The sequence below is a fragment of the Prinia subflava genome, chromosome 1, assembly GCF_021018805.1.
Source record: "Prinia subflava isolate CZ2003 ecotype Zambia chromosome 1, Cam_Psub_1.2, whole genome shotgun sequence".
Classification (NCBI taxonomy): Eukaryota; Metazoa; Chordata; class Aves; order Passeriformes; family Cisticolidae; genus Prinia; species Prinia subflava.
In genome coordinates, this window is record NC_086247.1 from 99366971 (window position 1) to 99492651 (window position 125681).

Below are 125681 nucleotides of genomic sequence, written 5' to 3' on the forward strand. Positions count from 1 at the left end.
TTCCTCCTTTCCCACCTACAGTGCAGGGAGACAAAACTATGCAGTTTTTAGTCAGTTTGTAATTTCTAAAAATTTTTCTTCAGTTCACTTAGGGAATCTCTTTTGCTATGCCATGGAGTGCTTCCCATGGGAGACAGTTCTCTGTGAACTTTCCCAATGTGGTTCTAATTTTCACAAGTGGCAGTCCCCCATGGGCAAAGCAGTCTTTCCACTGCTTTTTTTGGTGGGCCATTTAGCTCATGGGATTTTGTTTATAAGGATGAGCTGTTCTAGTATAAAAGCAAAAATCTTCTTCTATCTCTGAAAGCAAGGGTTCTCCCTCTCTCTGTTCAAGCCTCTCACCAGATCACAGCTTTTCAGCATCCACATGTTTCAGCATGAGTGCCTTTTTCTCATGGGCTGTGAATGCTGCATCCCCCATACACTCCATGAATTACAGGGAAACAGTCTGTTGTATTATAGTCCTCACCACAGCTTGCAGAAGGATCTCAGCTCCAATGCTCGAAGAACCTCCTCTCCCTCCCTCTTTTGCACCAAACATTAGTGTCGCCATATTGTTCTCCTCACGTGTCTTCACTTTTTCCTTTTCTCTGATTCAGGAGGGAATTGGTGCATGTAGGTTTATTTATTCTCAAGTTCTATTAATTAAAAAGATATAATAGGGTTCTGCAGCACTGATAGATTGATCCCATCTGGGCTCTGCATTGGGGAATTCCTTCCCATGCCTCTCGCTGCTGGTAATGCAGTCCCTGCTGGCACCATGTGGGCCACACCGGCTGCTGGTTCCACTCAGCACCTCTCTTCATGCAGGACACCGAAAAGGAAAAGCTGCTGCTGCTGCTTTTTGCCATTCTGTTCACAGCATGGCTGGCTAAAAGCAGCTACAGAAATAAAGATTATTGTGAGCCATGCCAAGATAGCTGCAGCCGTGTGGCGCTGCCCCGGCTATCCCGGTCTCGGCTGCGCAGCCCCAGCCACGTGGCTGCTCCTGGACTGAGATGGCAGTGGCTGCTGCATTTTTACCACTGCTAAGGAACTCAGTGCTGTTTCTGTGAATAACACTTCTGCCCAAGCCAAGCATTTAGGAATATCTGCTCTTTGGCTAAGGAACATGATTCAGCTCAACAGTAGTTTACACTGGCTTAATCTCTGGACTAGACTGCAACATTATAAAATATCCAGGCACAAAGTCTACAGCATGAAAAAGTGTTCTTTATTATCTCTGAAAGACCACGTCAATCAGAAGAGGTTTCTGAAGACTGGAAAAAAGTAAATTTCACTCTTCAAGGCTCTAGTTCTCATTTTAACCATATCATCAACTTTAGAGAGCAAGAAGGAGGATCTGGAAAACCACAGCCTTGTTAGACTCAATCAGTCCCTGGGAAGATGATGGAGCAACCAGGAGCAGGGGAACTGGATAAGAAGAAAGGTCCCATCCTATCTCAGTGATTCTCTTTGTACCACTGAAAATTTGTCCTGGAGAGTTTGCCTCTGACGGAAAATGTTTTCCTTAGCTTGACACCAGATAATGAACTCACCCAGGAACTAAGGATGAACAAAGACCTGGCTACCTTCCACAGGGTATACAAAGTACATACTTCAACACATACACAGCACAGTGTGCTTGCAGATAATGACTGAAAATCACTACACAATTAAAAAATAGGCACTCACTCCTATGCATATATTCAGAGGGGAGTGGTGAGCAGTGAAGGGGAGGAGAAAAGAGAGAAAGAATGATTATGAAATAATGTAAATGGAACATACTTCTCTTAGCACATAACTGGAAAGTCTTTTGATACTGCAGAGAGAATGAAAGTCTGTATAGCATAGAACTAAATTATGCCAGAAATATTTTCTTGACTGAAATGTTTGGGGAAAGACAGGGAAAGTGCATCCCAGCTTTGGCTTTGCTTAACTAAAGATCTTCATGATTTTGAAGAAATCCCAGATGAAGACTCAATAGAGACACACTAGAGTTGGACACACCAAAAAGTGCTTCAGTGATTCTTTTGCCAGCATGTGCAAAAATAGCTGCTACTGAATGGTTCCTAAACAATGAAAACACTTGTTATCTGCACCTTCCCATGCTACTGCTTTACTGCAAGCACAACATGATAAAATGTGAGACAATAACCCATTTTAAAGAACATTACACTTGAACTAATTTTTTAAAAATTCACAACTTATTTATTGTGGCTCCCATCCATTGTTCTCACCAGAAACAGATAAATCTGTATGAACAGATAAATCTATGTGAACACTATTTGGAACATGCCATCCGGCTGACATCTTGCTAAATGAGATTTTATGGCTATCAGACACCAAGATATTATAATCTTGTCAATTTAACAGGACTCAAATTCTACTGGGATCTGACTAAAAGTAAGGGCAGAAAAACCGTACCAACAATTCAAGTGTCCTCTGCAGTTCCTGACACTTCCTAGCCCTTAATTATACTACTACACTTCCACCTCTGGCTCTTCCTTCAGGCTGGAGGGGTATCAGCCTCTACTCAGCACATTTCTGACCCCTGCATCATGACTGGTCCTAAGCACAGTCCAGGAGCACAGGCCCCTGGCAGCCTTGTCCATTCACATTAGAGTCCTAGGTGAATGTTGCAGTCAGAACTTACCAGAACCTCTAAGACCTGCTCTATTGCAAAAGCTTATTATGATCCCCGTTTATGGAATGCTTTTAAGGCTAAATTTAGGTCATTCCTACTATGACTCATTAACTTCTCACACACTCTATTCTCTTCTACATTTGATGCCTCAGACACTTCATACTTTAATATTTGATTACAGTAAAAGAAAGCACACATTGTCTTGAAGAACAGAAAAAACATCATCTAGGGATATTTCTAATGCCAAAAATAAATTAATCTTTCATGGCACAATAGAATAAGAAAACAGTCCCAAAAGTATATAATTAAAGAGTCATTCTCTAAATGAGGTACTTCTTTTCTTATAGTCTTGTTTAAATTGTTTTGAAAGTACAGCAGTTCATTTATAGCAAGTATTTGGCAAAGACACACTTGAGGGGGAAGCTTTCTAGAGGAAGAGACCCTGATGTTATGTCTAGCATTTATAAACAGGGGTAAAAGTTATACTTCCTGAAAAAGAGGCTGAACCTATACAACAGGAGACAGAAAGCTAGCTTCTCAGAGAGATTTTTCTCATTCAGAGAATCACCCTTGTTCAGCATTAGGTAAGAATTTTCCTGCACGTAGTTTTCCTAACTACTATCATTTAGCACAGGCAAGGACCAGTGCAACCAACCTGCAGAGACAACACCGTATTTCCAAGGTGACTGCAGACAGACAATACTTGAATGCTAAATCACAACATTTCAGAAGCAGGAAATCCACTGTGATGTTTTTATTCAAGAGATTATTTGTAGTTCCAGCTCCCTTGAAGGACAGTCAGGAAATCTACTCACCAAGCAGAAAACCACTGTGGTAGTCTACTCACTAGCAAAGAATAAAACAGTGCCTGCTTAAAAGACTCCAGCTGAATAAACATTAAGCCTAAGATGGGAAGTGAGTAAATTTCCTATGATGAAATTTTGCTAGACCAACCTGTGCATTCTATACAGAATACTGACAGCCTCTACCCAATCATCAGCCAAAATGTATGGAATATGATACCATATGGAATATGATATGGATCCAAAAACAGGGAAGCAACTTATTTTGTCTTTGATCTTGCTTGGTAACACAAGATCAGGGTCAGACACTGAACTTATGTTCCAACAAACAATACCCAATGTGTTCAAGGTTTTCTGTAGTGCAGCTTTAGAGAACATACCTTTGTACACAGAACAATTTCTTGAAGTATGAACTGACCCACTGAATCATGTCAGGGTGGGCAGCAGGCTTTTGACAAACTGCCACACACAACTGATTCAATACATCACCGATCCTTAGAACAGTTAGTAGAACAGTTAACTCCTCCTTTTGCAGAAGTCAACCTTTATCCTGATGCTGTCCACTTCAACTAAGCTCTCAGCAAGACTAAATAGCCTCATACTTAGCAGGCACCTCCAGCTCCCCACTCTCTTGCCCCCCACCCCGCCAAGTTTTCAGTGTAGTCCAACATTTTCACTAAACCTACTACATACCATTGAGGTTTTAAAATAATAAAACAAAGACAGATGAGAAAAATCTGAAGAATCACTTAAGCCTGTCACAGGATGAGTGGGAGCTTTAAACAAGCCCTGCCTTAGGCTCAGATTTTGACAACAGTTTAAATTTAAGAAATCACTTTGGCAAGTTCTAAGGATGGCGGAGCAGATCTATTTATAAAAATGAATTATTTATTAGACAGACAAGAGACAACAGACAAAGGATCTTACTCAGAATTACTTACTACGCACTATAAAACTAAAGAACTACTGGCAGATTACAGCATAACATAGAACACTGCACCATATCAAGGTACCTATAGTTAAGCTACCAAAAGAAATAGTATTGATTAGGAGTCTACTGTAACTTACAGCTGAAATGACAATAATGTACACAGATTCCTTCACTTAACCCCTGGAAAGTAACTGCAAAGTAGGCATCCCTACTCATGGAAAAAGCTCCACACATTTCCAGGAAAATGTATAGAAGATTTCTGCTTTGTCAAAGTTTGGTGTGGCTTTTGTAGTTTGTAAAGTGAGTGTCTGTCAGTCAGAAATCAAACCTATCTATCCAGATCTCACTTCACCAGCAAGATGTTGGCAGTTGGGAGATGCCAGACCAGGATTAACCCCAAGGCACAAAAATAACTCTCTGCAAGACAGCTTGTCCTGTTAAGAGTTATCCGACTGGTTAACAACATAAGTTCTTGTAGTTCTTGCTACAAGCCAAAATAGTTTTCTCTCTTTTAATATGACAAACCAATATGTACTTACTTGATCCATCACAAATCCTTTCAGTTAGCTTTATTGGTCAAGAACTGACAATGAACTGGATGTATCAGAGAAAAAACTTTGAAGTTTACCTTAGAAGCACAGGAACTTTGACATCTGAAGTAAGTGCAGGTGAAACTGATTAAGTGCTACTCTGTACTTTTTCTGATAGGCTCTGCAACTTTACAGTTACTTCTTAGGCAAAAGTCTTCTTCAGGAGAAAAACTCTTGGATAGTTCAATATTTAACTCAGTATGTTTTCAGATGTTTTCTATGATGTAAAGGCTTCTTAGGAAGAAGAGTGTATTAAAGTCAGGTCTGTACATTTCTTGTTGAATCTTAATAAGCAAATTTAGACTTCAGGAACATGAGAAGGGTAGTCCCTGAAGCCCAAATAATATAAACTTTGGATTTAGAGAAGATTTTGATTAGATTTTCATACAGTGATTTAAAATTACTTGCATAATGCAAAGAATATGCCAGGGTATAATGCAGTATGACTGCTGATGGCAGACTAGCAAACTGAGTCACAGAATGCTCAAATGCTTTAGGGAATTTAAGGCCAAGCTGAAGTAAAAAATACTCCTTCTTGAAATTATTGTATAACTCTAAGCTACAGGACACTTTTCCATATACATGTATAGAAGTAATTTGACTTTTTCCTCCTGTAAGTTGACAGCTTATTGCATTCTTAAGATATAACATAGAAAAGCTGCTTAAAGCTACTAAAGAAGGGAGTTTTAAAAAAACTTTCACAGGCATGGCATACAATAACTCAAACATCATGATCAAACAACCCTTGAGCTCACTGGAACATTTCATTTGCTAGGAATCAAAGCAGCTTTTCTGATCAGTGTAGTGAAGAATGGATAAATGCCTAGGTCGTTGTACGGGTATAAAGTCTCTAAAGGTCTCACAGCATTTTAGTATCTAAGCAGAGTGGTATCTAAGCTTAGTATCTAAGCTTTATTTACAAAGCATGTATCTGAAGGTGCGAGAATTCTAAGAGTGGTCTTACAATACGATCAACTATAAACATAAACAAGCAAAGTCTAAATAAAACAATAACCAAAGCATAGAAATCTTAACCCACACAACTCTAATGAAACAGCAAATAAAGCATAGAATTCCTAACAAGCAAAACTAGTAAGACTATAAGCAAGCATAAATCTGACATCACAGCCTCTAGGTAAATCAGCCTCCCATCTCCTGACCCCAAGCAGGGTTTTCCAACCGTGGGGTCACAATAACAGAGAGGAATCGATCACAATTTTCAGACAGGGATCTCAGCCGCAGGGATCATGACAACAAAAGGGACCCCGAAATTCCGAACCCACACAGAGCCCTCGACCACAGGGACGCGGGTACGATGGGAAATCCCGAACGGCACAGAGTTCCCGTCTGGGGGACCGCAGGGACAAGGAGGGGTCCCGGGGGTCCCAAACCTTTGCAGTTCACGGTTGCAGAGACAGGAAGGAGGTCCCGGGGTCCCGGACCCTCACAGACTCCCCAGCAGCCCCGAACAGAGTCCCAGGGCAAACACCGCAGGGGAAAAGGGAAGGGACGGGATCGCAGGGGCAAGGAGGGGTCCCTGGGGTCCTGCACCCTCACAGGGGGAAGGAATGGGACCCCAGGGCCCAGATGCCAGGCTACAATAGGTGGTACCTTTAGAATCCCATCCGGCTCCCTAGCAAGGCTCCTCCCTCAGGCTGCAGGAGGTGGAGGTTGGATCGATAGATCGGATTGATCAATCAATCAATCCCTCCGCTGACCGACTGACACAGAGGCTTTTTATCCCAAATTGCAAAATGCATATTCATATTTTTTATCTACACACTAGCCAATCTAGATACAATTCTAAAGTTCGTAAAACTACGAAAATCAGCGTCAAAACCTACGCACATAACATATCTATTAACGCAAAACTCTATCTTACTAGCATAAGGTTCTACCTTGTTGTACATAAAACTCATACTAAAAATTATAAACAGTACTCTACTCTATTTTTGTTATGTCTATACTCTATCACTAAGCCTGAAGCTGTGTCCTTCTACACTGAACTAGGACTTAGGGCATGTAAAACTTAAAGCTAAGGGTTAGATTTCTACTTTATGTATCTAAAGCTTTTATATATTCTAATTTTTCTAAAGGTTTTTAATTCTATCTCTGTACTTTTCACTCTCTGTGGAGGATCCATGGAAACATGGACTCCAACAGATAAAGGAACAATATACCTGAGAATGTGTACTAGCTGCTGAAAAGGAACAGGCGCAAAGCCAGGCACTAATTCTTATGGGTGAAGCTCATAGATGCATGCAGACTATGCTCTGTACTACAAACTTCCTACCCTTGTTATTCCACCTACTCTATGTTCATTAATAATTTGCACCATTTTTTACTTTTTCCTCAACACTCTGTATTAATAAAACAGATTACTGTGCTTTTGAGAGATCTATTCTTTTAACAATTGTTTTGTCTAAGTAGTCATGCAGAGTAATTCCCAGCAGTTCTAAACACATCAAATTTTATTCCAGTATTATACAGATCTGCACAGTGGACAACAAAAAATCATTCTTCAGATTGCTAGACCAACTGCTCAGAGGATTTAAAAAGCGTATTATGAATATACATAAACTAGAAATCCAAGTTTCCACAGCAGAAATTACTTTAAGGTGTACTTACATGGAAATAAGGTACAGAAGAAGGTATTGTATTAGAGATACTATATTTTCCAGTTTTACAGATAGACTGCAGTATATACCATTGTTTTAAAACTTAGTATGTTAACTAGTTTAAACAGTAAAATTTGATGGCAAACCAATATATTTTTACTTTCAAACTCAAGTTATTAAAAAGCAGAAAAATAACTTGGGAGTTTTGATTACTTTTCTTAAGGAAAAGATGCTTATATTGAATTTAGTCAGCATAAATTATAAACAGATTACATTACTGTGAAGACATTGTGAAAGATCACTTCTTTGGATCAACCAACTAGAACAAATGAAAATGAAAAATATGGTTTTGTTAACATCCAGCTGACTTATTTAACTTAGCTGTGAAATTGCTAAGGCCAAAAGAAACTTCTGAAGATCTTACCTTTGAAATGTCAGATATACTTTTTCCCTTGCACTTAAATGAAACCATACACTTCAACCACACATAAAATAAGCATAAAGATGTACTGCTGACATTTAAAATAAAGTTTCTGGATGAGTTGAAAATGCTCATCTTAAACTATTGCATTGTGAAGATGAATTGAGAAATTAACCAGTTTCTAATGAACTATGAATGTGTAAGCAAGGCAAATTGCCGATGTATGGAATTCACAGTTAACAAATTTGTTAACTGAAGATATGAGCTGGCACACAGACAACTTCAAGTTCTGAAACAATTCCACTGAAAGGAGTCAGACTCCTATGGGTCTCAAGGTAAACAGGGCCCTAGTAGAATAAATCAGGATTGAAGTAGTCTGGTGAGCTAATTCATGGCAATACATTTTTCTTTACAATATCCAACCATAAACCTGATGTGGATCCAAACTTTAAAGCACATTAACTGATAGCAAACACAAATCTCTACATGGCGTGGTTTTTTTCTTCCCATTTTATTTTTTTTCTGTTCCAGAATGAAGTAACAAGCTGAGCAAAGGAACCATGACATATGAATTGCATAACAAAGACTTACCAGAGAAAGACTTTCACATTTTCTCATTACCCAAAATATTCAATAAACAGGATAAATTACAGGAATCACTTTTAAATCACAATCAAATCTACATACAGAAATGATGTCTAATGGAAAAATACAGTGGCTCTGCATGGTTCTAACAGATTTGGTGTCACTGACTGACATGGAGATCTAAGCCACTGCTATTTCTTCATCTCCAGGACTGCACTTCCTGGCCCCCGGTGCTTGGCACTGCATATATTGCAGAACTGAACAGAAGATACCTAAATCAAAAAAGAAAACAGGAATCTCTCAGAGAAATGTAGCCACATCAGAATGTGTGAAGATGAATGAAAAGTGCTAATGCCCTTCTCAACATTACTGCTCACAGTCAGGCTGTTCCCAATCAACATAGTCATGGATAGGTGAGGGAAGACAATATTGAAAAACATAGTAAGGCAGGCTGTTCTGGAGTCAGAGGGCAACTGAGCACTCACTCCAAGGGTATTATTATCACCTGCCAGAAGAGGTCAAACGTCAAATTTCCTCCACACCAAAAATGAAAAGTACACAGTGAAAAGCATCACTGATTATCTTCATATATAAAGATGAGAGTAAAGTCACTTGGTCAGCTCTAATAATCACTGGATACCTTAGTCATAGCTCTGTCTTTGGGTAGTGCTCCACTGATTTCCAACAATTGAGATCAAAGCCCAAATATTGTCATTTGACATCAAAGATGTGTTTATTGTTACTCTGTGTTTAGCTCTGTGTGCATTTTGTGCGTGCACTATTTTCCTTTCAGTACGTCACCAATAACCAAATATCAGTAACATGACTGGTCACCTAAGGTCACATAACACAGTGTAACAGGGAAAATTTGGCTCTGTTACATGCAGACACCCCTGTATTTATACATACTGTCTATGAATAAGTATCCTATAATATCAATGCAACATTTAAAAATTTCACCTAACCACTCACTTGCCCCAGAAAACTGGGAATGCGAGACAAATTTTAGATTATTTCCAACAATAAAATTTGTGGTAAATATTGAAGAAATATTTACTAGCTGTTGGGCTTTCTTGTACAAATTATCTAATATATTAAGTTTTTCATAACATATTTAAGTATACATTCTGTATCATATGGCTACAAGCACTTTGTTTGTTTACTTAAAGATTAAGTGATTCACTAAAGCTATTTTTTCACTACATGTTAATTTTCAGAGAAAGATACAGAATCTTTGACTTACATTTAATTTTCTATATGATTTTATTACCATTTCAATGATTTTGTTTCTCAATTTAAACCCTGTTATATCTAGAATATTCTGTTAACTGAACAAACAAACCAATCCCTCAAACAACTTACAAAGAAAAACATGTTTTGACCACAAGGATGATCACAAAGATATTTAAGTATTCACTCTAAAATGACTGACTTTTGTCTCCCAGGTCAGATTCATTTATTATGGTTCATTTGAGAAAATACCTTTATTCTTGTCTTTGAGTATGTTTAATTAAAGTAAAAGCTGGAGTGAAAAAGAATTAATTAAAATTTAGACAGATTGTATTCCCTGTATGTTTCAGAACTGCATTACATACTCAGATTGCAGAAAGTGATAAAATGCTGTTCAAACAGAAATTCTTTCTTTCTACACTAGATGAACTTCAGTTGCAGTATCCTTAAACTCCCTTTCCTTGGTCATATACTACTATGTGGTATCATCACAAGTTATTACTATAATCATACAATTCCTCACAGACCCATGCCCTTCTCCACAGCTGACAAAAGAAAATGTGTCACTTTATATTTGGCAAAGGTGTAGACATATTAAGCTAATTTCTTACTGTGTTAGATACGGGTAGGCACTCTCTGTGAAACATGTGTCTGCAGTGGAACACTACCACACTGAAGGACTTAGATGCATCTGGGAAACAGAAAAATAAATTCATTTCAACAGGGCAATGAAACAAATGATTTAGTGGCTACAGCAATATATGCCAACATTCTATTATACACAGAGAAACTTCAAGTAACATCTCTCAAAATTATTCTGGCTTATTCATAGAAACCATTAAGAGTTATGGTTTCAGGTAACGTGTGCCAGTGATGGAGTTACAAAACAATTTACTCCTGGTTAAATGCTGTATACCTTTCCATCAGGAATTTTTCATATCAGTATATGCTACATGCTAAATTTGGGCATGGAGAAGAGTAAACTACCACCAAATAATTCAGCTGCTTTGAAGAAAAGTTAGCAAAAAAATTCTTGCACTAGTGTGAAGAGAACCAGAACACCGAGCAGTTCTAGAGCCTGCACTGCATGCCATGATCCTGAAATTTGGCAACAAGCTGCCTAGGTGCATGATGTGGGTTTTCATTCTCACGTGAATATTTAGCCAAATTAGAACCCTAAATACAACATCCATATATTTAAAGAATAACATCTCACTTATGAGCATCATTTGCATTCTTCTTTGGCTCGTTTTTCCTCAACACACATACCTCAAAGCACTAGCACATTCAACTCTCCAAGATTTTCCTCGTCTGTATATTTCTATGTGTGATCCCAGCATAGGTGCTTTTATTTATTTATTTAAGTGAAAAATGGTAGGAACCAGATAAACTGTAAGTGGTTCTATTAGGCTATCAACACTTACAAAACAAACAAATGTCTGTACATATGCTTCGTCTTAAATATTTTTGCCTCAACAGGCCATGACAGATATTATCTTAGTACAACTACTTCTTTTTAAGACACCCAACAACTACATTGATATTTCTGGACTATAGTTGCCTTGAAGAATGTACATCTCTAAAATAACATCCTGAATTTCTAGTTTCACAACTAACTTTAGAAGGTGCTTTAAAGCTAGTCAGTTTTAAGATGTTTCAAATGTGGCACCCATGACTGAAGTCAAGAACTCTCCACCATTCCAACAAAAAATACATTCCATGAAATTTTATAATCTACAAATTCAGTGTGAAGAATCCAACAGAGGTGGACAAGATTTGGTGGCAGCAGCTTAGTTTTGTGCTTCTAATAATCTTTGAGTATACGTATGCTGATGGAATTAAAAGTTGCCTTGAATTCTATGTATTCAAAACAGAAAATAAGGAAGTCAAAGTTGAATAAGAAATAATATCTGGGTTTATTGCAACAAAAAATGTTCAGTTAGACTCCACTCCCATGTCAGAATTCAAAAGCAAGCTTTGCATCGGAGACTGAAATTTATACAGTAATCACCCAGGGAGATTACACATTTTTATGAATAAAAGCAAACAGTAGTACCTCTTAAAATACTACTAAAAACACCTTACAACCAATTTTTTTTTTTTTGTCTAGAAAAGCATCCTACCTGAAGGAAGTATTGGAGACAGACATGATTCACAGATATTCTCTTCTGAAAAACAAAACAAAAGAAAACTAAGCTTTATTAACAAACTCCATGTTTACTTTTTTTACAAAGCAAGCATGAACATACTGCTATTACAGAAAGGGAGCTTGGTCTTAAAGCATTTACTTAAGATGCCTAACAGAATCTATTAAAAATTGAAGAACAATACTGAAGTACCATTTCTAATAACAACACGATAAATATTTAGATCTGATGATGGTAGAACTGCAGGATTGAGGCTGTTTAGGATCAGTGCTGAAGAGACAAAAGCCAAAGTGATAAAAGGAGCATGGGATGGCTGTCAAGTCTGCAGCATTTTGGAGCAGAAGCTCTGGCACTCTGTCCTGTCAGCTTTTGTCTCTTGCTATTAACACTCAGCTGGTGTGAATTACAGTGCTGCTCACATGCTCATTAGCACTTTGCAAAACATTTTCAACTGTTTCTGACAACCTTCTTGTATCTTTTGCTTTGGCTGCAGATTATTACCATCTGACTGTCCATTTTGGCACTAAACAACATTTTCACCTTTACAGACAAACTGCAGGACACAATACATTACTGGCTATGCAGAGATTGACCAAGAGAAACAGCTGCATGCTGGGTCTTGTAGTTTTTGAGATACAAGTAGTTCCTTTGCAAAGTGGAAAAGCATCTAGTATCCTACTACACTCTACAGATAAGGTAAAAAAGCAGGCTTTTGGGCAGCTTCCAAAGCAGACAGTCAGGGGGTAGATAAACCAGGCAATAGTCTTTAAAACCTTGAAACTCGTCACGTTTCCTCTGTACCCACCATCCACTAGAACACCCTTCATCTGAGTTCGATGCATTTTCTTCAATAAAGAAAGAGAATCCGCAACGAGTATCTTTTTACAACCTTCCCGCAGCAAGATCTGTAGGTGCAAAGAGCATAAAGAGTGGTTGTTGAACAGATGGGCATATCAACTATCTTCACAAGTCACTACTGTGTTTCTGCTGCTAAAGTGAGTGCAAGGAATGTTTAAAACCTTTTAAGGTATTATAAAGGAGGCAAAGGAGGAACCTTTTGTTGCCATCACCTCTACCTAAATGTAAACCCCACAATAAAAAAAAAACCAAAACCCCACAAAACCAAAGCAAAAATCAGGAAATAAAATTATTTACAAAGATACTATTATCACAAATTGTGAATGTCTTTCTATGAGATGGTGTTAACAAATTACAACAGAGAGGAATTTTTACAGTGACCCTCAGAAATTATTTCCAAACCATTTCAAAATGTCATCCTGTACCTTTCCCACATTCTTCAGAAAAGATATTTGATAATCTTAAAACTTTAATAAACATTGCAATTCAAATAATATTTTGTTCAAACCTATATTCTGCTGAGGTGTCATTTAATAAGCAGTGTTAAATGTCCATGCAACTAACCAAAGGTCCCTAGTTCATTCCTCTTTAGCAAAAGTCTCAGCTCCCTTTTGACTTCTCCAGTATTTTTCATTAGACTGACATGTCATTGCCTGAAATGGTTTTGAAACACAGAAGATACAAGGGCATAAAAATTATACAGAGCCTTATTTCACAATACTTAATGGAGAAAGTATGGAAATATGACAAACCCGAGTAAGTCTTTTGGAATTTTTTCTTCCTCTCAAACTGATGTTTGGAAATTTGTTTTCCAAGACAACAATTCCTTTGGAAAGTGCTTTCCAAAGATACTCACAGTCAATTATAATGCGACCAGCCCTACTAAAAGAGAGGTATAAAGAAGCAATGTTTATGCCTTTCTTCTGATCATTTGTATTACAGGAGATATTAAGCATTCTAAGATAGTGCAAGATACAGCTAATGCAAATACCTAAGAAGAAATACAGTAATAGATTTTACAGCCAGGTTGACACTGTCCAAAACTCTACCATTTCACACACACATCCTGAAGTAATAAGGACATACTGTTAAGAATGAGACACAGATAAGACTGCAAATCTGAAGTACTTTAACAAAATTAACATTGAGTAACACTATGAGCATTTCGAATTGGGCATATCAACAGGTGAATGACACTTTTCCAGTATTAGAAACACTGAGCTTATAAAACGTTTCAGAGCACCAGCAACTGAATGCAGATCTGCAAGACAAACACTTAAATAATTAATCATTTTTATCTGTTGATAATCTCAGGAACAATCTGGCTATGTCTTTCCCTTGCCAACTTTATCCAAAGCCAACAAAGAATATAAAATTTTGTTCTAAATAAAGAAGAATGCTGCTAGGTTTGAAAAAAGTAGTTGCTAGGTTTGAAAAAAATTAAAGAAACTTTTAGAAAGGACAACCGAATGAGACCGTGTTTCAGAAAGAGTGCTTACTTGATTCAAAGTATTCTCACTCAAGAAATTGTATTCCAAAAATAATTACATAACTTGGAGGGGATGAGGTCTTGGCTATATACTAGAGTCTCTCTAAGTGCACTCAGCAGTGACAGATGAAACCTTCCCATGTTGAAGTAAAAGCAGTAAAACAAGCAGAGAGTCACAGAATATCCTGATCCATAAGAAACCCACAAGGATTATCAAAGCCAACTCTCAGCCCTGCAGAGGACAGCACCAAGAATCACATTATGTTCCTGTGAACATTGTCCAAATGTTTCTTGAACTCTTGACAGCCTTGGTGCTGTGACCATTAAAGGTGTTAAATTAAAGGTGCAGAACAGAGATACAATGCAAAGATGGAAGTGTGCCCTAGCATTTTTTAATTAAAATACAGTGTGCTAATAAAAAAAAATCATTAAAAAAAAAGCAAAATGAAGAGGGAAATAACAGACATCACTAGGTCACTGGAAAACCTCAATACTGTTTGATGTCTTAAAACCCAGGAGTAACAGAAATACCTGATAAAACATATCTTTTAAGAAATATACACTTTCTCCCATTATTTAAACACCACCAAGATCTTTCCATATCACATTTAACAACTGTTAGACCTTATTTTGCTAGAAATGGAATACAGTAGGCAGCCATTATTATGTAGAAGGAAAAATCACAATGCAGAATGTATAATGTTTACTCTCAAGATAATAAATCTCAACACTTCTGTAGAAATTGATTTGAAGACCTCAAAAATTTCATTTAATTTAAGAGTTACAGAAAGCAAAGGAAAGGGAATCAAGAGACAGGGAGCTTCATTAAAAGGAGAGAGAGATAGGTAACTGCACGCTAAGGTTAAGTTGAACAAGTTAAAACTGACATTGGGCATAGATCTGTGATGAAACCACTTTCCAAGAAGAAACGGAACTGAGGATGAAACTGTGTTTTATTTATCTTCTAAAAGCATGTAATTGTGAGCACAAGCAGGACAGTATCATCCACCTAGAGAAAGAAGTTTTAGGCAGAAATAATGCCTTTCATGAAATTATTGAAAACTGCTAAAACCAAAACAGTTACTGCAAAAAGATAAGGTTGTTTTCTGGCTATATTAGGGAACACATTAGGCATAAACCATTCCATTTGGTTAAAACAGTCTTGATTTACAAATGCCTAACATTATCTTTAAAGAAAAGCACTGCAGTATGCAGTTAATTTGAATGGGTGTACTAAAAGTTCTGAGAATAGATTCAGGCCTTGATTCATCTTAACCCACAAAGAAGTCCAAGTTTCTCAAGGTCAGTTAACCAAATTCTTTCATATAGTATCACTACCACAATTAAAAACACATTATTTCTAGTCTTTACAGCCAAAAGGCACATGTCCCCCTGTGGAAGCTGCCATGTGCCCTCTAGTGCCTCCAAAGTGTCTGAACAGCATTTTTAGTTATGTTCAGGATCATAACCTAACAATTTTTCCAGGTGCTGTTTCAAGCAGCATTAATTGGATTACCATGGGGTCCTGCTAGTTCATAAACTCTATCATGAATGGATAGTTGTGAATTCTGTGTACAGATCATTGTCTCTTACCCATCAGAGTTAACTGCAGGTTCAATCAAAGTGCAAACTAGTAAGTCAAGTAAAAAGGCTTGAGTAAAAAAGCTAATCCACAAAATTTTTACGTACTACATCTAAAATTGTTTCTGTATTTTAAAGCTAGGGAAGAAGGAGTCTTAGAATACCAACATCTTGCACAGATTCATTCTAACAAATGACATAGAAAGGGTGAAAAATGAAGCATTTCTTTCTAAAACAAGGGAGGTATTTAAGTCTCTTGCAATACCTCAAGCATTTCCTATATTTCATTTAGATACAAACCAAAGCTAAAAAGATACCTATTTTATACATTTGGAAAGCATAACAGGCTTATAATTAACTCACAAGTCTGCAAATAAGGAGATTTTACTACCAGCCTTCTCTGGAAAACATGTGATACAAAGCCTTAGAAACGTGGAGAATGGTGATTTATTTGCACTTTAAAAAAAAGCACTAGGAATGTGTAATTTCTAATAAGTAAGCAGGTTTCTCTTTAAGCCAACATGTCTAATTTATCTATAAATTCATGACAGCAACAAAGTAGATTTCAGAAGCAGTAAAAAAGCTTCAGACTACACTTTATTTGATAAATGCTCCTATTAAAATTCAAAGAGCTATAACTTTGTCCTTGTTCTCTATGTCTCCATAACTTTGTTGTTTGTTAATGTTACTGTGTATAAACACTAGAATCAGCTTTATTACAGCAGTAAATAAACTTCTATCACTACAATCAAACAGTGTCATTTGATTATATACTATGGTTTTAATACATTATCTCAAATGATGACAAAGAGAAAACACCAAAAATATTATCCTCAAGGGTGAAAAAAACAATGAAAAAATCACTAAGATTTAATCCCAATTCAAAAAAACCCCTTAAATATTTCCCTGCTTAGGGGAATAGTCAGGATTGTGCCCAGTTTTAAGCTCATGGCAGAATTGAATTTCCTGAAGTTGGAAAATAAAAATAGCTGTTCTGGAAGGCAGGTTAATAGATCCCTGCTTGTAAAGCAGAGCTGTAATGTCAGACCAAAAAGCAAATTATTAGAATTACTTGTGGGATATGGGGATTGCCTTGGGTTTTGTAATCAAAAAAAAATGTGTATTCTATTTCATCTCTAGAAAGCAGTTGGGAGATGGTTTCTTTTTTCCTTATCTCTAGTAAGTCTAGCGGGGAGGGGGGCAGATACCTTCTGATAATAGACCATCTGTTAAAATCAGGTGGGGCAGTGTTTCTCATCTGTTTCACCACTGTCCACCCTCTGGGGGGGGATATTTTCTGTTAATGGGCCATTAAGGCTCACCAGTAACACGACACATTACATCATCCCATCGTAAGATGCACCACCCAGAGGGGAGGAGCCAACCATTCCCTACCCAGATAAAATGGGGACACAGGGACCACAAGCATCCCCTTTTCCACTGGATTCTCAGAGGAAGACTGAACTCATCTCACCGCCACTGAACTTGTTTACAGGATCATTTCTACTCCAACAGAACCACATCTGTCACTCCAGGAAGACTTATTTGGACTGCTTCCAACACCCTGGCTGACAGGGTGTCACATTGTATCTCTGACTCCTTCAGGGTTTTCTAGGACTTTTGTTTGCTTGCTTGCTTGGTTTTGTGGGTTTTTTTGTGGTTTTTGTTTTGGTGTGTTGTTTGTTTTTTTTTTTTTTTTTTTGGTATTACAGGATTTTAATTTTTTTTAGTATTCCTATAAAGAACTGTTATTCCTATTCCCATATTTTTGCCTGAAGCTCGCAATTGCAAAATTGTAATAATTTGGAGGGAGGGGGTGTTACATTCTCCATTCCAAGGGAAACTCCAGATTTCCCTGACAGATACCTTTCTTTCCAAACCAAGACAGGGATATAATTGTTAAAGTTGTTAAGCCCTATGTTCACCAGAAAGTCCTGTAGGAAGGCACAGCTGCAGGCTGTTCAGCTGGAGGTCAGTTGGAGAGTCAGAGATAGTTCCGACTCATGGACAGCACACTGCAACTGAGCCAGCCAATGGGCGCTATTCTCTTGTTATGTTTTGGTTTTGTCTGGTTGAGATTAAAGATATAAAAAGGGGGATGACTTCTACAAGAAAGTGATTTCCTTCACATGCACAAGGGTGTCCATGTCTCTTTGTTCCCCAATGCTACACTTACTTGAAATCGTAGCTTAAGAAAAAAGCTGTACATGATCTTTGTTTTATTTTTGCCCAAAACAGTATCTAATTCAGCTTTAGTGCTATGTTTGGTTGGTTGGTGGTGATCATATTTCAAAAGTTAACCACAAAGCTGAGGTGAGCTTAGAGTAGCATATAGAACAGCGGCAACAGTTCATCTAGTAGGTGGCAATTTTTTAAAATGAAGCAATCAGTCTGCAATCTGCCAACATGAATTAAAAATAATGCAAGGAACAACCCATATTAAAAAAAAAATACAACGAAATTTGCATTAGTAGACCTTCTTGTTGGGTTCTCTAATGCTTACTGTGAGTCAAATCTACTTTGGCAGCCTCTCAGTTTGGTTTACTTGGTTTTGCTGGGATGGAAAGGACTGCTTTCAAAAAGATGAAGTCTGTCAAAGGCACTGCTTTTAACTTCTACCCATATTTCCCATCACACCTAAGTAAAGTTTACTTGTATGGAAACTCAAGAGTATAATAGAAAATTTGCATTTGCATGCTTACATGGGCATAAAACAATCTTATCAGGGCTTGCAAAAGGAGCCCACAATTAAACAATATAATGGCACAGTGGTAACATCTTATGGGAAGTCATCAATCTGAAAAGACCAGCACAGTTTTTGTATTAGGCAGTGACTTGCAGGTCAAGCAGCAGGTTCTCTTTTCACTTGCATTCCTCCTTCATAGATCTTAGCACAAGATCCTTTTTGCCTTTGAAAATGAGAACAATAAAACTTACATGCCTACAGAGCTGGAGTTTCAAAAAGATGAAGATATAGAAAATCCTAGCCAATGAAATTCGTATCTTTGAGGGAGTTCAAAATGTCTGGTAAGTTTCAAGCTACACATCAGGAGGTTTCTACCAAAAGCCAGAGTTGTGCCAGGCCAGAATAAAGGTCACTGACTTCTTAGCATGAACCTACACAACACATGCAGGGGTGTGATCAGGTGTCATACAAGCACACCAAAGACTAGCTTTAAAACAGCTAATGAGGCAGCAATAACAGTTCCACTAGGGATGAACTGCCCTCAGCAAGGAGAGCTGCTTAGAATTCACCCAAAGTCCCAGGCATGTCCTGAACCACACACTGAATGCAGAAACAGTCCCTCTATAAAATTTGAGCTTGCCAATTGGCTGCTTTGGTGAGTGTGCAAGACCAGCAATAAGATCTCTAAATTTCAATATAGATATACCACCTATTCATAAACAGTGAACTTCACAATGCCAGTAACACTTAAGGAACAGACTTATTTTAAACTATAACTTACATTTCTCTAATGAAATATTGCCTTTTTTTGGGCTATACTTTTTTCTATCATACAAACAAGGTAAGCACAAATTACATTAAGCTTCCTTAATTTCTATTATCACTATGTATCAGCGCGGGGCCTGACCAGTAAGAGAGACTCGGGACACAGTTCTAGGTTCAGCAGAGCAGGGCAGGAAGACCCGGGTTTATTTACAAAAACCACTTTTATACATTTCCTATGATACCTGTGGATTGGAGGATGGAATTCCCACCTCCTCACCACACTGGCCAAGCCAACTGTCAATCACCTTTCTCCTCCCAACTAGACCTATGTAAACAATGAAAGACAGATAGCAAAACATGGCCAGTGTTTACATTAACGAGCGGGAGAGACTGCACGTCTCTCCTTCAACACGAACGCTTGGCACACCAGGAAAAAACCTCATGGCAACAACTGTGAAATCTAAATTTTAGCCCTAGAGCTATCAAACTCTACTTCAAAATCAATTAATTTGAAATCCACGAATCATTTCAATGCTAACAGTAAATCATTTTAGATATCATTCTCAAGGTTAAATACATACTTTTAATCTAAAAGTAATTCTGTTAAAAGGTATTTGAAGAAAAATTATACTTCCATCCCCAAAATCTGACCCAGTGATGTCATCAGCTTTGTCTGAAGCCACACAATGTACTCTGTATATGTGTAAAGCTGAAGCTAAGCTTACAGCACTTTTTCAGTCTGCCTGCAAACACAACAAATACCACATTTTGATTTCAGGAGAATGCAGGAACAGGATGATCAGTGGTGGTACTGACAGCACCAAGATTAACATGCAACTGTTGAAATGCAGCATGGTATTTTGCTAGTATGATTTTGGAAGGATAGTAGCACCTGATGAAATCAAAACCTGAAGTAATGTTACAACATGCATTAAATGCAAACATATATCTATTTATCTGTGGAGGTTTCTTGCATATAGCAAGTGCTGGGAGATGAAGAAATGTAAAATACTTCTTTGAAATAGCCAAAGTCATCATCTGAAGTTCATATAAAAATAAAACAATGGAAAAGCCTCAGAAAGGCTTAAACCCTGTCTTGAAGGGAGATATGGGTTTTTACTGGCCTGGCAAGATAGCAGCAGTCATGACCTGTATAATAATAACTGTATAATAATGCTGGGGTAAGAACTCCCATAATCCAGTGAACAGTCCATTTTTTTTTAATGCATAAACAGCAACACATGCATAGAATGTTCTTAGTTGGAAGCAGCATTGAGTGCAACTCTTAAGTGAATGGTCCATAATATATGGAATATGGAATCGAACCCACAATCTTGGCATTATTAGAATCATGCTCTAACCAACTGATTCTGCATCACTGACACGAATTTGATTTTAAAAGTTCATCTTCCTTGAGTTAGTATAACACTTAACATATGGCTCTAACACCTGATTAATGTTTCAGTGAGGGCATGTTGCTTTCTGCCTTCATTCTGCCTCTGTAGAATTCATGTGAAACAGAATGAAATGTACTGGTCATGAAATTTTCCAATACTGGACAGTTGGGCAGTGTAAAATAGGCTGCATCACTCAAGATACTTCAAGTTGTACTTACCCACCAGGTTTATGACAGTATGGAAGACATTTAGAAGGGCTAGAAGCCATCAAGAAATCTTGGCAGATTTCCACTATTTCTGTCATAGTTTTGTATTGGTCTACAGTGTCCATGACCAATGACTGAACAAATCACAATAGCAACTTCTTGTGCTGTTCAGTGGCAAATAGGGTTTGCTATTTCTGAAGATTAGTATCCCACAAAGAATACAACATCTACCTGCAAGTTGTAGTCCTGAAGAATTTTCACTAGTGAGTCTCTCAAATTAGGAATCTCCATGCCTTCTTTAATGCGGTGGATCAAAAGAATAGGATCAACATGGGTTCCAATATTGTTCAACAAACCAGTAATAAAAGCTGTGAAAACCAAGAGGCAAAGAAATTAAGAAAAACAATACAGCAGAATACCTGATTAAAGGATACTTTGGTGACAAGCCACAAGTTTTGGATTATTCCTTGAGAGTTCTCTACTAAGTGAAAACACTAAGTCTCTTTTACAGCTTATGTATGTTTCTTGCAGCTGTATTTACTTGAATACAAGGCTTTAGGAAACTGAGGAAGATACAGTTTGGCAATTTACAGAACTTCCAGCATATTCAGCAAAGTGGTAACTCCAGCACAAACTCACAAGTAAATAATGCATTTTTGATTCAATAAAAAGAGCACTCAAGCAAACAGAGTGAGAGTTAACTACTTTATGTGGTAATTCCATTCCCAGTTCCAGGTTTAAACCCAAATTTTCAATCACCTAATCTGATTTCAGTGTGTTTCTAAACATTGGTGAGAGTGACACCATAGAAGTCTTTTGCTTTTTGAAGAGCATTGTGGGATTGCATTTTATGGAAATGGTTTGCTCTGGCTCACCCTTGGAAAATGTATGGTTTATCCCAAGTCTGTACCCCTCCCTGCAGTATCCTGTATCTGTAACCTCATTGGCTGGAGAATGTTACCGCGCCCCTTTGAACCTCTGTGATAAGAATGCTAAGGCAGAAGGCTCTGCCCCTCTTGCCCCTCTACCCCTGGAGGCCTCCTGATGCTCCCTTTTTCCCTCTCCTCCCTTCCCCCCCCTTCCCTTCCCCTCTCCCTCAGTGAATAAACCCTCACCTCATCAGCATCCCACCGGCATCTGAGTCTCCTTGCCTGCCAGCGCGGGAACACCATGACCCCAAAAGACCCTGGGGGTCTCCGGGGGGCACTCCCCGGGGACCCCCCATAAATTTAAACAACAACAGAGCATCTGGCTAAAAAACCCACTAGAATGATGACTCAAAGCTGTGTTTTTTCTTCAACCCCCACAACTGAGGATTATCACTAGAGCTGCTCTCCATATAGGCAGAAACTGTAACATAGAATGCTTTGAATTCCTTTTGCTCTAAAGATGTCACTTACTGTAGCATCACTTTTAGTGATGTATTCAATAAGAGTAATTTGAGAATGCCATTCTTCTTGAGGATTAACAGATTCTGGTCACTTCTTCCAGTCAAAATTAGCAGCCAAGGGATGAAAAGATATATATTCTGACATTAATTCAACAACACTCTCAATCCCCCAGAAAAGAGGTCCCAAGAGAGACTTTAAAGTCTTGATATAAAGCCCCAGAAGAGGTTTCAAAAACTAACAGAGTAGATAGTTACGAAAATTCTCTGCTTTCTTAGTAATTTGAACTTCTTTGAATCTGCCTCCTTGACAACACTGATGCTTATGTTTCTGAGTCCATCTAACCTTTTAACTTGGAGTAGCTAGCTGTTCATATAATGAAAGGAAGGCAAAATGCACTAATTATTATCAGTCTTACCTTTGTAACACAGAAACAAAATAAATTGTTGTTTTACTGAGGGGAAGAAAGGTATAGGGTCATCATTTTCAGAACCTTGAAGGGAAGCAGTTGTAATAACATAGTGTGCAAGATCCTCATCAAGGTTGCAGACTGTGTTTTGAGGCTGTCTAAAAATAAAGTCTCATTCTGCTAAACTAAAAGCATTACTGTCCCCTTGATTTGTCATTAAGGACATAATTATGCAGAGTATATTCAATGTTAAGCCTCCAAGTATTCATTGTGTAGTATACCCTCCCATTGCCTTACAGCAAGTTTTTATGCACAGCAGGACAGCTGTGTTGTGCTTCACAAACCAGAACACCTCCCTGACCATACATAAATGCCCTGACTAACATACATGTGAATAATTCAATCCTTCAATTGCAATAGCATTCCATACATGCAAGGCTTTCCAGAAACTATCCCACTTACGTGGTTTGTCAATAGAATATAAAATGAGATCTTCCCAAAGTTCTCCATCATCTTGTTCCTTGGCAAATTCAATAGCTTTATCTACATCTTGCAATTCTTCCATTATCATCTTCAAGGCACTGCGGCTATTACCCATTCTGCCTGGAAGGAAAAATAAGAGATTATAAATGCTAATTGCTCATCAGTGTTCAGTGCTCTTTCAATAAGAATTTTGTAAGTGTGAAGTTGACTCAAACTATTCCAACTAAGACCTAATCTAGTCTATTCACATGTAGAAATGCAAATCAGTCTAATCAGAACAAGTGCTTGGAGTAGTTTGCAGGACTGGGACCTGGAGGCTTTCTCAAGGATGTGTTGGGTCATATCTGGGGTTCTGAACTGCAGCAATATCTAACATGAGGGGGAGTGTGTGTATGTGTATGGATGTAAACTATAACATGAAATACCAGCTTCAAGGGCCCACATGAGCCCTCTTAATTTGCAGTAAGTATAGCGCAGCTGACACCCATGAAAAATAAGAGGAAACAGGAACAAATAGCAGAAATTATGAACTATTCTTTGAATAAATTCATTAGTAAATCGTACTCTCCACTGAAATGATAAAAAAAATATTCTTCTTACTGAACCAGAGATTGTTTTAAAAAATGCTTACTATTCTATTACTATTCTAGTACTATTACTATTTTATATTCATGACTAATACGTAAACATACATATAAGTCTTCCAATGCCTGTCATTCAGAAGTAGAATTCTTGGCCAGCTGAAGGAATTAATTTACAACTACTTTTACAACAACAAAAAAAAGAAAAGATAGAAAGCAATATAAGCAAATCTTTCATCTCAGAGTAAGGTAATACTAAGCTTCTCAGATGTACTCAGAATAAAATATTTGTTTAATTTCTCCTCTTTTCAAAACTGACAGTAGAACTCTTCTCTTGGAGACTGTATCAAAAATACCTTCCTCCTTCCCTCCTCTGCAACACTTCTAGAACCCCGGAAGAACACCAAGTGAAAAGCACAGTAACACAATATATGAAGTTAAGACATCATATCCATCCAGTGCTTTGTTTTATTTTCTAAATCATGTTATTATTTTGTTTAGATATTAGACAATACATTTTCACACCATAAATTTTATTACAAATTTAAAAGTGTTGTAATTGATCACAATGATTTATTTGGAGTTACTTACTCAGAAGATAGACTGTCTCTTCTACAAAGTTCCTTTGCTGGCAGATCTCAAGAGCCTTGAGTGTAAGGGAAGAGAGGAGAGAACAGAATACAGGAAACCATGCAACATGAAATCTTATTGATCACAAATGCTGCAATAAGCTTGAAGTGATTTTTTCCACAAAGTTACATTATTCCTTTTGAAAGGAACACAGCTCACTTAATAAGCACTGCCAAGTCCTCTGGCCTTAATTAAAAAGAGAAACTCTGTGACTTCCATTATTCTCTTTAAAATTCTTCTCTGATACTGAATAAATCTGTGGAAAGAACAGGTATTTCAGCATGGACTATGTCAATCACTGCCTTTAATTCTACTGGCAACTTCTTCATTATGCCTCCAAAAGCTGGTTAATACAAAACATTAAGGTTATCTGCTATCAAGACTTGCTTCCTGTGGGTGGACTTTTGTAGTCTCCAGTGATGGAAGTCTGCTTGACATTCATTAATAACACAAAGCTGAAAATCTCCTCAGGGTAACCAGAATGGTTTCAGTAGAGAGAGTGTCCTCCAAATTTTGTGCCAAGAAGACAAAGCAAAATAACAAATATGAAAGAATAGGGAGGAAGCATTTCTTGTAAATTTGGTTTAAAGACCTGAGGGCTAAATCTCTTTAGCAGCTACAGAATCTGTGTGTAGTTGGAAACCAGCATAATTATCAAAACTACCAAACTGATTACCGATGAGTTTGTAGTAACAGGAAATCGGCAGGGCTCGTATGCCATAACAATGTCTGTTTCCAATTTGGAAACAGAAAGAAGTCTCAAGATTCATAGCATTCCTGTAAAGACAACTGTTCACCAACTTTCACACTTGGAAATCAAAACTTTAAATACATAAAATACAGCTATAATCAAAGATGAGGTAAGAGTTAATTTTTCTTTTCAATTCTCATTGTTTCAGAAGGGTTACTGTGAAGATTAGAGCTATGGAAAACAAATTTTGGGCTAGGGGTAAGTGAATTACCAACTAGACACTACAGATGAATAAAGGCATGAATAATACTAGTAAGTTATATACACAGCTGACAGCTTTCTTTTTCCTCTCCCCTTAAAAGGCAAACTACAGAGCACCAGGTATTCAGTAGTTCTAGATACTGCCATTTCCTGGCTGTCATGCTCCCTTTAGAGGAAAATAGGGAACATTGCTACTTCTCTTCTGGCTCATTTTTAAAATGTTTGCTAAACTGCACTTGAATAAAAGTGACCTACTTCTAAACAGCACAAATTATTTCTTCTTGATGAGTTTATAATTTCATTTGAGCAATAATAAGAGTGGATTTTTTTCGAACAGAAACTGCTTTTTGCAATTTATACACCATGTGGGAACTTGCTTAACAGGAACTGAAAATATCGGTAACTGGGAAATTCTTAGTCCCTTTTTCATTTTCTTAGAACAAAGACCTGTATGTCACAAGAAGTGTTACTATACGACATGCATGGTAAGAAATGTAATTACAGAATTACTAGTAGTTTCTTTTCCTCTCTTCCTTAGCTTCTTACTGAAAGATGTTAACATTTTAACATTAAGGTTAGAATGACACATTTTTTCTGACATTCTTCTCTCTTGACTTTGGTAATTACTGCACCACACCTTCCAGAAGCTGATGGGTCTCTAACCTAGTCTTGCTCATAGCCCCTGTCTTCAGCACAGCAGTGCCAGCAATGAGCATCAGTTTCACACAGCACTTTTCTCCACCACCTGCCATCAAAGGTGGGAGGCTGGATGTGCAATAACTAGAACTAATTTGCCTCAAAATTAAAAAAAAGCAGGTAAGGTTTTATACATAAAACCATGATCACATCAATAATGCATAAGGCAGAAACTAAGTATCAGAAAGTTAAAAACAAGTAAGCCAATATTGTAGGCCAAAGTTTCTGGCTGGAAACCTCTCAAGTTCACTGCCTAAAGTAGTCAATCTAGTTTCAGGTAATGGCTTTAACAAATCCCAATTCTCAAATCCTAAGAACATATTTTCCAGTAGACAAAAGCATGCAAAACAAGAGACATACCAGGAACAGTACTAATTTTCTTTGAAAAGTTAACCACGTAAAATACAACATTCAGTATTACACTTGAAAACAGCTCCACTGTGTCAGCATTATAGCTGCACATGGATAGGCATCCTTTCACAAAGTCTGCTCTGCTCAGCCATTAAAAGCAACAAATAATAAAGCAGTGACCCATCTAAATTAGAAAACTTAGAATTTTCATTCATTTCACATTAATTCAACCAGGGGAAACAACTCAAGATTGGCCTTACCTTTATGCATTTTGTAATTTGACAAGAAAGAGCAAGGAAAGAAAATAGAAAACAAATATATTAGAAGATAGAAACCTAATACTCCGTAAAACCCCAAGTGTATTAGCCAAAGTACAAAGAAAAAATACTTTTAGCCCTCTTAGTTCAGTAATTTATATTGTGTATATTATTAAAGAGAAACTTATGGCCTTACATAGAAGGTATTATTGCTACATTAAATAAATTGTAGAATTAAAAGGCAGAATAACTACAGTTATAGGTACTGGTTTTTCAAGATCTAACACTGACAGCTCCTAGACTGGGCAAAATGATTGTCAATTTCTTGAAACCATAACCTACTGTTCAGTCAGGCTAAGCACTGATGAGTAGATATGTTGTAGCTACACATCAATTGTGAATTCAGAACTTCCACATTAAAAACATCCATCAATTCCTGCCCTGTGAGCTGAAAGAGGAAAGTCTCAGGTGTCATCAGCTCTGCAAGCCAAACTGCAGGTGATAGTCACAAACTCAAAGGATCCCTGATATTGGCGGTAGAGGGCAGCACCAGACACAGCTTGGAATTCACAAGACTACAAGCTACAGACCAGACATAAAAATCAAGGACCTATGCTTAGATTTTTGTGGCTTACCTTCTCCAGTGGGCAGTGTGTGCTGTCTCTGAGAAATGGAAGTAAATTTGGTCGATCATATTCAGCATAAAGGCTGATCTGTTTTTCATGATATCGTTGTCCTTTATGGTGGTCTCTTTTGAAAAGCTTGTGTAAATACTAGAAATCAAAAATGAATCAGATTTCAGACCCACTTATTCAACATTATTAATGGAATAATAGAAACTCCTGAGTTGGAAGGGAAGCACATAGATAATCAAATTCCAGCTCCTGACCCTGCAGAGGACAGCCCCAGGAATCATACCATGTTCCTGAGAGTACTGTCCAAATGCTTCTTGAACTTTAAGAACTTCTTGAGCTTTCATGAAGAAAGACTTGACGTTGTGACTACTTCCCGTGAGTGGAAACCTGTTCCAGTGCCCAGCCACTCTAGTGGGCAAAGCCTTTCCCAATATCTAACCTAAACCTCCTCTGACACAGCTTCATGCTGTTCCCTTGGGTCCTGTCACAGGACACAAGAGATCAGTGCCTGCCCTGATGCTTCCCTTGTGAAGAAGGTGTAAATAGCTACGAGGAGTCCCCTCAGTTTCCTCTTCTCCAGGCTGAACAAAACCAAGTGACCTCAGCTGCTCTTTGTATGGCTTCCCCTCTAGACCATTCACCATCTTTGTTGCCTTGCTCTGTATGCATCCCTTCTGTAAACTGACAGTCTGTGAGCTGCCTTTGCAAAGCCCTTGGGTTGTGGACTGCACTTTTCATAGATCTGCTTCCCATAACCAGACCTCTAAGCCATAAATCACCTCTCCACCAGATGAATACCTGAGCCCTATTTGTAACAGCAACAAGTTATATTTCCCTCTCTACAGCCCAAGCCCACAGTCACGCATTATGTGGAGTCACACATACTCCGCTGACAGCATGTTCAAACCAAAGAGGTTTGAACCATTCAGCTTTTGGAATAACAGTGTGGAACCACAGCCTTACAGTGGTACTGTAATTCTGTACAAACAAGAACAATTCAACAGTGTATGGAGTTAGAGCTCCAGAAAGACAAGCAATTCACTTTCCTTATGGATCAGCAAAACATATTTCAGAGTTGCACTCACCAACTCATTTTTGGGTAGGGAAAAAGGAAGGATAAAAGCAAGAAGTGATTGACCAGAAAAGACAAGTGCCTACAATGCAGTGCAAAGGAGATAAGCACTTATTATGTTATCAAATTCTTCCAGGTGCATGTTTTAAGATCATTTAACTACTGTGAAGATGCTATGGCCATGCTCAAGAAGAAACTGGCAGAAGTAGCTGCTTTGCCTCTGATGATTTATGACATTTCATTGTCAGGTGCATTTTGGCAAAATAAACACACTTGTCAAAAGTATGTCCAGCCAAGAGTTTTTTCAGCTCAAATTGAAATCAACAGAATACAGGAATACTTACCACATGCTGTAATTCAGGCCTGTTTTCTAATTCTTCGACAACCCTGTCAATCTGAAAGAAAACAAACCTGTGATACTTACACTTACAATACTTGTAAGATACTCACACTTACAATACTGAAAGGAGGACAGGTAATAAAAGCTAGCATTGAACTTCCATGCCATGAATTTGTTATACTCACGGAAATTTTATCTTCATTATCCAAAAGCATGTCTACTGCTTTCTACAACAGAGAAAGAGAACTCACATGGAAACTGGTACACATATCTTCTCACACTCTATACAGTATTATGCTTATTCACTGATGGGTGTCAGATGGCTATTGCAAACCTACTCTTTGCAGCAACAGAAATTCAGAGAACAATTTCTGGTGGAGAACACCAGCATACACTGACAGCACAGCATTGCAGTATTCTTCCAGAACACTTCTCCTAAGTTTCCTCACTAATAGCAATAGATGTTGCGCACCTACACTGGAGGTGAAGTATGCCCACTGAACCATCAGTCACAAAAAGCCACTGCCAAACGATGTAGAAATACTATTTGTTCCATCGCAAAAGGGAACTGCAGGGCGATGACTACGTAAGGAGCACACAATACAACCTGCCTCGCAACTGGATTTCTCCAAACTATGTGCACACCAATACCATTAATAAAGCAGATAAGACCACGTAAGCCAAGTAGCCACCAGAATGCAGGTTCTGCTTCACCTTTCAGGAGCAAACTTTTGCTTCACTTTTGAAAAATACCAAACCACAGATTCCTGATATGACTATTGGATTAAAGAAAAATTTATACTTTTTTTTCTCCATGTAGTTTAGAATGGGCATACTAAAGATGATCACCAACAGTGGAGATCCACATTTTAGCTACAGTGCTTAAACAACTATTCCACTGAAAAAAGGAGACCTAACTAGTTATCTTCCCAGCGGTCACACCAAAACTCATTTGCTCAGGTTTTATATCCAGCTGGAAAGAAAGAAGACAGAATTCAGCATGGAATAAACACTTCCTGATTTTTGGAATTTAGGTTAATAACCTTGCAAACTTTCAGAAGCAATCGACTGACTGTGGTGAAAGGAAAATGGCAAGTACATTTAATATATGCCTAAATAAATTCACTATATCATTTCTTTAGCTTATTGATATTTTTATTTGATTCAAAATACAGAAAAAATAGCATGGTGAAATTATACTCTGTGTGAAATCATATTTAATATTGTAACTTGAGAATCACAACAATGACTTCAAATGATGTGGACACTCACTTTTCTCAATGAGAGTGACAAATGGAAATGGAAAGGAAACAGATGGAAATATCAAGGAAAAAAATAATCCTTGTGTCAATTATTTTGCCATCTAGACAAACAATCTTCCTTATCTCAGAATACATCCAGATGCAGCAAACACACTCTCTGTCTCAACACCATCTTTAGCTCATTTATTTTTAGACTGTTAAATTATATCTAGAGGAAAGTGAATATAAAATGATTAAGGTCATCATACCTCAGAATCAAAATCCATGAGCAGAACAATTTTGTCTCTGATAGAACTGAAGAGATTGTGCTTGTGGATCAACTGGAAGACATCTTTGTGCCTCAGAGTTAGGTAGATTTCTAGGGCTCTGCCATAGCGCTGATCATAAGTGTACCTGATAAAAACAGGATTATAATACATATAATGTTACAAACTTAAGTGTAGGAAAATCACTTATAAGAGAAAAGATAAACATACTGTAGTATGTAAAACGTGTTAGGATACTACTTGATTTTATAAATATCTAAATGGACTTGTGATTCATTTTTGTAAAGGGAAATAAACATCAGGCAACATTAATTTCACCTGTGTTTATATTGGCCTTCATTTGTGTTCTGACCTGCAGTTTTCTGCATTTTCATTTTCCATTTTGAACTCCCAGGGGGAGACACACAAGATGCTAGCCTTTCAATTCTTGGAAACCAATCAGAACACTCTTTAGAGCTAAAAAAAATCATTTCCCTAAAACCTTTGGGCAGATTGTAACATAGCAATAGATAGTAACTCTTCTTTCTTCAAAGAAGCAGTATGAAAATAACAGTGATCAGGCTGAAAAAAATCAAAGAACTTTATCCCTGTACAAAGTGACCAAGAACCAGATCAGTTTTGGCACATTTTCCAGTCACATATTCCCATCCATGCAGTAAACCTAAATACAGTATTTCTTAAATAGTGGGCAAAACCCCCTACCATTTTATTTTCACATGGGTAATTCTGAAACGCACACTTCAGAAAAGAGGTTTCCTTTGACAGCATGAAGAGGAATGCTAGTTATTTACTTTGGAAAGAGGAGTAGGAAATCCAATCTCATGCTTAACAGTTTGCTTTCATAGTCAATGTGAACCTTACAAGGAAGGGTAAAGAATTGCTAAGCTGTGCAATCAACAGAGAGAGAAGAGAAAGCAAATACTCTGTAGACTGCAGCAAAGATATCTCTTAAAAGAGCTAGGCAAATACGGATAAACTGCAGTACCATATTTTAAGAGTACGTTTTGTAACAGAAATTTAAAATTGTACTCACAGTTCTGCTAGTGTTCGTAGCAAAGTCCTGTTCTGTGGATCTTTCTTCAGGTGATCCACTACAGCTTGAACTATGATTGTGTTGTTGTACAGATCTCCAGGCCACTCTTTTATGAGGGTTGCAAACCCCTAGAAGTATAAGAGATTGTAAGAGAAATAGAAAGAATGGCCTAAGGAGCATTTCAAAACATCAAAGCTTCAGCTAAGCCTCTGAGATGATACCTGCTGTCTTTAACCTTTAAGGGACTTTCATGTGCCCACAGACATGTACAGTGCAGAACAGAGATTTTTCCTTCTTAGGGCAATGTTATTAAGATTCATGAAGCTGAGTCTTTCAGGTGCTGTAGGCTTTGTGCATCACCTCAGCCACTTATGCTACATTAAACTAAAAATAACAGTCTAATAAATAATCAATCTCACAGTATTTGCAGGCAGTGAAGAACATTCTATTTATTCTCTTAAAGTTAAAATTCAACTTTTAAATATTGTTATTATTGTGGAACTGTCCACTGATAATCTGAATACATCCAAGAATTTGCTGTCAAAATTCTGCACTGTTAAGGGTATTTGACTGGCAACAACTATTGGACACATTGATGTGGACACATCAGGCTGCAGTACCTCATAGTCACTTTCCAAAAATTCATGCAGGACCATTTCATAAATTAGAGGTTTCAAAACTGGATCTCGTCTTGGCAAGTAACGACTAATTGCCTATAGGAACAAAGAGAACAAAGTGTCAGATGGGCAATGACATGTAACATCCTGGTGTACTGACAGATAAAAAAATGTTGAGAAACAAAAGAACCAAACATGGCCCCCTGGTAATCACTGGAAGCCTTACATACTCTTGCTTACAAGCAACACCCAGAAGTTATTTACTTTAGAATCGATTATACACTAGAATTGTATAACTATTTGAAAGAACTATCATTTGAGAGACAGGTGGCAAGATAGTAATTAGAATGGGAGAATCAGCCATTGCCCTTAAGAGAACAGTAGTAATTTAAAAAACAAAAGCCATAAAAGACCCCTCAAAACAAGAATGCTTTCAAAATCCATTTTGTTAAGTCTTGGTCTTGTAAAAAGGTATGAGGATTCATTAGCTGAAAAATGTGTCGTAGTGGGTTGAGCCTGACTGGACACCATGTACCCAACAAAGCCACACTCTCGCTTCCCTCCACAACTGGACAGAGGAGAAAAAATGTAATGAAGGGTTCATAGGTTAAGATAAGATCTCAGAGGGATCACTTACCAAATACCATCATGGCAAAATGTACTCACATTTGGGATAGTAATTGAATTTATTAATAATCAAACCTGAGCAGGGTAATAAGAAGTAAAATAAATCTCAAAAACACCTTCCTCCATCCATTGCTTCTTCCTGGGCTCTACCTCCTTCACACCAGAAACACAGGGAGACAGGAAATGCGGATTATGGTCAGTTCATCACACATTGCTTCTCTCGCTGCTCAGGTAGAGGAGTCCTTCCCCTTCTGCAGCGTGGGGCCCCTCCCACAGGGGACAGCTCTCCACAAACTTCTTTAACATGAGTCCATCACATGGGCAACAGTTCCCCATGAACTGCTGCAGTGTGGGTCACTCTTCCATTGGGTGCAGTCCGTCAGACACAGCCCGCTCCAGCATGGGCTCCTACACAGGCTGCAGGTGGATCTCTGCATCCCCTTTGTCCTCCATGGGCTACAGAGGTACAGCTGCTTCACCATGGTCTGCAGAGGAATCTCAGCTCTGGTGCCTGGAGCACCTCCTCCTTCTCCACTGACCTTGGTGTCTGCAGAGCTGTTCCTCTCTCATATAATCACTCTGTTCTTCTCTGGTCACAATTACAACTGTAATTTTTTTCTCTTTATTTTTAAATCTGTTATCACAGAGGTGTTCCTATCATTGGCTTGGTTTTGGTCCATTCTGTAGCTGGTATTGGCTCTGATGGATATGGGAGAGGTTTCTGCCAGCCTCTCACAGAAGTCACTACTGTAGCACTCCCACTACCAGAACCTGACCACACAAGCACAATATATGTGTAATTTTGAATTATGACTTACTTTGGAGTCACCATAGGCTATGAAGGGCTATATTTACATACCCAAATGAAAATTAATTTGAAAATATATGTCTCGATTAAAAGGGTGAAGGCATGTGATCTGTTACTGTATAAAAGGTGTTAAGGAATTGCATCCCAGCAAGCAGGAGATGAGAAGCTGCAAGAATAAATCAGCTCATACCCTGGAATTTCAGCACAGCATATAATTAGCACTACTATTCCATGCAACTAGAGGCCAAGATTATTCCCTGCCAAAATAAATCCTACTGCTACCACCTCTCTGGGCATTGTAGGGTTTGTAACTAAGGACCAACACCAGTGAAATTCCTCCAAACACTCAGAGATGTTGTTGCCTGTTGCCTGCTATTGGCATGTGGTACAACAGCATTTTGTTACTGAAGTTGCTTGAACAAAGCAGGAGAAAAAACAACTCACTACATTTTAGACCTCTCCTCTCCCTGTTTGGACTTGGCCAGCTTTTGAAATGTAGTGCTGCCAACATCAGCTCCCACCAGCTGTCACAGAATTTATCAGTTAACTCAGGACACAGCTTGCCAGCTGCTCTGGGGTATCATATTCCTGACCCATTCATAAAGTTTCTTTTGACCATAGAGAAAGCAAGCTGGACAATAACTGGAGACTCAAAGGCAGAAGACAGTCTCCAACAGCTGTTTTCACTCCCACTTTCTACCTTCCTGCTTCCTCCTGAATGAACAACGTCCCCCAACAAACTGTTGCAACTCCTGGCTGCAGTTTGGCCACACAGCGAGCTCTGGAGAGGTGCAGTTGCCTTGTTGTGAGTGAGCCAGGCTGCTTCATGAAGTAGACTTCTCCTGCCCCATGTCCCATTGCTTTGAAGAAAAATTATAACCACCTCCAGCAGCTGACCACCATGCTCAGGAAAGACTGAGCATACAAGAAGTATGTAAGAAGCATACAAGTTGTTTTTAAGCCCTGGCACAAAGGTGAACCAAGACCCATGCTGGAGGTTACAAACTCTTCCTATTCTATTTTTAAGCTGCAGTTAGGGAGCAAGGTCAGACAAAAAAGCTTCTGTATCAGACTGTCTTTGTACCAATTCTTAAACTATGCAGTAAACTGACTTTGAATAAAATAGGGAAACTATGCACAAAAATATTTTCTTCCCTTGTTTCTTTTCAAGATCTGCTTTCAAACTTTTCATCAATAAATGTAAGAATGAGGTAAACATAAGAAAGCCCATATAAAAGTTGACATAAGATAGCCTAAACCATCTTACCAATAAGCTAGAACAACAATTACTTATTCCTCAAAGGATATCTAAGACATGAAGAGCCTGTCAGGGTAGTGCTGCTCTCTGCTATGCCCACTACAGTCAGGTGAAGTCTTTCAAATGTCTTCCAGTCAATGTTTTGGTAAAAACATTACTGCTGCTAGCTGATCATCCTGCACCACTGCTGAAAGTCACTGCTGTCACAGCAAGCAGAATAGAGTGTATCCCTCATGCCACAACAGCCAGCACTCACAGAGTTTGAAACCTTCCATCCCTCTTGGTCCGCTGCTTGAGCTGAGACATTAGATTTTATACTGAAGTGACTTGAGCACAAGTGATGCCATTTGGGTTTTGCCTTCTTTTCTTTTCTATGTTCTCTGTATTCTTCACACATATATTTGTAACTGTCACCTATTGTATTAGTGACAAGTTTTTCCCAGTACTTTCCCACTGCCTTTCCCTAAGCAGAAAGACAATGCAAATTCCAAAGCTTCCAGTGCTATCGTGTTTCTTCCTGGGGACCAAGGCCGAGAACAACTCTTCGAAATACATTCTCATGGATAAAGTACAACTAGTGCTGAAGGGGGGACTCCAGAGAAGGGCTTGACCTGGGGGGCAGGAATTGTATCACCACCTGTCCTCCTAATTGGTGCGTTTTATCAATTATGCTGATTTCCTAAAACCTATAAATGTATACTCATTCCTGTAGGGTGGGCTTTTGTGGACATCTTTCCGTAACTGCTCCTGAAGGCCTTCAAATAAAGATCCACTCTTATATTACCTCCTTACTAAAATTATCTCGAGCTTCATTTACAGGTTGGGCAAAAGGCAACACAAGCATAAAACTCTCTCAAGCCAGCACTGCTGGAGGAGGAAAGGAACAGGTCACTGCAAGGCTCTAGAATCTTGAAACTGCCACAACTAGGTTTGCTAGAGGACATTCACTGAAGGCAAGAGACATCAAGATATGAAAATGCAACCCTTGTTAGCCAAACAGGACTGCCTAACACAGAACACTGAAAAATCCTCTAAAATCACGTGCGAACAAACAACACTCAGCCCACAGGCTCTGACACTGAGGTATCACTAATTCTTCTGTGCAGGAAGGAAATTCCAAGCCTTTAGTTTATCATGCTAGATTTGAAACATCAGATTTCAGGCAACAGCTCATATGCAGTGCAAATTCTTCCAAGACAATTCTGTTTAGAAATAAACTCTGTTTCCACATCTCAAATAGTCTCCTCATCAGGGCTTAAAGTCATTATAGGCCAATTACAATATGGTGTTTAATATCTGCTAGTCACATAAGTAGGTAAAAATTCTACACAAGTGATCCCAAGCATTACAAGGACCCCTTCATTTAGATCTGGCTTAATTTAGTTCATCCTTTATGATACTCAGACATCTTTAGAAATCTGGAAACAGTTACATGCAACTGAAATAGTGAAATAAGGTAGGCATTTCCTAGAATGGCAACTTGATGCTGAATAATGTAATGGACTGCATCTCATGTATTTCTGAGAATTCCTGGGCCTAGGCTCTAAGAAGAAAAAAGATATTCTAAAGGCTGAAAACAACCAACTGTTTAGGAAGGTGGTAATTGAGCAGAGATTTTTTTGCAACAAACCTGCAACTATTTTTTTTATTTTAGAGTCTGCTGGATGATGTAAGTGAAGACAAGACAAACATCCCTTCCAGACATTTGCAGCTAAAAAACCAAAACAAACCCAAAAGGACTAAGAAGCAGTGTATCAAAAATTCACCTGTACCTGCATTCAAGTCCTTTATTGGACTGAAATAAAGAAACAGAAACATAGGATTTCATCTTCCAAAGTAGTAAAGAATGCACCAAACCACAGAGAGGTCATACTAAAGGTAAGGCTGTTTTTGCACTGGAGTGGCTCTGAAGCAGAAGTCAGACATTTCTGAAATTCGTAATGCTGAAACACTTTTGGTCTTTGAACAGAATTAAATAGCTCAAAACCAGCAAGGGACTGCATGCTGTGAGATCTTAATAGTAGATCCTTTTTGGCTCATTGAGTTTGAATAGGAAGACATAAAATTCAGAAGTAAATGTACACACGTTACCAAAGGGAGCGTGCATAAAGTTTTCAATTGGTTTAGCAGTAACAGTACTAGGCTTTATGTCCTATGCAATTTATTAACTGAGACTCTCACATTAAATGTGTACTGTTGTAGTAGCTGGCTGGCAACTAGGGAAAACATCAGGCAGCACAGACTACTCCTTTTTCTTACCATTTCTAGCACACAGCATAGGTCTTCAATGTTGCTTTGCAATTCTTTGACACTTACAGTTATGTAACTGTTGCAATGGACCTGGATTTGCCAGAATGACTGGCACCCACAGAATCTATTTTCCTTAATATTTGGGTAGGATTTTTAGGACATACTGGAAACAAATGAAAAGTTAATGGGGAAGATGTATTTAACTGTGAGCATCTTTGCAAGTAAAAGCCTTGGGAGTGGGTCTTTCACGTGGAGACTGCCAACAAGTAAAATACGTAGCACGATGCCTCCAAGCTTGTTTTAAGACATACACACACCAGAAAGACAGCTCTCTAGAAACAGACAGCGATCTGGGCCAGCAATACTAGAACAGGGCCATTAAATGTGGTACTTTAGATACTTGGTCAATACAAACAGTAAGTACAACATACAAATTACTTGAGTGCAGACACAGAAACTAACTTACTTTAAGTTGCCCTATTTCTTTAAACTTGTAAACTTCAAATTCCCAGAGTTCTGTGTTTTTGCCAAGGATTTTCTGGCACTTTCTGGAAGGAAAATGAAAGAGATGAGAACAAAAGTAGGTACAGAAAGTAATACAAATGTGACAGCATTACTACAAGGATTCCTTTCTTCTCCTTATCACGACACTTGCAAAAGTGATTTATTTTGGCAACCACCACTTTAAGTAGAGTATGCTCTACTTAAAGGTAGAGGTTCTCCTCCTATCAAACCTTAAAATTTTATTGTATCCAAGAGGACTTACTGCTTATTATGCATTCATCCTTAGTGATTAGGGCCATATTAGCTTTCATAGAATCGTAGAATGGTTTGGATTGGAAGGGAGCTTAAACAACATCTAGTTGAAATCCACACACCATGGGCAGAGATGCCACTCTCTTGGTCAGATTTATGAGTGAAATTTTTAAATCTCAGCTGAGAAAAATTGAACACTAAAAAGATATGCTTATGCTTACACATACATGAAAACAAAAACTTTGGGTAATTTCTGATCCTTGCTTTAGATTCCCATATTTGACATTTTTGTTTACACCTATGCAAAATCAATTTATTTTCTGATGGTCTTATGTGCAATGACACACTAATAAACTGAGTTTATCGAAATCCAAAGAAAACCTTAGTTTTGAAAACCTAGTGTGACTTTTAAAAATCAAGGCTTACTTTCAAAAACATGGGCCTCAATTCCAGTTAAAGTGTACACTAACTTCTAGGTCACTACAGACAAAAAAAAATATATGGCACTGCAATATACCTCTGTGTTTTGAAACTTCAGAAACTCCAGAACACACAGAAAATCAACATCCACAAATACTTCAGAATCAATAATTTGTTTTTCCCCTACACAGACACACTTTAGCTAGCAAAGATCTTTAATACTAGGTTACCGAGCAGCCAGGTCATACTCTCCTTTCTCCACCAGGTGATTTATATAGGCTAAGCCAATGTCCTAGAGGGAATAAAACCAGAGAATTAGTTATAAAAGTTTGGAAGTGAACTACTTGACTACCACAAAAAGTACTGTAACAGCAGTGCATACAGCTGGAAAATCAAGGCTCTAAGTGCATCCCCTGATTCTCCTTTACAAGTTGGGCCCTCAGAACAGTCAATATAAAATACTTGCACAGACTGCTCACAGGTTCAACCAAAGGTGCTCTTTTAAATAATTCTTATAACCTCACTGATGCTAAGACAACTACTACCTCTAATTATTGAGGATTGTTTGAAATGCATAGCTGATCTTGCAGTGTTTGAACTAGTTCAAAAAGAAAACCACCAGTCATACATTGTATAAGACATGCTCTTTGTCAACATAAAGTTTGTAGAGGAGGGCAAAAAGTTGGTTAAGATTATAAATCCTAATGCTGCTCAATAAAGTGCAGGAATTACTGAGAACTTAGCAAGATTATTAGTTATTATATCCTAAGATTTCCTTTCTCAAAGTCCATCACACAGCTCAGTTATAAAATGTTTCTGGTAGGCATTTAATATATACTAAAAGTTTGGCATGAGCCTCCTAATGTAATCTCAAAACTCATGTCCATTTTGACACAACCCAGTATACTCACTGCATAACTTAAGAATCACATCACTAAAAAAAGCACATTGTTTCTAGGAAGAAAAAAGAAAAAAGAGGAAAAAAGAAAAATCAAAGTTGTACAGTGAAAAAGAAGTCCTTGTTTCTTAGAAAATAAACATTTGCATCTTCTGAGGCATATTTCTTTGATCTATATCAAGGACAGTACTGACCATAGCAGAATATGAACAGGGGTATGCAGCAACTTCAACTGGTCAATCTACTACAAAGTTAGAAAAAAAAATGCACATAAACAAGATTTTAGGATTTCATTACACTATAGGAACCACTTTCGTATTTCCAACTTCACCATTTTCAAGAAAAAGGATGACAGAAATCTTCATTCTCCTGTGGACCAGCTTCCCAGTGAGCAGAGAAGATGTATAAGGAAAAGAGATGTAGATCTGGTTGATAAGGATCTCTGTGCTCTGCTCAAGAGTTGTGCAGGAGCAGTGATAATTACTGCCATCTAAAAAAATCCCCAAGGCTGCCAGACTTGTCAGGTATCCTGAGTGTGGTGTCATTAGTGAGAGCATGAGTTGTTTTAAATCAGTAATTAGTACTATTAATCCTTCACTTAGGACTTGATGTCAACATAGAGACCCAACTCTCAAAAATTGCTTGTATTTCACTGAATTTAATCATCTATTGCAGAGTAAATATCGCAAAGCAGAAGAAAAGCTGTGGGGTTTTTTTGTTTGTTTTATTTAGTTTGGTGTTTGTTTGGGTTTCTTATTTTCCTCCTAATGTATTGCCAGGACCCCCTTTAGCAATTCTTTACATCCTTTGCAAGGGTCACAGAGTAGCTTTGTTAAATGCAAACTCTGTGATAGGTAATGGCATGGCATTTAAATCTTGATTCAACTTCTGGACTAAACAAGAATAAAAGTTTTTTAAGACATACTGATATACAGTGTGCTTATTACATCAGTAATCTGGCCAAAAATTAAACATATATTCGAACATTTTGCACAAATTTCAATTTAAAGAAGCATCAGTACTAGGGAATTTAAACAAAAGCAAACAAACCAAAGCTAAAATTAGTCACACTTTTGTGTCTATTACACCATTCCTCCTTTTACTTTTAACATTGATACCCTTTGTTGCTCTGTGGAAGGGACTATAAACATGGGAAGTAACTCTAGGTGAGAAAAAGAACTTCTCTTAAACTTTTTACAAAACCCTGTCACATGTCAAGGTGTAAGTTAAGAAGAAATTTGTCACTCTTTGACTGCAATCTCTAATAGTGCAATACTGTGTGTTACTTCAAGCAACAGTAAATTTATCACAAAAGTAACAGCAAACAAAAACGCTCATCAGCAGTCAGAGAAATGGAATTCTCTTCCTTTCAATGCCGATGGCATCTTCATGAAATGCAGATCCTTTCATGTTTCACAGACTAAATCTCCCATTTTGCAGCTGAAACCAAGAAATCAGATGCAAACTGGAGTATGCCTAACAGTTATTGCCTGGTGTTATAAAAACCAGGGAATTTATTTGTTGCATCTTACAGCATTCTTAAAGAAAGAAGATATTTTGTTTTGAATAGAAGTTTTGAGACTTACCAGAATCTTGTGCTTTTTTATGGTTTTCTGACTGATCTCAGCTGCCATCAAAGCCTCCTATATTCAAAAAAGAGATACTAGTCAAATATACAAACTTTCAATACAGAAAGCTCTAGATTTGTATAAATCAACTCTTTTCCAGAGTAGGTCACTGGAAGCACTAGAATTTTTAATGCCATGGTTGGATGAAAAGCTTTGAATTCATACTCAAACAAAAGCAGTCAAGCAAAGAGAAAACTACTTTTGTTTTCATGTGGATTCACTCCATATTATTGTATTAGGATCAAATCACAAAATTGTAACAATATACACAATGCAGCCACATTTGATCATTTTCAAATGAGACCCCTCCACTACCAAAACTTGTGAAAAAAAAACAACTGGAAAAGGGGCGAATGGGGGAAGGCTACCTTCCAGTTCCCCAGCCCAAATGTCTTCTTCAGTCAGAGTGATTGATATTGAAGTGTAATTTGCTGTTCTTCTACTTCTTCTACTTTTTGCAAACATACAGAAAAAAAGCTGGCACTTTTACAAATAAAAGTGAAACCTTTAAGATACATCATAACACGCCTGTCTACTAACTTGAATGGCTTTCATAAAGGCACACACACAGCTGTCACTTGCAAATTACTGGAGTCTTCAGGGACCAAATGCTGTGATTACATATACTGCAAAACTGCACTCATCATATAAGTTTGCTATTCAAATGCAAAAGCATCCACATGGATTTAAACAAATCTGCATGAGAAATATCATGATTATATTAGCAAAAGCAATTCATGCTGAATGGCTTTTCCACATTTTTTTCTTACAATGGACCCACAACAAACATAAATAAGAATTTGCAAGTTAACTTTATGCATCATAACAAATGTTCTAAGCCAATAAATGCAGGATATTAGAATTCAGACCGCTGTGTGCATGTTGATATGGTATGTAAGAATTTATTATTAGGTGTTTAGATATACATACTCAAACACCAATATTTATGCAACCAAATGCTGAGCTGTTTTTTTCCATAAGAGCTGTATACCCTTGTCTTTTAATATTGGATCAATTTTATTGTGAGCAACACTATTTTCAGCATGCACAGCTACAGTTCGAGCTCATAGTACCTTACGCTTAAAAGCACAGCTCATTAGTTAACTCTTCTGCTATTTTAAAGCCAAAACCCGGTTTTAATAATTTTCAGTGTCAGCTAATACATTTTATAACTGATGATGAGAGCAGCATTTTCAGCATCTAATTCAGCTATGTCACTTGGGTGAAATTCTGATTAGTCATTTCAGTAGTGAGGCTAACTCTGTAAGAGATGGAGGGATGTATAGTTAACTCCCATCCTTTACAAGCATTTAGTCAATGACTAGGAAGAGAAGCTGTCCAATCCAAATGACCTAGCAAAGTCCTTCACCCTACTCAAATTTCCAAACAAGGAAAGTCTGAAGGAAAACATGATGTAAAAATTACTTCGTATTTCTTCTTTTCGAGAAGCCAGTCAATGTGGTCATCTTGGTCCCGCTCTTTAGCCACAACCACATCTCTTGGGCTGATGATATAAAAAAGTGATTCACCTTCCGAATACTCTGCAAATGCATACATAGTTTTATTATTATTACATTTTCTTTAAGTAAAGTTCTGCTTTTTAGTACACCCTTGAGGGGAATTTACAAAGAAGTGATGCAAGGAAGACAGCAAGGCTACTCCTGCAGGACACACTAATTCAGAAGCTGTATTCTCCAATAAATTAAAACTGGTTTAAATGGCAAAATATCTTTCAAAAAATCACTACAGTTTATTGCAAATTCTGATTCATCCACTATGTGTAAACTTTATGATGGTTTAGAACCCATTATTATACTTTTAGAGGACTATTACAATACACAGCCTGCAATAAACTGATCCTTCCCATCAAGGTCAAGGCCATCAAAAGCATAAATGATAGATGCCATAACCCCTGGGGACACAGCACATCATTACAGCAATGCATTTGCAATGCTGCAAGTTAAGGCTATATGTATAATGCATTTTCTTATACCACAAGCCTTTATTTTCGAGAAAGCTAAAAGTAAAAGTACTAAAAGGTAAAATCAAGTGCAGAAGATGATTATTCTGAATAGTTATCTTTTGGGCAGAACCATGAAGAAACACCAATACTTTGTAGGTACAGAATAGAAAACCACTCACTGTCCAGATCAGTTTCTATAAACACATACAAATACACTCCTGAAGTGATAAGCAATTCACAAAATAATGCCTATCTTAAAGCCATACAAAACATTTAGATTTTTCAGATAAACAAGAATATTCATAAAGCATAAAAGTACCACAGTGGACATCAGTGCTCTGCTTTGGAGGATGTACAAAGAAATCTCAATTCTACTGATAGCAGCACCAAAGTTCTGGAGGTCAGGAGGAGATATACTATATTTCTAGTGGCTTAAGGGCACAGATGTACACAAAGAGGTTTGCCAAGCCCATGATTTGAAGCATGCTGCCAGAGGAGATACTTAAAATTCAGATTCATGGATTTTAAAAGCCAGAAGAAATGCTTCTGTATAATACAGGCCACATAATCTTCACCAAGGAATTCTGCATCAGCTTTGCCATGCATTTTTCTGAGCTACAGCATATAGATCAGAAAACTATTCCATCTTTAAAATATAGCATGTATTGTGTCAGGGCTTAATGTCCCTTCCTGTTACATAATTAAACCTATCTTCTAGGTGGAGCTTGACAAAATCCAGTTCCTATTCATTCTATTTTACCATCTTAGATCTGTAATATAACTGGCAGCTTTGTCAGTACAGGGAAGCTAAATATCTGTGTGCCGCTTTTAAGTTGACCCATGTACCTCTTACTGTTGAAATAATACTTATTCAATCTTTCTCTCTAAAGCAGCTTTTCCAGACACTGTACCACTCATTTCATTATTCCTGAAGACTTTTGTGTAAAAAGAACTCCTATGGATCACATGTTGAATAAATCTCCATCAAAGACATTGCCTTCCACAATACTGGACATTACATGAGATATATACTTCTGCCTTCTCCAGTATGTCTGACCTAATAGATGGCATTAAAAATCATGATGTTTAAATTTACACATTTGTTTTCTTTCATGTGACTGGTTCTTGTGGGTTTCCACTCTACACTTCAGTGTCATAACCAGTTACAGCTATTCAAGGACATGACAACAAAACTACATAAAAATGAAAAAGGAGGCTAAGTACACCCAAATACTTTTAAAGCATGGTATGAAAACAAAACAATATGAGAACACCTACCTAAATGATAATCACGACATTCATTTTCCTGAAATCCTCGTACTGTTAGTGCATCAGAAGAGATCTCTTCACAGGACTCAGGTAGGGGCTGTACAATATCGAGTCTAGGCCTTGCACAACACTCCACTTCCTAGAAAAATAACATCTTAGTTGCTTCCTACGTGATTTGCCTTAGCAATACCAACTGGTGGTCACCTACAAACAAGGGTGAAATTAACAGCTGCAAACATTCCCTAAGATCCAGTACTTTGCACTGGGTACTCATCTGCAAATCATACAAGTTGCAAAGCTGTGTTTCAGAGAATAATTGCATCTGGAACTCAAAGGAAAGTTACTCCAAGTAATCCAAGTTACTCTTGGCTTGCTTCCCTTGAAGAGATCAATCTGGAGGAGGAGGTCCAACAAGACACAGGTCCAACCCTGAGTTTGCTCACTACTTTTCTGCTCTTGGTCACAGAAGTTTTCAGGGCTATCACAAATGACTATCAAGTGCTTCATTCAACAAGCAATGGAACAATTTAGAACCCACACCCAGCTGGGCTCATGCCCTGAAGGACAGTGCTCTATGAATCAATGATACTCTGGTATTAAATTTTTTTTTTTTTCTTTTTAGGCTGGTGTTTGATTTTAAGCAGCCAGCAGCAGCGGGGAAAAATTAATGAGACTAATATAAAACCTTTACTATTCTGATGAACTTAGAGCAAAATGAACTTTCATACGCAATGCAGGTAGTTATGGTAAGATGACATAATGGATTTTCACCTTCTGTCCAAGTGAAACTGCTGTCTTCAACTAGCTGCATTTTTAATTAAAGTCAAGGTCCAAGACAATCCTATATTTTCTACTTCAGGCTGTGAATTATAGCAAAATACAGAATAAAAGAGCAAGGACATATAGAAAGTGGATTTAAACAGCTCTAACCTAGCCATTTGGAAGTAGCACCACTTGGGTCTTTTCTCAATTTAACTGCTTCATGAAAAAAAACCCAAACAAAAAAAACCTTTCAAAGCAAGTTCAATTGTGATCTAATTTGTAATAAGTAAGTAGCTGTCATTTGCAAGCTGTGAAATCAAGTGTAGGAAGACCAGTGTTTTCTTTACAACTAAAGGACACTTGTAGTGATCAGCAATTCTGCTGCAAGCTCAGGCAGTTTGGGCTCCACACTAACAAGACAACTGAGCCAAAACACTAACAAAGGCGTTTCTATCACAACAGGACACAGATACACCATCAGAGACAATTGTACTTCTGTTCCTTCTACAGCTACCCAGTGAACTGAGAAGTTAGTGAAGTCCAGCATTTGAAGTTTGTTTAAAAGGCTAATTAAAAGCAAATACATGAGAAAAACATTTTCCTACACTCAGTTACCATTATATCACCTGAAATTCCCTTTTCATCTTTCTTTCCTAAAGCAATTAAAATAACTTTAACCTTTAGCAGTCACTACCTCATTCACACTATCTCCTTTCCTGTACTAGTTTTTCATTAACAGTGGCTTCCCAATTTCTTTGCTCCCTAGCATTTCAACCCACCTTTTCCTATCCCTTCCTTATCACATTTGTCTGCTTTCTTGTCTTTCACTGACTCTCCCACACTGGAGGACTACTGTGCTGACTCTTTTGGGAAACATTGCTGTGACATTATATTCCTCCTTAATATAAATAAAGAAATAATAATCTGACATTCTGATGTAGAACTAGAAGCTCACCACACTGATTTCAGAAGGCTCTGTTTGCATTTGTTTGAACCTACAGCATTTCATTGCCTAGCAACTTGTGCACCCAAGTTTCTTAAGGTTACTATGGTGATGGTTGTCTAATGCAGACATGCTTATCAAAGAGATGATCAAGAGCATCTGCCATTCTCACACTGCAGCTTCAAGGATTTCCCCCACTGCCTTGCCTTTTATTTGGCAATATGAAATCAATGTCAGAGACAGACACGGCACTTCTCCATGCACAGTAAAAACGGCTGACATGAATTCTAATTTCTACCTATCCACACCTGGATCTGGATGTACACAACCAAAGATCTTAAAAGAAAGGGAGACAATGACACGACTCGCTCACAATCGTTCATTCTACACCACAGTGACTCTTATTGCTTGAGTTGATCAACTTCACTATTCTCATTTCTTTGGAGATGCAGTGTCAGCAAGCTCCTCTTATGGCTAAACAAGATTCTTTATTTCTTCTGATGTGGAAACATCAGGAAGAGAGAAAAGGTGAGAAAAAGGCTGGTGGGGGGAAGAAAGGAAGGAAAAAGGAGAAGGAAGGCTAGCTAGAGACCTTCTGTGCATTCTGTAAGAAAAAAAGGAACTCAAACATGATTTCTGAAAGGTAAGCATATTTGTCTTCAACATCACCTCCACTGACCTTGTTTTATGGATCACAGATGTTTCAAGCACTGTTCACTACCAGTAGACTACAAATTTTTTCTCAGATAATCATATTTGTATGACTAGTTTAAGGCCCAATTCACAAGCCAAATTAATGTGAAGAAACTCAGAGATTACTAAACCTACCATTTTTTCTGAGATCTCCTTTACATATGATAGAATAACAAGCTGGTCACAGAGAGGTGCAAGTCCACTGATGTAGAATTCGGTGTCAAATTGGAAAACTGAAATACAGGAAAGAAAAACAGACTTAAAAACATAAATGTGTATGAACTACTACGTAAGAAAAACCTCACTGGTTCTCAGAGACAATCAACACCACACAGCACTACTTCAGAGAACTGAAGACTCAACACATATAACAAACCCAGAGATTTCCCAGTTGGAGCAGATAAAAACCTACATTTAATAGATTAAATTATGCTAAAGCTTACAAAAAGACATGTTTGTGCTCCAGGATATGCTAGAGATGAAATATTTGAAATGGAGGTACAGCCTGATTTTCAGTAATCACATTGAAAAAGGAAGCGAAACAAAAATCATACTCAATAAAACAGGCAATAATTAGTTCAACTTCATTGGTCTGCATATTCACAGTAAGTTCATGTGGCCATGAGAGAATTGCACTTGCTACGTCTATTGGTATATAGGAAAACACAAAGATCATTATTTATGTATCATCACTTTAAATATCACAGAATAATTTACAGATACACTCATTACAAAGAAAACACAGTTCATTGTATCTCTTCTTGTTCATAAAACTGAAAACATAATTTTCTAAAATTGGTCTTGAAATCAAGATAGTTACATGAGACCATTTCAAGAAAGAGAAAGAGTGCTGAAATGTATTTACAAAAAGACCTAATAAATGAGACCTCTGCCACAGAAAAATCTATTTATTTTTATTATGCAGGATTTACAATGAACCCCTTTTTTGCAAGCTCCTCTCTCATGGGGACCAAAACAAGAATCATCCAAGTGCTTACATTAGCAAGCCCTGTAACTACAATCTTTTAAAAAAGCATTAGATACATGGTTTTAGGAGAAGCTAAGCATAAGTAGGAAACAAAAAGTTTCCTTCCTTACTGTTTAGCATATTATACTACTAATACATATATATTTACTAACATTTACTCATTATTTTAGCAAGGCAAACAGAAAATACAGCATAATGACATTAAAAATAAAGCTAATTTTCTTTAGCTAAGATAAGAAGAAGGAATGGGAGAAATAATTGTCCTCTCACAAAGGGAGAAAAAATACAATGAAATAGAGTATATATTTGACACCTGTCAAGGAAAAAAGCAAGCACTGTTTTTCTTTTAATGATTGCTGACACTGGCATCACTGAAGGACTACACTACAACACAAGGGTAGAGCACTCAATCCATTCACAGAGAAGAGGTTTACATTTGTAATCATATACATATTTATCTTGTTCTAGCCTACAAAACTGATGAGATTATTTTGACTGCATCACATGTTGCTCTCAGTGATCATTTTAAACAAATCAGTTCAAAACCAACCACGTATCTTAGTCCCAGTTTACAATTTAGTATTTAGCATTTTAAAACAATATGGAAGGCAGGAAGAAAAACATCGAAAAGAAAAAAAGTGAAATCCATAATACTATAAAAGAAACTTTAAATTCAGCTTTATAGAAGGGCCAAGAGAAGGCTCTCAAAGGCATGTAAAATACTGTGGTTTGTATTTGAAGAGGAAAACAGCATTGTGAATTATAATTTATAATGATTATAGAGATGGCTTTAAAATCCATGTGTGTTTGAAAATGCTTGTAATGTGCAATGTAATGGTTTATTTAAGATCAAGCAGAAATATTTATCTGTGAAACAAAAATAAACAAAAAAATAAAAATCACCACTTCAAGTTTTCTTTTTGAATAGGTTTTAGTTTCCTTGGTTTCACTATCAGCTTTCTCTCAGCTCATCTTTCTCAAGAGGCATTGTTGAAACACAATGCTCTAGCTCTGCCGCTACAGCCTTGAACAAAGAATAACTGGCATGACAGTGCTTCTTGACCTGATAAAAACCTTTAATGCTGCTAATCAAAAAAGTCTGAGTGAAAAAAGAATATGGAAGTTATAGCTGAACAGAACAATAATAGGTTAATTTGACCTACTCTCTGGACACTGTTGTGATCAAGGAGGAAAAGAAATCCAACATAAAGACAATGCAGAAACGCTGTTAATTTGAAAAGGATCCAAAATAATGAAAACAAATGTAGTATTGAAGTAAATGGAAATGACCGAGGTATGCCCATGTGTCATACATGCCTGTCTATGCCTGTTTATGCCTGTCATAAGAGAAGACAGAAGATAGGCTGACAGTCGATCTACTCCATGCTCAGCATCTATGTACAGATGTCAAACAAATTACCAGGATGCAAAATGAAGAAACCTGTAAATCTTTTTTGCTGCTCGTTAAATGAAATGTATGAAATACACCAAACTAGAGACATGAAACAATATATGCTACATTATTTACCTAAACTAAAGTTACTTTGTATAAAGCCACTTTCTCTGGGATTTAAAGATCCACACATATGAGAAGCATTAAATGAGTCTATTTTGTTTAGTCAAACCCCTAAAAGCAGCCCCTGCTTTACCACAGCAAATTTAAAGAGTAAAACTTCGGTTACAGTCAGAGGATTTTACCTCTGATTTCAACTAAAAACACTGATGGAGATACCATCTTGAGAACACTTAAAGTTATCCTGCACTGTGACCTATAACAATGAATACAAATTATGCAGATGTTTTTAGTGTGCTAGGTAAATTATGCAAACCAAAACAGAATAAAAAATAGCGTGCTTTGATTAGCTATCATCTTGTGCATGGAGTTGCACTTGACATAAAATATAACTTTTTGTTTTTCCCCAATAGCATGTGAATTCAGTTCCAGCTAGAGGACAAGAAAAGGCCCCACATAAGTATCACTTAAGGTTCTGTCATGGGTTACCACTGGCCAGATGTTAAAGCATCCATGAGTGTATGTTTTTCTTAATGAGCTACTGTGAGATGTGGTCAAGAACAGAGCAGAGCAGGCCCAAAACTTGAAAACAGAGAACAAAACTTTATTACATTACATAAGAACAGAAATAGAAAGGAAAACTTCAAACACACACAAAAACAGAAATGAAAACTTCCTAGAACATTTCTTCTCCTCCCTCAATTTCTACCTCTTACACATTACTCTCCATAGACTAAAACCTTGGGTTTTAAATCAAACAATCACCACTCAAAAAACTAATTTTCAATTCAGCAAGGGAGAGAGGAGTCTCTCTCGCACTACAGACTGCTCCTCAGAAAACACAGGTCTACTCCTTATGGGTTTCCATGTCACCTGTGGAACCGCCCGGAGAAGTCTGCCAGGGTGACACTCTCTTTTCCATGTCCAGTGCTCTCACCACTGTCTATGGGCTAAAGCTGCATATAGGGCTCTTTTAAGGATTCTTGCATGTTGAGCTCTCTCTATCTTTCCCCTGGAGTTGAGGGTTCTAAGAGCAGATATTCCCTGAGGGCAGAGGGCGCCACTACACCCTCCCCCTCTCTTCTCTGTTTGCTCCACTCTTAAAGTGCCAGTCACTGTCGCAAAAGCTGAGGCAGCTGTATCTACCCAAATGCAGTTTATGTTCAAAAGAGACTCAAGTTCAGTCTATGGCTAACATTATGCAAGAAAAGTCTAGCTCAAAAGCCACTCTTCTTCAATCTCTGCCTATCTAAGGTTCTTTTCATCTTCTTTTATCACCTCAGTCCCAGGCTGTTTCTCTTTCTCTTCTGAAACTACTAGCCATGAGAATCAATGTCTGAGAAAAAGTTTCTTTCTGCTAAGAAAGGGTTAACAGTTCCTGGCTCCCGGCAGGAACTCAGACTTAGCACCTCTTTACACAGCCGGGAACTTCTCCTCTCCCCTCCCCCCGCTATTTCTTCGCTGATGGCTGCTGCCAATGTTCAAAACTCTGAAGCAGCAGTCTCTCTCCTTGGAGGAGGCTGGGGGAGAGGAGAGACATAGGGGGGAGAGGCCGGGGGGGGGGGTGGGGCAGGGCTGGGGAGAGGCGGAAAGCACTTTCAAAGTTTTCTACTTCTCCATCCTGCAGGGGCTGGCCCAACTCCAGTCCCGTTCTCTCTCTTTCCCGCCCCCTAGAGCCCCGGGCCTGTTGCAGCCGTGAGGCCTGGTAGGCCTCTCTGGCGGGCAGTCGCCTAAGGGCAGAAATGCCTAGTCATGGTGACTAGGCCAAAATAACCCTTCTCCTGCGCTTGGACCCTCTCTTATCTCCCTGTAAGACAATAGGTCACTTTCTACCCCGACTCATACTATTGGACCCCTTCTCAAAACCTCGGTACCCTATAAAAACCCCACTTTTCCCCCAGCTCACTAGAAGAGCTGTCCCTGGAACCCTTCACGGAAGAAGATAATAAAGATTCACCTGTGGAACTCCATACGGCGCTTCTCCTCTCTCTCCCTGTGTCTGCCAAGGCACCTTAGCAAGCTTATGAGCTGAGAATCACTGCAAAAGAGCTGATCACTGCTAAGAGCTGAATATCACTATAACTAAGCTTGCTAAGTGTTGCCTGTGCCTGGGAGCTTTGCCGGAGTTGCTTGGGCAGGGGGGTACGTAGGTGCACCCCTAACCAGGAACAACCAAGGCAGCCGAGACTGACTGAAGCTACTGGGAGAAAAACAAAACGGCCTACTTCAGCCTGGCTACATAGCCCTCCTCCCCCACCCAGCCTGGGTAGGGGAGGAGGGAAAAGATGCTCCTCTCCTGAAAGCAGAGCCAGAAAGAGAAAGTCCCTCGGGGAGGCCTTGCTTTTAACCCCTTGTGTCTTCGGAGGCGTGTCCAATCCCTCAGTGGCCACTAAAAGTGCCAACATTTAAACCTGACCACTGACTGGTTTGACCACAGCCTCCTGAAAACCTCACTTCCCCTCAAACTAAGGCAGGTTCAAAGCTGATTTTCTGAAAAACTCTTTATGTCTGTTGAACTGAGAAAACTTTGTTAACCAACAGGGAAAATATTCAGTCTTGAAGAACTCTGGGGCTTAGAAATTCTGAGGTTTGATGACAAAGAAGTCAAAATCTTGAAGAACTTTGACTCATTTTATGAAGAAATTTATAAACAATAGGTTTGGCTTGTGGCAAAACAGATGAACAGAAGTCTAAGTAGAATCAACTACATAATTAACTTCTTTTTGGCTCTCAGAGTACTTGCTTCAATGAAAGATTTGCATAAATCACTTTATGAAGTAAATTTCCTGATCATCACATGAATCAATTAAGCCTTACGTTCTGTCTATATAAAGAAAAATATGTGACCACATTAAAACCCATTAATCTCACTTTACAAACAAGAAAATAAATATTCCCATGTATTCAGATTGAAATGTTCCCATGTATTCAGACTGAAATCTCAATGCATGATGCTAACTTGCCATGCAGGTGTGAAGCTACTCCCTTGTAAAACATACAGATGTGTTGTTACAAGCATGGCCTTGAAACATGTAATTTTTACACCAGAAATCTGCTTTGTGGGAAATTTGGTAGAATGCAAAGGGAGACAAGTACTCAAGAGACATTGTTGCCTGGCTGGTACCTGGAATTAAGCTGAGATTCCTCAAATAAAGTCTGGACAAAAATAAATTTAATAGAAATTCTGTAATCAACTTGAAGTCTTTTACATACTTCCAGTGTTAATCTCTATTTTTTGCTATCATTAACAACCAGAGTAACTGAGGAAAAGATAAAGTACTTCTCCATAAAAGCATATAAAATTCTGACAAGGCCACAAAGACTAGATTACCTATTTTCCTTTGAAAAGGCATTATATTAACTGCAAAGTCTAATTAGTTATTTAGCAACCAGCCTTCTCATGGGTTCCAGTTGAGGAAGGGTTCCCTGTGCAGACCAGAAGCTGTGCCGCATTACAGCTTTTGTACATGCTTCAGGAGTGAGCACAGAGGTCAAGCACTCTTTAAGAAGGATCACAATAGCATTTAGTCCACATTAAGCCTGTAATTCAATACCAATACTTTCTAATCAATACACTACTTCACAGCAGTAGCTGACAGAGCTAAACTGATAGGATCTGCTCAGCTAACATACATTTAAACCTAAATAGAAACATTCACTTGGAGTTTATCTTTGACACTGAATGAAAACTCACAGAGGTAATGAACTGTAGCAAAAACAATAGCAAGATTACTGAAGAAAAGCACCACTAATATACAGCAAGGAATAAATAAAATTAGCAATGCCACATGGATCTCAGTGCATGAGACCTGTATAATTCATCTGTTTTCTCTTACAGCATAGGTAAGCACAGCATTATCTTGTTTAAGACAGAACAGCTAGAACAGTTCAGTGGTGTAACTTTTGCATATTAAGGGGTTTAACATCACAGTAGATACTTTAATTATTTCTCAGCTTAGAATAAGTATAGATAAATCTTGGGATAGAAACAGAAGATGAGGAGATACTTTGTTAAACAGTACTATGCACCGAACTTGCAATGCAGGTAATACTGTTTCCTTGTTCATTGAGCTGCAAAGTACTGAGGAAACATTATGTACTAATGCCATCACACCTATGATACCACCATGGAACTTAGGGGCCCTCAGAATGGCTCTGAAACAGCATAAACCTGAAACTGTTGACACATGACAAAAAGCTGTTCTGTCTTAGACTCCGTATGTATTACCCCGACCAAAGAAGCAACTATGAAGTTTCCTATTCCACTTCTGGTTTTCTTTCCAGGTGAAAAATTGTAAAAGCGGGAAGAAAAAAATTAAGAAAAACCACACCACTAAATATGACAAAAGTAATGCTGTGTTAAGGGTTTCATTTTTTGTAAGTCTGTTGACAAAATCTTAAGAGTCAAAATATCTGAAGGATACTCAGTTCTCCATGCATTGAAGGATGATATTCTTGCCTTGTATAATTTCTTTACTTTAAAAAGGTGTATCAATTTATGCATCCACTTTGCATATTAGTGGTCTTGCAAAAAATCTATCCTGATTGCAGGTGTGATATAAAATCAGACCTCCCAGCTGTGCCTTTGAAAAGTAATGTTGAAATAAAATTGAAATACATGTTATGGCATGACATACTGCAGTCAAGAAGACCTTCTATGTGATTATATGAAAGACTATTAACTTATAGTGAGACTTGAACAAACAAAGTCTCTCTCTTTTCCCTCCCAATCCTCCCAAGTTCTAGAGTGCTGTGGACAGCATTTGGCACAGCAATTTCAGCGCTTTGACCCGAAACCAGAAAATAAAATCTCAAGCACATCATATTAACAGGTTAAGTGATATAAAATACCAGTCCTCCAGAATACAGAGAAAACCACAGGCCAGAAATTTGAAAATGGAAAAGTTACTTCCACAAAAATCTTTATCCTTCAAGTCTGCACCTAAATAGCCTAATGACAGCTTTTAATGTCTTTTTAATCAAGTTCCAATAGACAATCACCTAAGACTAGCACCATCCATATAAACACATTACAGCTGAAATAGAAGTTACCTCTTTTCACTTGTCAGTATGTGACCAAACCCATTTAGTTATTTTCTAAAAGCTACTTACAGGTAAAGAAAATATTATGTACAAGATCAGAGGCTAAAACTCATGACCAAACTTTTACTTGATAAAATTATTGCAAATATCCTAGAATTCTGCAGTTAAGTAGTCTGTTTGGACTATGCAATCCTAAACAATAGCTTTCAGGTCTCAGTAAATTCTAAAGTACACCACTAATCTCTCAGTATCCAGATTCCTTGCAGAGCTTAACAAGTCTCCTAGCTGATTTTCAGATGCTGTTTTTAGAACAGTCCTTACCTGAAATCAGAAAACAGAGCGTACATACACCTCTGCCATGAACCATTCCAAACTGACATGATTCAGGATCTTGCTTGAACTCTATCTACAATCTCAGGTTACTACAGTCAAGGAAGCACCAAAGCTTACAAACTGTTGCCCACTCTGGTCTGCAGAGTCAGAGGGCCTGTTTATCTTCCCAACACTATCTGTTCCCAGATACTTTCTTTCCCCAGCAGATACTTCTAGGGACAGTTGTGACTTCTTGTTTACATCCCCATTTCCCTTCCATATTTTCTCTGAATTCCACTTTATTTAATATACAGATTTTGTCAAGAACTTTTCCAATAATCATCAATAATAAAAATTTATTCACATCAGATTAACTAGAAAAATAAGAAAGCAAACAAAAATATAAAATTCAGAAGCCAAGAAAGGAAACAAAAATAAATTAAAATCAATTTCCTAGCACTACACCAGAGATTTTATGGGGGCAAAAAAAAGAGAAAAATGTTATGAGTAGTGTAGTCAAACAACACATAATCAAATAAAGCAGTATCTATTTTCTCTTTACTACCACACTGACCATCAATCATTTAACCAAGATGAAAACTCCAGTTTCGCTAAAGGAATCTGTGTGAAGGGAAAGTTAAGGCATCCACTGTTCACACAAGTATCTCTGATTTTAGATGATCACAGAACTTAAGGCTCTCTAGAAAAAAACCCTCCCATCTACACAAGAGGGCATTATGACAACCTCATCAACTAAAAATTAGGAAACATTTATGTTACAAATATGTGTTGCCTTCCTAGTGTAACAGTTTCATTCTGGCTAGAATGTAAAAGACCTTTAAAGCTTTTTGAAAAGGAGTGCATTTATACAATACATCCATACCTATTTCCACGTAGCGGTTTGGTAGGTCACGCATTTCACTGGCATGCCGTTCTTTTACTGAGCAAATCTAGGAAACAGAGATTTGACTCATTACAATAAGGAAACTGTAATTCCTAAAACAATACTAACTTTACCTCAATAAGGAAGAGAATTTCTGGGAATTCTCGGACATGGATTTCTTTATTTTGAAAAACACAAGTTGTGAAACAGTAATGATGCACCAGTAAAGAAAACAACAGGGAAAAGTTGTGTCTGTAGTTCACAGCCTTATAAATATGCTGGGAGAGAAGAGGACCACATAAGAGAAATGTGAAAATGAGTGTCTACTATGATTTCTTCATAGAAGCATTTATATTTGAGTTCGGTTTTGGTGTCTTCTCACACTTTACATTTCATTACCTTTCAAGGTACCTGATTCTTATTCAGTCAGTTTGCTATTGCTCCTCCCAGTTACAGGAGGTATGTACATACAAAGAAATGCAAATAACCAAATGTTGTGAAGCACACACAAACAGAAGGGGGAAGACACATGCCAAACTTAGGACAAACCTCACTTATAAAACTCTAAGCTTAATGCTCCGAAAGCTTTTTACATGTCACCTACCTCACTTTACTCTCCCTTTCCATCTCTTCCTATCAGGCACTTTTAATTTTTCACTGTGCAGTGATGCAGCAGTCTGTTATTAGAAAACAGCTAACAGGCTTGTAACAAACTCATGTCAGGTGCTGATCTGAGCAAATTATAATCTGTCTGCAGCACACAAGTTTGAAATGCCAGTTTCCTGTTAAAAGATAAAACCCTAAGCAGTCTGTTCTTCCACCCACCCATTTCTTTCCCCCCATGGTTGACCAAAATCATGTGGCTGTTTTAGCAGCTGCAACCTCCTCAGCCCCCAAAGCAAACCCCTCCAAAATATTTCATAGTAAGTTTTCTTCCTTAATGTTAATCAAAATAAGTGAATTCAACACCACACTAAAAGCTTTCAAAGGACAAAATCTCTCCAAGGAACAGAGGAGTGAAATGTCCCTGAGGATTACATTCACTGCATGCCCTCACACCGAGATCTGTGTGGCTGCTGGGTGCCTATCACTCCTCCTCCTCATGAGGGTCAGTCCAATGACATTTCTAAGGCAGCAAGAGTTCTGAACACCAGTCAAACCAAATTCCATTTTTTTCGATTGTCTTTACTTTTCAGAAACAATCCTCTGTTTGTCTATGATTACAGCAAGCATTTATTACAAAGACAGGTAATTGCACCTTTACTGAATTTCCCCAGCCAATAATCAGTGTTAAATTATCCTTCCAGCAAAGGCTGCAGGGATACATATCTGGGCGAAGGCTTATGTCATCTCGAGGCACATTGGTAATTCTTTGCTTGGAGATCATGTCAAGTATCTTCACGCCCTGAAAGTTCAAAAACAAGAGAACTTTATTCAGTATGACAAACTCCTATTCACCATTTTGTACGCTAAGGCAGTCAGAGCAGTTTACAGCATAAAAATTGCAGAGCAGGGCTAAGTGTGCCACCAGAAAAAACTGTTGATACAAAAACCCATCTAAACCAGGAGGTGACAAAATGAGTAAAGGGATCAGATTATTCTAGATGTTTTAAATTCACATGCCAAATGAAAAGACAAAATAAGTGAATGACTGACAGACTAACAATTCCAGTCATGAACCCGTTTGGCTTATTGGGCTGGTGCTACTCCTGGAGAAATAAAAAGAAACCCAGCTTTTTCACAACAGTCCCTGTAGAGACACAGAAATTTCCACATTGGAAAAAGAAAAGAAACAGCTCATTAAGATAAATGAATTCAATCGCAAAATATGCCTTTCTACTCTTACATTAAAACAGAAAAGCAAGCATATTTAAACAATGCTTGGTTTTGTATGCTGTGATTTTTTTACTCCCTCCTCAGGAAATCTCCTAAGCTAATAGAACAAGAAGTTAAAAACCAGGAAGAATAAAGTCATTTGAGAGACCAAGGGAAAAAAGAACCAATAATTACATTTTTCCATGTCATTTAGACAAGGTAAGCTACACTTTTCCAATAGCAAAATGGAGATTAATTTCATATTTAAGTAATGACTTGTCCTTGGTAATTTAAAACAAAAGTCTCTAAAATAAAATATTTTAATAGAGACTTATTTTCTGGTCACAAAAATTAGAGAGTGGGTTCTCAAATCACAGAAAAGGGGATAGAAAAGACCTTGAAAAGTCAACATCCATGATGCCATGCCATGTTAGGATTTTCCTAGTGGCAAAACTCATTTGAAAGATTCCCCTGCCTATTTCTGTTCCCCGCACTGTGAGTTTCTATGTCCCCAGCTCCACAAACACACAGATACAACTGTTTAAAAGTCATAGGGGGTCATGGTCTAAGCCAGGTTTTGCGGGGTTTTTTTGGGTTTTTTTGGTTTTTTTTTAATCATGAGGAACAGTTAAGTGGTATGAGGATGAGTGAAGGGAGGTTTTTTTCAGTGATCTTTTTTACTGAAGAACTGTGAGCATGGAACACACTTCTACTAGCATCTCATCAGCTTGCAAACATCAATGTTTCAAAACCAACCAACCAACCAGTTACACGTAACATCTGCAATGTACAGAGCCCAGATCTCTAGGTAACAAAAACAAGAATCTTATCCTTTGTGTTTTCTAACCTCATCTGATAAAATTTTTAATCTTCCTTGAATTGCATTTTAATAAAGTTGCTTTTTATAAATGTTACTACTTTGTCTCCAAGGATGATTTTCAGTGACTTGTATCACACCTTCTGTTTTTCTACATGGCAGCAAATCCTATATGGGATAGATAGCTCCTTTTTAAAGTGGCTTTCAAACTAACAGTGTAGGATCCTCTTTGATTATAAATGTTGAGAGACAGTTGTTTAATATAATAAGTTTTACATAAGAGTAAGTTATTTAGAGTTATAGTATCGTATGATACAGTATGCTGTTTGCTTAGGTTTACTTGCTTACCATGAATAGCTGGATTTTTTTGAAGTCTTAGGCTGTAAGCAGTGAACTTACACCTAGATATGCTGCTGGCTGGTAATTAATTATTAATTTATTTTCCTCTTAGTAGCCGGTACAGTGCTGAGTTATGGATTTACTGTAAGAATCATGACTCACTGATGTTTTAGTTGTTGCTATGTAATTTCCCGTGCTCTGCCCATGAGCAGGTGCACAAGAAGTAAGCAAGGAGTCAAAAAGGGCCCCTGTTGGCTCTTTGGAGTTGCCCACTGTAAAAGGATTCCAGTCCTTGAAGTTAAAGTCTGGGGTGGTGTCTATGTGACTCCCTGAATGGTGTGAGAATGCTTGAGCAGTGGCTTCTCCTCTAACAGGTATGTCATTTGCATCATGAACTGAAAGGACTTCCACAGTCAACTTCCTATCATGAATGAGCTAAAACCTGTCCAAATGGGAGTCCAGCAGCCAAACACCTCTAAGGTTTTGTCACTCAAATGTCTCAGTTTGTAAAACTTGCACTATTAGCCATGGAGGAAGGGGAAGAGAAGAGAATAGCAGCAAACATGGGTTACCTATGCCTCTGAAAAGCAGAATTAGACCTTGCCTAAATACAAAAACTAGGTAGCCATGCACACACAGAAAATAGCAAGGCTATAAACATTTTCTCTGATTTGGAAAAAAAATCTGTAACACGAAACCTTGCCAGAGAATGGAGTTTAAAAAGTTAAAGGGGAAGGGAAAGGGCAATAACCAAATATATTAATCTTTTGGAGGGCAAGTGTCATTTCATTTTTCTTTGAAAGATAGGCCCTGACCATGGTTTTTTGTCTTTGACAGATGGCTCTCAATGTTTTATTAGTATTCTGTGTTCTGATGTGGCATATCATCTCGAGGGATAGCTCTCCTCCTATCCATCCCAACAGACACCTAGAATATGTACTTTGTGTGGATCTGAAAAGAACAAAACCTTCAAAAAATCTAATGTTATGTCAATCAAGCCCTCTATGAAACTTCCATTCTAATAGAGTTATTAAAGGGCAGCAAATAAACAAAGGTCCATCTCTAACAATTTCATATCAAACTGGTTTTGAAAGATAAAAAAGAACAATGGCTTTAAAATATTTTAATAAGTGCCTCCCTTTAGGATGGGAAAACAATAGAAGACAAAAAAGCTAGTGTTTCAGAAGTACTTTCACCCCATTTAAAAAAATAGTTTGGAATTTAGACATGATACACACTTAAAAACATGTCCTTCACTGCTGAGCTTCAAAACATAGAGCTTGACCCATCAATTAGATATACAGTAATAGGTGAAATGTAACTCTCAGAATGGATGCAATGCTTTCCTTTAAAATTACATGTAGAACAAAGGGGGCCTATTTTTTCCTAAGTGTACTTTTTTCTAGTGGCCTAACAAAATTATTACTGTATTTTTTTATAATCTGCAACACTAAAAGTGCATATACCATTTCAGTATAAATTACAAAATCCAGATAGTTTATTTTTTTCAGTGGGTAGAAGAGAGTGAAGATGTTCTATTATTTATATAGAGAAGAATTACATTGGCATTCCTTCCTCAGTTTGCTTCAACAAATCAAAATTGCACTTGCACTAATCAAAATTCTAATTAATAATAGTGGACATCAGTGACCACCACAGTGGTATGCAGAGCTATTTTCCTAATTTCTTTAGAAGCAGCAATCATATTGGAGAACCCTGACTAAGCAGCAGAAAACAGAAGAAATTTCTACAAAGAAATTACATACAAACCACTATCCTTCAATGCCTTTTATATCCAATTCTACAAATGCGCCATTTTTCAACTGAATATTCTGGCAATTAGCATTGAAAATTTTCCATAATCAGTGTAACACAGAGATATTTTTGTTCATGTAATGGAGGTGAAAAATACTTACCATATTATTAGCCCAAGCAATTAAGTGCCCTCTCCATTTTACATTTCTTATATTTCCTTCCCCTTCATGTAAAACCGAAGGCTTCCATCTATTCATCCAGCCTCTTTCATATAACAGCAACTATGAAGAAGTGAAACAATAAATATTTCTGTGACACAGTGCTGTACACAGACATGGAAAATATTTTCTCTTCATTATCCCTTACTCTGTTTGGATTTAAGGGCAATGAAAAATACACACCTATCATAAAACAAAAGCAAACACAATCAAAAATTTTGATATAGCATATATACATCGAGTATCTTGTATATTACGGAATTCCTGTTAAATTATAATAATATTATTAAGAAGGCTTTTCATCAAGTTTCTCCAAAGAGCAGTAAGTATAATTATTTACCTTTGAAAGATAAAGAAACTAAGGTTATTTCAGAACCTAAGTCTACAGCACTAATGACAACACTTCAGAAAATTGGTAAAGGAACCAGGTCACCTCACTGATCTCAAGATCCACCAATCTAATCATAGGCTCCTTCCCTCCAAAAAAAAAACCAGGTAGTCAAAGAAAATTATCAAAGATCTGCAAGCTTGTGACCTGTTGCTTGGCTCCATGTGGAACTACACAGCCTTCCACAGGGGTCTAGAGATGCTGTGTTTTAGTCCCACATATGCAAACTGCACTATACCACAAGTGCTGCTGATTTTAAAACTTGTGCAATTGGTAATCTCAGGTTCTGCAACTAAGGAAGGTACTTTAGCATATCTAAATGCATGAGAGATATTATGAGATGCTTTTCAGCAGCAAAGAAAAACCCAACTACATGCAGAAAGTCTGCACAGAAAGACAGTCCATATTGGTTGGTTAGAGCATGGTGCTAATAACACCAGCATTGCAGGTTCAATCCATTTACGGATCACTCATTCAAGAGCTGGACTTGATAATCCTTGTGTGTCCCTTCCAAATCAGAATATTCTCATTCTGTATGCCTCCCTAAGTTATTCAATACGATTACAGGGAATCACTCTGAGACGTGCAAAGTGCAGCACTTGGAGGGATACCTAAGTAAGTACCTGAAGATCATACTCTAAGGTATCACTCCTACTAACTTTTGCATGAGTACACCAACATACAAACATATGCACAACCTGAAACCGAGCTCACACCTCACACTGGAAGGTGTGAAATAGCTGCCTGCAAGGATTTCTGCCATGCTGAAACCCACATGGAGTACTCTTCTTGCTAATATTTCCTAAGATCCAGCTGTATGCACTTTTTTATATATGGTTTCCCACTGCTTGTATTTGGATAAATACATCCAGTGTTAGGACACTAGTTGTTTTAAATAAGAACTTTCAGCAAAATATGAGATATTAATGGCTATTACCAGACTGTCTCTCTCTCTTGCCTAAAGCCACCAGATGGCACCAGAATACAAGTATTTTTTCCAAGAATTTAAAGCAAGCACTAGGTAGGGTAGTCTACCGAGAAACTTTTGTGTGAATTGCACTGCAGACACCAAACTTTTAATTCCAAGTGATTTTGTGTCCTTTACACAGGTCACATGAAGGCTCAACTTTTAGCTATACAGTATAGATACAGTATAATACAATATAGATATTTTTTCCCACATATGAAAAGGCTACTGAATGACTCTTACGGAATATTTTATTTTATAGCTACCACAGCAAGCCACTGAAAACAGTGTAACATCTATGCCCATAAGTCAGTGCTATAAGGAGGGATTTCCATTAGAAGACTGGTAAGTAGATGTTAAGCACAGGAGAAGCCCTCAGCCCAAACAAATGATCTCCACTCAGATGCTAAAGATGTCATTAAAAACTAAGTGCTGTGCTGATCCAGACTTGAAAATTACTTTTTTCCGAATTTACTGACACCTAAGGATAAGCTGGAGAGAACTGCTGCTCGGATGCTTCTTTCAATACCATCCAATAAAGACAGCAAAATACATGGTATTTGCATTGAGACTTCCTGGACAAAACTTCAAAACTGATGTGGATGATGTGAAAGGTCAAACCTAGCTTATGTCAATTATATTAATTGTAGTTGGAATTTTTTCTGCTTGTGACTGAATAATGCTTTAAATTAATTTATTATACTCAAGATCCAGAGCAAACTTGGTATGACACCTCGCATCTTTTTTGTTACTCATGGTTTGTGAACATCATGCTTTTTCATGACTCTGAGTAACAAACTGCAAAGAAAAATTAGTGATCTGAGAAAGAACTGGTTAAGACAAAAGACAATTTGAAAAATCCTGCTTCTGTCTATGCTCAACCCTAAGAACACTAACTTTCACACCAAGGCAGTAGAAGTCAACAGGCTGATGTCACCTCTAATAAGGACGGAAAGTGAATCTGAATCACTGAAACACCCTGTCATTCCCCGTTTCAGATCAGCAGCTGAAACAGGCCCAACACTGAGGCCAAAGACCACTCCACATTGTGACTTCAAAAAAATAACGTGTAATCTCAAAACATGCGTAACGAAGTTATCTTTAGTGCAACTATCTGTGTGCTATTGATATGCATATTGTGATTTGTTTATTATTTCTTAGAGCAATGACAACTGGAAATTGAATTTTTGAACCCAGAACTTTCCTATGTGTTTTGGAACTGTTGTCTACTGAAGGCATCTCTCTCAAAATAAGCAGCTCAATTTCTTTCTTAGTCTTCCTTTCTGTCTCCACATTGAAACATTGATCATACCAGAAAGTAATTTAAAACTTCAAAAGAAGACTTGTAAGAAGAAATCTACAGTTTCTGGAGGGACTCTTGCTACCACCTCCCTCTCTTTTTGGGTGGAAAAAAATATTTTAGAACTTTATTTGCCATAAATCCTATATTACGGTAGTCAGCATTCACAGTACTTATATTTCAACAGCAGCCAAAATCTCCCTTTCTTGGCTTCTCTACAACAGACTTTGTTTTCCGCGTTTTTCATTTGCTCTCATAAAACTTTCTAGTCCTTTGTTACATGCAATACAGTTGTGCTTAGAACACTCTTCCAGGGTATCTTGCATGCACCACAATTTGATAATACAGCTAAAATAAAACAACCTTCAGCTTCAAGGTCTTCAAGCACACTGGTTCATAGTACACTGTAATCTTCTGTTAGCTCACTAATTATTTTGTGAGGCTTCTAAACTGCTTATGATTTGCACCAGATCATTAAGAAAAATGACACACTGAAATGTATGAGACAAGAGGATGGAGCAGGACACTCTTTGGTTTTAAAAATAAGTGAATATATTTCTCTTGGATTAGTGAATACATCTCTTCACGTCTTTCACCAGCAAGAGGTTAACCTACACCAAAAAGAGCTCAAAACTCTATTTTAGAGTGCATTCACTAAAGAGAATAGATGAGTGTTTGGACTTAATGGAGCCTGTCATGCAATTAGCATTAACACTAATTACATGTAATGCTGGTCTTAAACTATTTACAGGAATTCCCAATCCTCTGAACAAAGATTGCAACTTTGGTAGTTTCAACACAGTGAAGTAATTCAATCTAATTTATTCTCACTACCAATTTCTAGCTTCAACATACTGAAATAAGAGATGTGTGTTCCCACAGACATTTCAAAGGAAACATACTTTTAATGACGCCCAGCATCACTTTGTTTCAACATATTGCCTTCTGTGTAAGGATTTGAAGAAGTTCTAGTGAAGTGAAGAAAAAAAGGCTTAAGATTTCAATTTGTAACTGAAGAGCCACCTTTCCATTCCCTAGTGCAGAACTGTTGGATTAGTTTTTATTTCACAAAATAAAAATTAGGAAAAAAGTCCCTGTAATTTCCTTGTCATGTTCTTTGTCTAAGTGTGAAAGTGAGCCTACCTGTGGCATTTGTCCTGTGTTTTGGCACCTCTGTTAACCCTTTCACCTCAGCTAGGCAAGACCACAAAAATCTAAAATGCTATTGCCATGGTTACAGGTGATCACTACAGCTATTTATTGTTTTCAGCATAAAACCAATATTTACAGATTAACAGATAGCAGAGAGTAAAACAACAGCATGCAGCATGAAGAACTGTTTAATAGTTCATTCCTAGGAAAACATACAGCAACAATAAAAAATTATACTTTGTATTTGAAACAGATGAAGGACTGGATGAGCTCAAACAAAGCAGAGAATAATGTAAGCCTCAAGCTTCCAGCTGAAAGTGAGCTTTCAAGATTTCGTCACAAAATGTTGTATAAGGAGCTGGGGTGTGAATAGAGAGGAGGGCAGCAAGTGCAGTCAAGGGAAATCAAGCAAGGAGGCAGAGGCAGACAGCAGCATCAGGAAGTATGCAATGGCAACAGTGAGAGATGAAACAAGAGCTACTGCTGTAGTTCATGGACAGAGAAGCTAGAAATTTTGAGATGTTTAATACAAATAAATGCCACAGTACTTTTATTAGGCTTCACTTTTACTAACTCAACTGCCACATTCCAGTTGTTGCCTATTCACAAAGAGCTACAGAATTAACACCTTGAAAAGCAAATCCTGCAGTCTTGCAGGCAGAGAGACACATTTCATATACTTAGATCCTCACTTGCCACCTCAGGCAATGAAGAAAGGGTTCTACCTAGACATTTGTAAAACACACAACTATAGATTATATGCACATAGGACTATGATCCATTTGCTTTACACAAACCAAATTTATTACAGCACAAGGAGAATTTTTGTTTTAGCGATAAAGAAGAAATGCAAGCCAAAAAAAATACGCTTATTAAGCAAACAGGACATGCTACATATCAAAGTCTCATCTGCTCAATAATATGGGATACATCTGGGCATTATACACTATAGTAAGGAAATCGCAGACCAGTATTATTTGGATTCGCTTGCTGCTACAGTTTTTTTCCTACTTATGGTAAATTATCCAATACATGTACAGAAATTGCCACAGTATTTACTCCTTCTTCACTTAAATCAGACCTTTGAGTATTTACTGAGCGACATTTTATAGCTTACAAAGCAATTTGCCTTTCTTGTCTGGTACTCTTCTGCCCAACATAATGCCAAACAGCTGACTATCTGCTTTCTAAAAATGGACTGTGCTGCAAACAGCATCCTGACAATTTAATAATTTGTCAAAGTAGTTCAGTTATTATGAAGTACATATCATAGGGTTCAGAGGTAAGGTCATCTACTTACTCACCATACAAAGTGCATCTGCTGACACTAAAAAGCAACAATTGAAAAAAAAAAACTTGAGACATTCCTTGGCAGACTTGACTTTAACATACAAATTCCACTTCCCCTAACAGCAGTTACAGATCCCCAAGAATGCTATTTCTCTTCCCACTTGTACACTGTTTGCAACCATCCTTTCTCTGTGTATGTTGTTATTCCACCTGGAGTGGAAAGGAATTTAGATTGTCTTGCTTTGCATTTCAGGCAAGAGTTACCATGGGTCCAGAATTCTGACACTAAAATTGGTGGGGTTTTTTGGCGTTGTTGTTGGTCGTTTTTAATGAGAAATTTGAGAGCACTGAGTTCTCTCTGCTTTTATGAAAGACAAAGAAAAAACAGTCTAATGTTTAAACACAAGCACTGATATGTTTAAATGTTAATTCTGGGAGGATAAATGGGACAAACATGATCAGGCACATCTGGATTTGAAAACCAGTTCTTATAGTGTATCTTCTGCAGAAAAAGAAACATAGACACTATTAAAAATGTTTTTATATTCATTTCAAACACATATATATATATATACATATATAAGCCCATGAATATATTATGTAGATATAGACACAGATAGATATAGAGAGATGAGACTGTTGACAGTCACAGAGTAAATCTCCAGTTTTACTTTGGTTCTCTACCCCTTAAAATGTTTCAGACTGGATATGTAAATCAATGCTTATTATACAAAATGTATGTCCTAGGTAAATGAGGAGACTCAATTCCTTATGATACAGAAAATTCTACTACTATACTTGCTTAATTTGTGCTGGGTTCCCACTATCATGCTAGATAGCAAAGACTCAAAAAACCCCCTTCATTAGCACACATTCAGCAGTGACTCAACCACTTCAGAGGACTCACTCTCCTAAGAGTTGCATTACAAAAACCTTTGTGTCTAGTTATTGATGTTAATATGGATGATGTCTCTGCCAAGAGAGGAATCTCAACTTGTCCTGCTCTACTTAAGTTATCTTTACATAAGTCATAGTTGGTGATACCTTGGCTTTCGAACTAAAATAATCCTCGGTCTTCTTTCTTTGTTAGTTCTGTCTGTTTAACCCTGTTTGACATAATGGATACTTTGACTTCACAATAATGTTTATTTAGTTGATGTATTGGGGAAGATCAGCATTCTAAGAGTTAAATCAAGAAACATCTTGTTTTCAGCTTTACCACCCTCATTTAGTTGGCTTTTACCCTGTTATTTTTTGAGATTAGACCCTTTTTTAAAAGGCAGAAGGTTATCAATAGCACAGTAAGGCTGTCAATAGCACAGTATTTTGTCTTTTCCCTTGCTTTGAAGCTCTGTTGTCTGCTCTGGACAGAAATGCCCTGTTATTTACAATATACAGTATTATTATTTCAGGGTTACCATCATCTGCCAAATCAGCACAATGGTGCTGTGGTTAATTACAGAAAGGAGGAGGGAAATAGGGAAGTACCTCCTTTTAGTACGGTATCTACTGTTTCTCACTGCAATAGTGTCAATTTCCACAGTACCTGTCTTATTTCTAGGCACAGGTAATATTCATTCACTTAGGAAAAGGGGTGAAACAAGCTTTACCAACCCCAAATATTATCTCAAGGTTAATAGAAGTTCTTTTCTTTTAAAAATTAGTCCTTTAATAAGCAAACAATTTAATTAGTTCATAATACGTTTTAGAGAAAAGCTTTTCTACATGCCTCCTTAAGCAAAGCTAAGCAACCATATAAACATATGCACAGTAGAGTTAAGCTTGTAACAATTCACCATGATTATTACCACAGTTACCCCAGGGAGCACTGCTCTTAAGTCAGCTTTACGTCAGGCTGAGCTTCTAAGACATAGCAAATCCCAGCATTACACAGCAATTCACCCAAGTTCCAGACATCCACCTTTGTAGCGGACCGAGGACCTGCAATGTGCATCACTGAAGCATGTCGCTAGGGTATTTTTCCCCCTTCTGTCTCTTGAATATTTCCAGGATGCCCTGAGTGGATCTTTGAACTGAAAAATGTATTTTTTACATATTTTGTATTGTTATGAAGAATATTTTTCTAAAAAAATAAAGAAGAAGCAAACAACCCCACTCACCTTCATAAACACTTATATACATTATGTTGCCATTCTCAGAATGCAAAAACAAAGACAGACCCAGAAAGCCTTTGGATTAAGAATTCACATGATATATACTATGTTTTTTTAATGCACTTCAGGCAATGAGCATGAGAGCTTTAAGCCAAACCTTTAAATTTGATCCAAAATGAAGATACTCTTACTGTTACCATTACCTTGGTGTGGTTGAGGGCAACAGGCCACATGCCTCCCACTACTGCCAGCTATCACAGATGAAATCACTATATACATGCAAAGGCTAAAAGTAAGAAGACCTCAGGAGGCACAGGAGGACCTGTCCCACTTCCTGAAGGAGCTCACCTTGGTTGCTTTACTTGCTTAAGCAGGCATCATCCCCAGACACAGGGAGAAAGAAGTGAGGTCCACAGCCTGAGGCTGTATGCTTTAGTCTGCTTCTCCTCACTCTTGTGTTCAGCTCCCTGTTGCCTGCTGCCTCCATACTACACTTTGGCTTTAAAGTTAAGGAGAGGTGTAAATGTTCAAAAAGAAAAAAAAATAGCAGCTTTATTAATAGGTGAAATTTAGCTTTCTGAATTTTCAAAAAGCATTTTGTTGTTGCTTTTATAAAAATACGTATGCTCCTTTTGGAAGAAAGGACAGAAGGGGAAAGGTTTCTACCACAAGGCTAGAGGTTTTATTTGTTGGTTTTCTGTTCCAATAAAATCAAATTACAGGTGTCAAGGGACATGCCTTTCAATGCTAAATACCTTATGTTAAGATGTTAATTAATGCTTTTCTGAGGAGGAAAGTTCCTCAGCAAAGCATGAATGTTTTAAGAATAAGTATACCTTTCCCCAGAGGACAGAATATAAAACAACCTGTCAAGTAATCAAAGATAACCAAAGAGAATGTGTTAACTCCCTGATGTTTTTTTCTGTTCAGCATCAGGTGAATGCAAGATCTTTTACCACCTGACAGAGCCCTGTTCTATTAATTCCTTGCTTCTCTCTTTCCTTGCCCCTTTTATCAGCACTAAAAAGCTTCACAAACTGGTGGCTGACACAGACACACACTGACTGTGCATTATTTTAAGGACAACACTAACTTCTACCAGCCAGAAAAAGCTGTCATGCACACACGCCAATTTAATAAATAAAGCACAGCTATGCTTTGAAACATATTGAACTGTTAATGAAAATTAAGATGTATTCAGCACTAGACTCCTCCAGCTCTTACACGTGGGTAAGAGAGAGCAATGGCATTTGGTTTGACGCATCTGTGAGGATTGTTCATCCTTAATTCATAACAGAAGGCAACAGAAAATTCCATGAATTCAAAAAACTGCTCCAAATAAAACTTCATATTTTGACTGAAAATATGCAATGTGATATAAGATACTTGTAGGACCTGGAAACAGCTGCAGTCTGGAAGTCAGAATTGTATCCTACAATAATAATACACTTAATGCACCTTTAAAACACCAACTGAATTCAAATAGAAGACCACCTGGAGATACATACAGGTGCTTAGAATGGGGTGAGCTCCACTGTACCAAGAACTCCTCTTAGGTAATTTTAAAAAAATGACAAAACCCCTCGCCATGGACAAGAGCTGATGAACCTACTTGGGTTTATTTCCTTAAAATAAAACCCCCAACAAACAAACAGAACTCCACCCCAAAAAATCACCCACAGGTAACCCAAGATCAACATGCTTTTTAAAAGATCAGTTTTAAGGTCTAACTTCTGCTCCCATTTCAACAAATTGAAGTGGAGAAAATCTGGCCTAAGAAACAAATCTTTTTTTTTTCAGGCTATGTAGACAGAACGGTATTTCTACTGTCAATCTCAACTTGTTGCAACAACTTTTTAACAGAGAAAGTGCACTTTCTCTCCCGCTGAAATGACTTTTATTCAACAATGCTTTAGAATACAATGCATAAAGAGAAGGAAAAAGCAGAAGTCTTTGTTCTAGGTGTTACAAGTCACATACATGGCTTTCTGAGCTATTTCAAAGGGCTATTTAAAGGGAGCCAAAGTTCATTATGAATGCTTACCTTTTTTCCTCCTGTTACAAATTGCTTGAAGTGGGATCTTACAAAATGAGGATGAACAGCAACAATCTAGGGATGGTGGGGGAAGGGAGAAAGAGAGGATTGTGGCTTAAATAGCAGTTTACATGAAGCACCACATCACGTTTTAAACTAAATAACCTTTCATCAATTATCAATCATTACAGCCAAATTCTTTCTCTGAAATAAAGCCTAGTTGTTGACATTTGTTTATTTTTCCTAGAAGAGAAGATAATTCTTCATATTATATGCTGTATGATAAGCGTGACACTAAGGGCCATGTTACACTGAAAAACTACTTTTCTGTATAGCAGGCTGCAGAATTAGGACCAAACAGAACAGCACTGCTGTGAGCAAGAGTTACCCCAATTAAATCTGGTCTGGGGCCTGCCTAAAGGGCACACATACCTCAGCCCTGTCAGAGGATAACATTGTGTAGCCTCTTACACAGTCTCTTTGCCTTATGTGTTACACGTCAAGTGTGGAGATCCAGCTGTATGAGCAGTAAAGGCCCTAGGAGGCAGGTGAGTCACATCTGGCACCTGTGAAAACTTATCGATCTCATTCTTTTCCCCCACACACTAAAGAGCAGCTGCAACATGGAAGACTCCAAGCAGCAAAATACAAACATTTGCCCACATCACCTTTTCTCCTGCTAGAAATGTTTCTTGTTAAAAAGCAATAGATTTTCCCATATGTCTAGCAGAGGTCCTTTTTTCAACAGCCATGCAGACATACTTCTCTAACGCAGAGTAAAACTCAAGTTTTCCCTTCAGATAGGGTACATCAATATCATTGCTCATTGCCTCTTTTTGAGGCAGGTTTAATGGCTATGAACTGGTTGCAAAATATTGACCTCACATTTAGCAGAACGCTTAGAATTTTCATCACAAATCTACAAAGAAATATGTTGAGACAGGTAACACCTGAAACAGGACAATTTCTTTTTCACCTTCTCTTTTGTATTTAAAAAACGCAATAATACTTCTTACAAAACCAAAATTGGCTTTTTTCCTGCCTAACCAGATCAAAAGCTTTTATATTGAGATAGAAAACTGTTTTCTAGTGACTTGAATAACATTGTAAGGAAGTGGCATTCCTCTCTCTCATTTAGATTGAATGTGACCTTTTTGTTATTAAAGACAATACCACCACAATTACTAAAGATTAAAACAAGCACTTACTTTAATAGGACAGTCAAATGTTTCATGAAACTCTTCTGCTGAATATAATCCAAACACTTGCACCTGAAAAAGTATGTTGAAAAACCAAAATTATTTACCTAATTTACACTGGACAATTAACACTGAAAGTAAAAACCTAACAGCTAGAAGATTAATTTGAATGCTAGTGGTGACATCTTTTTTCCAAAAGGAAAAGAAGACACTATTAATTCAGAGCTAATTGATATGGCTTGGTCTTCTACTGTGACATATCTCTAATATCTGCAGCAATAGAGAAGTAATTTTATGAATCTTTTTCCTCCTTTATTTTTTTTTCCATTACAATCACAGTAAAAACAGTAACTTCCTTTTGCTTTAGGCGGATCAAATCTGTTTAACAGATGGCAAACTAACTATGGTAAGAGGAACAGAATAACATTCAGGAGAAAATAAATTTAAAATGCTTCTTGTCTGAGAAAAAATGGTAGGATTTTTTTCCCTCCAAGCAATGTAGGGTTTACATAAGAAAAGAAATTTGTGACAATAAAGCAAAACCAGTCTGAAATCCAAGTTCTATATATTTCTAGGCATCCTCTCCCTCTCCCAAGTGCATACAGTGCTGTTTTGTTTTATTCCATGATCACTGGGAATGTCTTTCTCTGAAGATTCCTTCCTTTTCATTTATATCAAGGTATCAGTACATTTAGCAGTTGGCAACAAAGCTGCAACCATAGGCAATCAAAGTATCTATTAGAACGAATCCATCTGAAGAAGGGTCAACATCGAATTAAAAAAAAAAGTTTCTATTGTCAAGAGAATTAACAGATTTTTTAGATGTTTCCTTGCCTTTAGATCAGAACAAGTACAGAGATATCAAGTGTTTATGAAATATTATTACACTCAGATGATATGACTACAGAATAAGGTCTCTCAAGATTCTTTTAAGTACAGTCCTCTTTGGGGCTCATGTCTCCTCATTCAATACACAATATTCCCTTTCCTAACTTTCAGATGAGACAGTTGACAACCCAGTTCCTGCAGAACTCAGGAATAAAACGAGGCTGAAGACTTATGGCCAGGAATTAGTAACTGATTTACTAACTATGATTTCCAGAAAGAATAATAACTGGTTTGCTTTTTCATTATGTTTTTAAGAGGTTTCCACCCACTGTCAAAAGTTGTTGAAACAAACCCATCTAAGGAGCAATGGACACCACTGGAGGAAGGGAGAAAAAGAGCATCCCATGGAGCAATTCAGTGAGGAAATGTATCTGACAGCAAATCTACTTAAGAAGGGTCTTCAGACAGGCTCTCATTTTCTGGAAAACTTTCTGGAAAAGGTAATTCCTTCAGTAACTCTGCTCTGCATGTTCAGTATTGGACTCAAAAGTTCTAAAAGATCTTTTAACCGTATTACTTTCCTCCCATCATCACTCCTTAAGGGGGAAAATAAAAAAATAATAGAATGAAAAAATATAAATCCCTTTAGAGAAAGACCTGCAGAATAAACATCAGTAAACATCAGTAATGGGCCACAAAAAGTGATGCATAATTGCTCTAAAAAGATCAATTCAGAGTACAAGAACCCCCAATATTCCTGCAGACAGCCAAGAAGACAGACTAAAAATATTAAACTTCAGGGAAACTAAAAGAGGAACTAAGCCATCAGCAAGGAACTAGGACATTATTAGAGTGGCTCAAAGTTCAGCAGTCTCAGTGAAGTTAAAAACATCTCCAACATCTCCTTTCAAGCTTGTCTCTTGGATACATCTCCTAAGCAGCATTATCAGCTCAGTCCATTACTCATTAGTGAATATACTGCCTCTAACAATACACTTTAAAAATACTTCTGCATGCGCTGTGTAGGGCTGAGCTACTGCTCGCTCCAAAGGATTAGAAAAATCAATATTTGGAGACTGTGAGATGTATCACAAAGCTGTGATTATGTAAGCCAGCCAAAGGGTTGTATTTGAATTGGACCTGGCTGTAAGCCTAGAAAACCTCTGGGCTGATGTCTAGAGGATTTTGTTTTCTGGGGTTTTGTTTTCATCATTTGGCACAACATATTCAATAGAACAGCCTACACAAAGTAAGAAACAGAGGAAAGAGAAAATAAGACAGAAAAAAGGAGGGAAAAAAAAAGAAAATATGTGGTTAAAACATAAGACTGTAAATTCTGTGAAAGCAGAATCCTCAAATATTACAAAACAGCCCTCTCAAATTAAAAGTAATTAATCAAAATTACCAACAACAGTGCCTTCAACATTTTCCTAATATCTCACTGAATACGGCAATATGATATTTCTTTTCGAGTATGACAACAAAATAGAGTGAGCTAAGAGGAAAAATCAACTCTGCAAAAAATACATATTATCATGTTTACTCTAGGGACATCATCTAAAAGTTTATTACTTCCTAATGTCTCATATTCTTCAGAAAGAAAGTGATTCTTTTGCTATTACAAACTTATATTAGATTTATCTGTTTCTACTTTCCAAGCCCACTCTGTTCATGATGCTCTCAGGCAGCTGGAAAAAGGATTTTACGATTCCACTACATTTTGCTAGTCCTGTCTGATTTTAAATATCCAGAACCCACCACTCCAGTGCATCCAGACTTAGCTGCTTCTTTGCTTCCATATGTGGAAGAAGTAACCAACCTTCAGTGATCAAAAGGCAGGAAAACAAGTCACATTTCTTGAAAAATTATCAATGTAATACTTCATGGATATTCTTAATATCAATGTTGTTACAGGCATTAGAGATGACACTAAAATGTGCAAACACATGGGGTTTTGATATAATTTATATTTCTTCATATAAAAACAAGTTACAAGCCAGAATAAGGATGCCAATTACACTCTTCTTATGTAAGCTTTAACAAAATCAGGAGTCAAATCCAGGTTTTTCAGGATATTATGCAATTAACCACATACAAAACTAACACAAAAAACTAATCAAAAAATCTCCACAATTCTGAAGATCCGGGCCTGCTTTCTGTTCTATCTATTTGAGCACCAAAATTCTCTTATACCGTAGCATTTCAATACCCAGCAGTTAGACCAGAGGGCTGGTGTTGGTTATGATTTCTGTTCCTTTCCATGCCAGTGGTGATCAGCTGCAGCTGACTTCATTAGAAAGGAAAGTTTTCAAAGAACCAAATGTGTAGTACAGAAAAGCTGCCAGTGGCTCTCAAAGCATTTGTTGGACATGTATGACATACATGCAACAGGTTTTGACACTGGGTCTGGATGCTGACTGTCAAGAAGAGGGTTAGAAAATTGTACTGTGCTTCTGTGCTCTCCCTCCAGTCCATACAGCTAGATCAAATCTAGTTTGAGAGTCAGAAAAAAAAAAGTAAAATAAAATATATCAGCTAGCAGAACAGATACGAGGAGAAGGTTCTCATCATAAGGCCTTCCCTCAGGAAAATAAATGGTTTCCATCTCTATCATATTGGATCCACTTTGATAAGTGAAAATGCACTCTGCTTACTGCAAAAGAGAACAGATCTTCATTAACTGGTAGAATATACTTGCAGCTGACTCAAAATTCCCAGCCTCTTCATTACATCTGCTTTTTTTGTTTAACACTGATTTAAGAAAACTAAACTGTTTTACTTTACTGCTTTACTCTTTTTCCTCCTCTGTTTTTTCTTAAAAAAGGATTTCACCACTTTTACATATTTAATCAAGTTAATAAAGACTCTGTAACTACTTGTACAAGTATTTTAACTTCTTACAATATCAACACTCACACTGTACTAAGAAAACAGCTATAAGGAATCAAAGTTACACTTTTGTTATGACCAGAACCTAGAAGTGCTACATTATCTGGCTGGGAATCTGCCATTTTCTTATACAGTTGCACAACATACAGGTATGCATTTTAATCAGTTTTAAGGGTGGATTATTTCACAGACACAAGCCTTTCTGGATCATGTGGGAAATGTATAATATCCAGATCTTTAAAATCTTCAGATGAGTTTTTCACAAGTGTAGAATATGGTGAAACATCAATGTGTCTGGACTCTATGAAGGCAAATATGCTGAATATTGTACCTGTGATACTCAGTCGTGGTCTATACTGTGGTCGTGGGACTATATTTTAGACTGCCTTGTATAGTATGTAACGTCACACAGTAGATCCACAATAGATGTTTCACTAAATGAAGTGAAAGTCACCATTTAAAGTATTGAATAGAGCCACACCAGAGTAGGTATTTTTCAATATTTCTGAAATTAAATAAATATATTTAATATTAACTTAGTATACGAAAAGAAATGTGTCTGGCTTGCAGTCTCACTATCGCATAGTGGATTACTGACAGTCATCCACAGTCACATCTGAGGAGCCCTTACAGCAACACCAAGGGCTTACTCCCCAACACCACAGGAAAACCTAAACCAACAATGCTAGCTCAACATTTTTATTACCTTGCACAATTACTGACCCTTGCCTTATCTTGCTCAGACAAATAGGATACTCTTGTGGTGTTTCACACAGGATATAAAATTCTACAACACTTTGATAGGCACTAATATCCTAATTACTGTGTCAAGATACTGACATCAAGATATCTCTCAGAAATAAAAGGTCTGATACACAGATGGACTGTCTGCCTGTTCAGGGGAAAAAAAATCTATCTGCAGAGAAAAAACCCAAATGCATACAGTCCAAAGGGGTTGTTTCCCCATTTTTCTTATTGCAAAATCCAGCTGTATTTTAATTTCAAGAACTTCCACTGAATGCAACATTAGGATTACCAACACTCCTCCTCTCCCAAATCTACTGTGTAAAAAATGTTCTCCTGAATAAGTAAATTGGATTTTGAGAAATTATTTAAATGATTTTTAATGTACTGCAATTGTATATGGTCACTTTATTAAAAAAAAGAAGCTTCAATACAATCTGTGCATTAGAATTTTATCATTGAAAGCCAACATTGGAAAATACTGTCATCAAGTGAAAAAATAAAAAAATAAAAAGACATTCTTATAACTGGAAAATCAATCAGCAAAACCACTAAATGTCACAGCTCAACATTCCAGAGAAGCACTGATAATTGTTAGTTATATGCTACACAAATGATATATCTCCTCAGTCAAGGAAGTAGGTGTCAGTTTTTTAGGAAACTGTACATATATTGATTTTACATTTATTTAATGTGGCTGTTGTAAGACACTTTATTCTTCTGATAAACTATGATTGTTTATCAAAAGATTCTGGAATTCAAGAGAAACATTCATAAAGAGTGTTAAAATGAAAACCACCAGCCCACAGAAATCGAGTCCACAAAATCCAATTTTGTGGATTTATAGCAGAAAGACATTAAACTACTGTCTTGCAGGAACAGCAGAGTAGTCACTGAAGTATAACTGGCACAGCAGTAATGATTAAGTTGACACGTTCTCCTGTCACAGCTGTTAATCAGCTTAATAGCAGTTACATTATTGACATTCTTATAATTACTTTTCCTACAGCATATTTGTGCAAAATATATTTTACTTTAATTTTGAGTATTCAAAGGCGACTTCAGTTCTCAAAGTGGATGGTCAAAGCAGTGGTGCTAAATGCATGAATCAACTCCACAGGTTATCACAATTATTCTAGTGTAATACTGTAATACTACATGCTACCTCAGCAAGTAAAATAGATTTGTTGTACCTTCCCATCTTCTGAGCAAACACCCATGTGTTCTCCACTTTCATCCAGGCTGATCTGATTTATCTTCACTGGGCTCTAGAGAAAGAAAACAAAGAAATACTTTTAAAGTTACATCACCAATGACATGCTTTAACATAGCTTGTACTTTGAAAGATTTACGTGTTAATGGCTGTGTAATGTTTAGTTGCATGAATCAAAAAACTCTCACAGAATAGGTATTTCTGTGACAAAGGCAAAAGACAGCCTTCTTTCCAACTCCAAAATGTTGAGGGTTTTTTGCAGTTACCTGCCTCAGGGCTCTGGAATTCTCATGAAGTGTCTTAAGCATCCGTGCCTGTGCACCATGGCTATTAGTTCCTGCTATCAAAACTTTCGATAAAATATGGTGACCACAAAGGCATCAGGGCAACTGAAAATTTTTCTAGTTTGGTCTGATGGCTAGGCTTGTAATTATTTCTTTCTTCAAATTCCTTCTCTTACTTTCATTTTTTGCTCTAATACTGTTCTCAGAAGTGAGTGTTAGAAGGTATTGAAGTGCAACACAGGTTTATTTGTTCTTGGACAAATACGGAGAAATGCCTGAAAACTGTCCCAATTTAATAAATTTTTCCTTCTCTATCCAAATATACTTTTGGTTCTAATCTATGGGATTAGACAGCATCTGCTACTGCTTACTTATCTTAAAAAGCTGTTCATACCTGAGGTATGGAGGACTAACTTATAACATCATTTGGATAATCTGATGCATATCCCCTTGCTAACAAAACCCAAACTAATTATATTCGAGTATCAAGCAACTTCTTATGTACCACGATCCTGATTTCACTCTCTGTAACAAATAGCTCATCATTTCAAGAGCCACTGAAGGATCTTAACACAGGTAAGTCTCTCACACTTTTAACTTTTCTTATGCTCATAAAATATTGAATGGATTGAACCAAAACTCAGATCACTCCTGTGGTTCTGACCATGGTAAAAGAAATCCACCATATGTTTGTGTAAAAAATAAAATGTCACTGGAAGAGCACTGGGGTTGTGGGATCACATCAAATGTTACACATTTGTGTAACAACTGTGTCTGAAGTATCACAGCTCCTTATTTATGCTATGGCAGTTGGAATTGCATTAAAAGTATATAATTAGTATATAAAACCACACCATCCACATGGGCTACCCACAGGAGATAAACGGAGGTGTTCTCACATCCTTTGCAATGTCTTTCCCCCCATAATCTTTCACACACAGAACAAATTCCAACTTAGAGAAAGGAAGCTTTCCTCTCATCCACTTTGAAAATAACATATGCCCAAATCATATTTTCTAGAAGCTTCTTTATAATCAAGGTTGAATAACTGAACACTGCACTGCCATAGTTTACTGATGAATTGGTAAAATCACACTGCCCTTTTTGCTTTCCTGCTTTCTTCTGTGTGGAATATATAATTCTTGGTCTCACCACAAAAGGGCAACGGGAAATACTGCAATTACTGCCTACCATAAAGTGGTCTTTCCACTGTGTGTTGTTTGCAAAGAAATTAGCTGGAAATTTAAACCAATTTTCTTCGACTTACGTGCTCCAGAAGTATGTTCGCCACAGACTGGTTATGCTGAGTTGCTACATTTCTAGATCAAGCTCGAGTACATGACTAGCAGTGCAGGCAGCTGGTCCACATTCCACATCTGTGTTCCTCCTGTCACAGTTAGTGAGGTATCGGGAGGAATACACCTCACGCCCATCAACCTGGTTGTGTGGCCAACATCCTTGTAAAAGCTCCATTCTCAATATTACACACAGAACTGGCTAATTACAAAACTGGAGGATGCTGAATAAGGCAAGGTGTATCAGTTGTCAGTCTGAGTTTCTAGAAGTGTCATAACCAGCACATACTTTCATTCCTGCCTTGCCTTGAAAAATGCCTTTCTAAATTTCTGTTTTGCTCATCAAAGTGCAAGTGAACACTTTGCCTCTGGCTAGAGGTGGGCATGGGGAAAAAGCTAGCATGTCTGCACCACTCCCTCAACAATCAGGAACACCTTTGGCCCTCTGAAATGACAAGCATAGAAAGTTTAACTGAGTTTATCATGGAAGTGGCATGGGGTTTTTTTTTGCTCTGGGCTGCATCTAAGTTGCCATTATCACAACTTTCTCACTAAGTTTTTTCTCTTTATTTGTTATTTTGCAATTGCAAAGACAAAAAGTTTGTCTTCAACAGTCCCTTCTTGGCCTAGGTGGTACACTAAGGTACAGTGTTCAACTGGGTCATGTTCCTCTCATTACTCCTACACCTATATCCACCAACAGGCTGACATTACAGCAACAGCAGATGTGGCAGAACTCCAGTGTGATGGGCCTTACTGGAGACACTACTACAACAAAACCCAGGACAAAAAGACACAAAACAGGACATCTCAGAGGAGCTGACAGCTCAGTACTACAGTCCGCTGTTCCTATTTTCCTGTCAAATGACTTTGATAAAGTTTGACTCTGAAAAGATGAAGTGTAGAAAGTAGCCAAAGTGGACTATGTAAGCGATCTTCACATAAATGTTGAATCTGAGGATCAGGATGATGGAATTTATCTGTTGTGATGTGGTTTGAAAGCCATATGGTAATACTTTGGAGATTAAATGTGTGATTGTACTCAGCTAATTAACAGTGCCCAGCAAGGCAAAACCTCTCCTGCAGGATACTAAGGATAACTGGAAGTGCTTTTATACATATGTGGCAAGCAAAAGAAAGGCTAGGGGTAATGTGGGTGCTATCTGAAAAAAAATAGGAGACCTGGCAACCCTGAACAAAGAGGAGGCTGGAGCTCCCAGTGACCTCTGTGCCTCTGTCTTCAACAGCAAGTGCTCCAGCCATGCCACTCAGATGAAAAAAGGTAGATACAGGGACTGGGAGGATGAAGATCCTGAGCCCTCTGTAGGAGAGGATCAGGTTTGAAACCATCTAAGGAATCTGAATGTGCACAAGCCCATGGAACCCAATGAAGTTCATCTGTGGGTCCTGAGGGAGCTTGCAGACAAAGTTGCTGAGCCACTATCCACCATTTTTGAAAAACTGTGTCAGTCAGGTGAAGTCCTTGATGACTGGAAAAAGGAAAATGTAACTTTTTAAAAAAGAGGGAAGTGGAAGACACAGGAACTACTGATCAGTCAGTTTCACCTCTGTGCCAGGCAAGGTCACAGAGCAGATTCTACTGGAAATTATGCTAAGGTACCTGGCCAACAAAGAGGTGACTGGTAACAGCCAAAATGGTTTTACAAGGGGAAAATCACGCCTAAGAAATCTGGTGACCTTTTATGACAGGACTATGGCGTTGGTGGACAGGGACAGAGCAACTGATATGGAGCTGGACTAAATGCAAAGTGTTCCACACTCTCGCATGATATCCTTGTCTCCAGACTGGTGAGACAGGGATGTGATGGATGGACCACTCGGTCTTATCCAAAGAACTGGCTGGATGGCCACACACACAGACTTTTGGTCAATGGCTCATTGTCCACTTGGAGACCAATGATGAGTGGTGACCTCAGGGGTCCCTACTGGGGCCGATACTGTTCAACATCTTTGTTGGTGATACAGACAGCGGGACCAAGTGCACCCTCAGCAAGTTCACTGATTGCACAGGCTGTGTGGTGCAGCCGATGTGATGGAGGGAAGGGATAATGGCATCCAGAGGGACCTCAACAGGCTTGAGATGTGGGCAGAGGCAAACCTCATCAAGTTCAACAAAGCAAAGCACAAGGTCCTACACCTGGGTCACTGCAATCCCAGACACTCCAATGGGTTGGGTGGAGAAGTGGAGGGCAGGCCTGCTAAGAAAGACCTGAGGGTGACAGGTGATGAAAAACTCCACATGAGCCAGTTGTATGTGCTCACAGCCCAGAAAGCCAATTGAATCCTGGGCTGCATCACAAGCAATGTGGCAAACAGGTCAAAGGAGGTGATTCTGCCCCTCTACTCTGCTCACGTGATCCCCCTTGGAGTACTGTGCACAGTTCTGGTGTCCCCAACATAAGAAAGATATGGAACTGTTGGAGCAAGTCCAGAAGAGGGCCATGAAGTTTGTAAGAGAACTGAAGCACCTCCTTTATGAAGGCAGGCTGAGAAAGCGAGACTGTTCAGCTTGGAGAAGGTTGCATGGAAAACTCATAGCAAACTTCCAGTACCTGAAAGGGACCTACAGGGATGCTGGAGAGGGACTTCATCAGGAACTGCAATGATAGGACAAGGAGTAATGAGTACACACGGAAAAAGGGGAAATTTAGATTAGATATTAGGAAGAAATTATATTTCTGTGGTGAAATATCATTTGAATATATTGAATCACTGAATGTTCAGTGTCTCACCATTTGAGTGTGGTGAGACACTGAACAAGTTGCCTGGAGAGATTGTGGCTATCCCAACCCTGACAGTGTTCAAAGCCAGGCTGAAGAAGAGCTTGAGCAACTTCATCTAGGGAAGGTGTCCCTGCCCATGGCAGGGGGGGGATTAGGGCTACGCAATCTTTACATTCTAACTACTTAACATACTGTGATTCCAAAATTCTAGAATGCTGTCAGTGGAAAAAAGGGTAATTCCAGAGTATTTGCATTTTCCCCACATTCAAAATGGCACACAATACTTCCAGCCTTGTTCTATTGTTAAAGAGAAATTTGATGGTACAGTATTTCATAACAGCATATATAACTAGCAATTTGTTACAAGCCTTCTGCATGCCCAGCACCTTCATCAGTTGCTATTAATTTTTTCTTTCTCCTATTTTTTTTTCCTTTTTGTCTGACAATCAGGGAAAACAACTAAAATCAGCTAAAGAGACCTGCTCATTTACACAAACCACCAAGTTTCAACAGGAAGTGACATACACAAGGCAAAGCAAATACAGAGTAAATTTTTTTCGGTACTCAAATCAAATTAGCATATTGACTATTAGCCTGTTTACTAACTTTACAAGTCAGAACTTTCTGTGGAGCTCAGAAAGTGATGATAGATCATGATAGTCCAGGCTGAATATCACATGCATTTAAAAAATAAAGTTTCAAGAAGAATTCTAATGCCAGACTCTTCGTGTTGAGAGTTAAATAATAACAGCCAAGCCTATGATTTCCAGAGCTATGTTCCACTGGAAACCTGTTTGAGAATTAAGATCTCAACCTATCCAGGAAATCAGAAAGAAAAGACCACAAATAAAACTGGTACATATATTGTCTAAACTGAAGTGTTTCTTCCAGAATCAGCTCCAATTCTTCTTTTCAAAGGCACCATTTGTTTAAATATACTTCTGTGCCAGTCAGCAAAGCTACTTACCATTTCAAATTTAATTGCATTAAATTAATTAAAATAAATTGCATCAAAATTAATTGCATTTAACTGCATCCAATACCCTGTGGGTAATTTTGGTATTTCAGAAAGAGAGAACACAAATAATATTGGGGGTCACCCTCTCTCGCCCTGCTTTTATTTTTAGTTTTTTTATTAAATGTTATAAACTCAAGCATGAAGTTACAACTGCCTTCTCCTTGTGGTTTTTTTTTTAAAGCTTTGTCCAGCTAACCTGCTGAAGAGTTTACCTGACAAAAGAAAACAGGCTTTGCATTTTACAGTAAGGAATAAATGCCCCTCCTGCAAGATCTACCTTTACAGGTCTACAAAAGATGAAGAATCCCTCAAGGTTAGAGAAGACACAAGTAGTTGCTAACTCATCATAATTTGAAAAATTGATTATTTAGTACAGTTGGAACCATGATATGCACTGGGGTTTGGTCACTTGACTGTTCTGAAGGTATTTTAAATGAATGTTGGAAAAAACCCTGTAACATGTGCAAGAATTTAAGATTTGGAATTTATAATCCATGCAAACATCACTCAGTTAAGAGATGATCTAATCTTAAACCCAGAGGCAGCTGTATATAAAATGTTGAAAAAACAGACTATTTATTATTCTATTAGCATTACATTTGGTAATCTTTTTTTTACCCAATCAGGACCCCTAGCATTGGGCCAAACAAGTAAAAATACACTACTACTTTGTGACCAGAATGATATTTCTAGTACTGTATAAGTGATAATAATACACACTGATTTTCTCAAGCAACATAATTCAAATCTGTCAATAACGTGGATCCTGTTAGTTAGGAATGGAAATACACTTAAAGATTTACCTGGGAACAGTTTCAGAATTTCATACATTGCTGAAGTACCAGCAAAGAAGGAAGAAATACCTTCAGCTGAATTTCCATTAGCTGCAGTTTTTCTTCTGAAGGGAGACATGTTTGGAATTCTGGACAACATAACCAAGTTTGACTGTTCAAAATCAATAATGTCAAGCTGACACCACAGAACAAAAAAAATGTTACTTTAATGGATGAAAGAGAAGTTTAGGTAGCAGAAGAGAAAGCTAGCAGACACCTCGCACATAAAGATCTAAATGCAGACTTTTGCAAAATCCTAAATTTAAAGGAAAGGAAAATCATATATCTAGCAGCAAATGTACCGCATGTGATAATCAATTACCTAATGTAAAATGCTTGAAATAAATGCTCTTTCTATGGATTAAGTCAGCTCTTCAATTAGGAGTAAATTCATGGCCACTCAGAAAGCTTCTTTTAATTGTGTTCTTTGTGGCAACTCCTTCTCCCCTGACACTCATCATCAACCCACCTTATACAATCAGTCCCCCAATGGTGAACCTGAGAAATCAATCTGCTAATGTATAATTTGTAAAGCTCCCCCGACTAACAAATGGATAATTGATTCTTTCACAAATTCTGCATCCCAATGGATATGAAGTGGATGAACATGAAACATAAGACTGGGTTTCACTCCAATTCTGTGAGAAATGAAATATTTACAAGCTAGGAATCTAAACATTTTAATAGTTGTCTGTGACTTCATGCCTTTTAGCCATGGTTTGCAGGCAAGCCACACACACATTAGGAGTGTGAAAAGCAAAGCAATGTTCAATCATACAGCAAAGCTCATTTTACTTCAAGAGGTTCCTATCACTTCTACAACCCCTTTAATAAGTGCTTTCCTCCACTCTTTTTAAAGAATTTTCAGAAACGTTTCCTCAGTTAATTTAAACATTATTATTTATCTGTGTGAGGGGAGCCAATTTAGCTTTGATTTGTCTCAACATTGATTGTCCCATCTATTTCGACCTCAAAACACTCATACCCAGAGATCTCTTGTACTGAGGAACTGTCTTTCAAAAGTAACTGAACCCATGCACTTTTCTTGCCCCAAATGCTGCAGTGTCATACTGACTCACATGTATTTTGCATATTTGTAGAATTTTATAAACACAGTACAGGCAAAAGCAACTCAAACCCCAAATTCTGATGCTGTACTATAATTTACCTATGAAAGATAGAAGTACATACATTCTTATGTATTTACGCATAGCTGGGAAACAAAGTACAATTAACACAAAGGTCTAAATTGAAATGGCAGCTGTAGGAGTTAAAGATGTTCACCACTGCCTGCAACAAAGTAGAATACTCTGAATTCACAGCACCTAAAGTTTCATTTGGTGAAAATTTACTAATATCCACACCAAAGAGGTTTACTTCAACAAGACTGGCAGTGAAATTCTGGTGAGAATTCTAGCTCCATTGCATTTCCAATAACACTCTTGAATCTGTCATTCTCCAAATGAAAAATGGGAGATTATGTTGGTTAGAAGAAAAGGGAGGGGGGAAAGCTTGGGAGAGTGACAAGGTCTGGGACACAGAACAATAACAATACTAACTTTTATTTTGTGTGCAGGAAGGCAGATCTTACCTACAAAAAACAAAGATCTCAAAAGCTTGTCTAAAACTAAGGGAATACAAGGACAAGGAGTCTCTCATATATAGTCTAAGACAGTGAGAAAGAACAGAAAGCCTACAGTGATTTCAGCATTTTCCACATCAGTGAATTCCTTAACCTTGTTTGTCAACTGAAGGGACTAAGAAAAAAAAACAAACATCCAAGGGGGGAAAAATATTAACAAGGGATCTCCCTAAATCTCTAGTAGCTACTAGATAATCAAGACGCCTGTTTAGGAATGCCAGAACTATTACCAAAACAAAATCTATACTTGAAAGCCTAGACTACTTCCTAGCAGAATTGAACTGTTAGCTAATTCCTGATGGATCCAAGGAAAAATCTTTTTTCTATTAAAACACTGCTGTGTAAGGAGCTATCCTTCTGGGAACTCTCTGCCAAAGTAAGCAAACTACTCCCATTTCCTTCCCCTGCCAGGTCCCCTTCGTCATCCTCTGTATAACTGAAGGGCTCTTCAACAATGTTATGTCTAAGCCCTCCTCTACTTTGTTGCTATCTGTGTATTAAAGCTATCTGAGAATACAAAGCAATATCCCCCATCACATATCCATGGGAAAGACTGAAGTACAGTGGGAGGGCTGAGCAAAGTCTGCTGGTGATAGATATGCCTTCCTTGGAAAACCCAACACCCCCTGGTGTTTCTTTCTCTGGGGAGAAAGACTATTCCAGGCAATGTGGAGATTCACCTCATAAATTTCTGTAACTGCTTTCTTTCAGAATAGTTTGCCAAACACAATGAACTTGTGAGAATTCATCTTTAAATATAAACTTTCAAGAGAGGCTACTGAATTATTAAAATGGGCTTTGAAGAACAATCCCCAAAACATATCTAAAACTCTGAGGATGTAACTTAAGGGGCACTACCACTGCTTGTTTCTAACAGAATACCACCACAACTGTCATTAATATATTTAACAGAATTTTGTAGAATTCCATCCTTGAAGTGGAAAGTATGAGATCCTACTCCATTTCTTGACAAGCCACTATTCAGAAATGTGACTAATGAAAAAGGCTAAGCAGGTCATATGGTGAAAATTCTTGTGAGCAGAGGTTTTCTTTTTAGAGATTATTTTTTTAGTGTTTCCACCAAACAACTTTTGAAGAAGCAAAGGGGCTGTTGACTACTCTGCTCAGAACTCACGCACTGTTGTGCCAGCATATTTCTTAGGAAGGTTTTCTAAACAGCCATGATGCTCATCCCACACTCTGACCTAACACAAGATAGAGGACATCACCCCACAGAGCCTAGAAACCCTGTTTCTCTACACATTCCACACAGGGCCATTATTTTCTTCATAGTTCTTTTTTTTTTTTCTATAAGCTCTTGCAATGAAAAACTGCAGTAAGTACTTTTTCTAGTTATTTTAGCTTGTCAAGCACTCTGCTACAATGATCCAAACCCAGTAGCTACTGAAATGAGTGAAAAGATCTCCATTGATGGAATCAGAGATGCAGAAATATTATAAGGGAATGAATTCCCTTTCCTGGCTGAAAACAACATAAGTGGTCATATTCCTGGCATAGTTAAGTATTACACTGGGTGATCAATGTTCAAGCTCAGCCAACACAAACACCTACACTGTCATTTTCCATGTAAACTTTCAGTTATGAACACTGATACAGATTGGCATAAGTCAGAGCTATATGCAATAATAAACACATTTTCTGATTACTGAAAGTACCATAGTTTCTTTGCACACCAGCTCTGGAACGGTCTTTATTTGCAATTATAAATATCTGGCAAAGTCTCATAAGTCCACCAGAGTTACTCAGTCAGTGCTGGGTGTCTGATTCTTGTCAGGATCCTAAAAAGATATGCAAACCAAAAAGATGGAGGGAGATAAAGAGTACTCACACAAGTAGAAACTGTGTATCACGAAGTGCACTCTAATTTACTGTAAGCAGCATATTGTATGCCATATCCTCATTGTGACAATGTGATAGGGAAAGCTAAATATGAAGATGAATTGATCCTTGTGCAAGTTCCTCAATGCATTTACATACAAAGAGGCTCTATTTCAATACCAGTGAAGTGTTGATTTGATTGCATATCATAAATTTTATTTAAAGTAGATCAAAAAAGCAAACAGATTCATTCACTCCATCTTTACACTGCTCACATTTCAAAGCTCCCATCCATAAAACTGCCAAGACCGTCAACAACTAGACTTCAATTAGCAGCCAGTTTAGGATTACAGTGGTGAATCTTCCAACACCAAAATACTGATTTCTGACATTTCTTATACTTTTATTTCTCTGTGTCAGAGGACACTGAGTGAAACTAACTTCTTCAGCAGCACCACAGTGGAGATGACCAGCTTGACAATAGATACTTTTATCAGCAGTCACTCTAAGGGTATTAACACCAGACACTGGTCAAATCTGGACTGTACATGTTTAATATTCCATCCCAAGTGCAATAAAGTGCTATACACATTGACATGTCCTTTAAAACAAATAAATCTCATCCTTCAGAAAAGACTCTTTATTACAATTTTTTAATTCATTATCAATAATATCTTCCCCACAGGAAAAACTACTTGGTTTTGCCTTCATGTTTTGCTCATCATATTATGCCCTTGTTATGTCATTATCTATTTTTAATAGTGCTGTATTTTTATTGTTAATGGAAACAAAGGGCTGTAGCTCTATCATTAATGTCAACTTGTATAAAAAATACTGTACTCCAGAATTCAGTCTAACTAGGAAAACATTTTCTAATGTAAATAATATTTTATTAATGCCTGAATTCCTAATAATTCTGACAGGCAAACTACTATTATTCTATATATGCACATAAGTGCCTGTGTTCCCTATGGACAAAAATGCCATCCAGGTATACTACCCCATTTGAAAGGAAAGCAGCCCTAGGAATCAGCAATACACTAACTTATTAAAATCAAACCTCTCCAAATCCTCCCTATCTTCCTTTTTAAGTGTTACTAGGGTTTAGAAAATGCAGATCTGAGTTAACCTGTCTTCTAGGATAACACTCAATCAGTTTTACCTGAAATTAGCTGTTTCATTGTTGCAAATAAAACTCTAGAGCAATTTGGCACAGCTGTCCACTTTCTAAATAGTCATGAGATGTGAAACACATTCAAACAGCAAATGTTACTAGACCTGGATGGTGAAAGAATTAGAAGGAAAAAAAATGTTTTGTTGATTTTGATGCATCTTAATAATATCACAAATAATTTTGTTCAAAACTGGAAGTGACACATGCAAATTCACTTAGCAGGATTAAAGTAAGGAGGATCCTCTATTTGATCCTCCATAGAAATAAGAGGCAACAAGTTCTGGTGAAAAAAAGAAAACAAATTGGAAACTCTGCCCTTTCATTGGTCAACAATACTGTATTAAATACGACAGTCGTAATGTTGCTAATGACCTTCATGGTTAGAATTCTCCTCTTTTGAAATATCTTGCACCTAGAATATTCAATATTTCAAAAAATTTTTTAAACATGCAGAATATGATAGCACCCTACCAAGTAAAGAGAAAGTGAACCATTTTCTATGTCTAGATGCTTGTGATAGAACAATATGTAATCACAGTCCTTTACCTCATTAAAAGGTGACATAACAGACTTCTACTGAAATCAGTGACCTTAAAAAGGGCTGCTAAGGTACCTTAAATGTAATACATTTAGAGTTGGCCATGAGATGCAACTGACAAACAAGAGGATACCCACTCTGAAGAAAAGTGATTGATACTGGAGAACAAAACAGGAGACTTCTTCCTCTACTTCTATGTTAAAGAAAAAGATGAAAACAATATGCATTTGAAGAGTAAAGAAGTTGCAGAAGGACCTTCTGGTTGCATTTGGTCTAAAGATGAGGCTGTAATCCTCCTCAAAAAAAGGTACATGGGCAACATAGTTGCTAGTCAAGGCGTCAAAAGAGAAGGCAGAAACAACTGGTATTCCAGAATCAGCTGATAAAATATGTAGGCTTTATACTTTAATTGAAATTAATTAGATCTACAGCATACATGTAACTGTTTGCTGCAGTACAAGCACACATCTGACTTGTATGAGCTAACAACATCCAAGAAATAAATGACTGGAGCATACAAGACTTTCTGTGGCTAAACTCATACCTCCAGCTAAACTTTTCACACTATTCTGCACTAAGCTACAGTTACTGAAACTACAGGCTTCAAAGAATAACTGAATGAAACGGTCACACTTGCCTCAGTTTTCAGCTACAAAAATTAATCATAAGTGATTCTAAAATTGCTTAGAACTCCCACATTTCATCCATACTCCAAGCAACTTTTCTATTAATAACGAATGCCCTCCATATCCCTTTGACCTTTTTGATTAACCAAAAAATTAAGCAATACTCCTTTCAAAGGAAAGTCAAATACAATGGTACAAAGATGATGTGCATAACATGTACAAGAGGGGTTTTCTTTCTTGTTTCAGACAAGAAACTTTTCTAGATCTATGGAATAATGGTCATGATACCACAATTTCTGCCAGTCTAGGCAAGATACCACACCATGATTCCTGCCAAAGATTGTTCTGAACCTTCAATAGCTCCACAGTTCTCATTGGAAGCAGTTCAAGTCACAAGCAACCTAATAAGAATTAGTACCAGAATAATCATATAAAATATAATTTCCAAGCTTTTATACCAAAAAGCCAGACTCATAAGCCATCTGAGATATTCCCACAACTACTGTAAAAAGTACTGGATTTCCAAATCCTCTGCAGTTAAAATGAAGACAGACAGACAGAAGCAGAAGTGATATTAAATTGGGTGTAGATGCTCAAGACTTAAGACAAAAAATCCCCCAAAATTGTATTTTTATCCATTTTTTCCATTTGAATGAGCTAGGGGTTGGCATAAAGCATTTAAGACATAAAAATGCAACATCCATTTGGATGGGAGGTCTCAGGGTGGAGAACAAAACCTGTCCCTTGCATAGACACTTGCTTCTATCAAAACCCTAATTTTTATTTTGGTTTTTGGAACTACCACTTAAAATAGTCCATTTAGTTTTGTAAACAAAACAGGATTTCACCTTCAAATTTAATAGACACTGTGACATCATGCAAATACTAACACAGATACCCAGATCTTTAAATTCTGTTCCTTCACTTCACTTCCTGACTAAATTTTCTTACATAGTTCAACACTAATAGCTAAAATAATGTAACTAAAGGTAATAAACAGGGAATTTTAAGTAGCCTGTTGAAGTAAGTAACATTTATATAATCTTAGTCTCAAACTCTCATGCAAAGTTTCATGCAAAGCAACTTCTTCATCATACAATGAAAAGTTAAGTACCTTCCTCATTGGAAGATGTTGCATAATCTCCCACAGCAGTCAGTAGGTTTTGCATCATTACTAGCAGCAGTGCTTAGTGGTTAAGAAGAGCTCTTTCTTTGTTAGAAATATTATTTTCTTGTTAACAATAAAACTCTTGCCAAGAGACATCAAGTCAACTGAAAGCTCTGATGTTTTCTCTGCAACATGCTGAGTTATCAGCAAAACCAGTAGGCTACAGACTGACCTTCAAGCAAGGTCTTGCTCCAGAGGTTGGTGAGTGCTGTAACTTCAATACACCCAAGGGCAATAATACTACCTCAGAAGGAAATCCCTTTCAAGTTTTCAAGGTAGCAGAGCTGATGTAGTGATTTTGGATTACTATCACTCCAATAAAAAAACCCATAATTAAATAGTTAGTTCTACACAATATGAGACAATCAAGAAAAAAAAACACGACACAGGGAAAGAAAAACATTGTAAAAAGATGCTGTGAGGAGGTGTCTTTCTGAAACTCTAGCAGTCTTGAACAGCTCACAAACGTTGCATGCTAAAAGGGCTTCAATTTCTTTGTACTAAGAGACACTTTAAAACACTGTTTACATAGTTTTCTAGACTCATGCGTCACCACTGAAACACCTTCAAGGCATTAAACATTTAAATCCCCATTATTTATAAAATAGGTGATCTTTCCCCTTCTAACAGACTATCACTGGCACCATCCAAGACTTCTTACCACTTTTGCTTTAAGCTCGATGTTTATTAGAAGACAAGAATAAGGACAGGTTTTCTTGCCCTTTGAAAGTTTTTTGATTTGTTACATAACTAAACACGTTTGTACAGCTTTCTTCATATCTACAAATCCTTAATCTACAGGATGTCAGTTCAGCCAATAATTATATTAATAAATTGTAGACAGTCTAAGAAGGAAAGAAAGATGGAGAGACATTTGGAATTAACATGCTGTGAATCAGTCCTGCATCATCCTTTGTCAGTGGAATTAACAGGCTTTTCTTCCTTCTTCTTGTTGCCTTTTAGTAATAATTTTCAGTGCATTTGACACTTTTCATCTCACTCAACGCACTGAACCCTAATACAAGAGAACCCCAGTTTGTCAAACATACGTTACTGAGGATGCATGCCAGTTAATCTTAGGCAGCTGACATTGCCAAAGACAAGCCACCCTGGCAGGAGCTACAGAAATCCTAGGCAAAGAGGAGAGAGGGATAACAAGAGCACAAGCACTAAGAGACCAAGCAACACAAAAGGCCAAAACCTTCCAATTCCTGTCTCAATTCCCCACAAACCACAAACATCTCACAATACTTTCAAACACACATTTCCACTGCTGTTGACAAGAGGAGCTGCAAAGACTAGTCGTTCACTTGGCATAGGATTCAGCATCAGATACTTGAAGAGGTGGATGAGAGCAAGACTTCTTCTGAAAATAATTTTTATCTTTTTACATGAGTTTCACGGAAGCCTTTCTGAATATTTATGCGTCAAAGTAGAGTAGACACTAAAGTATTTGTAATCCAGGAGAACCACACTGATTTGCTGCTATGGACATTAAGAAGTGCAATCCCAAAAGGTTTTTTAAACACTAAACGAAAAAGTGTGTTACAACAGCAGAACTTCTAGGGATGCCAAGCTTTATATTTTAGTGTTTCTTACAGCTGTTTTTAGCTCAAATTAAAATGATAAATGCATTCAGTCTTTAAAAGGAGTGCTGTCATTCAAAACCTGGCCATTCTGGTGATAACGCAACACACTCATGAATTTTCTCCCTCATTTTGCTGCAAATCCTCTGATATCAGTATCTTTTAATCTTTTCACATTTAGGCTCAAATGCAGATTCAAGTCATTACAGAAAATAAAGGATTTATTATAGAAGCAAAATTCTTATTTCTTCGATTTCCAATCCCATTTATATTATTGAACATGGCTTCCTAAAATTAGGAAAGAAAAACAAATCAAGAGAATTACAAGAGCAGCAATGGTATTTTCTAAGTATATTTAATATGAACTTGCCATCAAAATGAATTTTTTAAAAAATGGTTTTAAAACCCCCTCTTGCTTCATTCTGGTTAATTTTACATTCTAATAGTGTTTCAGATCTAGTAGCTTTAAAAGTTTCTTATGTATGGTTTGTTTTTGCTAATTACACATTTAACAGATGTATAGAAAAGTAATTAATTTTTTTCATTTCCAAATTTTTCTTAAAAAAAACCCAAACCCAAAACAACTCCCCGAAAAACAGAGATAAAGACTCAAATGAAATACAGTCCCTTGAATTACTTTTGCACAAAGCGCATCACATGGCTATCCTTACTACTAATTTCTGCAATGTCACAAGACAGAAAACATCTGCTGAAAAGATCCTTTCAAAAAGAAAAATACATAAAAGACACTCCCTAGGTACACTGGTTACTGCAAGCAATTAAAATATTTCAGTGGTAATACTGCTGCTTTACTCAGAAAAAATTCCATACAATGCTTTCAATTTAATTTCCAATAATCAGTGACAAAAGATACTTCCCCTATTAGCAACTTCAAGATAGAACCGTACATGCCATTCCACCAATGAAAAAGGTTCTGAGAAGGAATCTGTTCTTTTTGGATCAGAGAAAAAGAACCAGAAAAAATACTGCCAGTGAAACAGTCTTTGTCAGCACACTTACAAGAAATGCTTTGTCCTTGTGTGACTTCAGGAAGTAATTCCCTTTCTTTTCAAGAAAGGGTTAGATTTTATTTGGGATTTACAACATGACAGTACTTTAATGCAAATTATTCAGGAGAGACAATAAAGAGGCATTAGTAGGAAAGAACTGAAAGATGCTATGAATGTTTTGATAGTGATGCCTCTAGTCTGAAATCCAACATCTTGAGAAGTTCAGATTAGAAGGAAAATATTTTGATGTACAGCAACCAGTTCAGAATAAACTGTCTATGGGTTCAGCAGCTGACATTATTAATTCAGAAAGCTTCTCAGTTAAGGCAGCCATGTACATCACAGATCTGCTTTCTTCTCACATAGGCAGCCTGTTCTGTTCTACAACAGTTAGTAGTTCCTCAAAAAACTTTTCTTTTAAATACAAGTGGTGCTAGAGAAAAATCATTCTTTAAACTAGAAAAAAAGAGGGAAAAAGAAAAAGAAACACCATTTCCACCTAATCCATGATATAATCTACTGCACTGGAGACATGTACATTACAAAAGAAATATAAACATTAAGAACAGACTCCAAGTAACATTTCTTTTTCCTATTCTCCAGCTCCAAAACCAGTTTGTACTCTTATAATAGCTTTAAATGACATTGTTGCCATTTTTGTAAGGAGACACAGCACAAAAATCAACTTGAAGCAGGCTAGGTTTGGAAAAGTAACATCTTTGAGCAGAAAATAACTATATAGTCCAACACCAACTTAAAAAGAAAACACCCACCCAGCAGGCACTGGTAGGACCTTTTTGTAAAGAAAAGCAAATAACAGATTTGGGAGAATGGGTATAACAATAATGCAGAGATTTTGTTTTATAGACTTTAGCAGGTCCTCTTGTTCCTTGCTCAACACCTAGGCAATCCCCTAAGTCTTTACAGAAGGTGGATTGCATCTCTTGGAACCACTGTGAGAGAACAAGGGATTGGTGGTGGACAGAAGAAGACTGTTCTACAATTAAAATTTTCCAAGCACCTTACACTGAATGGAACAAATACAAGTTTAGGATAGTTAAAGCCAGACTCAATGCAAAATCTCCACTTCATTTGAGTGAGTCTCTGACTCTGTCTTCTGCAGCAATGGAAGAGAATAATTCAGGTACATTTAATCTGACCTGCCTCAAATAGAGAGTTTTTCCTACTTCCCAGAGAAACTCTATCAAGAAGCACACATGTAAAGTAATCAGAACTGCAAGGGAGACACTAAAAGCTTTTCCTCTTTTGAAATGCATTCAGCATTCTCAGCTGCAGGGCTGATAAACACAGAAAATTAAAAGAAATAGAAGCACATAAACAACTTGACTTTAACCAATCCCTAGTAAGGTCATTGTCAATCTGGCTAAAATAAAATCTTAAAGTTCCTTCAAAAGCTGTGTCTTAAGTTTACACTCCCCTACTTCCTTGCACAATTCATAATTAGATTTTTCAAAAATCTAAACAAATGCTTGACCCCTTCCATGCAGCTGTGTCAGCCTTAGAACGTACATTCTCTTTGCAAACATGTCCACATCTTATGATGATTTCTACGGCTAGTGCTTACATTATGAAAAAACAGAACTTGGCTACTAGAATTTTTGATGACCTGAGGAGAAAAAAATTTGCTAATTCTCTTCCTTCTACTCCTCCAGAAAGATCTGAAATTTGAAACTAATGAACTAATATCCACAATAAAAAGGAACATTTAATACTCTATAACAGAGCCTTAAATTTAGCACTTTATTCCTCTGATACCATGAACCACAATAAGGAAAAAGGCTTCTTCTTTTCCTTCAATCAATACAAATAAATCAAGCTTCAAAACATGTATGTAAAATATTAGCATTATATACTTGTCATTGATAAACTGAGCCAGCAAGGTAATCAGGTTTCAATTACTTGTGGCAACTAGATAAGATGATAATGTACAAACTAATAGCTGACAATAGCCACCTAATGAACAGGTTCATGCCTTATGGAAGTAACAAGCTTCCATTTTTACTAGCCACTTGCAATCATAAATACGTATTTCTTCTGCTTCATGAAGAAGTTTACTATATATAAACTGAGATGTGCTCACCACAAAACCATCCAGCATAATTTGTTTTTGTAAGGACCATACACTTGCTTTTATGTTATGGAATGCATTAGTGCCATTGCGGGTGTAACAGTAGTGTTAACTGACTTATTGTTTTACATCCCTGTAAATGGATTCTGAGTAATGCTATACTTACAACATCGAACTTCTGTGTGATGTTCCCCTGGACATCAAGTAAATAAACTTTGCCATAATGTGTTCCCAGTGCCAAAAACTGTGAAAGAAAGAGAGTGATTACATAAACACAAAGACATCACAAGGAATACTACAGCAATGCTAAATGAATGCCAGCAACACCGGGGAAATGAAAAAAGCCCACCACTTTCTATAGAGAAAGGTTATTTTAACTATACCCAAAGAATAAAACAGGGCTTCAAGCCCATATTACTGTGATAGTGCAAGTTAGCTGTCAGAATGAGTCATGAGGACCCTTATCCACTGACAACTAATGGTGTGTCTGCAGTCTGTACACACCAGCTGATGGACTGTGGCAGCAAATTAAAAATGCAGTGTGAGAGCAAGAACCAACAGAGATCTGAAATAGTTCCTAGATCCTTTCTGTAGCTTTGTTTCAATCCTAATATTTCCTTTGGCTTTAATTTTAATTCTCCTTTATTATTAAAATAAAAACAAAGTGCTCAAACACTGCAAAAGGCCAATTGTAAGCCACTGGTAAAATACAGGTGAATTATGGAAGGTCTCTGACAGTGCATTTAAGCACACAGATAACTCCCGGGTTTGCTGTCCTTCACATAGTAACATTCCTAAATAGAACACTACCAAGACAAACACACTTTGAAATCACAGGAGTCTCATTCTAAAAATAGTAGGAAAATAAAGAAATCTCTACCTAAATCCATACTATCACAAACTTATTTTGATACAAACAAGAAGGGAATTTATTCTGAGAGACCAGCTGCTAATTGAACATGAGAACTACACCTAAACAGAAAAGATAGAATTTCAGTACTACTTGATTTATGACAGAGGTTTCTTTTATTTGCCCCCTCCCCCACCCTCCCACTTTCAGCATTACTGAAATAGTCTGGGCTACTCAATTCTCTGTATTTCACTGCATGTGAGCATGCTTCATTGCAACCTCTAATGAAATGCTCAAATTTACAGGCACTGCTAAGCGTGTCAGTCAGGCAGCACAATCTTTAAAAAATAACCTTACAGAAAGTCAAGGTTTAAAAGGATTTATCAAAATGGAATTGCTTAAAATGAAATTTCAGTTCAGGCACTTAAAATATGAAGCTACATTAAAAGGAGTCAAGAAAGGGAAAGAAGGGGTTCATTAGAAATTCATTCCCTGCAATGCCTTTCACTCCTGCAAGGTTGCCTTTTTTCAGGAAGAAAAAAGTCCCCCGGGTAAAAAAATCAATACTGGTTAATAAAACATCAGGTGTGCAGACATAACTAGGTATGACTATTCCAGTGCACAGGCCTGCTTGAATGCACCAGGTGCCATGACGATTAGTCATCCAGTGCAGACAGCAAGCCTGGTGAAAATATGATGCTTTAGCAGCAAAAATGAAAAAAAAAATTCAGGGGGGAAATTAGTCTGAATGCAGAAGCCAGGTCTCAGGATTCCCAGCAAAGTTAAACTGCTTTAGTCAGAGTCATATTTTACATATTACTGTATAATTTTTCTAATGATACCATTTAGCAGGGCTTTTCCTGTTCATTCAGGGAAAAAAATCCCCCAAAAACCCAACCAGAATGAAACAGAAATACCCTTGCAAAACCTATAACCCAGCTTTATTTTTAATCTCTCTGTTGGAAGAGACCTATTCCTAAAAGACTGCAGTACCTGGCTTCTAACAATATTGATTCTTCTCATAAATAGTGTAACTAGTATGCTGGAAAACTGGAAGTGCTGGGATACTTCAACACTTTTCCTGTATTGTCACGCTTTGTGACAGCATAGTAAAAGCTGTATCTGCACATCCTTATAGAAAAATCCTGTTAAACTCCTGGCTTTCAAAATTTACTTGAGATGCAGGAATAAAAGGTAACAGAAACAGGCCACAGACAAAGAGGAAATGCTTGCCAATTTTCCAAATATCTGTGTAACTCTAAGTTATCAAAAACATTTTAAAAAGACTTATTGTTTTCATTCACACAGTTAAAATACAAGCTTCATCTTAAGAGCCTCTTGAGCCACAGCAACAGTCCTCTGAGGAAAAGAAACACAGCACAAGTCAATCTAAAAATACAGCCAAACAGTAAAGATAGATCCCTCAACAACAACTGTTAAGGAGATATTCCTGGCTATGAAAAATGATACATTCAGAAAACAGCTACTATGTTTTATATACTAATAGCTGACAAATCATTAACTCATACTTTCCAATGCACTTCAACATGCTTCAATATTCTAAAATGTTTTTCAAGATTTATAGAAGAGAACTCATAAAATACAAAAGCAATTGTTTAAGCCACTAAAGAACCATATGAAGCTTATTCTTTTTAAGAACAAAATATTAATTCTTCTTAAAATTTCTTTACTTTGCATTGTCTGCTACTTTATCCCTATCCTTCTCTGGTACATCAAAATCTCTAGCATGTGCAGTTCCTCTCTTTATTTTTAACATACGGAATCAGGGAAGGAGAACAGGAAAGTATTAGGATGACACCCTCCAAAAGAAAAACCTAAGCAAATAAAAAAATACAGTAATATACTTTCTTCTACATGGTATTTACCAGTCTTTCACAGCTGAATATATGCTGAGCTCTTGGCATGATCAAGTTGGTCTTTACTGACACAGACTGTGCAAATAAGCACAGTATATACCAACTTCCTTTGTGAATAAAGAAAAGTTAGGACTGTATTCTGATTGTAGTTCATAATACTGTTCATAATTAAAACTGAGTGAGCATTTTTCTAGTAGCTTATGTAAATGTCTCATCTAACAAATCACTGCATCTTGAATTCTCACCTCATTTCCTCATTGAGAAAACGTATTTCTCACTGAAAAAATGCTTCATAAATACAAGAAGGGAATTGATTCTGGGAGATCTGCTGTTAATTGAACCATGTGAACTACTTGTTTTATCACTGAAAAAATGTGGATTGTTCAATACAGGTTAATGGTGAATTTTGTTTATATTACTGTTGCCTTGCAGTACAACTCTAGATTTGGCATCACTTCCACAAAGAAACATACTGATACATTATAGCCACAGGTAAATATATAAAACCAAGCAAAAGTGCTATCTCAGCCACAAAGTCACATAATACCTTTTCATGCACTGTCATACAGCTGGCTGCATCCTTCTGGAGAATTTCAGTCACTCCATTAGAAAGTCGTTCATACTTGAGCTTAGGTTCTTCTTCACTCTCATCCTCCTAAATTTTTAGAAGTGTAAGAAAAAGGGAACAAGAGAGAAAAAACAACAGAAATATTTAGAAGCTTATTTTAGATAAAAACAAATTTAAGATATCCCAAAACCATCACACAACAACAGGCGAAGATGGATCACTGCGATCTCTTCACAACAGCCATTACAATCAAAAGCCAAACTTTCACAGTTTATTCATCTGAAGGGGTTTGGGCTGTGCTTTTTTTGTTACTGGTTTTTCTTTTTACTCCAAGGTTCTGGGTGCAAAGACTGTATAGCAGCATGTCAATTCAGCCGTAAGAGGCACTTACTTGATATCTAAAAAGCAGGAAAAAATGTGCATGTGTACTTTGTTACATAAAGTTATTCATTTGCAATTTAGAAGTAAAATACAAAAAGGATGGATATGATGATGAACGATGATAAAATAATGTGTGCCACTGTAGCCACAATGAACTGTAAGCTGAAGCATGCACGTTATAAGAAACTTCACGACCTTTACAAGATGCTGCATCTCTGTAGGAAGGATAGAGGCAAAATGCTGTGAACAAAAATAAGAAGAATCCACTAGGAATAAGTTAATTGTATAAAATCCACCAATGGGCTTATGGTAAAAAACCCCAAACCTATAAATATGTTTTCTGGGAAAAGAATCTGGACACAGTATATTCCTATGAATCACCTTGAAAGGAAACCAAGCTAAAAAACAAAAAGCAAAACAAAACAAAACCCCTCAAAAAACAAAAAAACAAGCCGCAAATTTATTGCTCAAGGAAGACCTAATATGTTTATCTCTTAGGAAAAGAAAATCCCAGTTGCAAAATAGCTCTTTGGTCACAGGCATCTATCTGTAGCAGACAGTCTACAAAAGTACAAAGCCAGAGAGATTCCACAGGCTTCAGTAAGTCTCAGTTAATCTAATACATGCACTGACATACACAAACCCTTATACATCCCTTGGTCCTCACTGGGAAACAGTACACCTGCGATAATATTCTGCTACACTTGCTATTGGCTGTAATGAATATATCAACAGTATGTTGATATATTGTATGAGTATATATGTATGAGTATGTTTCCCACATAAAACCATAACTTTCATTCTTAAGCAACCAGAATATACCAGTGCAGTGCTCTAGTTATAGGAGTGCCTTGACTTCCCACCAGCCACTGCCTTCCAATCCCTAAAAATGCACAGTCTACAGCAGAGCTGTATTTGTGCAACACTTTCTTGCAGTCAATGATGCAAAACATAACTTTGGAAGAGAGACATGTTAACAGGTTAATAAAAACGTATTTTGTTTAAACTGCCTTTGCAATACTAAAGGCAGTCTTTCCCAAGGTAAATAGTACGGTCATTTACTATATGTGCTACCATCATATACAGTAACATGAACATAACCACATACAAAACACAAAAAAGCCATATATACCTATGAAAACACAAAATATTTAGCCCCATGCTTACAGAAATATGCTGCAAACAGTCTGTTTTAAAATGTTATGTGAGAGTTTGACAGAATACAAATGAGATTAATACAGGGATGTCAGCAGTGCATGACGTAGGAGTATGAAGTGAGGTGTCAAAATGTCCACCACGAAACAATTTTATTCAGTAAATCTAACACTGAACAAAGTTGTTACTAGACAGAATGACAATGTCAAATTACAGGTCTGTATATAAATCAGTCAAATTCCTCATGCCTACAGATCGTTAATAAATGGCTGCAAGGTAGAGGGAGGAGGTAAAGTGAAAGTAAAAAGCATACATGTGATGGAAGGAGGGTGTAAGGAAGTATGTGTCCATTTTATAACAATTAACACATTACTGCATTTTATACATTGCTTACAAAGATGACACTTGAAATGCATGGGCAATCATTGAATAAATTCATAAAAGTAAAAACTGAACTCCAGTCATCTAGTTTTTATAAGATCCCACATGTTGCTGGGGCCTGGACATCCTATGTGCAACCAACATGAAAAGTAAATTCTAGTCTCTTGAGTAGTTTGCATAAAATCATTCATCCATGGACCATTAGATAAAGTTACTGTAAATAAGTTTTCCCTGTCTTATTTATGAGTGAAAACTAAATAATTTTTTCTGCACATGCATATACAAAAAATATATACTTTCAGAAGTCAGTGCACCAAAGCATTCTGCTAGGCTTCAAAGTAAGTAAATAAAATGAAAACTCCCAAATATTAGGCATGATGATGTACCTATTTCACGCTTTCTTAACAGGTATCTTCTATGTTAAATAAAAGTCAAGCTAAAAGGTGAACTGAAATGAGGTTGGGGCACTTTACTCTAAACAAAATGAAATAAAAAGGTGATTTGCAGGATTTTTCTACTGCTTCAGACTCTGATATATTAAACGTATTTGATGATCTCTTATTTAGAGTATCAGGGTTTAATAATTTTAAAGGTATTTTTCTATCAGGAAAAGCTTTTATGTAGTTTGAACTTCTAAAGTAAACACAAGCCACTGTTAATAAAAGCAAATCAATAATTTTTGTTAAATTTTAATAATCTTGAAAACCCACAAATTAAACCATGAGCAGCCTGAGTTGAGATGTCAGTTAGCTGTGTTTCTATGACAACCTAGAGGAATAGTACAAGTCCTGACTTACAGCAAAGCTAAGATATAAACAGTGACATTTACCCCATACAAGAGAACTCACAGCTTTCCTTTTTAAAAGAAAAAAATAATAAAAAAATCAATTGCGGCACTTGGATTTTCAGTAAGTGTATGACACTTTCATTAAACCCTCCTAGAGGATTCTAAAATTTGAAAATAAATTTTATAACACTGCTTTTTGAACCACCACTTAATGCTACTTCAATATTTAATGCCTAAAATTATCTGAAACAACAATACTGAATCTTGAGATTCTCGATAAATGTTTCAAGAGAGAAAGAAACATTTACTGCACAAAATGTGCAAAGCACTTCACACATGATGGCCTTAAATTCTGACAGGGAAGGAGACCCACAGAGCTGTCAGGAGGAAGGTACCTTTGCAATGTTGTAAAATAAATAGTGATAATTTTTCAACAACAGGAATACCAACTTGAAACTCATACTCCATTTGATTTTTGTCTTTCAAAGCTAAAGCTAGCAGTCATATCACTAAAACATGTTGTAAAGTACAGGTATCCATAAACATTTCCCATTGAAAGCACATTTCTAACAGAATTAAATAATCTAATTAGCCCCTAAGACTAATACAAACCCCCTCCTACTTAGAGCTCTTTCAGTGGTCATTGCTGAACACTCCTGAACTGAAAACAAATTCCTCTTCATTCACCTAGCACTTGCTCAATACCAACTCTTCTGATTTAGATTTATATATATATTTATATATATATTTAGATTTATAAAACTAATGAGAGCCGGAAATATGCAACGAGCTCTCAACAGGACAGTGCCACTGCAAGGGATGCTCACCAGCCTTTCTGAACCCAGGTTCACAACCTTCTCAGATATTCTGCTCCATGTTTCCTAGCTTTGCCTACAGGAACCACTGTACTGGAATCATGAGTAGGAAAAAAGAAAAAAAATCTGAAATCAATCCTTGTGAAGAAGATTTCCAGAAGAAACCTGAGCAGTTCCCAGAGTTATTCCATTAGCCCACATTTGCTCCTGCAGCAGAAGATCTGCCCACAGGACAGTCTGTCACATGAACTACATGCTCTATTGATTACAGATACTCTAATTATTTTACAGATACTGACAGCAAAGTCTCATCCTTCCCACACAATTTACCCTCAAAGCTTTTCAAAGCCTTTATGAAAATAAACATTGCATACATTATAAGGTAAGTGTCCTTCCCATTTGCTGCACACCTTCTGACCAGTCCCAGCTAGAATACCAGTTACTCTAAGTGTCCATTCTAGCCTTGTTTATACCTGCAAGGTTTGATCCTGCAAAGCATTTAAACTCCAATACAAAGATAGCTGAGGTCCATCACTGAAGCAATTTCAAAAAAGACACACTCAGAGCCTACTGCAACAGGGCCCCCTAGTCACAGGCCTTCTTAAAAGGCTATGTCTGAAAAGAAAAAGACAAAATAAACAAAACCCCTACAGTTAATTTTCTTTTTTTTTTACAGGCTTCCTTTCAAGTTTACATTGATTTCAGAGGTTATAAGAAAAATGTCAAATTACCTCCTTTCCTCCTGGCCAGGACAGGGTTAATTTTTGCAGTAGCCAGGAGAGGCATGGCTAGGGCACAGAGGTTATCCTATACCACCTCATGTCATTGCCAGGTGTGGGGAGGGAAGGGGACCCTTCTGAGGAGAAGGAGTTCCTTCTGGTTGAGCAGAGGATGGGTTGGGTAATGCTGGTTCCAAGCCAGACTAGTGAGTATGAGTGAGTATTTTTGCATGTGAATTCCTCTCTCTCTTCTGTACACTTTAGTTATTAGTACTGCCACTGTTACCGTTCATTTACTTATCTCATTGCTGTTTCCAGTAAATCGCTCATATCTCAACCCATCTGTCCCTTTTGTGCCTCCTACTCTCCTCCCCAGCCTGCTGCAAGGGAAGGAGAGGAGGGGAGCAAGCAAGCAGCATGTGGTTTGTAGAGTCTCAATGGGTGGGAGCACTAAGTGAGGAATACCATTCCCAAATCACAACACCCGCTAGCTTACTGGGTCATTCAAAGTACTCTGCCTCTGTGTGTCTGAATATGTAATATTTAGGACACATTATAAAATCTCATAAAAAAAAAAAAAACAAAACCAAAAACCAAAACCAAACGAAAAAACCCCATTCTGCTGCAAAAAGTGTGACCCCAATATTACTGCAAAAAAGTGAGAAGAGACTACTTGGCAATTTATGAGAGTAGCTTTTCTTGACATTTAATACAGCTCAGACCTTTAGAAACCCTAGTATGAAATCAGCAATTTTATTTATTTAAACAGTCATCACTATCACACCAAAGAAAAAAATTAAACCAACTAGTTACAGCTCCAGAATTACTAGTTTACATACTATATGAAAATCTCCAGTAGAACCAAAGAAACCAACTCAAATTATTTTTGAATTAAAATAAAATTTCACAGAACATTTTCAGTTATGCAAAGATGAATAAACACATCCTTAGTGCTCTGCTGGGGGCAGCTTCACTTCTTATAGAAATTCAATGACAAATATAAAAGGAAACCAACATAAAAAGACATCAAGCCCCAAAATGAAGTCTCCAGGGATAGTTACTTATTTCTCTTGTACATGTGCAGAAGCACAAAGTGCAGCAAAATACGCAGCAGAACTCCGTTGCCAACATCACTTATTACCTTTCTTGGTTTTGACATCTTGACTTGATCCAAGGTATAACCAACTCCAACTCTTTTGTAATTTTTTAATGGAAATAATGTCTTAATCAGAGCATTGACTGATTGTCTCAGCTTTAGTTCCGAGGGCCTATGAGGCTGGCTGAAAATGATCTTTTATCTATAAATCCCCTATTTGACATGGGAGCAAATAGTACTTAGCTGAGTGGCTGGTGTGCAGCCGAGAAGCAGAATGGATAGCTTCTAGCCAGACTGCTATGAAAGGCACATCATCAGTGGGGTTTTACATCACCATCTGACCCCCCCCAGCTGTCTGCAAACCCTTTTTTTCACCAGACTTGCTTGGAAGGGCAGGATTGCACCCAGGACAGATGTGCAAACCTTACTTTGGACAAAGGAGCCCAACAAGCACCTTTACAAACTTAAGGTTAACTGCCACAGGATTTTCATGACAAGACAAGTACTACCCAACAGAAGACACAGATAAAGCTTTCTATTTAAACTTTCCCAGCATTTCTGTACCTGGGAACTGTACCAAATGGGTCATAATGCCTCCTTTGGCCCAATAAGGAAATTATGACGATTTTCAGCCTTTATCCTTTCCAGTTCAGCTCTCAGACCTTTGTTAGGACCCAGCTATTCATTCAAGGTAAAGAGATACTGATTTACAAATGAACCTGATTTTACACTTGCTGAACCCCATTCCCCAAAATCTACAGGGAAAATATCTAACACCAAGTCCCTCAGACAAACAGGTGCACTTATCTGTCATCTCTAGTTTTCTCTACCCACATTATATTTAGGCTAAATGTGGCTCAGACAATCTGGTAATCCAGATAACCAGATAGAGGCCTCTATATTCTCAGTATCACCCCACAAATATCCATGTGCATAATTCCTCACTTCCTTCTTTACCATGTTTCACACCCAAACATTTTCTAATAGCTGTATGCTAAAACACTGAGATTTACCATATTTTTCTTGTATCTGTACAATGGCAGTAAGTAAGCTTGACAAACCATACAGTTTCTTCAGCTTGGAAATAATGCTTCAGTTTAGACACCCTTGCCCAGCTAAGACAATGAGCAAATTCTTCAACTTTGCTGATTTGGACAGTGAGGCAAGATGCAGGCTGACCAACTCCCTACTACAGCTCTGCAGGACTAGATCTGCTGACAGGGTTACTCTCAGCAGAGTTTTGGGACACAAATGGAAAAGGAAAACAGTGACTCTGCCTCACCACAGTATTATGAAGGTTAATATTGAACAACTGCCTTCACAGTACCAGTGAAACTCACCTATAATCCAGTATCCAAAACACATAAAGAGGCTGGCTCCCACTCTAACACTTAACCTCTACTTTTAGGACTGCAGAATCTTGAAGGCTCACAAGTCTTCCCCAAGTCCCTCCCGCCTCACAAATCTCTTCTGCTCCATCCCCTTGTAACCCTCAGATGGACCTTTTCTGATACCCTAATTTCCCTCCAACAGTTTATCAAGCCCTCACAGCCTAGACTACAAGTCCAGTTTCAACACTTTTCAGTGTGCCTGCCAGAAACCCCATCTTCTTCCTCTTCAAAACTATCATGTCCTCAGTTGGAAGCTCACTTCCACCCAGGCAATCCTCATGGCATAGCTTTCCTATACAGAGTTTTTAATGACTGCTTATAGCCTGACATGAAGCAGCTGTTCACAGGACACCAGAATTCAGCATGAACAGCTCATCAAATATACTATAGGTGGTTCCTGGAAAAGGCAAACCACAGCTCCCATCCCAGCACCACACCCACACCACCTCAGAGACATTCAGACGACACAAATCAAGACTAACCACTGAATAAATGAATTTGGCAATGCAGACAATTATTATCTTGTATTTCAATGACCCCTTTCCATATCTTAAAAGCTCAAATGTTCTTATAATACATGGAAGGAAAAAGGAATTTTATTTACTAATTCAGGGTTGATATATGCAAATGAACACACTGCTCATTTGCAATACAAGGGAATACGGCAAATGAATAAACATATCTAGCAAACAAACCTATTGCAAGTGAAAATACCACATGGGAGCAACAGATAACATATACAGGAGGGTTAATAAAAGTAGAAAATATTAAGCAGCAAACTGTAACCAATTGCTGAAATCTGTTGGTGAATTTAAGGAACTAACATCATCATGTCACAACACAGTTGGGAGATCCCTTTGACTTCTACCCCAGACAATGTCAAAGTCCCTGTACTATTTGGTAAAACCAATGAATAGGTTGTTTATTGAGAACATGAAGAAAACTCCTAATCTTTACCTACTAAATGGCTTACCCTGCTCACAACTTGAAGTACAATAACAACTGGGTTATACCTGTGATAAGCTAAATTTGCCTTCTCCCCCTCTTCCTTGCTATATTCCCATTTCACAGTCACAAACCAGTCAGTCTTTATAAATCCTACTATTGCCTTATGACTGCAGACATCAGAATATCACTTGTACTTTAAAGATGAGCGGTAGAAGTTTTGAACTCTACACATGAGATTGGTGTATTATCTATTTGATATAAGAAGAAACCCAGGAATATTTCTGGACATTTGTCCACTTCCTTCTACCCTAAGTGTGACAGCTGCACCAGGTCTGTAGCTGCACAGACAAAATTAGCCATAATAGACAACAACTTGACCAGCCTAGCTTGTTAGAGATTAGTGGTAAACAAGTCCCTGAGTATGATAATGGTAGGGTGGATTCAAATTCTAACAGGGGATCCCAGCCAATCCCATTGACTCATGAATGCACCCATATCATTGGCCAGTGAGCTGGGTGGTGCTATGACCTCAGCCAATCATGTATGCAAGTGTGGGAAATTTGAAGCCCTTATAAAAGGAGACTCCCAACAATAAACTTTGGCTGCTGCTGCATGAACTCGGTGTGTTCTTGTCACATTCCCGTCTCCAACATCAGCAACACCTAAGACCAAATATGTTCAACTTCAAGTAATCTGACCCACTATTAATTGCATTATGTGTGCATACCAGCAGAATCTTATTCTTCCTCAGCATCACTTGGAAAAATTTATTTGAAGATGATGGACAATTCTGGTCAGAATGGGGGTAGGCCAAAGGTTTGTCTTTGGAAAGTTTTAGAAGTCAAAATTGTCAAGAGATGCAAATTACTGAAGTGGGCAATGAGGACATAACACTAGCATTGTAAAGGAGGCAGCTATTTACTCAAAGTTCTTTCATTGTAACAACAGCCTTCTTTGGTGTTTGCCTCTGATGCTACCATTTTTGAAAGAAACTGCACACAAGACAACCTATTGCCTGCCATTCTGACATGGAAGTCAGGAAAAAACCCTAACCCAAGTCCTGCTTCTTCTCACACCAACTGGAACCTATGTTATAGTTTAGAAATAATTTAAATTATCATTATTTCTGAAAAAATAGCTGGAAATGCCCAACAAATAATGATTTTTTTTAAATTTTATTTTCATTACTTTACTCTGTACATCAGAAAACACATAAAGCATCATTTAGAATCTAATTAGGTCCTTAAAAAGACAACACCTTGTGCTGGTTTTGCAATAATTGATTTTTGGTGAAGATGGAAAAAGTCAGCTATGGAAGTGATTCTCTGCGAGGAGCTGCTAGCAGCTTCCTCCGTGCCTGGCAAAACCAATCACTGGCTAGCTTGGAAAACTGGCACACTGCTAAGCCAATTAGAAAATCTGGAAACATCTCTATGATAACACATTTAATAAACGAAAAAACTTTGGCAAGTTCTCTTGCTTCCTGCTCTCCACAAAGGAGTAGGGGGCTTGCTGGGGCCCTTTCCTGGAGGGGGCTGCTTGACCCTAGCGTGGCTGCAGCTCTCCTGGCATGGCTTGTAATGGACTTTATTTTCTTAGCTACTTTTAACCAGCTATGCTGCAGACAGAAAGGCAAAAGCAGCAGCAGTGTTTCTTTTTCCATACCCTGCATGAAGAAAAGGCATGGAGCCGGCAGCCAGCACAGCTTGCGCAGTGCCAGCAGAGACCATGTGACCAACAGAGAGAGGCATGACAAACAATTCCCTGATTGCAGAGCCTGGACAAGATCAACTTTTCAGCACTACAGAGCTCTATGAAAACTATCTCAATTGATAGAACTTGAGAACAAACAAACCTACAAACACCACCTCCCTCCTGAGTCAGAGAAAAAGTGAAGACACGTGAGGAGAACAATATGGCGACACTAATGTTTGGTGCAAAAGAGGGAGGGAAAAGAGGAAGTGCTTTGAGTGTTGGAGCTGAGATTCTTCTGCAAGCTGTGTGAGGACTATAATACAACAAACTGTTTCCCTGTAATTCATGGGGGATCTCTGTAATTCATAAAGTCCATGGGGGGAAAGGTCTTCTAAAAGTTTGTTTTAGTTTTCATTATCCTCTTTTAATTCTGTTAATAATTTTTTTTCCTTTATACCTTTTAAAGTTTTGAGCCTGTTTTGCCTTTAAAGTGTTTTCTCCTAATCCTTATCTCACCCCATGAGTTTTCTTTTCCCCTGCTCAGCTTAACTATAGCTGAAGAAAATGAATAAACGATTTTCGTAGGTGCACTGGCATTTGACCAGCATCAACCTATCACATGCCTCAAATTCATTTACTAAAGCTCCTCAAGTAGATGTCCCCATACCTGTTTTTTAAAAAGACTTCTGTGTTCTGAAGTGATGCAAACACACCCTCCCCGACAGCCATTTCTAGGTCTTATCTGTTCTTCCTTCATAAGAAAAAAAAATCCAGAAGCAAGCAGAAGACAGCAGTCCATCCCCCAGTATTTTGGATGGTATATCCACTTCTGCTGAAGAATCAAGAGCCTCAGAGCAAACAAGGAGAATTATTGTAATACGATGTGTAACTATTATGACACGCAGCTTCATCATTGCCATTTCTTCATCCCTAGGATATGGTTTCCAGACTTCTGCTCCTACCTCTGTGATAAAGGGACTACCTACACTATTTGCAGAATTAGGATCCTAACTCAATCTCTCTCAATGCAATCACATCTCTAAGGGAATTTAATTTGGGAAAGCCAAGAAAAACTCAGACTAAGGCCTTTAACCAGGCTGCTTGATAGTACCAAAACTGGAATACAATTTTATTGCAAGCTTTTGTTTTACTTAAACCCTGAATTAAATACTGAGCACTTTACTAGACCCTTTGGAAGCTCACTAAGAGAACACAAACCTCTTTTCCTCCATTACTTTCCTATCAAAAAGGTGTTCCTGCAAGAAAATTTTAACAAAGCAGAAAAAAAAAATGGTTTAAGAATGAGAATAGCAAAAAGCATTTCATCTTGAAGTCACTGGTTCAGAAGTAGATAGAGCAACAGTGGATAAAAGCTAGAAAAATCCATCAAACTTTCCAAGTAGCACAAGAATTAATTTCAGTTCTTCAACTATTAGCACACAAGAAAACAAAAGGCACGAAGACTGAAATTTCTAAACTATGACAGCACGTTTGTGACTTATGCTGCTAAAAATATTTTCCCCTAATTCTATAATGAAAATACAGTAACGTTAGTTCAGTGAAAAGCATGAATAACCTCTGATCTCATTCCTTTACAACTGTTCATAAGGCACATCACCAACACTTTTCCAGTACCTAGCTGTAAAATTGGTAAATATGGATTAGGATGGGAAAATTTCACACAGCAGCTTTCTGTTCTTCCCATGCATTTCCACAGGGATTTATTTAATACCCTGGGAAAATGCAGATATACACCAAGAGCATGGAATTAAGATGATATGGCTGCCTATGAATATGTCGCAAAAGAGGCTGCATTTACAGTATGAAATGACACACAGATGAAAGACAGAGAGCATTTTATTTCATCACAAAACTGTTGTGACATACAGAATATTAGATTATATTTGCACAACACCAATTGAAGATTTACTCCTACAGGTTTGAAGGAGCTGGGCACCAGTCAAGTTTTGAAGCATAAGTAACACAGAGATGACATACTGCACATGACCAATCCTCATAAATGGCATATTTAGAAAAAAAATAGTAGTAAAAATTCCATATAATACAATTTGGTTTCATTTCAACTACGTCAATTTATTTTACTGATAGTTTTGTGCATGACAAAGAACACCTGAAACTTCCAAATCCACTTCAGTGTTCAAAAACATAGGATAAATCCATCCACATCAAGCGCACAATAGAGAGGCAGCACAGGATAGGCTGTTTTATCTTCCACATCCAAATCCAATTCCAGCACAGAAAAATCCGAACTCAGTTCAAATGTCAATGAAGCTACGCATTTCTACTTTTATTGTCCTTTTGCTGACTAAGGAACTTGGGCAAACATTTGTTTCCCCTGTGAACACTACTCAAGCAACTACCCAGTTGCCACCTTGTGATCTACTGCATATGAAAAGCTGACAGTGCAGTTTTGAGAATAGCCGTTTTTGAAGCTCACCTGCCCACCACTGGGGAAGAGCTGAATTTCACCATTACTTTCTTTTTGCAGCCAAGAGTGTTATTCCACACAGAGAAATACATTTAGTGTTTTGGAAAATCCACATCTGCATACTCTGCCAACACAGCATCTTTGCTACTGCATTTAATTTATGTAGGAAGCACAGCAGCATTTTTACTTTTTATGTATTCCACAACACACAGATAGACCAGGCACTTCTGGTTAATATTAATAGCTCATTAAATGAATTTAATTTTCACTCAAAACCAGAACATCTTAAAAGAAGATTGCAATAATCCATTTTTTCCTGCAAGTCAATCTTCTAATAATGTTTATTATAATGTTAGTTACTAGTCACTGCAAACTTGTTTTTCAAATTAATGTATGAAAAGATTGCATTTAAACTTCAATAAATAATTTACTATGCTCATCCTACTGACTCAAATTGATAAATTATTTGCATCATACATTTCCTCATCAATAAAGAGAACTTCGTACTTGGAATTTATGTAACTTTTCCTTCCATTCTCCCCAAAAGGCCAATTTAAATTAAAGCCAGGCAGAAGGAAACAATCTCTCTTCAGACTTCCCAGATATGTGAAACAGAATATACTTTTTGAGCATTTTCTCCCATTTTACATTTTTAAAAATAACCTAGTTGTCCTAGTTTAGGACAAATTTAGGGGAAAATTCCCACAACTCCCTCCCCCACCACCGGGTTCGGGAGGAATTTCCTCAGAGGAAAAGTGGAAAAAACTTGTTTATTGAGAAACAACGAAAAAAACACTCCCCAACACAAGAAAAACAGTCCGAGATGACAACAAATGTTTTCACCAGTCCAAGAGAGGGTGAGCAGTCTCTGCTGGGGAGGGTGCCAAAGCTTCTCTCAGGTGCAGACTCCGGGGGGTTTTCCCTTGATGTTCCCGAATCAGGGCCCGAAGCAGGTCCGATGTCTTCAGGGAAGGGAGGAAGGAAAGAAGGGGAAACACAAAAGCAGAAAAATGGCAAAAAGCAAGCAAAAAGCAGAAAGCAAGAGAGCAAAGCCAGCAAAGCAGCCTAAAGCTAGCAGCAAGCAAGCCAAAAGCAAGCAGCCGGGGGAGGGGCTCAGCTATAGACAAAACAAACTGGGAACATGGGAACAGGAAAAAAAACCCCACGATTTGGGATACAAAGCATGAAAATGTCCTGTCACCCCAGGACACTAGTGTACAACTATTCAATAGGAAGGAAAAGTGACATGATTAAAAGAAGTACTTTGGAAAAGGTCAGACAGGAGACAAAAAAAGGTAACTGGGACTAAAGTACAGTAGCCACATCTACCTTTCAACCATCCATTTTTCTTGCAATGGTGATGTCCCTTCAAATGCAACTATCCACAGAACAGCTTACCTCTTCCAGCCCAGTAATCAACACCCCAGGTTAAGAGAACGTTCTGATGGAAACACAGTATGACAAGGAGACTTTTTCACCAGATGCTTTATTTACTTGAAATGATTTAATTGCTTTGACCTAATCCAGGCCCAACCTACAAGACTAAAACTGGCAGTGTACTGAAAAGAGAAAGAAAACATGAAGGCTTTTTAGCTGCCTCTTTTTAAGGCTTACATTTTTTCCTGTGTTCCTGCTCTGATCAGTTTTCAAAGCCTTTAAGGAAAAAAACACTACCAATTTCAATGGGAAAAGTGTATCAGAGAGGGATATTCCTATACCACCAGAAATAGTTTGAGCAGTGGATTAACCAGGAATTTCTACAATATATTTCTCTCTACAAACTCTCAAGGAATTTACTAATATAGTGTTTAAATAACTAAATATGAAAAATATGGGATGTTAATTCATGTTCTTATGGGTTATGACATATTAAAACTATGAAAATCACTGTATATATGTTATATGAAAATATAAGTTTCAGTGTGCCTTGAAAATTTGCTAAGACAAAAAGCAGGCACCACCCTGGAATTTAACATTCAGAAAGGAGACAAAGGATTTACAGAAAACGGACATTCTCCTCAGCATCAGGAGAAGACACATTAAGATAAGCTATCAGTCTTCTCCCTGGATGGCAGAGTCGTCAGATCATTATCTTCAGCCAACCCCCTCATCAGACCCTTATCTTCAGCCACCACCCTCATCCCAGCATGGAACACAACCATTAGAGGACCATCATCATCCACACCTCCGGAGATGAACTTATACCATTTATAAAACCTTGGTGTCTATTCACTCCCGGGAAACCAGAGATAGACACCTCACAGCAAAAAGAAACTCTTTTCAGCTAAGCCGGAGATAACTATGAATTTGAATAACTAGCTTGGAAACAAAAGGACTATGAGGAAATTTTTGCCAGAGGCGGGATAAAGTGCATAAAAACTTAGTCCCGAACGAGGCCAATTCGTGAACCTAGGGGGTACGGCAGTCGGCCAGGTACTGAGTCCAGGTTCACCCTTGACTTTTTCCCAGGTAAAATCGTCAAGTATCTCCGCTGTGGGTGGTGTTGCCAAAATTCTGTAATTCAATCTTTTTGTTAATAAACTAAAATTATAATTTTAATTGGAATATTGTATTGGCATTTATAACACTAAACAAGAAACTAAATGAACAAACATGTTCCTTTCACAGGGTAACAGTGATCAAAACACCAAAAAATGTTAAGAAGGGGACATATAAAAATAGAAGTGCTAGAATGAAAATACATGCAATACTGATGACTAATATATTCATGTATCTAACAAAAAAACAGAAGAACAGAAATCAACGCACCTTTTTTTAAAAAAAATACTATTCTAATACCTCTTTGCAGAACATGAACATCTGCACTCACATGGCTTTTTTTTGTGATTTAACAAGTAGACAATAGCAAAACAAAACATTTCTGCTGTAGTGCAGCATCAAAAAAACACCCCAAAACCAAACAGTGACACGCCTTACATAATCAAGGATCATTTTTTGGGACATAGCACTCATTTATAATTCATGGGACATTTGTTCTTGAAAGGATGCTTCCTGTAAAAAAAGTCACATGTTGGATCAGCACAATTTCCTCTTAAACCCTGTAGTAAATTAGAATAGAGGAGAAAATTTTAAGCCTTTTATTCTTTGCTAATTAGCTAGCAAAACATAACCGTCTGACAGAAACCAGCTCAACTGAGAAAAGTAAGATTTTACAGAAACAATCGCATTGCGAGGAAGAATAATTTGAAAATAAATTCAGATTCAGGCTGTACATAATTTATGGAGATTTTTTTTCCTCCACAGTTTCCAAATACCCAAAAGTCAGATTACTTTGCTATCTATTTTTTAGATCTCAACGAATGTGACAGTCCAAACATTAAGCTTCAGATACTATAAAATAAAATTAAATAAGCCAGTGAAACCACATTGTACTAGGACTTTTCAGCCAAACATACCTGCTCAGATCCAGCCTCAAATCTGGCTGAATATTTGATGATTAGACAAGGTTGGGATAAGTAATGCAAATATACTTCAGAAAAAAAAAATTAAAACCCCCAAAACAAAAACTCACCAAAACCAAATGTCTATAGCCAAACATACAAAAAGTAAATACTTATGCTTCAAGACTACAGTAAAATTACTTCACAAAACAAGGAGGTTTTCCCCTAAGAATTAGAGGACTATTAGATATACAGCTTCCTCATCACACCATGGCATAATATATAGCAGTCTGGCTATGGGAAAAGAAAAAGCTTATAATCCCCCAAATCATATACAAGAACATGATACAAAAGTGTCAACTGTACTGTAGTTACCAGGAAATATCAATTACATTTCTACAAGTGCTACAAGTTCTACAAATTTTACAAGTAATAACAGTTATCTCTATTTTGAAAGTAAGGTCTGCTTAACATCTGAACTATCTCTGCTAATTGATACATTTGCATTTTACACATCCTGACTTAAATAGCTAGGAAGTACTTTTACACCAGGGCAGCCTTAGAACTCAATTTCCTGTGGAGCCATTGCTGGAACCAAACTTACATTGATGAGCTTTTAGATGACGTACATTCAGGAAGTCAATTTTTGCAGACTTCCACATTTGAGGCCTACTATTAAGCTCTACCACTAAGTCTGTGCAAATAAGCATCCTGGCAATTGTTAAAGAGCCTGTCATTCAAAACAAACCAGGCAGGCAGCAAAATAGCACTATAATCTTATTTGCTAGAAGATGCTAAAGGAATGATAGTAAGAGAATTGCTGCATGAGACAGAATTAATGTATATTTGATTCTTAGCTAAGATAATGGCACAAAAGTGTAAAAACAATAGAAAAAAGTCCATTTTGTTTACACATCCAGTTCAGACAGGCATAATTTATTCAGAATCAGAATATGAAGAATTTAAATTAAATTAATTGCAAGAGTAATTGTGTATGTAAAAAAATTTAGTACTATGGTAAGATGTTTGTGAAGTCCATGTCATAAGTATATATTTTTAATGGCTGCAAGAATTAGAATCTCTTATTCTAGAACTACCATCATAAAATACATGTCTGATTATTCAAATTATAGACCATTCAAAACAAATAATTACAATTTTTTGATCACAGGAGGTAGGAGTGAAGACATCAGTTTGATCTTAGCTCTGACCATATCTCAAATAATATAAGCAATCACTAGGAACATTTACACTTTGTGCTTTTACCATTTTGGTTTTATCTGAACAATCATTAGAATTAGTCTAATCAGTTTCATTCCTATTTTCATTAACTATTTACTGATGGTCAAGATACTAAAGACTGGACTTCACACTCGAAGATGACTAATGCAAAGTATTTTCGCAGGCATTAGAATGACAGTTGTCCTTTAGATCCAGTATCTACATTCTCAATACATAAATTTCCTTTTCACTTCTAGACATCAACTTTAACATAGATCTAGTTGAAATTTTAGGACTTTCAATTTTGTGAAAGATGCATGATGCCTATTTTTCCTTAGGGTAAAAACCAGTGAACCCCCACCAACGTGGCAACCCATTCATGATTAATTCTGCTGTAAATACTGATTTGCTACAGCTGACATCTTGAAAGGCCGTTAAAAGTGCCATTTTTTCATTGCAATAGGCTTTAAGAAAAAAAGAATCACCTCCGTAGGTAAGTATCTGTGTTCACTATCCTGTGGATGTCAAGCCTTGAGAGGATTACTGTTCTACCAAGTACTGAGTCCTTGCCCAAGGACTGTTAATCTCCACATCACAAACCACTATTAAGAATGAAAGCATTTCACACTGGGCAAAAAGAGTCTGGCCCAGGGAGCTGTTCCACAGAGCAATGATTAAGGGCAAAAAAACCCCTGCCTCTCACCAATATTGCCATTCAGTGCCACTGAAGACAACCACTCAATGGCAGAAAGAAAACAAAATCCCATAAGAAACAAAGCCATCTTCCACTGTAAAAAGTTTTTTCCGGAATCCACCACTACAGTCTCTGCACTATCCACTGTAATAGAAATTAGGATTTCTGTCTGCTTAGTCTGGAGATTTGTCTCTTGGTAAAAAACAAAATCTTCCTATAATAGCAAGTCCATTAAAGTTTCATAAGTCTAGGAGCCACTCAGATATATGAGTGAAAACACTCAAGGTAATAGTCTTCTCTGTGTCAACTGTTCTTGCTGGTGGGCCACAACCTAAGCTGTTCAGCCACCTTTATTTCTTTCTTCCTGTAGCTATCCTAGACCAGCCCGATATAATTAACTCTTTCATATCTTTTATGGTTCCTTCAATGATGGCAGGTTTGGAGTTAGTACATTACAGCTCAGGGACAAACTCTTGAACTCTGTAGCTTCCTTTCTCTCCTCACCCCCAGCCCCCTTTTCCCATCACCCACATTAGTGTAGGCAGACCTCTCCAGGAAATGAGACAATTTTGACAAAACATCATCTCAAGAACAGCGAATCTACAGGACATGATTAAGTCTAGACTGTGAAGCTATTAAAATAACAAAGTAATTACCTGAATGTATTATTATTGCATATATAATTATACTTACAAATTTTCATTTTATTAAAACAGAAGCAAATGCACTTGAATTTATCTCTCAAAATAATTTATTTTACTTAATGGGGCAATTGTGGGGTTTTTTTAAATCTAAAGAAGCTTCTAATAGCACTTCGCAGCTTCTTTTTAATAATTTAAGCCCAGATCAACAACCCTTGCTACATAATACTGGCCAAACATGTAAAAACCACCAGTGAAATAGTATTTTTCTCTCCACATTGACAAAAAACTACCACTGACCACACTAACACAGACTGGAGTGTGAAACATTTTAAGAAGGTTTACCTCAGATTCATCTGTTGATTCCTCATTAGACCTGGTTTCCTGAAAATGACACAAAAAACAAAAGGGGTAAATAGCTAAGTATACGCATAATTGTGCAGTATTTCCCTTTAAGAAGTACTTTTAAACCCTTATTAAGAAATTAAAGACAAAGCAGAAGCAACTCAAAAGTTCAGAGTTTCCATCCTTGTCATTCATACTAGATTTATGCTTGCACTTGCATGCAAGTACCATGAGTGGTACTCAGGAGCAGCAGGGACACTGTTGTCAGTTACCCTATGAGAGAGTGATTTGGCCGTCTGAGAATCTGCCCCTGTGATATCTTCCCCACTTCCAGAAGCAGCACCAAATTTTGACAAGAAACTGCCCATATCTTAACTTCCATAGCAGAACAGCATTCTCAAGTTATCCACACACCAGCTTTGCTATTCAGTTATTCAGATGTTAATAGGCTTATTTTAAACTTAAACAATTTCAAACCATTTTCCATAGAAATCCATCATTCAATGATTTTCTCCTTCACATCTGATGTTAATGCAAGACACGGCTTTCTCCTACCTTTGAAACAACTGTACCTTTAAATCATCTCTCTCTGCAAAGATGATTCTTCCTACCCTACAAAAAAATTTTCTAAGTCAACTCCCGCTCATCTCTTGTCTGTCCACTGAGAAAATCTGCTGACGCAATGCCTCCTCAAAGAAGTCAGCAAAATGAAGATTTACTTAACGCATTCATCTTTATCAATAGCAATAAAGGATTACAACTAGAACACTGGCAGTGAATGTAAGCATTTTAACAATAAAATATGATATAAACAAAGAACAAGCAAGAGAGAAGGTAGCATTTCAAATCTTATGAAGGGACTATTTGAATAATAAGATTAATAAGAATTCCACCAGACGACAAAAAAAAATTACATGCTTATCAACAGCTTGGAAAAAAATGGAAAAGGAAGAAAATTTAATGCACTGACAACCAGTGTATTTTTTTGTTTCTCATATTTATTTATTTTATGTGTTTATATAATGCACTGATTTTGACCTGTACACCAAAAGCAAAGGCTTCCTTTTCATTAGTGGAGGCCCACATTGATGTCCATAATGACCATCACAGCAGATGGGAGAGAAGGAAAGCAGCACTTCTGCCTTCTATGGAAAGCTTCATGCAAGGTGTTACCACAATTACTGACATGAGTTTCCTCCATTTTTCTCACTACAGATAGGTCCACCTCTAAAATACACATTCCATCAAAGGGTTATCAGTGTAGTCTATACTTGTGACATGAGTTGGGAAATTGTGAGTAAGAAGTACATGGGAATCAAGGGAAGATGGAGTAAAATCTTGGCATCCTTTGAAGTTTAGGTTCGACTTTGCAAGCACAACTGTTTGTCTGTCAGTCTCCCAGTCTCTAATCACAAGCTGCTGTAACTTTTCAGGAAATTACACTTTTGTTACATACATTTGCGCATCTGAAACTCTACTTAACAATAACCAAGTGAGAACAGATCTAAAACATTGTGGTGTAATACTGCCATCTGATTGGATGAGCTAGAACAACATACAAAGTCCAATGCAAACTATCATCAGATTCCTAATAAAAAAAGTGATTTTCTCTCCTGAATACCCAGGGCTACCTACTCAACTCCTTAATAAATCAAAATTAATAGCACTACTGTTATGATGTTTTGATATAAATCACACAGTGTGAAAAATAAAAAGTTCTCCCAAACAAAGGAATTACAGCAAGTGACACTTTGGCTGGTATACATGAGACTTTCTAGTGCAGCTACGCCACTTACATCTGTTCCTCATGGTTCCAATTTTTTTGGCTGTCTAGGAACAAAAACTTCCTTTCAGGATGAGCTCACTACCTAACAGCATGCCCTCAGACCAACACACGCGCAGGGTGGGATTAACAGCCCACTTAGTGAGACAGCAGCTGGTCCTCATACCCACCTGATGAGCTACTTAACTGAGCTGCAAGTTATGTGCAAAAGCATCACTAGAGAATACTGACATACAAAATTAGGGCATGTCAGAAGTTGATTCTGATAATCAATCCATGTGAATTAAGAAAATATAAATCTATTTTTATTTAGGACATCTACCCTGGTATCCCTACTGTATTCACAGGGCACTGCAGCCCCAGATACTAAATTTCACAAATGGCATACAAATGCTTCATGGCCCTAATGTTTTACTGCAGAAAATAACATAAAAAATCAGAGGGAGCCTTGGCTAAGGAAAGCAATGCAGAAATTGTATTTGTTCCCTGACAAGAACTTAGCTGAAGGTGCTTAGAATTGATCCTTACCTACAAACTCACTTTGCTTGTAACTTACTATGAAAACCTTTTTCCCTGGTTTTCCTATTTGCTTAGGCAAACTGGAACAGTAAACTGTAGTTACGATTGCCCTGGGGTTTTGTTAGCTTTCTTTGCCTTCCCTCTAAATGCATGAACTGAGAGGATTATCCTCCACTTCCACTTTTTAGCAGCCTTGTAACTGCGGAAAGAAATCCCTAGAATGAGATTGGTAGACAACCAGAATCCAAAACCATGTAGGAATAGCAATCTCAGACTCTAGGGGAAAATCAGCAGTACACTTCAGCCAGCTGACAAACACTGTTGCTTAAGCAGCCTAAGAATGCAGTAAGGGAATACAGATGAGGAAACCATAGAAATGTGAAGTAATCTCTCACTATTATGATCTCTCACTTAACAGATCAAACATTAACTTCTCAAAAAATTCTTAAGTGGGCTTTCCAGTATGGTGGGTATAGGGTTTTCCCTTCCCCCGGTTTTAAAAATACCAAATATAATCCACTACATGTTTAGGCCTATAACATAAGCCTGGTGGAAGGTGAAAGCCACAAAACCTGAGTTTTACAGAAACACATGCACAGCACACACATCCTTTCATAAGAGGTGTGCATGCTACCAAGAGGAAATGAACTGAATAAGGTAACTCTCCTGTCATAGTCCAAAGAGAGCAGAATACAGACTAGTTTAATCTCTTGTATTTTTAGAGAAGACATGTCCCAGTTTGTTTCATCTTTTCAAAGGCCGCCACAGTTAAAAACTCACCAGTCCTGGGGAAAAAAGTCTCCCCCAGGGAAGGCAAGCCCTTCCAATAAAACTCTGTCAGCAGGGGAGGTGGAAACCAGATGCCAGTCTCTAACTTTGGCCGGTTACCTTGAAGTAATTCTAAGACTCTCCCACTTTTGAGCATCCAAGACTGCAGCTCAGCTGTCTGTCCAAATAGTGGCTCAGCAAAGAAACATTTAGAAAGTACCTGAAAGGGTCAGTAACTACACTTTTTGCCACCCCCCCGCTTTTTTTTTTTTTTGTTGTTGTTGTTGTTGTTGTTGTTGTTGTTGTTGTTGTTGTTGTTGTTGTTGTTGTTGTTATTGTTGCCTTGAGAAAGAGCAATCTAGGGACGGGGAGCTTTAGGAGAACAACCGAGTAAGGGAACAACAGCACCAAACTCCTCAACTTTTGTCTCAGAAAAAAAATTCCCTTGTTGAGATAAACTCGGTCATGTTTCCTAAGTCCCTCGGTAGAGAGAACCTCTAGCTCTTTCATCTTGGCTCCACAGCGCCAGACGCACTTTAAACCCACCCTCCCGGCCAGGCCCACGTTCCGCTGCCTCCATCCCCCTCCCCCGCCCCGGTGCAGCGCGGCTGTCCCGGAGGCTGTGCCGGGGCTGCCCTCGCCGGCCCCGCACCCCGCAGGAATGGCTCCCGGCCTCAGCCCCTGGCACAGGCACTGTCCCTCCGCCCCTCCGCTCCCGTGTGCCCCGGCCCCGGCCCCGCTCTTCCGCCGCCCCGCTCTAAGCTCCGCTGCTCGGCGCTGCGGCCACAGCGCACTGACAGTCTCTACCTTCTCTACCTTCTCCCCGGCTTCCGCCATGGCGCGGCCAGGCAGCTGTCATGTGAGGGGCAGGAAGCGATGCGAAGGCACTCTGGGATATGTAGTTTCGGAGGGAAGGGGTGGTGGTTTTTGTGTGGGGGTTTTTTTTTGTTTGTTTTATTTCTTTTTTTTTTCTTTTTTCTTTTTTCTTTCTCCCCCTTTTTTCCTTTCTCAGCCCAGCCGAGGTGTGGTGGCGATGCCGTACAAAACGGAGGGCAGATACAAGACTGGGCCAAATGGACAGCACAACCCAGCCAAATTGCCTGTGCGCCCCCCTTAGCTGCGAGATGCTTTTGAGCCGAAATCCATCGATTCTCTCAGGGAGTGCACCATGATTTCCCAGCTCCATGGCACCCCAGCTGTGAGGAGGCTGAAGCTAGCCGCTGCAGTGCTTGATGAGCCGGGGCCATTGCAGCCTGCCTGCTGCCGCTGCTGTGTACAGCCCTGCCATACATGTGAGCAGCACCTGGTCGAGCACAGCTACGGTTGCCATTAGATCCTCCGATTTCCATCAGATCCTACTTGTAGCAGTTTCTGTCCTCTTTGGACTTTTTACTTAATCATCAGTATTGAAACGGCCCACACTAGTGTCGGGGGATGGATATCAAAAAGCCTAAATGTCTTCAATTGTAGAAGCTGCTGTATTTTGATTTTTGAAAGCATAAAATAAGACTTGAATGTCTTGCTTGCACACAAGTGGCTTTCTTTATGTGTTACAAGGATAATCAAAGCTAAAAAGCAATAAGCAGGACTTTCTACCGTTTGGGTTTTGCCTCTGGAGCTATTTAAAATCTAAGGTGGAGCTACAGTGTTATATGTCCTTGTGTTGAAAGCCATGAATTAAAAAATGTGCAGTGCAGATCACCTTTGGCAATAAAAGGGAAATCTTATAATACCACAATGCAAAACCTGAGGGCCATACAGTTAATTGCAAGAGAGTATCACCTTGGCTATGAAAATAATGTGTCTCATTGCCATACCTTTAGAAACTAATAGCCAGAATTTTGACTGAGAAGAGCTTGAACTGTCCTTTAAAATCACAGTGAAAATGGTACACAAGGTTGAGAGAGAGCTATCAAAGTTACAGTTTCAGTGCTAGAAGATATAGCTATCCTGAATAAATTTAATTTGCAAATGATAAAACAAAGTATCTTTTTAATAGTTTGTTATGGAGTATAAAGGTGCCAGGGCAAAGAAGTGTGTAAATGTCATCCAGGCCATGGCTGCCATTGTACAAAATATTGTTGAGATCACATCTGGATATAATTGTAAATTTGGAGTCCCCTTTGTTACAAAAAATTTGACTGAAACTGGAAGGGACCAGAGGACCACTTTTAGGGTCTGATCTGTTGGAGAAGACTGATAAAAAGAAGAGCTTAGCAACCTCAGTCTAGCAATAAAAGAGATTTGAAGATGAAGAAGAACTGTTAAAGTAAAATGTATGAGATCAAATCAGTGTCAGCTATTTTCAGTGCATTTAGGTTGGAAATGAGAAGTAGATTCCCATGTGTCAGATATGCATGGTCCTTAGAAGAATCTTGCTGGCAAGAAATTTAACTGATTTCAAGATGAAACTTAATGAATTTAAATAAGAGACTGGAAGAGGTGTCTGCTGACAGCTGTGTGGCTTACCCAGAATGCTGCTCATTACAGGCCCATTCAGTCCTTCTTCAATCTTAGTCCTATTCAGAGCAATGAAAAAATATAACATTGCTGTCACTGGAGACAGGATTTATCCTTTAATATGTAATGCACAAGCTGTATTTTCTGTTACTTGAAACACTGTATAGTTTGTAAAAGGAAAAGGAAATTTGGCCAGTGAAGTTTTTTCTGTACTTTCAGGGGGAAAAAACAACAAACAAACCAATATTCTCAATAGGGGTTTTGGGCAACAGCATTTGTTTTCTTCTTTTCTTCCCCCTGTCGCCCCCCACCACCCCACCCCACCCCACCCCCCCTTTTTATTTATTTCTTTTTTTACATCAACAGGCATTTTGTGGCACTTTTTAAACTGGAGAGAACATTAATAACTGACCTTTTAAGTGCCAAGAAAAACAGAGTGTAAACGAAAGGATGGCAGATCCTGTAAACTTTGCTTTATAACAGCTAATGGTGCACATTTGTTCATTGTTCACAAACTGAGCCATCAAGGAACAGCTGTTCTTGTTTTCATTGCACACAGAGTAAGTGGTACAAACAATGTGATTTACTTATAATGCACTGCTTATTTCTGGCAGAATGGTGCAATATTAATTCTTTTGTTGTTTAGACTTAAGGTATGAATTCAATCTGCCATAATTATAGGTTTTTATTGTGTTAGGAAAATTTATTATGTTGGCGTCTGATTCTGCCACCCCTTCCACACCTGCCCACCAGAAGAGCTGAAAGTCATCTAGAAGCAATGCCATCAAAAGGTTTTAAAGTCTTTCAGCTCCTCCCACAAAGTTCTCAACATCCTACAGATTTGGGCCTGAGAACAGTCAACATTTGGAGATAAAAAGCTTAAGCATTGTTCAGCATAAGTGGGAAATATAGCACTGCCTAAGGGAAATAACTGTTCAGTCCTATCCTTAGAACCTACTCTCACTCTGTCTGCCAGCATGCATAGAACTCAAATCTGGGTTAAATTAGTTGTACTAGAGGTAGAGATTTGGGATGTCTGGTGAGATTATGGATGATTTGAAGTGTAGGTAGAGCACTTTGGCTCAGATTCATCTCATGTGATAGGTGGCTGTACTTTATAGCTTAGTTTTAACTTGGTTCACCAAAAATAGCACTCTTCATAAATCTTTAAATAAATATTTTAGCCATACCATAATGCCTTTAGTGTTCTTAGTGCCTATTTTAATGCAGAGCTTCCAATGGATAGGAATTCTGCAGGACATTTCTAACAGGATGCTGACATACCAGCCAGTTTGAATTTTAAAAATTAAAGTCTGTCAGGAATTTCTGATTCTTTTTTTCCACAGAAATCAGAATTAGCATTAAAACTTGGGCCCTGACCAATATTCAGAGTTCAAAGAGTGTTAAATTTTTCTGCCTTGCTTTATCACACTTTCTCTCTCACTGCTGTGAAACATAACAAGCAGCAAGTATCCTTTGCTATATTACTGTATTTCAGTCTCCAAGAGCTCTCAGTTGCTTTCAAGTAGGACTGATTCATCCAACAAAATGTTCAGCTGGATTGTCTCTCACCACTCTCACCACTACTTCTTCAGTTAAAAAAAAAGAGGTGTTGTTAACTGTAAGTTAATAGTGTTTAAAAACACTATGCTGTGTAAAATGGTGATGTTGTCAGTACAATGGAAGTTCAAAGATTTTCCTCTGTTTGTTTGTCTGTAGAAATAAACTTACAAAGACTTTTCTTTTTTTTTTTTTTTTTTTTTTTACTCCTTGCAATCAAAGAATTATTTCTGCAAGACACTTTCAATTTGTATCACAGCTTACATAATTACAATCTTGAATATGTTCAGGAACTTTGTACTTTAATAACAATCTTGTTGGACTTGCTAGCATTATATTGTTTTGCAGTTGCTTACTTTTTTTTTCTTCGTAATCCATATCTAAAATTTATTTACAACATTTCTTCCTGAAATAAGTATCAGATCAACGACTGTATAAAAAATTCAGTTATAAATGTAAAACACAGTAGTACCATATAGGCATCACAGTTACTGGCGCTAAAGATAACCCCTGTGTAATTTACAATATCATCGAGGAGGCAAGGTAAGAAATGGAAGTATGCATTACCACTATGTTCCACCACTGCTGTATATTTAAATTAAGTTTAAATTATCAGCTATTTTTATAATAATGAGAATGGTAACAATATCAGAAAGATGATTACAAATTTTTTAAAATAGTTGATCTTTATTCCCTGACATTTAAAGACTTTCTCAAATTACTTTCAGTAATTTATTTTCAAATCCTTCAGGAATAACATCCTCCTCAGTCTTTTCTTTCTTCCTCTGACCCTCCCTCTCCACCTGTCTTTCTTTTGCTCGCTTTCTTTGTCTTCACTCTGAGGCAGTGTATATTGAAAGATACCTACTTGTGCTGTGTAGAACACACAAAGAAGATGAAAAAATGTGAAGCACAATAAACAACATAAACCCATTTATTAAAGATATACATGGGCTGTGGGATTGCATTTTATGGAAATGGTTTGCTCTGGCTCACCCTTGGAAAATGTATGGTTTGTCCTAAGTCTGTATCCTCCCTGCAGTATCCTGTATCTGTAACCTCATTGGCTGGAGAATGTTACCGCGCCCCTTTGAACCTCTGTGATAAGAATGCCAAGGCAGAAGGCTCTGCCCTCTTCCCCCTCTACCCCTGGAGGCGTCCGGACGCTCCTCTCTCCTCTCCCCCCCTTCCCCCTCCCCCCTTCCCCTCTCCCTCAGTGAATAAACCCTCACCTCATCAGCACCCCACCGGCGTCTGAAGTCTCCTTGCCTGCCAGCACGGGAACACCACGACCCCAAAAGACCCCGGGGGTCTCCGGGGGGCACTCCCCGGAGACCCCCCCATAAATTTAAACAACAACAGATGGCGCCCAACGTGGGGCAACAGCATCAGCGACCCTGAGACCAGATGGACCATGGTAACTCCGTTTCTGTGCCGTCTCCGGTGGAGCGGCCGTTCTGGGCCATTGCGGCCCGGGGCGGCCCCTCCCCCACCGCGCAGAGACCTCGTGAGCCACCACGCGGCCATCCCACCACCGCCGACCAGCCCGGCGCGGGCCCGGGTCCCGGCTCTTTGGGGCCCCGGCCCGCCTCGGCGCTGCGCGGGCTGCACAGCCCCGCCGGGCGGCGCGGCCCGGGCGGCGCGGCTCCGCCGCGGCGAGGCTCCGGCGTGAGCCCCGGCGCGGCGGGACCGCTGCAGCGGCGCGTGGCTGCGGCGCGGCCCCGGCCCACCTCGGCTCGGCGGCGCGGGCCGCGCGGCAGCGGCGCGCGGCAGCCGCGGCGCGGGCGGCGAACCGGCGGCGGAGCGGCCCCGGCCCAGCGGGACCGCGGCGCGGGGCAGTCCCGGCGGAGCCAACACGTGGTCCCGGCCCCGCCGCAGCGCGCGCGGGCCCCAGCACCGGGAGAAGCCAAGCGGAGAACAGGCGCCCCTCCCCCCGCCCGGCTCAGCGGCGAGAAGAGCCCTGCACACCATCGATCGAGCCCGAGAAGCCAACGCCCCTAGACAGCAGTGAAAGGAACTCAGCCAGACGGCCATCAGAGAAGGAAAAAGCAGTCTTCAGTTGTGCCCAAGCCCGCACCTTCCAAAACTCGGTTTTGTAAATTGTGTAACCTCCTTCCTTACCCTTACCCCCTCCTCCCCTCGCTGCTCCTTCTCCCTAACCCCCTTTCCCTTAACAAACCCCCGAGAGTTAACCCTTTCCTGCTAAACCCGGCACGGCACAGCTAACACCACGTGCTGCGCTGTGACCGCATGGCCACCATGGCCACGTGCTCTCAGTCCCATCTTCCGCTTTTCAAGTCCCACAAGGTAAACGCTAAGAAAGCAAACCCCAAAGCTAAAGTGAATTTGTAATACCAGTTTTACAGCCTTGTATAATTGTTAATGCTACTTCGATTCCCTTTCCCTGTTTTTCTGCCCCTGTCCCTAGCTGTTCTGGCCAAACAGCAGGGTGTCCCAAACCCCTCCATTTCCTTCCCATCCCCATGAAGTAGTTTTACAATTATGCCTTTCTAGCTTTTGTGTGTGTAAATATTGCAGATTCCCCTGTTTTCTGTTTTAGAAGGCAGAGGCCTTTTCAGGTCACAAGTGTAGATCCAAAGGAAGCAGTTTTTGAATTGTCTTCTTGTAAGGCGCGATTCAGTAGTGTAGACTATTGAATCTGTAACGCTTTTTGGGTTTATGCTGTCCTCAGTTAGTTCTGAGGGTGATTGATAACCTAAATTAGTGTCTGAGAAAGTATTTGACGGTTTTTGTAGTTTTTTTCTTTTGTTTCTCTTTTGATGACCTAAAACTGGGGGTCTTTTGTTTTAGTTGAACCAGTTGGAAAGTGAAAGGAGTGGTTTGGCTCAGATCCGTGAGTGTCAGTGACTTGCTGTTCAGGCCTTAAGGGAATTCCGTGACAGATAAATGGCAGCTTGAGTTGATTTAAATTCCTCACTGCCCCTGCCCGGCCCCAATGGGGGAACTGCAGCAGGCCACCTGGAGAATCTGAAGCCGTGTGTGGAGCCCGGGGAACTCCACGTGTTTTCCTGTCCCTGGAATGGGAGCAGAAGTCAGCGCCTCAGCCTAAGCTGGGAGCTATGGTGGTCTGAAAAGCCAGTTAGAAAAGACTAGACACTATTAGGCCAGTCACGCTGAAAAGGCTCAAACAAATTTATTAACTTGTTTCAAATCTTGCAATATAAACTCACATAACCCGTCTACTGCAATTACAAGGTCAGATCAACTGTTCACCTTATAACATAATCCTTACTGCAATTGTATTTGGTTTCATGCTGCAAAACTGTGTAATTACTGTTTCATTTTAAATTGTTAATTGTCATATGTCATATTTCTCTTCTCACATTTT

The 125681-nt window shown here is 38.0% G+C and overlaps 1 protein-coding gene across 2 annotated transcripts; it reads right to left on the minus strand.

Moving 5' to 3' along the window:
• Nucleotides 1-8481: 8481 nt before the first annotated feature.
• Nucleotides 8482-119608, minus strand: VPS41 (VPS41 subunit of HOPS complex). 2 transcript variants are annotated; one of them, XM_063405127.1, is made up of 29 exons: nt 119129-119608; nt 115243-115281; nt 97103-97210; nt 93995-94072; nt 75963-76037; nt 70318-70380; nt 69119-69184; nt 59807-59926; nt 56178-56324; nt 54920-54986; nt 46316-46413; nt 43792-43921; nt 41976-42091; nt 40509-40565; nt 38255-38316; nt 37315-37396; nt 31909-32001; nt 31289-31416; nt 30238-30382; nt 28913-28954; nt 28732-28782; nt 27316-27453; nt 24386-24440; nt 23193-23333; nt 21165-21301; nt 12757-12856; nt 11928-11972; nt 10416-10495; nt 8482-8846 (listed from the first exon to the last, which is right to left on the minus strand). In XM_063405127.1, the coding sequence occupies exons 1-29, from the start codon at nt 119147-119149 to the stop codon at nt 8766-8768; spliced, it is 2565 nt and encodes an 854-aa protein (XP_063261197.1). In that variant the 5' UTR covers nt 119150-119608; the 3' UTR covers nt 8482-8765. The 2 variants fall into 2 exon arrangements, with proteins under 2 accessions (XP_063261197.1, XP_063261190.1); XM_063405120.1 differs by having other exon boundaries at nt 119120-119607.
• Nucleotides 119609-125681: the final 6073 nt, after the last annotated feature.

Excerpts from the sequence above, each read along its gene's own strand:
- VPS41 (XM_063405120.1), bottom strand. The coding sequence starts at position 119,149 with ATGGCGGAAGCCGGGGAGAAGGTAGAGAAG. Across the intron at positions 28,783-28,912 it reads ATAATGAAGATAAAATTTCC|ATTGACAGGGTTGTCGAAGA; the intron begins GTGAGTATAACA and ends GTTTTCTTTCAG. Across the intron at positions 21,302-23,192 it reads ATATTCTATTGACAAACCAC|CTTTTATTACTGGTTTGTTG; the intron begins GTAAGTGGGATA and ends TGGTTTTCACAG.